Source organism: Macaca nemestrina, chromosome 6, assembly GCF_043159975.1.
Source record: "Macaca nemestrina isolate mMacNem1 chromosome 6, mMacNem.hap1, whole genome shotgun sequence".
NCBI classification, from domain to species: Eukaryota; Metazoa; Chordata; class Mammalia; order Primates; family Cercopithecidae; genus Macaca; species Macaca nemestrina.
The window spans coordinates 41,101,790-41,216,282 of NC_092130.1; the positions used below are offsets into that span (position 1 = coordinate 41,101,790).

The following is a 114,493-nucleotide window of genomic DNA, read 5'->3' on the forward strand; positions in this document are numbered from 1 at the left end:
GGGCGTACCACTGTTCCTACACCCGCCCATCTTCCGGGAATGATGCGATGCAATGAGTGAGGCAGCTGGACACTGAAGAGCACCCTGAGAAGACACACAGGCGTGGACTTTTACAGACGTCACACACACACCCCAAAAAAGTAATATTTAGATGACATAGCACACACACACCCATACACACCCCAAGAATGATACACAATGTCACACAAACAGCGACATGCACCGAGTCACATCAAGATCCTGACACAGAAAAATAATAAACTAAGGGTAATCACAGAGGCGTACTAAATGATATGCAAACACCCGCACTCAGACACGTGCAGGCACAAAAACACACTTTTTGAAGCTGGATGCAAACGCAAAATACAAATACATGTGCAAACTTCTTTGTGGCTAAAGGAGGAAATGCTGTTTCCACACAGGATAGAAGAGTGTGACTTCTGGGTTCAAGAATTTCCTAAGTCCGTGGCCGGGCGCGGTGGCTCAAGCCTGTAATCCCAGCACTTTGGGAGGCCGAGACGGGCGGATCACGAGGTCAGGAGATCGAGACCATCTGGTGAACACGGTGAAACCCCGTCTCTACTAAAAAATACAAAAAACTAGCCGGGCAAGGTGTCGGGCGCCTGTAGTCCCAGCTACTCGGGAGGCTGAGGCAGAAGAATGGCGTAAACCCGGGAGGCGGAGCTTGCAGTGAGCTGAGATCCGGCCACTGCACTCCAGCCTGGGCGACAGAGCCAGACTCCATCTCAAAAAAAAAAAAAAAAGAATTTCCTAGTCCGTGATTCTGGGTGCACCGGCCCCATAGTTATTCTTACCCATGCTTCCTTCCCGTCATCGTTGAGAAGCCCCAAGATACATTTCTAGCGACACTAAGCAATGTAAAGAAGAGAGTGTGTGTTTTTGTTTGTTTGAGACAGAGTCTGGCTCTCTTGCCCAAGCTGAAGTGCAGTTGTGCCATCTCGGCTCCCTGCAACATCCACCTCCCGGGTTCAAGCATTTCTCCTGCCACAGCCTCCCGAGTAGCTGGGACTACAGGTGCACACCACCACACCCCGCCAATTTTTGTACTTTTAGTAGAGATAGAGGTTTCACCGTGTTGGCCAGGATGGTCTCGATCTCCTGACCTCGTGATCCACCTGCCTCAGCCTCTCAGAGTGCTGGGATTACAGGTGTGAGCCACCGCACCCGCCCAAGAGTATGTGTTTTACAAATCTGGATGTTCAAATGTGTAGACACTATCTTTGAAAGAGGGACATAAACTAGTTTCTTCCCTTTGGAGAGGGAAAACGAGCGACTAGGAAATGGGTGCAAATAACTGTCTTTTTACTCTCCTGAAAAATTTGAATCTTTTAAAAACAATATGTTTGTAGTATTTACTAAGACAAAAAATTCCCTCCATGGGAAGGCTTGAATTTAGAAACAGGGTTGTTTCTCTTCAGAGCTATTTCATTCACTGAATACTGTTCTGGGCCAGTCCAAAGCCCCAGAGAAATGAATGCAGGTGGTTCTACCCTAGCTCCTGGGTCAACCACTTTGGCAGCACTTACAGGTCTATATTCTAAACTGTGAAGATAAGCTATCAACCTGAGGCTGCAGGAAATCTGAACAGAACATATGTATTTATATAGTCTGAGATGACCCAGACACTCTTCTGAAGACACAGTCTTGCTCTATCACCCCGGCTGGAGTGCAGTGGCATGATCACAGCTCACTACAGCCTCAACCTTCCTGGCTCAAGCAATCCTCCCACCTCAGCTTGTGAAGTAGCTGAGTACCACCATGCCTGGCTAATTTTTGAATTTTTTGTAGAAATGAGGTTTTGCCACATTGCCCAGGCTGGTCTTGAACTCCTGGGTTCAAATGATCTGCCCACTTCAGCTTCCCAAGGTGCTGGGATTACAGCTGTGAGCCACACGGCCTGGCCTAACCCAGACTCTCTTAAAAGGTAAACACGAAGCCGGGTGCGGTGGCTCACGCCTGTAATCCCAGCACTTTGGGAGGCCGAGGTGGGCGGATCACGAGGTCAGGAGTTCGAGACCAGCCTGGCCAACATGGTGAAACCCTGTCTCTACTAAAAATACAAAAATTAGCCAGATGTGTTAGCACACTCCTGTAGTCAGCTACCCATGAGGCTGAGGCAGGAGAATCGCTTGAACCTGGGAGGGAGGTGGAGGCTGCAGTGAGCCGAGACCATGCCATTACATTCCAGCCTGGGTGACAGAGTGAGACTCTGTCTTAAAACAAACAAAAAGGTAAACATGAGATAACTGAATTTGTTATTTAGTAACACAATCCACTTAACTGGTTATAATGGTAATAAAAAATATTTGATAAATCATGTGAAACACTCAAAAGACCAATGCTGTTTTTCCCACACAAAGGGGTTAAGATCTCAATTTCCAGATCGCATTGAGAGTTCACCACTGTGGCTAAGCTTCAGGAGCCCAGGATTTCCTTGGCATTCTCTAGACACAAGGACACTGCTCGATTGCAAAATAAACTTCAATGTAACAATATTATGCTTGGATAGTGATGGTGATGATCTATAAATGGAAAACAAAATAATGAAGGCTAACAAGTTTGCTAATGATAAGGAAAGACACTGCAATGGGACCAACAGAGAGATCCAGTTTTAAAACACTGAAAAAATTTACGTAGCTGGTTCACATAGTAACCATCTTAAGATGGAGGTTGGGCCGGGCGCGGTGGCTCAAGCCTGTAATCCCAGCACTTTGGGAGGCCGAGACGGGCGGATCACAAGGTCAGGAGATCGAGACCATCCTGGCTAACCCGGTGAAACCCCGTCTCTACTAAAAAAATACAAAAAACTAGCCGGGCGAGGTGGTGGGCGCCTGTAGTCCCAGCTACTCGGGAGGCTGAGGCAGGAGAATGGCGTAAACCTGGGAGGCAGAGCTTGCAGTGAGCTGAGATCCGGCCACTGCACTCCAGCCTGGGCGACAGAGCGAGACTCCGTCTCAAAAAAAAAAAAAAAAAAAAAAAAAGATGGAGGTTGAAGTAGAAATCAGAAGACCCAGGATGGCTATGAGTAGGCCCCACTGTAAATCATCACCTTCCTACAGACCTCTCATTTCTCATCAATGTAAAAAGTATGTACCTTCTTACCCCAACACTCCAAATATAGGAATCTACCCAAATGGACAGATGTAAAGAGAGACATGTAAGAATATAGCCTGGTTATAAAACCCAAAAGATCAAAATGCCTAACAGGAAATTGGTTAAATGAATAATGATGCATTAAAATAAAATCATTTAAAATATGTATATTCATTGATATAGAATATATCAATGCTTTTTAAAAAAGCAGGTTGCAAAACAGCATGTTTGTACAATCTTTCAAACTTTTATATGTAAACAGGCACGAGTAGATATAAATGCCAAGTATCCAATAGAGTGGTCATCAAAATGTTAATAGTAGTATTTCCAGGTGGTCAGATTTCAAAGGAATCATTATTTTCTGAATTTTAAAATATTGTCTAAATTCTCTAGGAAAGCTTGAATTGCATATTGCATTTATAAACAGGAAAACTCCCCCTTCCCCACCCCAAAATGAACTCTAACATAGGTTCCTGTAGTGCTTCGGTAATGGTCTTGTCCCTATGCTCCTTTGTATTAAGCTAGGCAGAGAATGTAGCTAGCTAGGGCAGGTACGTAGGGTTGAGTAAGGGCCTAACACTACAGGGTAAGCAAAGGTCCCTGCTCTGAATGAGGTGAGGCGATAAAGTATTATTCAGCTTTTAAAATGCCTACTTATGTCTGCACTGATCTAGGCACTGAGGATACCACAGACAGTAAGTGGTAGGTTTTCCTAAAAAAGTTTAGTGAAGTTTAAAACTCACCTGGCCTTAAAGAGCCAAACTTGTGTAGGTTGAATAGGCAGCATGGTCAGGATTTGGAAAACAATGTGTAAGTGTAGAATAGGTAAACGTTTTTGCAGAATCATCATGTGTGCCTACAGATGTGCTGAATAACTGGAAAGGCAGAAGCAATTCCTCTCTTCCAGCTGGAAAAACCCTTCCCTGCTGACTTTGTGCAGCTCAGCTTTTTGTTTCCATGTCCTCCCCATGTTCGGCTCTCTAGAAGCTTGCCTTTTAAAATAAGATGGGCCAGAGATACACTTGGAGTTTCAGCAGAAGCAACCAAAATCAGAAAAATGAACTAGGAAGTATCATGAAAGTCTCCCTATCCATTACAGCAATCATCACTTAAACTGCAATCCTTTTCCACAGGCTCTCACACCATAAAGCAGGTTTCCCTATTCAAATAGGGCATAGGCTAGGTTCTGTGGCTCACACCTATAATCCCAGCACTTTGGGAGGCTGAGGCAGAGGAATGCTTGAGGCCAGGAGTTCAAAACTAGCCTGGGAAACTTACCAAAACCCCGTGTTCACAAAAAATTTAAAAAAATAGCTAAGTGTGGTGGCACATTCCTGTAAATCCCAGTTACTCATACGCTGAGGCAGGAGGCTTGCTTAAGCCTAGGAGTTCGAGGCTGCCATTAGCTATCAGTGTGCCACCGCATCCCAACCTGGTAAGACGGTGAGGCTGTCTCTAAAAAAAAAACAGGTGGGGGTGGGCCAGGTACAGTGGCTCACACCTGTAATCCTAGCACTTTGGGAGACCGAGGTAGGCGAATCACTTGAGGTCAGGAGTATGAGACCAGCCTGGGCAGCATGATGAGACCCCCGTCTCTTCTAAAAGTATAAAAATAAAAATTAGCCAGGTGTGGTTGCACACCTGTAGTCACAGCTACTGGGGAGGCTGAGGCAGGAGAATCACTCGAAACTGGGAGGCAGAGGTTGCAGTGGGCTGAGATCACGGCACTGCACCCCAGCCTGGGTGTCAGAGCAAGAATCCCTCTCAAAAAAGAAAAACAAACAAACAAAAAACTAGGGTTTATGCAAGTGTAGCAAAAAAAGTAAAATATGCCGGGCATGGTGACTTACCCCTATAATCCCAGCACATTGGGAGGCCTAGGGGGATCTCTTAAGCCCATGGATTTGAGACCAGCCTGAGCAACATAGCAAGACCGCATCTTCTAGACACATACACACACAACCCCTACAAAAATTAGCTGGGCATGGCAGCACATGGCCGTAGCCCTAGCTACTTGAGAGGTGGAGGCAGGTGGATCACTTGAGTCCCGGAGTTCGAGGCTGCAGTGAGCTATTTATTGCCTGGGTGACAGCGCCAAAGCCCGTCTCAAAACAAAAACAAAACAAAACAAAACAGAGTTGATAGTTATTAAGTAGCTGGGATCTGATTGCTCTGTGATGTTTCAAATTTTCCCATCATGTAGGAAAACAAACTCTTCCATTTAAATCTCAAAAGCCAAATGGCCAATAAGCAGCAGCTACTTCTTATTTAACAACCCTGTCAAAGTTGAGCCAACTGAAATTGGTCCCGTTTTTGATAGGCAGGGGCAAGGAGTGAAGCTTGAAAAGCATTTCGTCCTAATCAAAGGTAGGACTCCTGCTGCTCTTTGTGTATACTCTTTTGGATCAGGTCCTTAGAAGAAACTTCTCATAGGCTGGGCACGGTGGCTCACACCTGTTATCCCAACACTTTGGGAAAACAAAGTGGGCGGATAACTTGAGTCCAGGAGTTTGAGAGACTAGCCTGGGCAATATGGCAAAACCCCTCTACAAAAAATATAAAACTTAGCTGGGTGTGGTGGCGTGCACTTGTAGCCCCAGCTACTGTGGAGGCTGAGATGTGGGAATCACCTGAGACTCGGGAGATGGACGCTGCAGTAAGCCATGATTGCACCACAGCACTCCACCCTAGTGACAGTGAGACCCTGTCTCAACAACAACAAACAAGAAAACTTCAAAGGCAGGAGAAGACCAAAAACTTTAAGAATAAATCCTTTAAAATTAATATAATTGGGCTGGCTCACATCTGTAATCCCAGCACTTTGGGAGGCTGAGGCGGGTGGATTGCCTGAGGTCAGGAGTTCAAGACCAGCCTCGCCAACATAGTGAAACCCTGTCTCTACCAAAAAAAAAAAAAAAAAAAAAAAAAGAAGAAAAAATAATTAGCCGGGCGTGGTGGTGGGCACCTGTAATTCCAATTCCAGCTACTTAAGAGGCTGAGAATAGTTTGAACCCGGGAGACAGAGGTTGCAGTGAGCCGAGATCGCACTATTGCATTCCAGCCTGGACAGCAAGAGTAAAACCATGTCTCCAAAAAAAAATTCTCTTCAAAATTAATCATGTTACTTCTCGACTGTTCTCATCAAGTATTTTTTCAACTAACCTCCATAGGGAGTTATTTGGACAAAAATTCTCTCAAGTTTCAGGCTATTACCCAATTACCAGTGCTTTAACTGAGATCCATCAGCAAGTTAGATCTGCCAGAGTGACAGAATTAACCATTTCCACTTTTCCATTCTCATTAAATTTCAGCAAACTAGCTGTTACCAAGCATCATCATTAGTTCCTATGTAAAGCTTGAGAGGTGCAAAATAAAGGAAAAACAAAGATAATAAACCGCTTGACCAGGCAAAATGGCAAACTCCTGTTGTAGTTCTATTCCACTAACATTCCTTGCAATTTCTTACCATATCCCCAACAAAATTACAAAACTTTGTTTGGCTAAAAATAAAGGGTAACAGTATCTACGGCTCTGAAAGAGGTTGTTTCCCATAAATGATTTTTTTTTTTAAAAAGGTGACTATATAGTTTTTCCTTTAGTTTTAGCTTTGGAAAGAGTAGCAAAACCAGTACCTCAGGCAATAGTAACGAACCAAGCCAGGTAGGATCTGGTTACAATTACCTACCACCAACACATCTTCAGTTACAGGTAAAGTTCTCAAAGCTTGATCTGACATTGCCATCACCTGGGAACTCGTTAAAAATGCACATCAGGTCGAGTGCGGTGGCTCACGCGAGAGCTGAGTGGGAGGCCGAGGCAGGAGGATTGAAGTCAGGAGTTTGAGACCAGCCTGGCCAACATGGTGAAACCCCGTCTCTACTAGAACTACAAAAACTGATTCAGCTGATCTGGCTGGTTAGGTAGGTGTCCCTTTACTCACTCACTGCTCCAAGTGTGTCCCTCCTGACCCTCCTGAAGCTGTGCAGTGTGTTGAAGAGGACAACCATCACCAATGGAGGACCGACCGGTCCTTTAAGGGTATACGTCTAGCTGGGTTTCCATTAAAACCTCCAAACAATCTCTCAAAAACGCAAATTATCAGTACTCATCCCAAACTTAAGAAATTAGAAAACATGGCAGGGAGCCAGCAATGCTTTAACCTGTAGGCAATTTTGATGCATGCAAACATTTGAAAACCATTTTCTTGAGACAGTCTCACTCTGTCGCCCAGGCTGGAGTGCAGTGGCACCATCTTGGCTCACTGCAAGCTCGGCCTCCCAGGTTCACGCCATTCTCCTGCCTCAGCCTCCCGAGTAGCTGGGACTACAGGTGCCCGCCACCACGTCCGGCTAATTTTTTGTATTTTTAGTAGAAATGGGGTTTCACCGTGTTAGCTAGGATGGTCTTGATCTCCTGACCTTGTGATCTGCCCACCTTGGCCTCCCAAAGCTGGGATTACAGGCGTGAGTCACCACACCCGGCTGCAAACAATTCGTTTTAAAGGAAAATAATTCCCATAACTATTTGTGCACGAGTGTTGATTCCAAGAATCTTGACCTTATCACCTAATGGTCGAAGTGGGAGAGTACTTCAAACCCAGCTAGCTCAACAATGAGGTGAGGGTCCTCTGTCAGGGTATAAAACCACCTCAAACTCATTAAACACTGAATACCCAGGCTTTCAGCTACACTATGATGGAAGGCAACCAACAGACTATACCCAGAGCTGCTTCTGTCCTAGTGCAAGTTATCTTAAACAGTCCATATGCTGCTCTGCAGTGTCCCAACAGATTTCTATTACATACCATGAGCTGCTTTTGTCACAAACTTTAGGCTGAAAAAAAATCCACTGTGAACAAAGCTAAAGTAGCAAATTTAAGTACACTCTTCTCCCTGTATAACCTTACTACATGCCACAACATTCCATAGTTTACCATTTCCTTTTCCAGTCCCCATCACCTTAAAAAAAGGTGGCAGGGGAACCTGTCCTTAGGGAACTCAAATAATGGCTATTCCTAAAAAGCTATACAGAATGTTACCACTTAAAAATCACTGGAGGGGTTGGGTGCGGTGGCTCACGCCTGTAATCCCAGCACTCTGGGAGGCCAAGTAGATCACTTGAGGTCAGGAGTTTGAGACCAGCCTGGTCAACATGGTGAAACCCCACCTCTACTAAGAAAAACAGAAACATTAGCTGGGCATGGCAGTATGCACCTGTAGTCCCAGCTACCTGAGAGGCTGAGGCAGGAGAATTCAGCCGAGATCATCCCACTGCACTCCAGCCTGGGCAAGACAGTCTCAAATAAATAAATCTCTAAAAGTATTGACATACACACACGATGGTTGGAAATTCATACTCTTGAATAATATTTCAAACGAACTTATTTTTAGAATACTCAAAGCAATACTACAGCTATCCAATTAACGTCTTATAAAGGACACTCTCAGATCCCAAATTTACTAGCAATGGGTCAACAAAGAAGAATTATGAAACAAACCCAAGGTACTTCTAAAAGCTTCATTCACTTTTGTAGAATATAAGATTAAACTAAGGGCTGAAATAGCTGTAGGAAACATGTTCTTAAACTTTACAGCAAACTTAAGTGGAAACATTCCTATTAAAAAGTTTTCTCATAATCTGAGGGCTGTTATAGATTTATCACTAACAGCTTATTGTAACAATTTCTGATTTCTAAATGCTCTCAAATGTAGATAATAAAGTAAACAAAGCATTCTTTCCTTCAACTTGCTAAATCCAACAAAGTAAAAGCTATGAAAAAGCCATCACCAACAGGAAACACTGAAGAACTCCATTGTGCACATAGTGCTTTCTGTACTTGCTGTTAGTTAAAAACGGGAATTAAACAGAAGTGGGTAATTAGTAAAGGCTAAAATTGCAGAAGTAAACTGGCAAGGATTTTTTGTGCATGTCACATTAAAATCATCACCTGCTTTTCAACGGGAGAGACCATAAAATTTATCCAACTATTTGAAATATCCTTTAATGCATTTGGGTCTGAACATTTGAAAGACAATGCCTATCCTATTAAAACTTTGTTTCTTGGCCAGGGACAGTGGCTCATGTCTACAGTCCCAGCACTGAAGTGAGATCACTTGGGCCCAGGAATTCAAGACCAGTCAGGGCAACATGGCAAAGTCCTATCTATACAAAAAAACAAAAATTAGCCAGGCATAATGGCATGAGCCTGTAGTCCCGGCTACTCGGGAGGCTGAGGTAGGAGGGTCATTTGAGCCCGGAGGCTGAGGTTGCAGAGAACTATGACTGTGCCACTGCATGCAGTCTGGGTGACAGCGCGAGACCCTGTTTCAGGGGGGGGGAAAAAAAAAACCTGTTTACAACAGATGATCCAATATACCAAGAAGCCCTACATAATTATTTTGAAAAGTTGGCAGAACTAATTCTTGCTCATCCATATTATTTCCAATTGTACTGTTAAGTCAACAGTATGTCTAAACACAAGCTTTTGCTGTTTGTTCACCTGCAGTATTTTTAATTCATAAGGTTTTTAAAAACCACAAATGGCCTCACTTTTAGTTATGTAACAGGAACAAGAAATCCACCAGCAGCAAAATTTTTAAAACTCAGACCTTTAGCGGTAGTCTTTAGAACATTCACTCTAGATTTAAAAGTAATAAATTGTTAAAGCATGCACAAAGTTTAAGAGCGAATAAAAACCACAACTGACAAATATGTTGGTTAACATTCCAAACATGTATAACCAATGAACATAGCCTAGGGTTTTCTTTTTATTGGTATTCACTTCAGTAACTTGAATCCACAGATATAAGCAGTATATAACCAGAAAGTTACAAGTAAACACAAATTATACATGCAAATTTCTGTTCACAAAGGTCACATGTGCAGGTACATGAATTAGAAGCGTGCATCTAGGATTATGGCCAAACTGTTTTAAAAATGCAGAAATGTAAAATTACATCTTGAAAATATGAAGAGATGGTCTACACACTTCAAAAATCAAATGTTGCTTATACCAGAGATGTATGACAATTACGGGATTCAAGTGACAAGCAGTAAGATCTCAAAAATTAATACTGGTCAAAGAGAACGGGAATATTTTTACATTTCACTGAAAATACATTGACTACTAGAATACGAAATCTAGCAGGAACTCAGGGAAAAAATTACAAAATCTAAAGCCAATTACTTAATATTTCTTATTACCTAAACAACAGCATGACATTAACAGAAAACTGCACCTGCATTTGAATCGCCAATCTCACGTTAATGAAGTTCTCCAAAAATGAAATGCAACCAAAACAGGTTCAAACTCCAAATCAAAGTCTGCAAGGCTCAGATTAAAACATGGAATGTTTCAGATGAAAGTAATAAAAATACTATTGGTTTTGTTCTTTATTGAATGGAATAAAATGTTGACATTTCTTTGAAACTTGGAACTACTAAATTTCATTTTTCCAAATGGTTCTACATTTCTTTCTTAGTGGTGCAAGTTGTCTTAAGTAGCTTAGGAAGTCAATCTCTACAAAGTATTTCTGTCCGTTGCCATTTTGATAAAACAAAAACTATTCATTAACTTAACCATATGTGTATTTTTTTTTTGCTATAACACTTAACACATGAACAGACATCTATTATTTCTCCACTAAAACAAAAGAGTACAATAGTTTTCTTCTAACTATCAGTATTGTATTTAAAAAAGGTTAACATTAAAAACGAAGAACCATTATTTTCTTTGAAATCATTAAATCTTCTTGCACATCTTAAGTTTCCTTCTTCTGTCTGCGTTCTTCTGCCAATTTATTCAGAAATTTCTAAAAAGAGAGAGAGAATTAAAGCCATTAAGTCACCTTAGAGAAACACAGCAAAATGGATTAATTCCAAAACCAAATATCTTATATCCAAGTTTAGGGACTTAAACTATAATTTTGTCAATATTTTCAACAATTAGTTAATCCTTACTAGCACACAAAAACTGTTTCAGGACATTACAATAAGGCATGGGGAAAAAATGCTAAAAGGTAAAAAAAAAAAAAAAAAAAAAAAAAAAAAAAGGGAATTCGAATGTTATAATTAAGCCTACATTTTAGAGATAAGAAAACAAAGACCACAGTCACACTGAACTGACACTACCCCAAGAACTATGGGTCTAAATGACATGCATTTTTATTTTATTTATTTATTTATTTTGAGACAGAGTTTTGCTCTGTTGCCCAGGCTGGAGTGCAGTGGCGTGATCTCGGCTCACTGCAACCTCCACCTCCCAGGTTCAACTGATCTCCTGCCTCAACCTCCCAAGTAACTGGGATTCCAGGCACCGGCCATCATGCCCAGCTAATTTTTTTGAACTTTTGGTAGAGACAAGGTTTTCACTGTGTTGGTCAGGCTGGTCTCAAACTCCTGATCTCAGGTGATCTGCCCGTCTCCACCTCCCAAAGTGCTGAGATTACATGCATGAGCTACCACATCTGGCCTCAAGGCACTATTCATTAAATCACCTGAACAAACATTTTCTTGCCAGGCCAGCAGTAAATATTTTAGACTCATTGAGCCATTCAGTCTTAACTACTCAATCCTGCACTCCATTATAAACTAAAACAACTATAGATGACACTTAAATGATTATGGATGTAGGTTCTAGTAAAACCTTACAAAAGCAGATGACTGAGCAACAAGTGTAGCTTGCTGACCCCTGCCATTAAACCTGGGACTTCTAGAGTCTCTAGACACAGGAGCTCCATTAAGACACTAATGGAAGTACAAAAGACATATTCAAAAATCTAATCTAAAATGTCCAAAGTATCTTTCCATCTCATTGGAATTTATCAACTTAATATACTTAATGAAAAATAGTACGAATTAAAAGCCGTTATATCCTTTAAAGAAAAAAAAACAAAACACCCCACAAACATCCAGTTAGGAAATTATGAATATACCATTAGCAAGTTACTGTATTGCTTAATAGTTTCTTGATGAAGGTAACAAAGTTTCTTTAAAATACAAGGAAAGAATAGGCCATCACGCCTGTAATCTCAGCACTTTGGGAGGCTGAGGCAGGATCACTTGAGGTCAGGAGTTCGAGACCAGCCTGGCTAACATGGTGAAACCCCGTTTCTCCTAAAAATACATAAAATTAGCTGGGTATGGCGGCATGTGCCTGTAATCCCAGCTACTCGGGAGCCTGAGGCAGGAGAATTGCTCGAATCCGGGAGGCAGAGGTTGCAGTGAGCTGAGATTGCGCCGTTGTACTCCAGCTTGGGCAACAAGAGCAACTCCGTCTCAAAAAAATAAATAAAATATAAGGAAATAATAAAAGGAGCCACAAGAAGCACCAAGCAACCTTTTATATTATTTCCATATTCTTCTCAACAATACATACAGTTTTTGACCCCAAACAGCTTAAAATCAAAGCAGATAAAAATATTTGTGGCCGGGCGCGGTGGCTCAAGCCTGTAATCCCAGCACTTTGGGAGGCCGAGGCGGGCGGATCACAAGGTCAGGAGATCGAGACCACAGTGAAACCCCGTCTCTACTAAAAATACAAAAAATTAGCCGGGCGCGGTGGCGGGCGCCTGTAGTCCCAGCTACTCAGGAGGCTGAGGCAGGAGAATGGCGGGAACCCGGGAGGCGGAGCTTGCAGTGAGCCGAGATCGCGCCACTGCACTCCAGCCTGGGCAACAGCGTGAGACTCTGTCTCAAAAAAAAAAAAAAAAAAAAAAAAAAAAAAAATTTGTACCAGGGCAGGCACTGTGGCTCAGGCCTGTAATCCCAGAACTTTGGGAGGCCGAGGCAGGCGGATCACCTGAAGCCGGGAGTTCCAGACCAGCCTGACTAACATGCAGAAACCCCATCTCCACTAAAAATACAAAACTAGCCAGGCGTGGTGGTGCATGCCTGTAATGCCAGCTGCTCAGGAGGCTGAAACAAGAGAATGGCTTGAACTCAGGAGGGGGTGTTGGGGTGAGCCAAAATCACACCACTGCACTCCAGCCCTGGGCAACAAGAGCAAAACGGTCTCAAAAAAATAAAAATAAAATAATTGTACTACATTGCTGCTACCATTGCAAATAACCACGATTCTTTCTTCATATACAGCATGGTAAGAGACATATAGGTGGCAAAGAGCAGTTACATTAAAAAACAAAACAACAACAAAAAAACAGACGATGATACACAGCCAGGAACCTAAATTATTTCCAAAGTTAAAGATTACATTCATCCATTTAGTCAACACAGAACATATCTAAAGATTGTATAACTATAGTTAACTTATTATAAAGCAGTGTGAAAAACCAAGGTATCTATAATTGAGTTGTTTAGCAACTACTTTTAAGTTTCAGTCATTATTTCAACAGGTAGTCCAAAGAGGCTGATAATTACAAAAACAAACTTCAATATATCTCAACAGGAATTATTCTTTAGTGATGTTGTGGTTTATATATTTACACCTTTGATCTTTATATTCTTTTGGTCATAAAAATAACAAGTGTCATTATCAATAATTTCAATATTAAAAAATTATTTAATATGAATGGTCACGCGACTTTTAGTATTCAGACTCCCAGCATCTTCCAAATTAGAGATACAGCCCAACAACAATTTGAGAATACCTGAGTAAGTTTAATTCTATCACAGAATTTATAACATGGTTAGAAAACACTAAATTGTTATGTAACAAGGGTAAACTATGACAAGAGGCTCAACAGATGTTTCCATAATCCATCCATCAAGAAAGAAAGAAAGGGCCGGGTGCAGCGGCTCATGCCTGTAATTCCAGCACTTTGGGAGGCTGAAGTGGGCAGATCACCAGAGGTCAGGAGTTCAAGACCAGCCAGCCTGGCCAACATGGTGAAACCCTATTTCTACTAAAAATACAAAAATTAGCTGGGTGTGGTGGTATATGCCTGTAATCTCAACTATTTGGGAGGCTGAGGCAGGAGAATTGCTTGAACCCTGGAGGTAGAGGTTACAGTGAGCCAAGATCACACCATTGTACTCCAATCTTGGCGACAAGAGTGAAACTCTGTCTTAAAAAAGAAAAAAGCAAATAAAAAGTTATTTTCAGGATAAAGCACTGCATTGAGGCTAGAGAGAAGACTATACACATTTTACTTATATATCCCACTTACTTCCATAACTTAAGTTTTCACAAAAGAACTCTCCTGTTTTACATTCAGCCTTACCTTTAATTTCTGATAATGAGGAAGGCTGCTGCAATGAGTATTCTTTGCAACTTCTTCATTTGTATAAAAGAGGGAACACAGCTTACAGTAAAACCCTGTTTTAGGTATCACATAGTCTATACCTAGAAACACAAACATACATTCTTACAAATCAAACTGAAGATTTTATTTAGTATTCACAATTTTACCTGTCAACATAATTTAAATGAAACATGTTTCTGAGAAGTTCAATACAGCCTTAGAAAACAAAAACAAAAACAGAACCATATTTTGCTTTTACCTAATTGATGTCTGAGGTCCCACCTCACTGTATTCTTAAAAAGAAATATAATACAGAAAAACAACACAGAAAGGCAAAACAAAAGCATGTGCAACTTGCAGGAAATTTTATGAGGAGAAAAGGGAACACATTGTGGGATGACAACAGAAAATAATACAAAATCAGAGACATGTATAAGAGGAAAATATGTCAATTAAGATTTATAAATTGTTCCCTATAGAAACAAAGGAAATTTAAAATGCTATCACAGTTTATATAAGACCAACTTTAAAAACTTATTTTAAAACCTAAGAGTTTGTTTTGAGGACAGTGAGGAAGGTGAAGAACAAAGACTTAAATCTCACCAACAGGAACATTGGGCTGATATGGTCCAATTCTATACTCATCTGGGATTGTATAGTCCTCCTTGTTCTCATCACTTTGACCATCTGCGTTTTCACTTGTATCTTTGTTGGGATCATCAGCGTTCTCAGCAGATTCAGCACCTGGTTCTGTGTTTTCCTCATTTTTAATTCCATTTTCCAACGCTGCTTCGTTTTCTTGATCAAGTTCCTCGATCTTGTCCACCTTAATTTCAACCAAACCATCATCATTTTTGTCACCAGATTTAAATGCCATGCCCGATTTACGAAGTTTCTGAAGTTCCGAATCTTCCTCATCACCAACCTCATCTAGAGTGACAAAACCTTCCATACTCCCTGGGAAACGACGCTGTTAAGAAAGACAAATTTACTCTGCAACAATTATCCTGCAGCATCCCTTCCATCTGCTTTACTTGAAGGGAAATGGATAGCGTCTTTGCCTTTTTTTTTTTCCCAGACGGAGTCTCGCTCTGTTGCCCAGGCTGGAGTGCAGTGGCATGATCTCTGCTCACTGCAAGCTCCTCCTCCTGGGTTCACGCCATTCTCCTGCTTCAGCCTCTCAAGTAGCTAGGACTACAGGCCCCTGCCACCATGCCCGGCTAATTTTTTTGTATTTTTAGTAGAGACGGTGTTTCACCATGTTAGCCAGGATGGTCTCGATCTCCTGATCTTGTGATCTGCCCGCCTCGGCCTCCCAAAGTGCTAGGATTACAGGCGTGAGCCACCACGTCCGGCAGCGTCTTTGCCTTTATTCATTAGCTCAAAACAATAACTTCTTCCTTTCTCCCAAAAAATTACTGATAATTTGAAAAATAATTTAGTTTATTTTAAAACTAAAAAATGGAAGGTCTGCCTCACACAAAGAGCAGAAGTTAAATGAGGTAAGAATATTCATATTTTATCTTTTCTGAGACTACAATGCTGCTAGTGAATGTGTAAAAAACTTGATTTGGAAAAAGTTGAGCAACGTCCTTTGTAAGACAGTATATTACAAATACCTACTCTTTAGAGCAAACGCTCAGTTTCAAATAGTGTAATGGCTAAAAAACCAAGCTCTGGGCCAGGCACAGTGGCTCACGCCTGTAATCCCAGCACTCTGGGAGGCTGAGGTGAGCGGATCACCCTGAGATCAGGAGTTCAAGACCAGCCAGGCCAACATGGCAAAACCCCGTCTCTACTGAAAATACAAAAATTAGCCTGGTGTGGTGCTGGGTGCCTGTAATCCCAGCTACTTGGGAGGCTGAGGCAGGAGAACTTGAACCTGGGAGGTGGAGGCTGCAGTGAGCCGAGATCATGCCACTGCACTCCAGCCTGGGTGACAGAGTGAGACTTCGTCTCAAAAAAAAAAAAAAAAAAAAAATCATGCTCTGAAGAATAACTGCCTAAATTTTGGCTCTGTGTCTTATAGGATTATTTAACTTCTCCATACTTCGATTTTCCTCGTTTATGGAATGGAGATAACAACAGTACGAGCTACATATGGTTATTGTGAGGATTAAATTAATAAATGTGTGTGTGTGTATATATATATATAAAAAGAACTTAGAAAAATGTATGGCATTAAATGCCATTAAACGTAATTATTAGCATTTATAAATGTAAACATAATGATAAGCTCTAGTTAGAAAAATAAAGGAAGTTATTTGACCAAGCCATCAAATAAAAACCCAGAGGTAAATACTGGTTTTGAGTTGAATGTTACAGAAAAAGAACCAACGGAATATGGAACACGATGGCAAAAATTTCATTTCACTCTACTTGTTTTTCTTGAGACAGAGTCTCGCTCTTGTCACCCAGGCTGGAGTACAGTGGTGTGATCTTCGCTAGCCTCCCAGATTCAAGCAATTCTCCTGCCTCAGCCTTTCTGAGTAGCTGCTACAGGTATGTGCCACCACACCCGGCTAATTTTTGTATTTTTAATAGATCTGGGGTTTCACCACGTTGGTTCTGAACTCATGGCCTCCAGTGATCTGCCGGGCCTCCCAAAGTGCTGGGATTACAGGCGTGACCCAATGGGCCTGGGCTGACTCCGAAATTTTATGAGTCATTTAACATAAAAAGTTTGCTTCAAAGGCATTTTAATGCCCTACTCCATAAGCAAGGCAGGCAGCACAATGTGGGTCTTTTGTTTTACTCTTCTTTACACCGTGTGTATTTCTATATTTATATTCACTTTATATGTGTCTTCTAAATGACTTACATATTCAAATAATATTGTTTTAAAAGATACTAGAGTATCTGACCAGGCCAACATATCTCAAATAGGAAAAATTATTCAGTAATTTTTGAATGAGTGGCAAAAGTTTTAACTATCTTGGGTCAATTAACTTACTGCAAACTCATGTCCTGTATTTTTTTTTTTCAAAGCTACACTATAATGCTGCCTACCTATATGCTACCACAACTATTTTTTTTAAAAGCTACACTATAAGGCTGCCTACCTATATGCTACCACTACAATACAGAAGCATGTATTTTGAGTCCTTCTCCCTCATTTTTACTAAAAAGTTTCCTCTTTGAGCTGATGTTTTTTGCCAACTATAATAAAATGTCTTATTTAATTATTTATTGCAGAGTTTAGATTTAAATATTTATATTCTGGTTCATATCTATTTTCGATTTAAATCATGTAATTCTCTTTATCTGACACTGCTTAGGTAAATAACTTGAAACGATGATCTGATCTAATGTTCTACTAAAACAAACCAATATTATTTCTTTACCTTTTTAAGCTTTTTCTTTGCTGCTGCTGAAGCACTTGCATCTTTTTTCACAGCTTTATCTGAAGGTTCCTTTTTCCCATCAGAAGCCACATCACCTAAATTAGCAAGATCGGTCTCATCTCCCACTGAACTGCCACTTTCTAGCAGGGCTGCTGCTTCTTCTTCATCTACAAGTAGCTCATCTTCAGATTCAAGCAGCATATTAGGTTCCTGCTCTGTCTGGTCATCCTTTGTGTCTTTCTCACCATCTTCACCGGACTTCTCTTCTTGTTCTTTACCTTCAGTTGAACTTTCAGTCTTCTGGGAACCATCAGTTTTGGATTTCTTATCACTTGGAGATTCTTTGCCGTCTGGAGAGTAAGATCTTTTTCTGAAATCAAAAGGACACACCACAATTAATTTGTCATCTGAAAAAGTTAAGTTGAATATACTCACACATATGAAAAACAAAATGAAATTACCGGGATTTATCTTTTTTCAGTAAATCAATGCCTCTGTTTGGAATCTAAAAGACAAGTTTTACAGAAGTTAGATAATACATTTGCAGAATACACAATTATCCAGTGAATTAATAATTGGAGACGATCCCTATAATCAACTCAGCTTATTCAATCCCCACAACCTTATCCAAGAACCTAAGCTGCCTACAGTCAGACATTCATCATTATGACCATACCAACAGAGAAGTGGAAAATAAAGCATTCTGGTAGCAGAAAGCTATTAAAAACTTAAACAGATAAGAGCAATGAAGGTGTCCTCTAGGGAAGACTAGTTCTGCCATTAAAGACCAGAAAAAAAAAGTTGCTCTTTTTCATTAACTAGTTTCTTTCAACAGATTTACCTCTTTCAATAAACTTACATTTCAAGAATTCTGTATTTTTTAGCATACAAAAATGTTTAGAAGAATGTTGTGGCTTTAAATATGTAAAAACAGGCTGTTAAATTATGACAAATCAAACACTACATACCCTCAGTACCAGTTTTTTATATTTCTCAGACAGGTCAACCTTCACACATCTCCCCTGAAACCAAAGGGCTTTTTTCAAACAATGGTCAACCATTGCCATTGCATCTTCTCTTGTCTCCATCTCAATAAAAGCCTTGAAAAGAAAAGAACACAAGAAAAGAGAAACCACAAAGCACATTATATTTTATAAAATTGTATAAAACCTTATTATGTATTCTACCTACTGGTTAGAAAATCTTCATTACTTTTTTTCTTTTCTGAGACAGGGTCTCACTGTGTCACCCAGGCTGGAATGTAGTGGCACAATCTTGGCTCACTGAAGCCTCGTAGTGCTGAGCCCATGTGATTCTCCCACCTCAGCCCCCCAGTAGCTAGGTCTACAGGCATGCACCACCATGTCTGGCTAATTTTTGTATTTTTTGTAGCGTTGGGGTTTCACCATCTTGCCTAGACTGGTCTCGAGCTCCTGGACTCAGGCGATCCTCCTGCTTTGGCCTCCCAAAGTGCTGGGATTACAGGTGAAAGCCACCACACCCGGCTAAAAATTTTAATCTTTAGCACAGAGTTAAAAAGTCACGGAATAGGGCTGGGCACAGTGGCTCACGCCTGTAATTCCAACACTTTGGGAGGCCACAGTGGGTGGCTCACCTGAGGTCAGGAATACCGAGAACAGTCTGACCAGTATGGTGAAACCCCATCTCTACTACAAATGCAAAAATTAGCTGGGCCTGGTGGAGTGTGCCTATTGTAGCCCCAGCTACCGAGGAGGCGCGAGGTTATAGTGAGCCAAGATGGCACCACTGCACTCCAGACTGGGCAACAGAGCGAGACTCCATCTCAGAAAAAACCCAAAAACCAAAAAACCAACCTGTCAGATTTACAAAATCCCCAAGAATCACCATAGTGCCAAATACTAAACCGTCTATATACACTATTTCTGCAAAAAAGTAATAAGCCTAGAAGATATTAAAATATTGTAAGAAAAATAAAAGTCTGAAAGAACACAAACTTGCAATGCTGAATTACAGAAGTGTTTAAAACAAAAAAAGAAAAACAGAAAAGGTGTTCTTCTCATTCTTATTTCCTTTTTGAGATAGGCTCTCACTCCACTGCCTATGCTGAAGTGCAGTGACACAATCATAGTTAACTACAACCTTGGACTCCCGGGTTAAGTGTTCCACCCAACCTCAGACTCCCAGAGTAGCTAAAATTGTACAAGCACGCCACTTTGCCTGGTTAAATTTTTTTTTTTGTACAGATATGGCCTCAGTATGTTGTCAGGGTAGTCTCAAACTCCTGGGCAACACCGGCCTCAGCCTCCCAAAGTCTAGGGATTTACAGGCATGAGCCAATGCACCTGGCCTAACTCTAATTTTTTTTTTTTTTTTTTTTGAAATGGAGTCTTGCTCTGTCACCCAGGCTGGAGTGCAGTGCGATCTTGGCTCACTGCAAGCTCCACCTCCCGGGTTCACGCCATTACCCTGCCTCAGCCTCCCCAGCAGCTGGGACAATAGGCGTACGCCTGGCTAAGTTTTTTGTATTTTTAGTAAGAGACGAGGTTTCACTGTGTTAGCCAGGATGGTCTCGATCTCCTGACCTTGTGATCTAGCCGCCTCTGCCTCCCCAAGTGCTGGGATTACAGGCGTGAGCCACCGTACCTGGCTAACTCTAAATTTTTTAAAAAGAACAACAACAACAACAAAAGGATGAAATGAAACAACTCGTCCTCCAGATTTCATCACTAAAAATAGGGATACACTTTTTTTTTTCTTTTTTCTTTTTTTTTGAGTTGGGAGTTTCACTCTGCCACCCAGGCTGGAGTGCGGTGGCGCAATCTCAGCTCACTACAACCTCCGCCTCTCACGGTTAAGTAATTCTCCTGCCTCAGCCTCCCCAGCAGCTGGGATTACAGGCACGCGCCACCACGCCCAGATAATTTTTGTATTTTTAGTAGAAACAGAATTTCACTAAGCTGGCCAGGTTGGTCTCAAACTCCTGACATCAGGTGATTCATCCACCTTGGCCTCCCAAAGTGCTGGGATTACAGGCGTGAGGAACCACGCCCGGTCACATATTGAAAAATCTTAAAGGATTTTAATAAATTATCTTCTCTAAAACTTCCTTATGTGTATTACCTGACTTTTCATCCTCATCAATATGTAGTTCTTTATTTTCCCATAAGGCTCAGCAAGCTTGAGAACAGCACTATCAGAATAGCCAGAATGGGGCAAATTGCTGAGATGTATCACACGTCCAAGCTCTTGTTTTTGATCAAACTTCTGATCTGGCTTTCCTTCAGGTTTCTTTAACAAACAACAGTAACAAAAGGAAAAACATGCAATAATTATTAGTTAACAGTTAAAAACATCCTAGTCTTTACCAATTATTTTATTTATTATTTTATTTTATTTTATTTTATTTTTTTTGAGACGGAGTCTCGCTGTGTCGCCCAGGCTGGAGTGCAGTGGCCGGATCTCAGCTCACTGCAAGCTCTGCCTCCCGGGTTTTTACGCCATTCTCCTGCCTCAGCCTCCCGAGTAGCCGGGACTACAGGCGCCCGCCACCTTGCCCGGCTAGTTTTTTGTATTTTTTAGTAGAGACGGGGTTTCACCGTGTTAGCCAGGATGGTCTCGATCTCCTGACCTCGTGATCCGCCCGTCTCGGCCTCCCAAAGTGCTGGGATTACAGGCTTGAGCCACCGCGCCTGGCCCAATTATTTTATTTTTATAGAGACGAGGTCTTACTATGTTGCCCAGGCTTGCCTTGAACTCCTGGGCCTCACATAATCCTTCTCACCTTGGCCTCCCAAGGTGCTGGGATTATAGGCGTGAGCCACCACACCCAGCCTTAGCAGTAATTTTAAAGAACCAAAGTTAATAAATATTAAAATGATTTGTTAAACAGATATACAGCTTGCAAAAATAAACATTACCTTTATTCTTTTATACTTCTGGGATAAATGAACTCTCACTGGCTTGCCAAATACTAACGCTGGTGTGGTTGTGTAATAATCCACTGCAGCTTGAGCATCCTCTGTGGTTGCCATTTCAATAAATGCCTGAAATTGTACAAAAAGTTATTTCTCTGTTTTTTCCAATCAGCCTTCTCACACTGAACTACAGATATTTCTTCCTAAAAAATAACAATGCCCCAAATCTTTCCAGATATATTTAATCACTAAGTAGAAAACACTTTCAAGAACTAAAAAACCAAAACAAAAAACAGGCCAGGCCCAGTAGCTCACGCCCGTAATCACTTTGGGAGGCCGAGGCAGGCAGATTACGAGGTCAAGAAATTGAGACCATCCTGGCCAACAAGATGGTAAAACTGTCTCTACTAAAAATACAAAATCAGCTGGGTGTGAGGGCGCACACTTGTAGTCCCAGCTACTTGGGAGGATGAGGTAGGAGAATCACTAGAACCCAGGAGGCAGAGGTTGCAGTGAGCCGAGATTGCGCCACTGCACTCCAGCCTGGGTGACAGAGCAATACTCCGTCTCCCAAAACAAGGAAACAAAAAAACCCCACAAAACAATGTTGCCAATTTGCTATTTTATTATAAGGACCACCTCAGATTAGTTCATTCTACTGCATTACTTTATTATTTACTATGCCTATTGGACTAAAAATAATGACTTGAAACCATCATTTTGGTATAGATCTGAAATGGCTTTCCACAGAATTTTCCTTTTACAGCTTTTATAGTAGTACAATGACAATTACTACCTAAGGATCATAACTTATAGTTACTAATAATCCATGAGCATTCTATTATTATTGACATTTATCACTACTGGTCTTTTCCTCTACGACATTCCGCATTTGATAAACTTAAGACTACCTTGAGTTTTATTTTTCTAATACAAAATCATTTAATTCTTATAGAAAATATATTAGTGGCATGAATAAATGAATAATACCATTATTTTAATTCATACCTCATTAATTTTATTTAGAATCAGATGATTTGAAATGACTCCAAATGGTTCTACCAGCTGTAATAGCTGGTATCTCAAGTTTTTCCCTCGTTGAAAATCCATGATGTGAACAACTCTGCTAGTTTCCTGTCCATTAGGGGAAAAAAAAAAACAAGCAAGCAAGTCTCTTTAAAGCAATATGAAACCAATTACGCATTAGGACTTTTTATAATCTATAATTAACCAGGGGAGTGTAAGTAAAACAACAACTCATAACATTCTAGAGAATTTTAAAACTACACATCAAACATCACTGGATAAGCTCTTTCTGACCATAGCCAAATGGTTAAACTACTTCAAAGTGTCAAAACATAGTCTCTGCAATGATTTTTAAATTAAATATTGTACACATAACTGGACAGCAAAGGTTCCAAGATGCTGAATCAAGGTGAGCTCACTGGACTATGGGGATATAAAATTTAAAGTTTTAATTATTATCAAAGCCATATAAAAACCTGATGGTTTTCAAATTATAGCAATCATCCCATAAGGACCATGATACATATTCAACTAGTAAGGATTTAGGACAAATCATATTCCCCAAAATCGTAAATACAGTAAAAGCAAAAGCTTCATTCATTACTGACCACTCTGCCTTTTTGCATGTGTCTAGGTCCTTGCAGGTTTCCATTTCCAGCACCTTTATGGAAAGAGAAAGTTTTTAGTCTTGTAATCAATATACTTGCTTAAAAAAGCAATTTTACTGAAAAATGCACATCTTCCAAACACAAATGAAAAGCTCTTACAAATATGTGATTACCATCACTTTTCATGCAATGTTATTTCTGAGTAATATTTAAATGAGCCTTCTTTCACCTATAATCATTGCCTTTAATTTTTAGAAAGGGACCAGGTGTGGTGATTCACACCTGTAATCCCAGCACTTTGGGAGGTTGAGGAGAATGGATCATTTGATGCCAGGAGTTTGAGATCAGCCTGGGCAACATGGCGAAACCCTTGCCTCTACCAAAAATACAAAAATTAGCCGGGTGTGATGGCACACGTTTGTAATCCCAGTTACTCAGGAGAGGCTGAAGCATGAGAATCGCTTGAACCAGGGAGACAGAGGTTGCAGTGAGCGGAGATCGCACCATTACACTCCAGCCTGGGAGAGAGAGTGAGACTGTCTCAAATAAAGAAGCAAAATTTGCAGCCTGGCACAGCTGCTCACACCTGTAATCCTAGCACTTTGGAGGCCCAGGTGGGTAGATCGCCTGAGGCCAAGAGTTCAAGATTAGTCTGGTCAACGTGGTTAAACCACATCTCTATTAAAAATACGAAAATTAGCTGGGCATGGTGGCGAGCACCTGTAATCCCAGCTACTCGGGAGGCTGAGGCAGGAGAAATGCTTGCACCCAGGAGGCGGAGGTTACAGTGAGCCAATATTGCGCCACTGCGCTCCAGCCTGGGCAATAAGAGCGAAACCTTGTCTCAAAAAAATAAACATTTTCAGTAAGGGCTCTGTAAGGAAAATTAACATGAATTTTATATAATTACCCAGATTTCCTCTTGGTCCAACTGCTGGTCCCCCAAGATGAAACGAGGGAGGTGGCGGTCCCAGAATTCCTGGTGCTGGATTTGTAGACTGCTGCAACATGAATGGATCACCCCTAGTAAAGTGAAGACATAAAATATAAATCATAATAAAGAGGTCCATTGGAAAGAATTAAGATTTAATGCTAAAGCACACCAACATATGACCACAACCACTTCAATCTTTCAGGGTATCTGTGAAGTAACTAGATCAAAGTCTACATTAACAATAAAAAAGTACAAATTACTACATAATATATATTCTAAAAATTGTTAACCGAGTCTCATTTTCAGTAAAGAAATTCTGAAAATACTTTATGAAATGTTGAAAGTTAAACCTGAATTCCTTACATTGATCTCCTTTACAAATGGTAGCTTAAAAAATTTAACTTACATTGTGTGTCCTGTATCATTGTCAGGATTCCATTCTGGGTAGCTTTAAAAAGACCAGAAAATTAACTTTAAAATAAAACTGTCCTTTTCACAAAACAACCTTGTTTGGCCTCTAAAATAGAGATTTATTAGTAAAGTTATCTGAGAGTCTAAGTGTTAGAAACATAGTTTTAAAGCATTTCCTATAGATACTTCAAAATAAAAAACTCAGAACTTCAAAATAATCCACGAGAATAAACTTGTTTTATATTGCTTGCAAATGTAGATAATGTTGAAATTTAAGTTTTTCCTCTATTTGTTAAATTGTAAGGAGGAAGTGCTGCACAAAGAATTAGAAATGTGGGTTACATAGAAACAAGAACAGAGCACAGATTTTCCTTCTCCAATATTAATACCAAGAGCACAGTTGAGTTGTGACATTAGAAAGAATAGCCCCAACAGAGTTAGGCATATGTGAAAATTCCAACTCCAGTGAACAATGGGCACTGTGTGCTGCCTAAGCAGGGAGTTTTCTTTAGGAATTCCATTTCATGGTAGCAGCCTGAACTCAAAAACCAAAGATCTCAAAAGCAAAAAAAAAAAAAAAAAAAAAACACCAAACAAAAAAAACACCACCAAGGATTTTCCTGAACAAAGAATTAGAATCTTTTAATAACCTACCCTCTTTTCTGTATCTTTTGCATTTTTAAAGCACGTATTATTAAAAATGTTACTGTGAATCCACTCTATATATCAAATACTATCTTTCACTACACCTAGTAAAAATCATTAATTTCTGTAATGACCAATGTGTATGTATCCTAGAAATATTAAATAACAAAATATCATTATTACTGCATCTAATATTCAATATGAAATTTCCAGATCTAAACATTTTACTTGTAAATAGTATTGCCCATACAGTACCACTATGTGATATTAACATTGTGAATATTACAAGTAAATGATAAACTCCCAAAAACCAATAATGGCTGATTCTGATTCACGATAAGGACGTTTTAAAGGTATTTCAAACTCCTACATTTCAAGAAGAAGCTGGCATCGACGACTGTGACTTGCTCCATTGATATGTTGACTCCACTCCTGCAGCAAAGTAAATTAGTAGAATTAACAAAAATAAAGCTAAAATATTTTCATCTGAACCATTCAAACTCTAGGACATTAATGTCTATGCAGTATTATAGGCTGTACAAACACCTGCCCATTCACTAAATCACAATGATTTAATTTAAAACCATTTCTCTGAATCCTTGAGGCTTGATCCTGCCCTCAAATACGCTATGCACATTCTTGGAAAAACTGGATTAACTTGTCAACATACTTAAAAGATTTGACAGGGAAAAGATACAGAGTTAATAAAGATCAAGAGTAGTAACTAACCTTGAGATTAGCAAGGCTTATTAACTTTTACTGTGGACCAAACTGAAGTATTCATTGTATGCTACTTTAGAGTACTCTGAATGATAAAACATCCATGTTTCTATCTACTTTTCTAGAAACTATATACTATAAATTTGAACAATTAGTTAAAATAGAATCTTTTAGGCCAAGCTCGGTGGCTCATGCCTATAATCCCAACACTTTGGGAGGCTGAGGTGGGTGGATCACTTGAGACCAGGAGTTTGAAACCAGCCTAGCCAACATGGCGAAACCCCATCTCTACAAAAAATACAAACTTTAGCCGGGCATGGTGGTGTACGCCTGTAGTCCCAGCATCTTGGAAGGCTGAGGCAGCAGAATCTCTTGAACCCAGAAGGCGGAGATTCCAGTGAGCTGAGATTGGGCCACCACGCTCCAGCCTGGGTGACAAAGACTCCGCCAAAAACAAAACAAACCAAAAACTTTAATCACATCCAGCTTTTGAGGATGTTCCAGGTTTACTACCTATTAAATACACAGTGAATGAAAAATGCACCATGATTAGCATTACCATAAAATGCTAACATGATTCAACAGGAATGGCTTTTCTAGAAAATGAATCCCATTTATCAAAATATTAAGCTTTCTTTATATTTCCCCAAAATAAAGAAGCAAATTTAAGGAATGCCTCAACAAATTTAGGGAGGGAAACATGACATTCTATCACTATTCACTCTTTCGTGGTTTATTTTAAATTGAAGAAGTAACTCTTATTTCAAATAATTTCTTTAGAAAAAAATGCAGATATAAATGAGTTAACTTTTTAGGCAATGTAAGAATGAGGAGTCAGGAAAACTGGGCTCTGCCTAGACTGCCTAGGTTCCATTCCCAAATTACAAAGATGTGAATCTTTGGTCCCTGTTATTTAAATTCACTGGGACAATAGTCTCATAGGGTTGTTGTGAAAAGGTAAACTGCTTATCAGACCCTTGCGAGGCACATGGAATGTGCTTAAAACAAAACAAAACAAAACAAAAAAACCGAACTGATTATAAAGCAGTCTTGTTTTACAATTCCTGCTTTACAACTCTTATGGATGTTTCACAAACTCCCACAAATTGTAATTTCTGTAACACCCACACTACCCAATACAATTATATTTGGAATATAAAACATGGTCAGGCGATGTGTTTTTAAAGGGGGGTAGCTCACTGAGAGCTGAACTAAATTAAAGTAAGGTACCAAATTACAAGATACATGCTTTCAAAAAGTTGCGGATTGGTATTTTATAAATGGGATCCTTTAAAAAAAAAAAAAAAAAGGGTTTATATTTACATGACAACAGTTTAGGTACATTCCTCTGCTCTAGAAAAATTATCTAAAATCCTGTGAAAGGCCGGGTGCAGTGGCTCAGGCCTGTAGTCCCAGCACTTTGGGAGGCCGAGGTGGGAGGACCAACTGAGGTCAGGAGTTCGAGACCAGTCTGGCCAACATGGTGAAACCCTATCTTTATTAAAAATACAAAAATTAGCCGGGAGTGGTGGTGGGTGCCTGTAATTCCAGCTACTTGGGAGGCTAAGACAGAGGAATAGCTTGAACCTGGGAGGCGGAGGTTGCAGTGAGCCGAGATCATGCCATTGCACTCCAGTATGGGTGACAGCAAGAAACTCCATCTCAAAATAAATAAATAAATAAATAGAATCCTGTGAACTAAAATGGAACTCATCCAAATAGAATGGTACCTTTCTTAAAATGCTGAAAGCTATAAACTACTTCCAGGTCTCTTTTTAAAATAATGGCTAATAGTTAAGGAACTCAAGATCTCTCCAGTTGGCTCTACAATCATCAGCTATTTGGGTTATCTAAAGTTTCAACTGGAAAGTAATGGACCACTGACTTCTAGTTGGAGACCATTTTTAAAATGGCTGTAAGGGCCAGGTGCAGTGGCTCACGCATATAATCCCAGCACTCTGGGAGGCCAAAGCAGGCAGATCACTTGAGCCCAGGAGTTTGAGACCAGTCTGGACATCATAGTGAAACCAGGTCTCTTATCAAAAAAACCGGCAGGTGTGGTGGTACGTGCCTCACTTGAGCCTGGGTGGTGGAGAGTGTAATGAGCTATGATCACGTAAGTGCACTCCAGCGTGGGCTACAAAGTGAGAGACTCTGTCTCAAAAATATAAAACAAAACAAAATAAAATAAAATAAAAATGGCTGTAAGCCAGAGGAACCACAGGTAAGTTCACAAAATTTAGAAGCCTTGGCTGGGCATGGTGGCTCATACCTATAATCCCAGCACTTTGGGAGGCCAAGGCAGGCGGATCACCTGAGGTCAAGAGTTGGAGGCCAGCCTAGCTAACATGGTGAAACCCATCTCTACTAAAAATACAAAAAAAAATTAGCTGGGCATGGTGATGTACGCCTGTAATCCCAGCTACCTGGGAGGCTAAGGCAGGAGAACTGCTTGAATCCGAAAGGCGGAGGCTGCAGTGAGCCAAGATCGCGCCACTGTACCCCAGCCTGGGACGCAGAGCGAGACTCCTCCCAAAAAAAAAAAAAAAAAAAGGATTAATTAAACAAATACCCATTAATGACTTAGAATTCTCTGAACTAAAAATATTCAGATTTTACTTAAAATATTCTTAAGTTCTGGGAGAGGAATAAATGTTATCCTACTAGCCATGCTTCTATTTCATAGGAGCTAGAAAGGATACATAGCTGAACAGAAATTATATACAATCCTCCATGTTCTTTAAAGGTTCAAACTTACAGGAAAAGTGTGTCTGCTCTTTCAAAGTGATAGAAGGCAGGCCAAAATCAAAAAATCAGTCATGTACCTCCCAAACTCACCCATGACTAATGTGTACTACCAATCTATTACTGGTTGGTTTACGGTGAGGACTAAGTGAAAGAGTTTTATAAAAATCTATATTCCTGGACTCTACACTGAGGTAACTCCTGCAAAATCAGATTAATAAAGGATTTACACACCTTTTAAAGTCACACATTTCTGTAGGAAAACTACATTCACCTTGATGTATTTGAGATACCTTAAACTATAGACAGAAAAAAAGAATTTGGGAAGCACTTACAGAATGGCAGAAAAAAGAGTTAACTTAATATAAACTCAAGTGACAAGACAGCCAAAGTGCCATAGTGGATAATTTTCTTTAAGTGAAAGGAAGCTGAGAAGCTTGAGATTGCACAGAAAAGCAATCTGATGGCTAGGTGCGATGGCTCACGCCTGTAATCCCAACACTTTGGGAGGTCAAGGTGGTGAATCACCTGAGGTCGGGAGTACGAGACCAGCCTGACCAACGTGGAGAAACACTGTCTCTAAAAATACAAAATTAGCCGGGCGTGGTGGCACATGCTTGTAATCCCAGCTACTCAGAAGGCTGAGGCAGGAGAATCGCTTGAACCCAGGAGGTGGAGGTTACAGTGAGCTGAGCCGAGACTGCGCCACTGCATCCATTCCAGCCTGGGCAACAAGAGCAAAACTCCATCTCAAAAAAAGAAAGAAAGACAAAGAAAAAGAAAAGCAATTTGATGATCTAAAATGACCTAGAAAGAAATAAAAGCAACACCATCACTTTAAGTCACCTAAAAATAATGACACTCCATGACAAATTAAATTATTTTCTACTTAAGTTTTTTACTTCACAGTAAGAACTTTTGATCATGTAAACTATTTAACAATACCAATAAGTAAAAAGAACAGATTTTCCAAGTTATGCAGCAATACCAGAGAGCAGGATTAAATGTTTAAAAATTTTTCATTATCTACTTCCATCACAGAAATTTTCTCTAAGGTCATTTCTATAGAGGTTATAGAGGGTCCACTGCTAAAGTGAATATTTAAATATTTTTTCAACAGAATGCATATACGTAAAAAACATAGTAAGGCAACTAGAAAACTAGAAATTCAGATAATCCATGTGTTTAAACTTCTTAAAGTTGGTCCAATTTACACATTTAAACCACAGAATTAAACAAAAGGCCTCTAAAATACTTCTCAAATGTACTCAGTATATTGACAGAATACCAAAACTGGCTAGGACCTAAGCATTTTTACAGGCGAAAAGTACCTCTTGCACTAGGGTAGGGTATCTTACTCTTGAATCCATAGTTTCATCAAAATATGTAAAAACTGCTCTTTTGTTAATTTAGATCCATTTAAGTTATTAGCCTTCTTCAGGAACTAGAAGGTAGCAAAATTTGGAGAAAAAAAGCATAATCATACATAAAAACAGAAACTTTTCTCTAAGTCCTCTCATGGTTCCGTTGTGTTCCTTTATGATGTCCCAACAGCTTAATGACTCCAGTAGCAAAGATTTTTTAAGTCCCTTAACATCACTCTCATTTGAGACACTGTAACTATCTATTTTCCTCAGAATTTAGAGATCCTTTCTGAGAATACTGGTCACATTGCCATTTCTGCTATTACTTCCTTATAAACAGGCAAGAAATAACGTAGAAAAAATTGGAGTCACCAATGTTTAATGGACCTTTTCGTTCTATCAATTCACACGGGACCTAAAATTTAAAGTTTAGTGCTGATCAAAAACTAAAATGAATTCCATGATATATTTAGTAGAGCCAACAAATTTAGGAAAAGGTAACACCCAAAACATATACCAATTAAAATTTGCTGGCTTTTGTGAGTTTGGGGTTGTATTTCTTAATGAAAATACATCTTCTTAAATGTTTAAATAAACCTAAATTTAGTATTTATGTTAATTTACTTTGGTACAGATTAAAGATTAAACGACAAAAATACTGAGATCCAAACATAAGGAAAGGGAGTGACTGGTAATACTCTTTAACAGAATATTAAAAACAATGGTATGATTTAGTCTACTAAAAAAAATCCATACTCACTTACTAAAAAATGCTTATCAAAGGATTAGCTATGAAAAGAAAATGACCCTTCCAGATGTTACTGTAAAGAAAAACCCTGTAACAGTAACCATCAAATCAATTTCATGGCAGCAACTTGTTCCAGTTAAGTAGAGCACATCAGGAAAAATGGATGGTCACAGATTATAGATCAAGCTAGTGGGGTGCTATAACGATGACTTTAAGTCAACTGCACCATATATTGGGGGGAAAAAAGTCAGAATGAGTAACACTGAAAAAGTTGAAAGAGAAAGGACAACATATTTAAAAGGGCATTTTGAAAAAGTTCCCATTTTGGTAGATGTGATAATTAAAGCAAAGGAGAATTAGATTTTCTTTTCAAATGACTATATCAGAAGTCTAAGCCTAACTCAGAAAAAGAATTTGTTTATGAGGAACACAGAGCAGGATACTGTAGTAGTTGATTTGTCCAAGTCTCTAAAGGGATAGATGTAATATGGGATAATAAAAAGTGAGTTCTGAAGTATGTTTAAGAAAGTTGTGGAAAAGGAGAAAAAAAATGATGAAAAATTTCAGTCATAGTATGAAAGTTTGTGTTAAAGGGAAATTAAAAAAGGAAGAATGAACTAATCTAAAATATGAAACATACTGAAACAAACACCAGGGCTCTACATTAACTCTTTCCCTGTAGCCACAGATAAGGAAAAAAAGAGAATTGTTCAAGAATACATCTTTACTACATACAAATCAGCAATCAAGACAGATGGAGAGCTGAAATCTAGCATCCTGAATGGCAGAGCACATTGACTGCAAAAAAAATACTTAATTCAACAAAGCAGACAAAAATACCTGCTTAAATATATGATTAAGAAGAACATATTGATGCCAAAAACCAACAAGATAATCTCAGTGGATGACAGCTTTGTGGCCAGAAGTAATCTAGGCAGAATACATTAATGTAAAGCCCTGGTTTAAAATGCTCAAAAACAATTACCTTCCAAATAAAGTAAGTGTTCTCAAAAGTTTAAAAATGCTTGATCAACTCAATGTCATCAGACTACAGAATTAGAGTCAAAGATATAGGTAAATAGGCACTACAATGTAAAAGAAATTAGAAGCATCTGTTGCGTTAACTCACCTTATTAGAATGAACTGGCAAATCACATATAGAGCACAGATGGGGATAACCCTTCGGTAAGAGTCCATGGAAGTCTTCAATATTGCTACTTGGAGGAGCGCCTCTCTTTTTCTCAAAGAGAGATCTCTCTTGTAAGGGGCCAGGACCACGTCCCATTCTCTCATACTCACTGTCAAATTTATGATAGTTATGCGAGGTCTCACCAAAAAAAGAATCATCCCTACACCTTTCTCCATCTCTTAATCTGTCATCTTCATAATCCATTCTGTCATAATAACCAGATTCTTGAGAACGACTTCCATGGTCATAATCAAGCACTGGGTTGAGACTAGGACCACGATCATCAAAACTATCTCTTCTAAAGTGCCTTTTTTCTTCCCAATCATCCCTAGGTACTCTGTATGGTGGCTCCCGTGTAGCAGATCTGCCATCTCTACCATAACTCAAGGTAGGGCCTTCTTCAGTTCTCCTCCTTTTAAGCTGTAGAAGGATTTGGGGCAAATTCTCAGGAGTAATCTTGTCCTCTGGATAACGACTCAGTTCATCTAAGTCTCTAGCAGACAGACCAAAGCTGGCCAAAATGTTACTGGCCTGGTCTGCATCTCCACGGTGTTGAGAAGATAAAGGGAGTGGACCTCTACTTCCAATGTTAAATATAGACTGCAAATTATGGGAAGAAGTACTAGCAGAAGACAGTGCACTATGAGCTCCTTGTTGATTCAATGAAGAACTCATTCCAAGATTCATTAAACTAGCAAGGCGTGCAGTACCCTGGTTCATCCTTCCAAGAGATGCTGGCATACTTAAAGACTGGGTAGCAGCAGCAAGAAGGCCTATTCCTGCCGCAGACAGGTCACGCCCATGACCCTGTGAGTCCCTACTGAGAGATGACTGCTGGAATGACTTGGACATTGTAGAACTAGCTCTTGTCTATTTTATAGATTAAAAAAAAAATTTTTTTTTAAAGACGGCCAAAAAGAAAGCTCAAACTAGAAAGCTAGGTTAACTTTGCTTCAAAAAATGGTAACGCCAAGAAAAAGGATCAATAAGGACTGCAGAATCTTCTTCAAGCTGAGAACCAGCAGACAACTCTGTAGAAAAATAAGCAATTTTAGTCATAAATCCCTTTAAGCAGATGCCGTTTTTTTAAGAAAAAAAAACTTATGCATCATGTTGATTTAAAAAAAAAAAAACATTTAAGATCTCAAACTTACAAGGAATTTATTACATATCTTAAACAGATTCCTGATGTATGCAGAGCCTGCATATAGATATTTAAAAAGTAGTATTTCACGCTAAAGCTTAACTATTAAAGGGACTTTCATACTGAGTTTAAAAACATGTAAATTGAAAGGTTAGATGTCTGAGTACATCAAAATTTTGGTAAAAATATAGATGGGTTTCTTCTTTTAGAAGAATAAAAATACACCCTATAGTATGATGCTTAAGTTCCAGGAGAAGACTAAAAACAAAAAAAATCAAGGTCAGCAAGTCAAAGATGAATCAGTTGTATTGTGCTTTGGAAAATGAGACCTATTATCACTATCAGAAAGAACCAAGTAAAATCATAAGTAAATGAAGCTTAGGTTTCAAGTACCTAATATAAGATATAAGACCAAACATAATAGCTGAGACCTTTATACAGCAAAATCAATTTGAGGTGAAGATAGATGTGAATAAGAAAAATAAGTCATTTCCTATAGTTTTAAGGATTGCTGCCCAAATTTAAGTTATATAACTAATTGCCTTCTTACTGACCATCCTACATCAGGCAGTGCTTTCTTCATATCTAATCTTTTAAAGTAAGGAGAACTAACTCTGGTCAGTACAGGAATAGGAGCCCTCCCAAGAAAAAACCTAGGTACAGAAAATACAGGTGATTAAAAGAAGGGAACTCCCCAATTAGCATCCATCAGTACTCATTTAATGCTCAGGGCTACAGCATATCTACAGCACAAAACAGGAAAAATGAAAATGAGATCTTGGTTACACAGTTTCCTGTAAACTTTTCACAAGAATAGCCCAAATCACCTGGTAAATTTATGTTCTGATTATGATTCCCCAAGACGTGTTTCTAGATGAAACTGTTTTCTTTCTTAAATCATTATTGTACCTCAGAAACTGTCACATAAGAATTTCCAAATAATTTATATCATGATTGTCATAAAACATTAGTTAAAAGATATACATAACGTCTTCAGTGAAACAATTTTATAATCACAACTACATACAGAGGTAAATCTGAAGTTGTTTCGTACAGAATTCTATGAGGCATTGTTTAAATTTTCTATTTTTTGATCACCAATACACTCAGCACTGGTAGCTTAATATGTTAAACTTTAACAGTAAAACCAGACAATATCCAGTAGTTACAAGTCTATTACAGGACCAATTTCGCCAATGATAGATTAAAGCAAGGATACAAATGGACAAATACAGTGCAGAGGAAGTATAAAAAAGTTGCAGCAAGAAAGATTTAGACTAGATTTTTAAAAATAGATATAATCAAGTTTTAAAAGACACAGAAATGCTGTAAGAGGTGGCTGGAGTTACAGGAAGATGTTTTTGCACACCAAGAAAGATGAATTTGAGAAAATACACCAAAGAAACTATCAATAGTTCTAGACAAGATCCACTATGTAAACTACTTAAGCTTTAAGATTAATAAAGACGAGAGTAAGTGGACTTCTTTGGATGAAAGTTTCTTTGATATGTCTTATAAATGCCACACAGAATGGTGGCTGAGATGCTATGTAAATGGTGGTGGACCCTCTAAATTTTCACACATATTTTAAAAATCAAAACCTTTAGAGGGTTTTTCAAAATAAAAATGTTTAAGTATCAGGGTTATTAATTGCAGCTTTGACTTTCATGTTGTAGCCAAAGCTTTGTATTCCTGAAAGTCAGTCTTTTGAACTATTTTTTCCCTAAGAGAAATTATATAATGGTATTACAATTATGTTTAAAATTTTTAAAATGGTCATATTTTAAGGAAATGTGATTGTTAGATTACAGAGCTCTCAATTACATTTTTTGGTAGCTCATAGGAAAACAGTGGATCTACAAAAGGAAAAGTTAAGAGATGCAAAGGTAAAGGATAACCTGAAGACAAACAGAAAATGGATGTCAGAAAAACTCAGAAAAGAGTCAAGACAAACAATGTAAATCCCATGACAACGTGTAATTCCATTAACAACCACCTCAGTATTTTTAAGATACTCAGTTTCAACTTAAAATGCAACTCTATCAAGGATATTAGGGTAAAATTAGTGAAAAGCAACTTAAGTTAGATTTTGGATTAAACCACAAATAAACCAAATTCTTAAAAATGGTTTTATTAGAACAAAGTTGGGAGAAACCAGATGTGGCAGCATTGTTGAAAAAGCATTTATGAAAACAGTTCCTCTATCATGTCAATGCTGAACATAAGATGTACAAGCCACTTTTAAAGGTTCATTCACATGGGACCCACTGCCTATTAGTAAAGGCAGCACAATATTGAGACATTTACTAAGATTTACAAAAGATTAGCTTCTTTTACTACGTTTTTTCCTGTAATTATAAAATTGCCTTTTTATAGGAAACTGCACTAGAAGTTAAAACAATTTTGAATATAGTAGCTTTGGGAGAACATTTATTATCAAAATCCAATTTACCTATTTTAAATCTCTATGTAATAGTGTAAATGCCCATCAATGCAGAACCTTTCACTTCCAAAAAAGAAAGCACCTGCACACCTCTAAAAACTATCAACATTACCCACAACTTCACTTCACAAATGCCATTTACTACAATCTTGATAATCAAATTTTTTTTTTTTTTTTTTTGAGATGGAGTTTCACTCTTGATGCCCAGGCTGGAATGCAATGGCACAATCTCAGCTCACTGCAACCTCTGCCTCCTGGGTTCAAGTGATTCTCCTGCCTCAGTCTCCCAAGTAGCTGAAATTACAGACACGCCACCACGCCCAGCTAATTTTGTGTTTTTAGTAGAGACACGGTTTCTCCACGTTGGTCAGGCTGGTCTTGACCTCACATGATCCCCCTGCTTCGCCCTTCCAAAGTGCTGGGATTATAGGCGTGAGCCACCATGCCCAGCCCGATAACCAAATTCTGAACAAATGAGCTTAAAAATTCATTTTTATAGACAACTCAAAACAAACTGTAACTTAAAACTATTTTATGATACAATTTTAAGCTGTTTAAAAATGTCAGCTTCACATTCAACATCTAAACAAATCTGAATATCATCCCTATGTATGGTTAGGAAACGTTTCAGTTAATATTCTACCTCCCATTCCATGAGAATCTGATTTTTGTTATTGGCTTTTTCTTCTCCAATTAAAAGAAATAGAGTACTAAAATATTTCTGAAAATTTTCACATACCCTGAAAATTCATGGAGAACAGAAGCAAACAGCTGTCCCAGATCTAAATTTCCTTAAAGATTACCTGTAAGTCCTTAGTCATTCTTTCAGAGGGTTATTTAGCATAATTACTAAAATAAGCACAAGCCAACTTTAGTTTCTTAGAAGGTATTAGAAAAAAATGAAAAGACTTTTAGCTTTTTTTTTTTTTTTTTTTTTTAAGACAGTGTCTGACTCCTCCATTGCCCAGGCTCACTGTAACCTCTGCCTCCCAGGCTCAAACCATCCTTCCACCTCAGCCCAACCAGCTGGGACTACAGACACACGCCACCATGCTTGGTTAATTTTCACAGCTTTGGTAGACAGGGGTTTTCACCATGTTGGCCAGGCTGGTCTCGAACTCCTGGGCTCAAGCGATCTTCCTGCCTTGGCCTCCCAAAATGCTAAGAGGTATCTACTACTCTACATGGATCTTCAGCTATGCTCTCAACTATGTGAGATAATCAGTCATTTAAATAATTTTTCTCTGGCAGGGCACGGTGGCTCACGCCTGTAATCCCTGCACTTTGGGAGGCCAAGGCGGGCAGATCATGAGGTCAAGAGATTGAGACCATCCTGGCCAACGTGGTGAAACTCCGTCTCTACTAAAAATATAAAAATTAGCTGGGCATGGTGGTGCGCACAGAAGCCAGAGAATCGCTTGAACCTGGGAGGCAGAAGTTGCAGTGAGCTGAGATCGTGGCATTATACTCCAGCCTGGGCCACAGAGCAAGAATCTGTCTCAAAAATCAAAACAAACAAAAAAAATAAATTTTTCTCTTTTCAGTCTTTGTAGTCAGAATTAAAAAAAAAAAAAAAACCATACACAACTAATTTGAGATGGTTTACCCATAAAACTATAAAAGATTTATGGTTTAACCATAAAAATAGAGATACGCAGAGAAAAAAATGCCTTCATGACATTATTTTAATCCTTTAACTTCACATTGAGACTTACAAGCAACAGCTAGAAAACCAGTTTCTTGTATTTTCCTCTTCTGAACTGCAAAAAATGTTCAGATTTTCCAAATGTTCTATCAAGGCCAATCACCTTGATCATTTATTAGCTTATTCATGTGAAAATATACCAAATATGTTTTAGACAGCAACCAACAATACCAATTTAGTAAAAATGTCTTAACCCATGTCACTGGCAGATGGCAGACATAGTTGACTATCAGTAATTTCAAAGCAGCATCATTTGGAAAGGCAACTGCTTGATTTTTGTCATAAATCACACAAAAATATTGATTCCTGTGGTCATGACTTTCAAACCAAGCATCCAACTTATTTTTCAATTCAAGAACAGGTTTCAGTTACTCTTTATATTTTTCTTCATTTATTAAATTTTATAATGGTTTTATAAAGAACTTACCATAGTTTCCATTTTAAAGGTACCAGAAGTTTTCATTTTAATGTTGGTGTATACAATATTTCCTAATATATTCTGTAACAATGATTTCATTTAAGGGTTTGTTTTTTGAAGTGTGCTGAGGAACTACTCCGTTTTTTTCCTAGAGTTTCAGCCACTTTCAAATCTTATGTTTTCGAGTGTCACAATCTCATCTCAGTATGGCATGTACCTTGAGTGCCTTAAGTTTTTAAAATAGGCCAGGCGCAGTGGTTCACATCTGTAATCCAGCACTTTGGGAGGCCAAGGTGGGCAGATTACCTGAGGTCAGGAGGTTGCGACCAGCCTGGCCAACATGGTGAAACCTCGTCTCTACTAAAAATACAAAAATTAGCCGGGTGTGGTAAAGTAGCATGTGTCATCATATGATAAGAGTGTAGTGCCAGGAAGGCTGAAAAACAAGCCTAAGTATTTTCAAAAGTGCTTTAAGACCATTGCTCTTAATCCATCTAACAGATGTGAAGTCAACTTCTAGTCCACTTCCTGATCCTTAGGCTAAATAGTGAGTATTGCAGAGTGGCATCAGCTGCTGAGAAGATAGAACACTACTTGTTAACCAGTTTAAGAAACTCCCACTCAGACCTGAAATAATATTGTCTTCCCAGGTTTAAATTTTTTTCCCAGTGACCTTCAATCAAGCAAGAAATAGTTTCAGATTGAAACTACACACAATTGATGGAGTAAACCCGTCTTACAAGATAGAAAGTTACCCCGTTTACCTGATGATGTTCACTGTCTATTTGATCTCGACAGAAACTTGGCTCTCTACTTTCTTCTCTGCTTAAGCAAAATCAGTGATTTCTTTCAAGGCTCCATTCTGGGCTGGGTGTGGGGGCTCATACCTGTAGTCCCAGCCCTTTGGGAGACTGAGGCAAGAGGATCACTTGAGGTCAGGAGCTCGAGACCAGCCTGGTCAATATGACAAAACCCCATCTCTGCTAAAAAAATACAAAAATTAGCCAGGTGTGGTGGCACATGCCTGTAGTCCCAGCTACTTGGGAGGCTGAGGCAGGAGAATCACTTGAACCCGGGAGGTGGAGGATGCAGTGAGCCAAGATTGTGCCACTGCACTCCAGCGTGGGTGACAGAGTGAGACTCTGTCTCAAAAAAAAAAAAAAAAAAAAAAGGCTCCATTCTGTATCCCTAAGACCCCTACTCTCTTGACTTCCATCAACATTTGTACAACTTTTATTTCATACATACTAAATCTTGGGGGCCCAAAAGCCTTCGCGTGAATCCTGGTTCTATTACAAACAGCTGTGTGACCTTGCACCAAAAAGGGTGGGGGGAAATAAAAATAATACCTACTTCATAAGGCTGTAAAGACTTGATAAATTAGGCCAGGCACAGTGGCTCATGGCTGTAATCCTAGCACTTTGGGAAGCTGAGGTGGGATAATCACTTAAGGCCTCAAGCTCGAGACCAGCCTGCCCAACGTGGGGAAACGCTGTCTCTACTAAAAATACAAAAATGAGCCGGTGTGGTGGCAGGTGCCTGTAATCCCAGCTACTCGGGAGGCTGAGGCAGGAGAATCACTTGAACCCAGAAGGCGGAGGCTGCAGTGAGCTGAGATCGTGCCAATGCACTCCAGCCTGGGCAACAAGAGCAAAACTGTCTCAAAACAACAACAAAAAACCCACCAAAAATTAGCCAGGCGTGGTGGCATGTGCCTGTAATCCCAGCTACTGGGGAGGCTGAGGCAGAAGAATCACTTGAACCCCCAGAGGCAGAGGCTGCAGTGAGCCAAGAATGCACCACTGCACTCCAGCCTGGGTGACAGAGCGAGACTGTCTCAAAAAGAAGACTTAATAAATTAGTCGGCCGGGAGCGGTGGCTCAAGCCTGTATCCCAGCACTTTGGGAGGCCGAGACGGGCGGATCACGAGGTCAGGAGATCGAGACCATCCTGGCTGACATGGTGAAACCCCATCTCCACTAAAAAATACAAAAAAATAGCCGGGCGAGGTGGTGGGCGCCTGTAGTCCCAGCTACTCAGGAGGCTAAGGCAGGAGAATGGTGTAAACCCGGGAGGCGGAGCTTGCAGTGAGCTGAGATCCGGCCACTGCACTCCAGCCTGGGCGGCCGAGAGTCCGTCTCAAAAAAATAAATAAATAAATAAAATAAATCAGTCTACATAAAACATCTAAAATAGTGTCTGGCACACAGCACCATAGTAATCATCTCATTTGGTGTAATCTGATCCTCATAAAACTAGGAAGGTAAAATCTATTTTTCTTTATTTCTAGATGAGAAAAACTTTTAGAGGTAAAAGGACTGAGATCCAAAGACACATGAATAAAGAGCTTATAAACTTTTTATCTGCACCATAGTCTCATGTGTCAACTTTAATGTCACACTAGTAACCACGTATTAGCTTTCAATAACAGATTTAAAGACTGGTAGTAACGGCCGGGCGCAGTGGCTCACACCTGTAATCCCAGCACTTTGGGAGGCCAAGGAGGGCAGATTATGAGGCCAGGAGATTGAGACCATCCTGGCTAACACAATGAAACCCCACCTCTACTAAAAATACAAAAAATTAGCCGGGCATGGTGGTGCGCACCTGTAGTCCCAGCTACTCGGGAGACTGAGGCAGGAGAATGGCGTGAATCCGGGAGGTGGAGTGTGCAGTGAGCCGAGATCGCGTCTCACTCACTGGCAGTAACTTTTTTTTTTTTTTTTTTTTGAGAGGAGCCTCACGCAAGTTGCCGGGGTTGGAGTGCAATGGTGCGATCTCAGCTCACTGCAACCTCCACCTCCTGGGTTCCCGCAATTCTCCTGCCTCAGCCTCCTGAGTAGCTGGGATTACAGGCACACACCACCACACCCGGCAAATTTTCTGTATTTTTTAGTAGAGACAGGGTTTCATCATGTTGGCCAGACTGGTCTTGAACTCCTGACCTCGTGATTCACCCACCTTCGCCTCCCAAAGTGCTGGGATTACAGGTGTGAGCCAACTGGTAGTAACTTTTAACAGGTAAGATAAAGAACAATACACTATACTGCAGTAATTCTAGTAAAAGTGGACAAACTAAACATCTTCCTTCTTCATTCTCTATTGCCAACATGTGTTTAAATCACCCTTCAACCTATCTCCCATCCAAGCACTAACCAGGCCCAACACTGTTTAACTTCCAAGAGCAGATGAAATCAGGTGCGTCTAGGGTGGTATGGCCATAGACCTTACCTTTCTATTCTCTCTGCCATAATCTTAGCCCTGCTTTTTAGCTGGCCTCCTAGCATCAAAACTCACACCTCATCATCTTTCAATAAAAACAACCTGAACCATCACTCATTTCACACTCTCCTGGCTCAAAAACCTACTACTCCCTACCACTTACCACATGAAATCCACACTATGATTTCCTTTTTTTTTTTTTTCTTCAAGACAGGGTCTTAATCTGTTGCCCAACGCAGCAGCACAATCTTGGCTCACTGCAGACTCAATCTTGCGGGCTCAAGTGATCCTCCCGTCTCAGCAGGGACCACAGGCACGCACCACTATACCCGACTAACTTTTTACATTTTTAGTAGAGACAAGGTCTCACTATGTTGCCTGAGCTGTTCATGAACTCCTGGGCTCAACTGATCCTCCTGACTCAGCCTCCCAAAGTGCTGAAGTTACAGGCATGAATCACTGTGCCCTGCCTCACATGTAATTTTCAATGCCTTTCATATATTGGTTCCATTCTACTTCTTTAAACCTTTTCCCCAACCATAACCAAACACCTTACAGAAACGTCTGCTTGCTATTCCATTTACAGAAACTACTCTATGCTTGTGTAAATAAAATTAATAGCTGGGATGCATCCCTCTCTCATTTCATGTAATACTAGTAATTTTCTCAAGGCCTAGCACCTCCTTTTAATCATTCAATATATTACACAAACCAATGTATATACAAATACGAAACAGAATATTAAAAAGACCTTGGAAATAAATCTACATAGCAATTTCAAATGACTCCCTCCCCTTGTTTTTAAGTTTGACTACTTAATGTATGTACCCTTAATTTTGCATTTCTGAACTGTATGCAAATCGACTTAAAATTTACTGTTGACTTACTTTTAAAAACTGATTTATCCACAATTGTGAGTTAAACCTACATTTTCACTGCAATATAGGTTATCATTATGCATGCATATGTACTTATCTATTCTGCAGATGATGAACATTTAGGTTGTTTTCAATTTCTTGCCATTACCAAGAACAATGCTAATATTTCTTGGTGTCCCTTGGTGCATAACTGCAAAACTTCCTCCTCCATGGTGCTCTTCCAAAATACCACAGCCCACACAAAAACAGACACAAACATTAAAACTGATATGCTTTTCCAATCTTTCCAGTCACATATCTAAAAATCTCTCAACTCATAGGCTTTTCTCTCTGCTCTAGTTTTAATTATCCACTAAATTTTTCTACACACAAAGAATATTTGGAATTCAAATGTTTGTATTGCTTTTCTTTCTGAGACAGTTTTGTTCTGTCACCAGCCTGGAGCACAGTAGCACGATCTCAGCTCACTGCAACTTCCGCCTACCAGGTTCAAGCAATTCTCCTGCTTCAGCCCTCTTGAGCAGCTGGAATTACAAGCAAGCACACGTCATCACGCCCGGCTAATTTTTGTATTTTTAGTAGAAACGGGGTTTCAGCATGTTGCCCAGGTTGGTCTCAAACTCCTGGCCTGAAGTGATCCGCCCACCTCAGCCTCTCAAAGTGCTGGGATTACAGGTGTGAGCCACCATGCCCAGCCAAATGTTTGTATTTCTTTGACATCACTGTTCTTTCCCCAACTACTGCTTAAGTTGGGTGCTCAAATAATTGACTTTTAATTTTCACATATGGTATAGGTTCCTGTGTGTTACTATACCAAAGGGGGATGCTTACTATCCTAACAATCCTCACAAAGGAGGAAAAAACACCAAACATTTCATCCTAAAAGATCTGAAAGTTATGCATCTTCATGAACTAAATGCAGATGATACTGTTCCCTAATATTAATTAAATGATTACTTTCCATACTTGTTGCATTTACCGCTGGCCAAGACATTTACCATAGGCACTCTGTTGCTTTTACTTTTCTTATCCATCTGCATAGTTGAGAACTACTCTTCACCTGCCCCACAGGCACACTCTCCTGTTTTCCTACTAACCTGTTTTTTGCCTGAGAACAGGGTATCAACAACCACACGTTAGTGAGATTCTAGATTAAAGAGAATGTCACATAAGATGTTTTTAAGGTTTGCGGGGGCGGGGGGGCGGGTAAGCAAGCATACTTTAAATTTTGGAATAGTTTTAAAATTTTTTCAAACCTAAGCTTTTATTAGTACTTCGTTTGTTTTTTTTTCCCACTTCCAAAGAGCCTTGAGCTTTAATTTATACAGAGAACAGGGCTTAATGTACAACTGGAAAAGTATACCAAAGCTGCATCACATCATTGGCACTCTGCACTCCATCCACACGGAAGGGCCACAGTAATAAATTACATTCAGGTTAGGTCAGATAACAGCACTTTATCATGTAACTTTTACTGTATTACAAATAGGCTTATAATATAAACGTGTTAAGTTAAAACCTAAAACTTACACTCAATTTTTAAAATTACATATAAAACCCCTTCAAAGGTACATAGCTAAAACTCAACCCATAGGCTTGTTTTCTGTTTTACTTTTAATTATCCATTAACCTTTTCCACACAAACTTTTATCAAGAACTTCAGAGCCTTTAATCCTAATGATCCAATGAGAAAGGTTTGCTACATAGCTAATAATTATAAATTACAGCACTTTATTTCCTGAATAGCACTGTGCCTTATAGTAACCAATCACATAAACAGAAAATGGCAAAAACTACAGAACTACACTCCCAACCTATAACCCTTCCAATTCATCCCAACAAACTTAGCACTGTCCATCCCAAATGTTAAGTCAACCATCCACTTTAATTTTTTTTGAGAAAAAATTAAACATTTAAAATTGAACATAAAAAATTAAACATTCCAGTCTGTTGCCCAGGCTGGAATGCAGTGGCGCCATCTCGGTTAATTGCTACCTCCCCCTCCCGGGTTCAAGTGATTTCTCCTCCCTCATCCTCCCAAGTAGCTGGGATTACATTTTGGTGCCTGCCACCACGCCCAGCAAATTTTTGTACTTTTTAGTAGCAATGGGGTTTCGCCATGTTGGGCAAGCTGGTCTCAGAACTCCTTACCTCAGATGATCCGCCCGCCTTGGCCTCCTAAAGTGCTGGGATTACAGGCCACCGGCTACAATCATCCACTTTTAGAACCTGTTGCCAGAAGTGTGGGATAACTGTACTGTAATTCTAACTAAAGGAGGTATATAAAAACAAGTATCCCTAACTAAAAGATGTTCTAATAACATCTATTATTCAATTCTTTGGCGGCAATTCATATTGTAAGCTAATTAGTAATACTTCCAATAATCATGATTTTAACATTTTTGCATAAGATTCCTGTGTTTGCTTATACCTACTATCCAAAATGTTACAAAACAAGCACTGCTTTCTGTCACTTTTGAGTACTTTTCACTTCAGACTTGAAGCAGCTAGTTTATGTCTATGCCAATTTCCCTTAAAAATACAGAGGATTCTAGTATTTTAAGCAGTTACGGCATTTACAAAATGTTTTTCATTTTTTTCTCTCATTACAAAAGTAGATGTTATTTCTCGTGGTAAATTCAGAAAAACATCAGGAGGAAACAGAAATCATCCGTAATGCCAACATCTGAGCAAACATTTTGGGGTATATCTCTATTTTCATGTTTTACATTGTCCTTTAAAAAACAATCGAACGACATTAGCAGTTTTACATCATTTTCCTTTCCAGTTAAAACTATATACCATTACTATTTTCCCATCACACTCTTCACCTAAAATACTGTTTTAAGTAGCTGTATAGATTTCCATTTCCACAATAGAATTAGCAGATTCCCAAAACCTGAATCTTTAGATTTTTAAAAAACATTCTCAAAACTGGTATTAAATTTATATACGCAAATCTGACACACTACTCCCTTAGGATAAATTCCTGTAAGCACCGTCTTTCCATTTTAAGCCTATTATACTATGAAGGAGACTGAATTAAGATCTAAGAGCTCCGAGAGTTCGACACCAGCCTGGGTCACATAGTGAGAACACGTCTCTACAGATGATCAAAAAATTAGCTTGGTGTGGGAGCGCGCGCCTGTGATCTCAGCTACCCAGGAGGCTTAAGTGGGAGGATTACTTGAGCCTGGGAGGTCGAGGCTGCCGTAAGCCAGTGATCAGGCCACTGCACTCCAGTCTGGGCAATAGAGCGATCCTGTTTCAGAGAAAAAAAAGATCCAAGGCCTCTGCAGACCACACTGGCAGCACTGCTACTATTGCAATCTATCCGGGCTTTAACCTTCTCTTCTATAAAATTAAGGATTTGAACTACGTGATGCTCCTAAAATATGACATCATCATTGCACTCCTCAGTAAAAACCATTAACTGACTTGCAATATTAGCGTTTACAAACTCTAAAAGCATCAGTAAGAAAATTAGTATGTTTAAAGACTAAAACAAATGCATAGATCAAGGGTGGTTAAATCCTTCCAAATTAGTTCAAAATGTGATAACAAAAGCTGTACACGGCTGAAAAATATATAAAAATGATAAAGTGAAACTTCTCTGGGTAAAGTACAAAGTAATGTTCTAAGTATATACTGTTAAGTGCAAAGAAAGAAATACAAATTTAAAGCATTTCAACACACATATCTGGCTAAATGATCTTTTTCAAACCTTACATAACCAACAAGAATCTTCATGTAGTATTTTAATGTTGTTTAATTTCGAGTTTGCGAAAACATTCTATTTCAGTGGAAAAGGCATCATCCAGAGCGTTTTTTCAACGAAAATGTCTCAAGCCCTTCTTGCTTTTTAAAACAATACTAATGTGAAAAACGTCGATAGACTGCGTAGATGACTGAGCCATTAGTAAAGATCTTTTTAAAGAGAAATCTTAAACATTAAAAAAATTTAAAGTAGCCTGAAACATTTTTGTCCGCATAGTCAATTGTTTAGATTTCCCTGGGAGAAAAATGTGTTTTACCGACTACTCAGAAACCTTAAGCCAAGGTTTAAAACACAGAACGCAGCATCAATACAAAATCTCATGACCACTACCTACGAAATCAACAATTCTTCACATCATTTCAGCGCGCCCGAAAGACTAGACATTTCAGAACCACCATAACCGTTCTAGAAATGTCTGGCTGAAAAACTCCAACTGATCCAATAGAAATATTCCACACAGAACATGGCCACAGAGCAGCATAAACACCTAGGGGATATTCATCCACGGTAAATGCAGAACACAGAACATGGCACAGAGCTCGAAATGCAAAGAATGATGCGGCGACTACACCACGGTACTCCAAAACCCTTTGTCTGGAAACCGGAAGGTCCCACACCACACGATCCTCTCTACAGGAACCAGAACTAATAGTATTTTGATAAAGAAAAAAAAGGATGTGAGGCGACTGACTAAACAAGCGCAAATCACCCGCCTCGCAGCGTACTGCAGGCGGCTAGCTCCACGACGCAGTACGAAAAACAAGCGTTAACGTTTCATTTTTCGGCCATTTTTACGCGATGGGGGGCGGGGAGGAATTGTTTCTGATGTCCAGCTAAAGCCGCGCGCGCGCGCGCGTCTGGGCCGGGAGTCTTAGGGGGCGCTCTGAGGCGATGGGCGAGGAGTGGCGTGAAGGCCGTGACACCGGGAAAAGAAAGAAACGCTGCTCAAACAGCAGGCTCTTCGGAGTCTGCGAAATCCTCCATTTTGGGGAACATTTTCAGAGAAAAAAAGGCGAACGGGCTATTTGGGACCGGCGCTACCCAAGGACTTAGCTATCTTAACCATCCTCCCCAAACGGCAGGCCCCCAATGGACAGTCTGTCCCTCAGGCCTCCAGCGAGCTCCTCCCTCCTCCTCAGCGCCGCGGCCCGCGTGTAACGGGCTAGTCGTCCCGCCCCCGCCCACAACGAGCCCAGGACGCGCGGGAAGCACGGCCGGTCAGCGCACCTCTTGACCCCCAATCTCCCGCCGCACCCTGGGCCCTCGGCCGGCCGCGTGTTTCCCTCCCGGACCGCTCACCTCCACCGCCCGAGAAGGCTGGTTGCGCCGCCACTGCGCTCCTAACATGGCGGCCGCCGATCAGGCGGCTCACATACGCAGCGCGGAGGGAGGCAGAGCGGGAGCGAGCAAGAAAGGCGCGCCGCCGGCTTCCCACAGCCCCTGTCGCCGTCGTTGTCCCCTCCCGGCGGACACGGAGAGCCCCCAGCCACCCCACCCCGACTCTTACCCGCTTCACGCCTACCTTAGGGAAAGGGAGAGGGAAAAGGAGAGGTACCTCTCTCCCAGCGAGCGGGACGCGAAGGCTCCCACAATCCCCCGCAGCAACGGCGCTGGCGAGAGGTGGTGGCAGCGGCTGCAGCCCAAGAACAAACCCACTCTCGCGAGAGAGCTCGCCCCCACCCCCTCGGTCCAGTTCGGCGCGCGCCAGGCCCCTCCCCCTACTCGGCGCGCGCACCTCGCTCGCGCCCTAGCCTGAGGTAGTTGTTCTTTAATCCTGGAGATCCCTCTTCGTCATCCAGCTGAGGCGGGAAATGGAGGAACGTCCGTGGCTTACGAGTTCGAGTCCCATTCCCTAAAAGGCTGTTTGTCAACCTCCTGAATAGCATAATACAAAATTTAAATAGAGTATGCGTTAGAAGCGATTCGCAAGAGTCCCTGGCTCAGACCCGACTTTTATGCTCTCTGGTTGCTCAGTTTGCCAAGGAATGGTGGAAAGCGCCAGATATTGAGGCCACAAAGGGAAAACGATACAATTTTGGCTGGTTTTTATTTAAGTATGTCTATTTATCATTTATTTATTTGTTTGTTTGAGGCAGGGTCTCGCTGTGTGGCTCAGGTTGGAGTGCACTGGCGTTATCACGGCTCACAGCAGCCTCGAACTCCTTTCCTCAAGAGATCCTCCCACCTCAGCCTCCCCAGTAGCTGGGACTACAGGCTTGCACCACCACGCCCAGCTAATATTTTTATTTTTATTTTTTCCGCAGAGAAGGGGTCTCGTTATTTTGCCCAGGCTGGAGGGAACTCCTTGGCTCAAGCGGTGCTCCCGCCTCCGCCTCTCAGCATTGGATTAAAGGCGTGAGCCTCCACGCCCAGCCAGCTGGTTTTTGGGTTTTTTTTTTTTTTTTTTTTTTTTTGAGACGAAGTCTCGCTCTGTCGCCCAGGCTGGAGGGCAGTGGCCGGATCTCAGCTCACTGCAAGCTCCGCCTCCCGGGTTTACACCATTCTCCTGCCTCAGCCTCCCGAGTAGCTGGGACTACAGGCGCCCGCCACCTCGCCCGGCTAGTTTTTTGTATTTTTTTAGTAGAGATGGGGTTTCACTGTGTTAGCCAGGATGGTCTCGATCTCCTGACCTCGTGATCCACCCGTCTCGGCCTCCCAAAGTGCTGGGATTACAGGCTTGAGCCACCGCGCCCGGCCTGGTTTGTTTTTTTTTTTTGGAGACGGGGTCTCGCTCTGTCGCCCAGGCTAGAGTGCAGTGGCGCGATCTCGGCTCACTGCAAGCTCCACCTCCCGGGTTCACGCCATTCTCCTGCCTCAGCCTCCCAAGTAGCTGCGACTACAGGCGCCCGCCACCACGCCGGGCCAATTTCTTTTTGTATTTTTAGTAGAGACGGGGTTTCACCGTGTTAGCCAGGATGGTCTCGATCTCCTGAACTCGTAATCCGCCCGCCTCGGCCTCCCAAAGTGGCCAGCTGGTTTTTAAAACCAAGAATTCTGTGCAGGAGGGTCGTTGAGGCGGAGGACGGCGAGCCTTTTCCCTCGGAAAGACCACCGCCGCTTTTTGGTGAATTTGACTGCACCCTTGGGACTGAGGTACTGGTTAGGTACCCGGGTTGGCGGGATTTGAGCTCCGGCCTTCAGAGGCTTAAGTAAATTGTTTGGAGACCTAATCTGGCTGCAACTCTCTCCCCAACCATCCTTGCAGAACTCCGCATCTGGAGAGTTGGGAATTTTCCAGCACAGTTAATGGTTATAATATGGAGTGCTTTCTATAGGGTGGGCAATGCAATAAGCAGTTTACACATGACCCTACAATAACCTTGAGAGGCGGCTACTAGGGGATACCATTTGGTAGATCACAAAACTGAGACATTAAAAGGTTATGTAATTTGAGGCACGGTAGATGGCGCCTGTAATCCCCGCACTTTGGGAGGCCGAGGCGGGTGGATCACTTGAGTTCAGGAGTTCCAGACTAGCCTGGCCATCATGGCAAAACTCCGTCTCTACAATAATAATAATAATAATACAAAATTAGCTGGGCGTGGTGGTGCACACCTGTGGTCCCAGCTACTCACCTGGTACGGAGGACGGGGCTAAGGATTGTTTGAGCAGGAGGCGGAGGTTGCCCTGAGCCTAGGGCACTACTGCACTTCAGCCTGGGCTATAGAGTCAGACACTGTCTCAAAAAAAGAAAAAAAAAAAGGTTATGTAATTTAATAGAGGTGAAAAAGCTAGTCAGTGGAGTCTTGATGACTCAACAAGGCACTACCTGAAATGGCATAGCCATAAAAATGAAGTTACTTGGCCATGCGGTGACTCACGCCTGTAATCCCAGCACTTTGGGAGCCCAAGGCGGGCGGATTACCTGAGGTCGGGAGTTCCAGACTAGCCTGACCAACATGGAGAAACCCCATCTCTGCTCGAAATACAAAAATTAACCGGGCTTGGTGGTGTGTGCCAGTAATCCCAGCTACTCGGGAGGCTGAGGCAGGAGAATCGCTTGAACCCAGGAGGCGGAGGTTGCGGTGAGCCAAGATCGCGCCATTGCACTCCAGCCTGGGCAACAAGAGTGAAACTCCCTTTCAAAAAAAAATGAAGTTACCATCTCAGGACAGGGTAAAATGTTTTATCTACAAAATAAGTAGTAAGCCACTGATTCACAATATTACTTTATCTCAATCTAATTTAGTCAGTGATACAAGAAATATTTCTTGAGTACCTACTGTGTCAATATATTAGGCCTCAGGCAAACAGCAGGAAAGGAGACAAAGGCACTGCCCTCATGGAGCTTACACTTAATGCAGACTTTGAACCAATAAATACGTGTGTATTTGAGATGAGTGAATAATCTGAGGGGATGGGAAGCTTTCGTGAGAAACTGAGGTTTGAGTTAATATCTAATGAGTAGGCAGTTAACTAGGTGAAGGGAATAAAGCATCCCCAGGCAGAGGGATCAGAATGTGTGAAAACTCTGAGGTAGACTTTGGGAAACTGCAGATTTTTGTTGTTGTTGTTGTTGTTATTTTGTTTATTTTTGAAGACAGGGTCCTGCTCTGTTGCTCAGGCTGGAGTGCAGTGGTGTGACCATGGCTCACTGCAACCTCCACCTCCCGGGTTCAAGCAATCCTCCCACCTCAGCCTCCTGTGCATAGACATAAAAAGGGCTGGAGATGTAGGAAAGGGCCATTTCCCTGGGGTTACAAATTGAAATGCAGAATCTAAGGTAAACTGGGTAATACAAGTCCTATTTTTTTTTCTTTTTTTTTTTTTTTGAGATGGAGTCTAGCTCTGTCGCCCAGGCTGGAGTGCAGTGGCACGATCTCAGCTCACTGCAAGCTCCGCCTCCCGGGTTTCCGCCATTCTCCTGCCTCAGCCTCCCGAGTAGCTGGGACTACAGGCGCCTGCCACCACACCTGGCTAATTTTTTGTATTTTTAGTAGAGACGGGTTTCACCGTTTAGCCAGGATGGTCTCGATCTCCTGACCTTGTGATCCGCCTGTCTCGGCCTCCCAAAGTGCTGGGATTACAGGCTTGAGCCACCACGCCCAGCCACAAATCCTATTTAATGCTATCCAACACAAGTTCAGTTGGGGACACATAAATTTTAAGGTAAGGATATGGATTTAAGGTAAGGATATATGGGTCTTGAGCTCAGGCAAAGATTGTGGGTTAGTGACAAATTTACAAGTTAATACTGTAAATGAAGTAACAGGAGTTGAAAAATAAACTTAAAGCCAGGTGTGGTGGTTCACACCTGTAATCCCAGCACTTTGGAAGGCTAAAGCAGGCGGATCGCTGGAGGCCAGAAAGTTCAAGACCATCCTAGGCAACATGGTGAAACCATGTCTCTATAAAACATACAAAAATTAGCTGGGCATGGTGGCACACGCGCCTGTAGTCCCAGCTACTCTGGGGCGGGGGTAGACAGGGTCTGGGGTGGTTGACGTGGAAGGATCGATTGAGCTTGGGAGGGGGTGGCACTGCACTCCAGCTAGGCAACAGAGCGGGACCCTGTTTAAAAAAAAAAAGAGCGGCCAGGCACGGTGTCATGCCTGTAATCGCAGCACTTTGGGAGGTGGATCATTTCAAGTCAGGAGTTTGAGACCAGCCTGGCCAACATGGTAAAACCCCGTCTCTACCAAAAATATGAAAAATTAGCTGGGTGTGGTGGTGCTCGCCTGTAATCCCAGCTACTTGGGAGGCTGAGGCAGGAGAATCGCTTGAACCTGGGAAGCGGAGGTTGCAGTGAGCCGAGATCACACCATTGCACTCCAGCCTGATCAACATAGCAAGACTCTGTCTCAAAAAAAAAAAAAAAAAAAAAAAAAAAAAAAAAAAAAGTGGATGCAGTGAAAAAAGAGGCCTGAGCACCAATCCTTGAGGAACTTTAATCAAGTATAGCACAGGACACTTAGTGGACAGAGGTAGGGAGAGAAAAGCAAATATATGTATATGTGAGGGGAAGGCAGAGCAAGGAAAGCACAGAAATTGTGTTGCCTTGAAAACAACAACAAAAATACTTCTAGGACAAAGTGATCAACAGGGTCAAATGCTACAAAGAGGTCAAGATGAAGACCAATGACATCTACAAGATTTAGCAACATGGGTATCAGTGGTAACATTGAGAGTTGCTTCCACTAACGCGTGAAATGTCAGACTGGAAGGGCTGAATATGGGAAGAAGGAAGACAAAAACTATTCAATGCAGAAAATTTCGGCTATGAAGAGACTAGAGGAGAGAAAGCAGGATTAAGGGTTTTTTGTTTTACTATGTGAGGGACTTGACCACAACTAATTGGCAGTAAGGATATCTTAGCGAAGAAATTGTTGGAAATACAAGGAGATGGGATAATCCATAACAGAGGTTCCTAAAAGGATAGGGAAGCAATATAATTTCCTTTACAGTAACAGGAAGTATGGAGCAGATGGTGTTTAAATTTCATTAGATTGGTAGAAGGAAGACATGGACATTATAGTCAAGTAACCTCAGTTTTCTCTGTGAGAAAGTCTTCTGTTGAGAGCTGGAGCTATAAGAGGGAAATTTATATATTTATGTATTTATTTTTTATCATATATATAAATTTAGAGACAGGTTATATATTTAGAGATGGAGTCTTGCTCTGTCACCAGGATGGAGTGCAGTAGCTTGATTGTGGCTCACTGTAACCTCTAATTCTGGGGCTATAAGCTATCCTCCTTCCTCAGCCTCCCAAGTACTGGGACTCACAGGCGTGTGCCACCACGCCCAGGCAGGGAAAATGTTTAAATAGCCATTGTGAAAGTGGAACTGCAATCTTACATCTGTATGTTATGTTCTGTTTTTCAAGGTTTGAGCAAAGCTTACAAAATGTGATTCACATCTTTGAGGCCAATCATTTGAAAGGCTTGGAAAAGGAATTTGGTAGGATTCATAAAGGCTTGAGGGCTGGGGCTTCCCTCAAGAGATGATGTTGGCCAGGCATGGTGGCTCACGCCTGTAATCCCAGCACTTTGGGAGGCCAAGGTGGGCAAATCACAAGGTCAGGAGTTCGAGACCAGCCTGGCCAACATGGTGAAACCCCGTCTCTACTAAAAATACAAAAAATTAGTTGGGCTTGGCCGGGCGTGGTGGCTCATGCCTATAATCCCAGCACTTTGGGAGGCCGAGGCAGATGGATCACAAAGTCAGGAGATCGAGACCATCCTGGCTAACATGGTGAAACCCCATCTCTACTAAAAATACAAAAAAAATTAGCCGGCCGTGGTGGCGGGCACCTGTAGTCCCAGCTACTTGGGAGGCTGAGGCAGGAGAATGGCGTGAACCTGGGAGGTGGAGCTTGCAGTGAGCCGAGATTGCGCCACTGCACTCCAGCCTGGGTGGCAGAGTGAGACTCCGTCTCAAAAAAAAAAAAAAAAAAAAAAAGAGATGATGTTTAAACCCACCAAGTAGCTAGCTTTGGAAAGACAAAATTTTTTTGGAGGGGATCCTACTTTTCAGTGACTCTTGAGTCTTCCACTCAAAAGCTGATCTGCTTTCTACTCTGCAAGTCTGATTCCAACTGATCTTGTTCTCAACTCTTAGATGAAACAGCCTCTGGTCCTCTAGCAGACAGAAACATGACCACCTATCAAATCTCAGTTCAGATACACACCTACCCATGTTTGCATAAGGTTCTAATGCCATCTGGTGATTGTGCAGAGAAAGTCAAACTTTTTCAACTGAGTAATTATTTATTGAGGAACTTAGTGATGATGTGGGAGATTCAAAAGAAATATAACAGGTGCTTGGGGCTTATCAGCAAAAAGACACAAAAGAAACAAAAGTTTGGTTTTTGTTTGTTGGTTTGTTTGTTTTTTGAGACAGGGTCTCATTGTGTTTCCCAGGCTGGAGTGCAATAGTGCCATCTTGGCTCACTGTAGCCTTGATCTCCTGGGCTCAAGTGTTCATCCACCTCAGCCTCCGAGTACCTGGGACTACAGAAGCACGTCACCAAACCCAACTAATTTTTTTTTTTTGGTATTTTTTGTAGAGACGGGGTTTTGTTATGTTGCCTAGGCTGGTGTTGAACACCTGGGCTTATGTGATCCGGCTGCCTTGGCCTCCCAAAGTACTGGGATTAGAGGTGTGAGCCACCATGCCCGGCCACCAAAATTAATGCAAGATTTCATTCATCAAATGCCTATTTCATGAAGGACATTCTACAATGATGGAAAAGACAAAACTCCAGCCCTCAGGATCTTGGTTTGATGGAGATTGACAAGGAGTTTGACCTCAAAGTGGGGCTGTTTGTGCCCTCAAAGTGGGCCTGTTTGTGAACAGGGATGGGTAAAAAGCTATATTCACATTTGGGTGTGGGAGTGGGTGTGCCTCAGGAATGGTAAAGAATGGGGCCTTTCAAAGCAAGAACTGCTGGTGAGGCTTTGAAAGGTCTAAGTGACAAGTTTGGTACAGCTTAATGATGAAACTGTCTTTTTTTTTTTTTTTTTTTTTTTGAGACAGAGTTTCACTGTTGTTGCCCAGGCTAGTATACAATGGCACGATCTCGGCTCACAGCAACCTCCGCTCCCCCAGGTTCAAGTGATTCTCCTGCCTCAGCCTTCCGAGTAGCTGGGATTACAGGCGCACGCCAACACGTCCAGCTAATTTTTGTACTTTTAGTAGAGATAGGGTTTCGCCACATTGGCCAGGCTGGTCTCGAACTCTTGACCTCAGGTGATCCACCCACCTTGGCCTCCCAAAGTGCTAGGATTGCAGGCGTGAGCCTCCACGCCCGGCCCTGTGATGAAACTTTCAATGCCAAAATAGAGTATGGATTTGAGATGGTAATGAGGACCTTTTCCAATTTTGAGTAGAGGAAAAAGCAAGAAAAGATTGGAGGCATATATTTTGACACCACAAAATCCATTAAAATGTATTAGGTGAATATGAGGAGTCCTGTCATCAATAACATTATTTTTCTCGAAATTTCTTTTGATGAGAAAATTAAGCTTGACAAAGGTAAAAGTCCTAAATTTGAGGTCAACCATTTGATATTCAGCAGCTGACTAATATTTGAGAGACTGTTTGTTACTATTGTGTACTAGGCACTTGCCAGTACACAATAGGAAACAAAATAAAAGGTCTCTGTTCTCATGGAGCTCAGGAGTCTAGTAGAATAGACCACTATTTACATGCTCTATTAAGCAGTTGATAACACATTTTAATTACCATTGAGGGTAACGTACTATTATTCCTTTTTTTTTTTTTTTTTTTTTGAGACAGAGTCTGGCTCTCTTGCCCAGGCTGGAGTATAGTGGCATGATCTTGCCTCACTGCAACCTCCGCCTCCCAGGTTCAAGCAGTTCTCCTGCCTCAGCCTCCCAAGTAACTGGGATTACAGGCCCGTTTCTTTTTAATGATTTCTCTTTGTTGAATTTCATATTGTTCATGTCTTGTTTTCCTGATCTCATTTAATTTTTTTTTTTTTTTTGAGATGGAGTTTCGCTCTTATTGTCCAGGCTGGAGTGCAATGGCGTGATCTTGGCTCATTGCAACCTCCACCTCCCATGTTCAAGTGGATTATCCTGCCTCAGCCTCCCTAGCCAGTAGCTGGGATCACTGGTATGTGCCACCACACTAGGCTAATTTTGTTATTTTTAGTAGAGATACGGTTTCACCATGTTGGCCAGGCTGGTCTGGAATTCCTGATTTCAGGTGATCCGCTTGCCTCGGCTTCCTAGAGTGCTGGGATTACAAACGTGAGCCACCATGCCCAGCCCTCATTTAGTTCTCTATCTGGATTTCCCTTGTAGCTCACTGAGCTTCTTCAATAACATTATTTTTAATTGTCAGGCAGTCCATAAATTGCCACTTCTTTAGGGTTGCTGGTGATTTATTTTGCACCTTTCTGTGATTCCCTGATTGTTTATGATCCTTAAGGCCATGCGTTAGTATCAGCACATTTTAAGGGGACACTTATTCTGGTCTTCACGCCTGGCTTTAACTGAGAAAATCTTTCAGCAGTCAGTTCATCCAGACACTGTGCACACCATGTGGTAGGCTATGGTGTGCACAGTGCCTACCTGGATGTGCAGTAGTGGGCCTGAAACCTGTATGTGGGAGCCAGCCTGAAGTGTAGGTCCACAGGTACTTGAACCTGACCTGGAGTTGCAGGTACCAGCCTGGAGTATGAGGCTGTGAGGGCCTGCCAGTCACTGGGTTTTACTGAGGTGGGGCTAGAGTTTGCATACAAGGCAAATCCGGTTCTCACTTGCATCTTTTCTTATTTCTGTGCCATACCCAGGTACTATCTGCCACTCGGCTTCCTTAGTTCTTATGAAGGTATTTTCTTGTATTGATTATTGTTCAAATTGGTGTTTCTGTGAGGTCCTAAGCACCAGACGGTTCTATTCTGCCACCTTACTGATGTCCTATCAAGTTTCCTGATTTAGATATACCTACAATAAGAAAGGCAACTACTATGATATTTCTTATGTGCTCTAAGAAGTTCCTATACATATACAAAGCATTTTATGTACATATATATGTGTATATGTGTATATATACATATTCTTTTGAATATGGCCACAAATTCTGTGCTGCTGTTCTCATGAAACGCAATTAATTTCCCCTCACCCTATATCTGGAAGGCCCTGTGACTGGCTTTACCCTACAGAATAATAGAATACAGAAACAAACTTTTGTTTTGGTTTTGGTGCGGTTGCTTTTTGAGACGGTCTTGCTCTGCTGCCCAGGCTAAAGTGCAGTCTTGACTTCCCAGGCTCCAGCAATCCTCCCATCTCAGCCTCCCCAGTAGTTGGGGGCATGCCCATCACCACGCTTGGCTAATGTTTTCTTTTTAAAAAATTTTGTACAGACAGGGTCTTGCCATGTTGCCCAGGCTGGTCTCGAACTCCTGGACTCACTCAATCCTCCCGCCTTTGCCTTCCTAAGTGCCAGAACTACAGGTATAAGCTACCATGCCCAGCCCAGAAATGAACTTTCAAGATCTGCTTTTATCCACTTAGAACCTTGTTGCCATACTGTGAGAATCTCAAGCCATATGAAAAGAGCAAAGATGCTACAGTCAGCAAGCCCAGCTGAACTTCCAGGTGACAGATCATGTCACCCACAAGTAAAAGTGGAGCCTCCACTTGGCTACACCCCAATCACTCCACAGAATTCCCTCCCCCTCCCCACAGACGTAGTCTTGCTCTGTTGGTCAGGTTGGAATGCAGTGGCAGGATCTTGGCTCACTGCAACCTCCACCTCCCGGGTTCAAGGGATTCTCCTGCCTCAGCCTCCTGAGTAGCTGAGATTATGAAGTGCAGAGGCACAGCCACAGCTTACTGCAACCTTGAACTCCTGGGTCAAGAAATCTACCTGCCTCAGCCTCCCTAGTAGCTGAGATTACAAGCCTGAGCTACCTTCTATTGTTTTTGTGTTTTATTCCTTCTTCACCCTTAATTTTGCAGAATACTATCATTGTATTTTTCCATATGAATGTTAGAATCATCTTGTCCAGTTACAAAAGCAAGTGTTTACAAAAGCAACTGTTGTAAACTGACAATTTCCATTCTATGCTGAGATTCCTTGGACATGGTATGACTTACTTTATTAGGCCTCTATTGTACAGTCATCATTCCAATGCCTTCTTCATATATAACTTAATTATTCTAGCCTTACTTTCCTTTCAATTTCCTACTTATCCCCCTTGTTAAGCACAAATTTGTATTAAAACTGATTACTTGCTACCTCAATTAACTATTTTCAGGTGATACAGCATTCCAAGTAATCTTACCTCATTTTAACGTTTTTTCCCTTTCATATATTTCCTTTTCTTGCCTAATTGCCTTTGCTAGCCTTGAATGAAGCTTTCTCTTTTTAACTGATAGACATCCAGGGTTTCTTCATTAAGCATTACTGTGGCTTTTGCAGTCAGATACATTTTGTAAGCTTGGGGAGTGCCGAATGTCGACCATTTTAGCAAATGCTTCTTTTGAGACAGGATCTTTTCACCAGGCTGGAGTGTAGTGGTACCATCATAGCTCATGGCAGCTTTGAATTCCTGGGCTCAAAGGATCCTCCTGCAACAGCCTCCCAAAGAGGTAGGATTACAGGCATGAGTCACCATGCCCAGACAGCAAATGTTTTAGCATGTAGGGAGATTATGTAATTTTTTAGACCAATTAACCGCAAATATTCTTGAAATAATCTAAGAATTACTTTGTGTTGTATTATCATGTAATAATTTTACAATGTGCCTATTCAAGTGTTTTGAGAGTTTTGCTGTTACCCAGGCTGGAGTGCAGTGCTACAATCTCCATTTCTGCTCACTGCAACCTCGGGCCTTCTTGGTTCAAGCTGGGATTACAGGCTTGCACCACCATGCCCAGCCCCAAATCTTATTATATCCCCAATTTAGCAGGAATATACATATATAAAGGGAACCCAACTTCATCTCCATCTTCTAAAAATTTAAGTAAACCCTTGAGGAATTGATTTTTAAATGTCATAGTGCCGGGGTGATGGCTCACGTCTGTAATCCCAGCATTTTGGGAGGCTGAGGCAGACAGATCACTTGAGGTCAGAATTTCAAGTTCAGCCTGGCCAACACAGAAAAATATAAAAATTAGCCAGGTGTGGTGGTGTACCCCTATAATCCCAGCTATTCAGGAGGCTGAGGTAGGAGAATCACTTGCACCTGGGATGCAGAGGTTGCAGTGAGATGAGATCTTGCCACTGCACTACAGCCCAGGTGACAGAGCGAGATTCTGTCTCAAATAAAAATAAAAATAACCCATAGTTTCTTCAAGACACAACAGGGCAAGCATTGAGGAATTTTTTTTTTTTTTTTTTTTTGAGACGGAGTCTCACGCTGTTGCCCAGGCTGGAGTGCAGTGGCGCGATCTCGGCTCACTGCAAGCTCCGCCTCCCGGGTTCCCGCCATTCTCCTGCCTCAGCCTCCTGAGTAGCTGGGACTACAGGCACCCGCCACCGCGCCCGGCTAATTTTTTGTATTTTTAGTAGAGACGGGGTTTCACTGTGGTCTCGATCTCCTGACCTTGTGATCCGCCCGCCTCGGCCTCCCAAAGTGCTGGGATTACAGGCTTGAGCCACCGCGCCCGGCCGCATTGAGGAATTTTTAAAAAAAAGTGATAAATCATATCATAGGGCAAGACTAGGGATTAGAATGTGGCATTCATTAAGGCTTTCCAGAGGAATATTTTTTAAAAATCTAAAAGACTATATGTTTTGTTCCATTAGGACAAAAGAACCCACTGCAAGAGTAGCCGAGATGTTGACCATCTGAAACAAGGTATTTGGCATTTGGAATTGGTGTAAGAATCTGTAAGTAAGGCATTTGAGTAGTACCTTCAAGATGTTAGATTGAACGAGGTTGATGATTGAAGAAGCAGAAATTTACAAGACTTAATACATGAAAGCTCCTAAACCAAACACTACTTTTGGAGCCAGATTCATTCAACACCACACAAGTTCTTGTGTGACTGTGACTTTGAGCAAGTAACATGTACCTTGTAGGGCTGTTAAAAGAAGAGATGTATTAAATGTATTTAACATGGTCAACATGTAGTAAATAGTATTGATATTCTATGGCGTCACATGTCCCAAAGTATACCTCAATGACAAAAATCATAGATTCAAAGATTTTATTTTTTATAGAACCCCAGAATAATAAACATGTTATAATTATACACTTCAATCTAGTTATAAGTTATATCCTGGCAGCTACTTACCAATATGCCTGCTTGTAAGAGAGGTTCTGCAAGTCAATTTACAAAGATGTTTCACAAATTTTCTCAAATATAAAGGTATTTACAGATTACTAAAATAATAACAAAAGCCCGCACATGTGTTTTAGTTAACAGATGTCTGAAATCTAAATAGCAAGTCTCTGAAAATCCATTATTTTCTTTTTTTTTTTGATACAGTCTCCGTCTGTTGCCCAGGCTGGAGTGCAGTTGCACGATCTCAGCTCACTGCAACTTCTGCCTTCCAAGTTCAAGTGATTCTCGTGCCTCAGCCACCCAAGTGGTTGGGATTACAGGCATGCACCACCACACCCAGCTAATTTTTTAATTTTTTTCTTTTGTAGAGACAGGGTTTCACCATGTTGGCCATGCTGGTCCTGCCCTGGCCTCAAGTGATCCAGCCTCCTCGGCCTCTCAGTGTTGAGATTCTAGGCAACCATGCCCAGCCAAATCCATTATCATCACTTAATGTTTAAAGGCTACATTTAGTTTCCTATATATTGTTACGGTTTACTAGTAAATGATTTGGTAACCTGACACCTTTGTATTCATGTCCAAAAAAATTCTTTTACAAGAACAAAAACAGTATTCTTAGCCTCTCTCACTGGAGTATTACTGAAAAGCATGATATTCTTACTCTGTTTTGGGTACATTATGACAGAGAGGTTATTATTACCAACTGTCAGTAGAATTGAGGCTTCTTGACTAAAGGGGATTGAGGTAAACCTTTGGAAGCTCGTGAACACATTTCAAGACACAACATGGCACCTGTGTCTAGCTCTACGGTACAACATGGTACTATAACACATAGTTATAGTACCACATGGTGGCCAGACGGGGAAGGCAGCTTCTCTGCAACTAAGCTGAGATCTCAAAATAGGCAATGTCAAGATGGAACCAGAAGGGAAAAACAGCATGTGTAGAGAGGTAGCGACAAAAGGCTAATTAAAGACTGAAAGAAACCAGGGTGGCCAACAAGGGAATCTAAGGGTGATAAAGATAAGAGGCTGAGAGAGATAAGGCTAGACTGCATAAGGCTTGACAGACCATAGCAAGATAAGCAAGAACTGTGTCCTGTTAACCATTTATCCCTAACATCTAGCATAGAATTCAGTTAATAAAAGCCATAAACCCTTTAAAAAGGGTGTGAGTCTTCTGGCAAGATAAGTAATTAGCACAGATTATTGTCACTCACTGCAACTCAGCCTTGGAGGGAGTACACAAATCAGAAGGAGGTCAAGTGCCTGGAAAACTAAATGACACTGCCTGGAAGAACAGATCGTGGTTGGGGTAAGAAAAGGAAGCCCAGTGTAGAAAAGGATAGAATGCCATGGGGTTAGAGGTAGCAGAGGCTGGGACAGAACTTGTCTGTTCTGCCTCCTTTCACTCCTCCTGTTCTTTGCCTTACGTCCAACCCATCACTTGCTGGGGTAGCCAGCCTATTTGAACAGGTTTAGACAACCCTAGAGTTCTCTCCAAAAGAATTAATACTGAGAAGGAGAAGTTCTACCATTGTCACTCTGGTGAAGCACAGATTCTAACTCAGAGGCTCTTTGCCTTGAGGGGGATCTTTCCTCTCCTTCAACTCATCAGAACCCTTAGTTCTGGGCTTGGCTTCTCCCTTTTAGCAGCTGATAATGAAATCCCTATCCCCACGGCCGGGCGCGGCAGCTCATGCCTGTAATCCCAGCACTTTGGGAGGCCAAGGCAGGCGGATTATGAGGTCAGGAGATCGAGACCATCCTGGCTAACACAGTGAAACCCTGTCTCTACTAAAGAATACAAAAAAAATTAGCCAGGCATAGTGGCAAGCGCCTATAGTCCTAGCTACTCGGGAGGCTGAGGCAGGAGAATGGCATGAACCCGGGAGGCAGAGCTTGCAGTGAGCCAAGATTGCACCACTGCACTCCAGCCTGGGCGACAGCGAGACTCTCTCTCTCAAAAAAAAAAAAAAAAAGAAATCCCCATCCTCTACTATAAGCTTATGGGGTGAAAATCAGCCATATAAGGACTACAGCATCCACTCTCAAAGACAACAGGCTCAACCACTAATCTCTACATGACAGAATAAACTAAGACCACAGAATGAAAATGGAATGTTTAAAGAATTTAGGAGGCAGTCGGGCCCAGTGGCTTGCGCCTGTAATCCCAGCTACTCGGGAGGCTGAGGCAGGAGAATCACTTGAACCCGGGAGGCGGAGGTTGCAGTAAGCTGAGATTGAGCCATTGCACTCCAGCCTGGATGACAGAGATTCCATCTCAAATAAAAACAAACAAAAAAAACAAAACAAAACTGTCAAGGTCATTAAAAACAAGTCTAAGAAGCTGTCATGGCCAACAGGAGCCTAAGTGTAATGTGGTATCTTCAGTGGGATCCTGGAACAGACAAAACATATTACATAAAAACTCATGAAATCTGAACAAAGTATGGACTTTAGTTAATACTAATGTATCAATATTAGCCCATTTAATTGTGACAACCATAATATACCAATGTAAGATGTTATTAGGGGAAACTGGGTAGGTATATATGGGAACTCTTTGTACCATCTTCCCAACTTTTCTATAAATCTAAAAGTATTGTGAAATAAAATAAAATTTGAAGTCCTTTTTACTGTGCTTTCCCAATGAGTATATCACCCTTAAGAAGCAGCACAGAACATTCTTACACCCTAAAGGGCCTTTACTGGAGGGCAAGAAAGGCCAAATAAGTAACAAGGACTCCTCTGAACAAGCCCTAGGCTACTAAACTGAAAAATTAATGACTCAGCAAGTTGGCTCATTATAAGCGTTCCTAAATAGCATTAAGGATAAAGATGTTGCTAAGCAGAGATTTTTAAGTTATTACAGTTAATTTGTTAATTCAGTGAAATTGTTTTTCAAGAGTACATTGACAGGTCCATTAACTGGAGCTGTTCACAAAGCCCTAATTAAGAAACAACATTCACAGGAGTCATTGTCACTCTTTTTAAGTTCTTAATTAGTAGCTCTTAGCATGGTGTTTTCCTTTGTGTGAATTCCTAGGCACTTAGCCATCTCTTTGTGTCCCGTTGGGACTTGCAGAATTTATCCCTTTGGGTTTTGCTTTACTGGTTGAAATTTGAGTGAGACATGATCTAAAATTTCAACATAAAATCCCACTGACACTAGCTTGTTTCAACCCAGCAAGTGAAATCATGGACAGGTGCCAGGAATAGTGTTTATTAATTGTGGTTCCCTCATTTTTTTTAAATTCAAGGTTGGTGGGGGTGTTTGGAAACCCTCATTTTTAGTTTTTCCTCTTAATATGGTACAGGCCTAAGACCTGAAACTTGGCCTAAGCAATGAAAAGAGGCACTTGTGTTTACTGCTACCTATGGCAGCTGGCAGCCTGGGTATTTACAGACCAGTAACCCTGCCAGTCTCATTCCAGTTTCCATTGCAGCACGGGAAAAGATTAACAAAAAAAAAACTACTTCGTCTTGGTGTGGTAGCTCACACCTGTAACCCCAGCACTTTGGGAGGCTGAGGCGGGTGGATCACCTGAGGTAAGGAGTTTGAGACCAGCCTGGCCGACGTGGCGTGGCAAAACCCCATCTCTACTAAAAATACAAAAAAACATTTAGTCAGGTGTGGTGGCGTGTGACTATAGTCCCAGCTACTTGGGTGGCTAAGGCAGGAGAATTGCTTGAACCTAGGAGGAGGAGGTTGTAGTGAGCTGAGATTGTGCCACCGCACTCCAGCCTGGGCAACAGAACAAGGCATCGTCTCAAAAAAAAAAAAAAAAAAAGAAAAGAAAAGAAAAGAAAAAAAAACCTACTTTGAGGCCAGGCACAGTGACACCTGTAATCTTAGCTACTCAGGAGGCTGAGTCAGGGGGATCACGTGAGCCCAGAAAGTTGAGGCTGCAGTGAGCTGTGATCATGCCACTGCACATCAGCCTGAGTGAGACCCTGTCTCTAAAAAAAATAAGTAACTACTTTGAAGCCAGGCATGGTAGCATGTACCTATAGTCCCAGCTACTTGGGAGGCTGAGGCAGGAGGTTTGCTTGGCCCAGGAAGTCGAGGGTGCAGTGAGCTGTGATTGTGCCACTGCACACCAGGCTGGATGACACAATGGAGACCCTGTATCAAAAAAGATTTTAAAAACTACTCTGAAATGTTTTACTAATCTTCTTAGACTCACCAGGAAATAAATTTCTTTGCTTAAAAAAAAAAAAAAAACAAGTCAAGAGGGATATGTAGGTGAATAATTAACTTTATTTATCAAGTAGGAAATCCCATCAAATTATTTAAATGCACATGACTACACCATTGATGCCTTTTGGGATATTGAATACAGGACAGAAATACCAATTATTTCTCTCTTTTTAAGTAGCAACATAGGAACTCTGCTCATGGATAGCCCTACTATAGTCAGGAAAACAACCTGTATGCTTAGAACTTGAGGACTCGGCCGGGCGCGGTGGCTCAAGCCTGTAATCCCAGCACTTTGGGAGGCCGAGACGGGCGGATCACGAGGTCAGGAGATCGAGACCATCCTGGCTAACACGGTGAAACCCTGTCTCTACTAAAAAATACAAAAAAAAAAACTAGCCGGGCGAGGTGGCGGGCGCCTGTAGTCCCAGCTACACAGGAGGCTGAGGCAGGAGAATAGCATAAACCCGGGAGGCGGAGCTTGCAGTGAGCTGAGATCGGGCCACTGCACTCCAGCCTGGGCGGCAGAGCGAGACTCCGTCTCAAAAAAAAAAAAAAAAAAAAAAAGAACTTTAGGACTCAGATTTAAAATACTGTAACTCTTCATAACACAAAATTTTCCTCTTTCCTTAGGAGCCATTTTGGTTTTACCAACTTGGACTGAGATTGTGGCTGAATTTGAGAAGTGCAGACTGCTATTCTTTCTTAAGACTTCTCCCTTTGGAGCACATTAAAAGTGGAGAAAACTGGTATAAGTAACCCATGCAAAAAAAACACAAATCCCAAACACACAAAAACAGACTATTTTTACTACTGGTTAATTTCTTGCAGTCACCTTAGTGCCCTAAAAGATGAAGAGTATAGGCCGGGCACAGTGGCTCAAGCCTGTAATCCCAGCACTTTGGGAGGCCGAGACGGGTGGATCATGAGGTCAGGAGATCGAGACCATCCTGGCTAACACAGTGAAACCCCGTCTCTACTAAAAAATACAAAAAAAAAAAAAACTAGCCGGGTGAGGTGGCGGGCGCCTGTAGCCCCAGCTACTCGGGAGGCTAAGGCAGGAGAATGGCGTAAACCCGGGAGGCGGAGCTTGCAGTGAGCTGAGATCCGGCCACTGCCCTTCAGCCTAGGAGACAGGCTCAAAAAAAAAAAAAGGAGACTCCGTCTCAAAAAAAAAAAAAAAAAAAAAAAAAGATGAAGAGTATAACATTCTAAGGCAAAGCTATTGATAACGTTAAATTTTTCAGGGAGTCATGTTGCTACTGGCTCTGAACCTGTCACTAATGAGCTGTTCAACTTTCAAGGCCTGAATTTCATTCTCCAGGACAGAGGTTGGCAAACCATAGCCCGAGGGCCAATTCCAGCCTGTTTTATATGGCTCTCAAAATAAGAATGGTCTTTAAATTTGTAAATCATTGAAAAACATTTTGACACTGAAAATTTTATGAAATTCCAATTCAATGTCCATAAACAATGTTCTATTAGAACTACAGACTTGTTACTGTCTAAGGCTGTGTTTGCACTAGAGCTGCAAACATAGTTGCAAAAACCACATGGCTGAACAAATGTAATATTATCTGGCCCTTTACAGCAAGTTTGCTGATCCCTGCTTTTGAACAGCAGTGCATAATAAACTTTCTGAATTGGTGGAAATGTTCTCTGAGTTTTCCAGTAGGGTAGTCAGCAGCGAAACAGATTCTGAGATTAAGAAATTGATTAATTTTTATCAACTTACACAGCCACATGTAGCATATAGCTACTGCACAGCAGAGCTCTAGAAAATAAGGGTTGGACTTTAGATTCTAAGAATTCTCTAAAATTCTGATACTTGGCTGGGCGCAGTGGCTCATGCCTGTACTCCCAGTACTTTAGGAGGCCAAGGCAGATGGATCACGAGGTCAGGAGTTCGAGACCAGCCTGACCAACATGGTGAAACCCCATCTCCACTAAAAATACAAAAATTAGCTGGGTGTGGTGGTGCGCGCCTATAATCCCAGCTACTCAGGAGGCCGAGGCAGGAGAATCGATTGAACCCAGGAGGTAGAGGTTGCAGTAAGCCAAGATCGCACCATTGCACTCCAGCCTGGGTGACAGAGTGAGACTCTGTCTCAAAAAACAAACAAAAAAACCTGTAATTCCAGCATTTTGGGAGGCCGAGGCAGGCAAATCACAAGGTCAGGAGTTTGAGACCAGCCTGGCCAATATGGTGAAACCCCCATCTCTACTTAAAATAAAAAAATTAGCCTGGCATGGTGGCAGGTGCCTGTAGTCCTAGCTACTTGGGAGACTGAGGCAGAAGAATCGCTTGAACCCGGGAGGCGGAGGTTGCAGTGAGCCGAGATCGAGCCACTGCACTCCAGCCTGGGCAACAGAGCAAGACTCCGTCTCAAAAAAAAGAAAAAAAAAAAAAAAAAAGAAAAAAAAAATTCTGATACTCTACATAATTTTTCAAATCATAATTTTAAGTACCCTACCCCCGTCTGAGCTGCAGTAATTTAATTGGAACCTACATGACAAGAAGACTACATATATTACTTATCTTGGTGTCACACAGGGCTGTCAGACATCTGGGGTCGTGATGCGGGTAGATGATATTCAGGTGAAGGCATCTAGGATTCAAAGAGGAAAAGAATGACAGGCTGTCCCTAAGACAGAGTCCTTTTTCTAACAGAAAAAAATTGTTTGCACCCAGACTAGGACCAACTCCACAGGAGGAGTCATTCCACTCTCAGAGGTGCAAAACACTGCCCAAAGGTACTCAGCTACAACACCAAAACAGTGCTTGGAGCCAAACCTCAATAAAGACAGTGCTTGCTCTTCCAACAGTGTAACACCATCACAGGCACCACACAAGCCTGGATAGCTGACAACCGCTGGATGATTCCTGAAACAGCTTTCTCATTGTTTCAGATACCTAGGCACTCCAGGTAGAAGACCTATCAGTCGAATGTTGGCTGCAAAACAGGCATGGAAGCACTGATTGCAGACCCTGTTGTCAAACTCTTTAACAGGAATCCCCTTCCATGTTTTCAGTTGTTTTATCCAACATTCAGGGAGTTCCTGCCATGTGCCAAGCACTGTGATTGGGATCTAGCAGTGAATAAAACAAGATATACTGTCCTTTCCTTCATGGATCTTACAAATATAGGTTAATTTACCTCTCAATTGTTTCCTGATAGATACCAACTAGCCAACAGGCCTGGCACAGAGGAGGTAGTCAATGTTGGAATGAACAGGGATATTTACCTGAAAACTGCACATGCAGACTGTCACCTGCCACTATTTCCTCTCTTCAGATGGGTGAAGGATGCCCTACTTTCAAGTCATCCTAAAAAGGAAGACAAGCAAACTTAGTGATCTAGTACACAGAACGGTGAATAAATAGCAATGCATTGTATATATATATATTTTTTGAGATAGGGTCTCACTCTGTCCAGGCTGGAGTGCAGTGGCATGACCATGGTTCACTGTAGTTTCAATCTCCTGGGTCAAGTGATCCTCCCAGCTTAGCCTCCCAAGCAGCTGGGACTACAGATGCATGCCAACACACCCACCTAATTTCTTTTTTGTTTTTTATATTCCCGATGAATTTGAATGTTTGGCACCCCGGTCTAAAACAACAGCTCCTAAGTACCCTGATCTGGACAGATGGAAACAGAATGCTGCTTGCCATTTATGATTTATCCTCATTTCTACAGCCTCAGGAATTATTTTATTTACCATTATTTGCCTTTTCCCTGCCTAGAGTACTATAAAGCTAACCATCCCCCAAGCCCTACAGATATCACTAGCCTTAAGACCCCATATGTAAAAGGCTATTCACAGTTGAGGCATTCACACAAAGCACTCATATTTAGTTGAGAGAATCCTATTAAGGGAATGCCAACTGATCTAACAAAACAAGCTTTGATAAACAACTCCCCTGCCCCCCAACATCCTCCCCAGTTCCTCCTGTGGAAACTAGGATGTCACTTTTCATAGCAACTGAGGGTCATCTCTTCTCAAAAGAACCTCTTCTCAAAAAATTAGCATTCCAGGCCAGGCATGGTGCAGTGGCTCATGCCTGTAACCCCAGCACTTTAGGAGGCAGGAGGATCACTTGAGCCCAGGAGTTCGAGACCAGCCTGGACAACATGGTGAAATCCCGTCTCTACTAAAGCCTGGGCAACATAATGAGACTTTGTCTCTACAACTTAAAAAAACAAACAAAAAATTAGCTGGTTGTGGTGGCACACACCTATCATCCCAACCACTTGGGAAAAAGCATTCCAAAACAAAATTACTACAAAGGGAACTCAATAATGGGGCAACAATTATAAAAGGAACTCACTTCAATGGGGCAACAACTATTCATTTCTGAAAATCAGTAAGCAACTAAAGCGAATATACTGTCAGCCCAAAGGAGAAATTAGTGTGGTTGTAGTTGTTCAGTTCCCAGAGCCCCCTCAATCGATATTTTAATATTTTATTAAAGAGCTAGAGAATGCCCATAATTTTAAAGTGAATTCCCATCAATGTTTCCCTAATAGGGAATCCCATAGATAACTATGGTTGTAAAATCCTCTACAAAGGGAATCATGACTAGCTTTTTTTTTTTTTTTTTTTTTTTTGAGACGGAGTCTCGCTGTGTCTCCCAGGCTGGAGTGCAGTGGCGTGATCTCGGCTCACTGCAAGCTCCGCCTCCCGGGTTCATGCCATTCTCCCGCCTCAGCCTCCCGAGTAGCTGAGACTACAGGCGCCCGCCACCACGCCCGGCTAGTTTTTTGTATTTTTAGTAGAGACGGGGTTTCACCGTGTTAGCCAGGATAGTCTCGATCTCCTGACCTCGTGATCCACCCGCCTCGGCCTCCCAAAGTGCTGGGATTACAGGCTTGAGCCACTGCCCCCGGCCATGACTAGCTTTTATGGTGGGTAGTGGGAGCTACGCACTTTAATTTCAGCGAAATTAGCAAAAATCCCATTGTATCTGGCCCCCTTTGAGCACTTAGTAGGCACTAAAAATAAAGGTGTGACTTTTCCATCTATTTTTACCAACCCCCTCTTCCCATTAGCTTTGTTTTATTTCCAAGGTATGATTCAAGTAACTTCTTGCTACCCAAACCTGTTGGACCAGAACTATTCAGGAAGGTCTGGATTTATTCTCTCTGCAAAAAGTCATGCTCTCACAGATTAAACCTTAATGCAAGCTTTTCCAACCCACAGCCCAACACAAATTGGTAAACTTTCTTAACACATTATGAGGGTGGGTTTTTTTTGCAATATTTTTTAAATTTAGCTATCAGTTATCGTTAGTGTTACTATATTTTATGTGTGACCTAAGACAATTCTTATCCTTCCAATGTGGCCCAGGGAAGCCAAAAAACACCCCTGCCTTGATGGATAAGCAACTATGCTGGCATCCTGGGGTAGTCAACACAGAGTTGGCATGAACCAGGGCCAGAATGCCAACCAGCTATTGGCTGCTGTTCTCCCAGCAGTGTAACACTTGCCTAGGTACAAGACAACCTAGGCAGCTGCCTACAGCTGGAGCCAAGAGAGCTGAAGGGATTGCACTCACCTGCAGTTGCATCTGCCACAGCTGGCCTCTCTGCAATGAAACAACTCCAGGTTAGTCAGCCAACAGTGAACACGTGTGCAGCTCAGAGTCCTTGCCCTCAAAACGTGGTATCTTAGGCCTGAGCCATAGAAACAACAGCAGACAATAAAACCAATAGCTTATCCTTGTTTAGCTTTGTTTTCACCTCTTGTTACTCATACACCACGGGAGTTCAACAGTAGCAAAAGAGTCGATTAAACAAGTATCTGGGAGCCTGGCTCTATCGCCTAACTAGTGTCTAGCCAAATGACACTGGGCGAGTAACCTCTCTATACCTCAGTCTCCTCATTTGTAGAATGGAGATACTATATTACAGGGTCTTTCTCTGTCACCCAGGCTGGAGTGCAATGGCACAATCATGGCTCACTGCAGCCTCCACTTCCTGGGCTCAAGTGATTCTCCCACCTCAGCCTCCTGAGTGAGTAGCTGGGACTACAGGCGCGAATACACCAAGCCGAATGGGGATATTACTAATAGTACTCTGTACGTAGGGTGGTTGGGAGGCTTAAGTGATATAAGCTAACCCCCAGGATAATGTCTGGTATAGTGTGGGCACTCTGTAAACACCTGAGGAGCTACATTCCAAAAAAGGCTCAGATGGTGAATATGAGTGAGTAAAAAGGGAAAAGTTATCCAGTGAGAGAAATGGGCAGTGAAGAGTGGGAAAACTAGATAGTCCAATATAAGACTTCCTGAAAGACAATAAAAACAGCACTTAGAAAAATAACTGCAGTATTGGATATGAGGGGAATTGGAGGCAGTAGTCATGCCAAGACCTCAACTACTGATTAAGAGCAATAACCAAAATGTTAGGCCGGGCGCGGTGGCTCACACCTGTAATCCCAGCACTTTAGGAGGCCGAGGTGGGCGGATCACGAGGTCAGGAGATAGAGACCTGGCTAACACGGTGAAACCCCGTCTCTACTAAAAATACGAAAAATTAGCCGGGCGTGGTGGCGGGCGCCTGTAGTCCCAGCTACTGGGGAGCCTGAGGCAGGAGAATGTCGTGAACCCGGGAGGCGGAGCTTGCAGTGAGCCGAGATCTTGCCACTGCACTCCAGCCTGGGTGACAGAGCGACACTCCGTCTCAAAAAAAATAACCAAAATGTTTGCACAAATGATAATAAATATTTCTACATAGTCACTATTTTTTTTTTTTTTTTTGAGACGGAATCTCGCTCTGTCGCCCAGACTGGAGTGCAGTGGCGCGATCTCGGCTCACTGCAAGCTCCGCCTCCCGGGTTCACGCCATTCTCCTGCCTCAGCCTCCGGAGTAGCTGGGACTACAGGCGCCCGCCACCACGCCCGGCTAATTTCTTTTTGTATTTTTAGTAGAGACGGGGTTTCACCGTGTTAGCCAGGATGGTCTCGATCTCCTGACCTCGTGATCCGCCCGCCTCGGCCTCCCAAAGTGCTGGGATTACAGGCTTGAGCCACCGCGCCCGGCCTTTTTTTTTTTTTTTTTTTAACGGAGTCTTGCTCTGTTACCAGGCTGGAGTGCAGTGGTGCTATCTCGGCTCACTGCAACCTCCGCCTCCCGGGTTCAAGCGATTCTCCTAAGTTTTGTATTTTTAGTAGAGACGGGGTTTCACCGTGTTGGCCAGGACGGTCTTCATCTCTTGACCTCGTGATCCGCCCGCCTGGGCCTCCCAAAGTGCTGAGATTACAGGCGTGAGCCACTGTGCCCGGCCTCACAGTCACCATTATAATTTATATAAGGCTAAGATCATACCTTTTTCCAGCCATCCCCAAATTTCACTCCTAACTTCCTCCAAATAATTTAGAGAAACAGGAAAATGAGTAGAGAGGGTTCATTGTTCGCTGGGTCTAAAAACAGATCTAAAAATAGCGTGCCCCTTTCAAGGCTCAGGTTAAAGGGGCTGACTCAGTTCCACCGGACATTTGTTCCTCACAAACCTTCCAAAGTCCCTGCCCCTGGCACTGGGAGATGGAGGCTGTCAGAGTCAGGCTGTAGGGGACTCCCTAGGGAGAAGAGGGACGGTACAAAAACAGGGGACGACTCCGGGACCCAGGTCTCTTTCCGATGCCCTCCAAGTTCGGGGTCACGAGGGGACGAACCCCAATTTCATCCCGTGCCCCGGCAGAAGCCACCCTACATTGCTTCTTTCCCCAGGCTGGGAAACCTCCAAGGACTCTCCCCTCGGGGTCCTTACTCACGCGCACGTGTTCGGAGCTCCGCAGGGCGCAGCAGCACTGGCAGAGGCCGGAGGGGAAAGGGCAGCCGGGAGCCGAGGGGAGCCCCGCCCCGGGGCGGCTTATGGGCGTGGCTTCGGTGGGCGGGGCCCTTGACCCCGCCTAGGAAAGGCCGGGCTTAAAAAAAAAAAAAAATGGGAGTGCGGTGGCAGAGGTGAACCTGCTTCTTATAGGAGAGAAGGGCTGGGGTCTGTGCAATGGCTGCGTCTGTTGGACTCCCAATCCATCTCTTAAGAGTAGAAGGGGCGCATAGTTCACAGCTGCTCAGGAGAGAATCTGTGTGTCCTAGTGGAGCCAGGCTTCCTGCCTGCCCACACTACGCGCCCCCGGAACTCTGGTTCCCCTCACGAGCGTGGCGCCTTTCCGTTGCTGCAGGCCCAGCCCACGCTTTTGCGCTTCCCACGCATATCCTTTTTCTGACTTTCTGCGGCAATGCTGTCATTCGGCTAATGGATCGCCCACCCACGCAGGTCACCTTGGTCCACGGTCTTCGGGATCTTTCCAGGAGGTTTTCGAATAGATTAAGCCAGTCACTCCTACTGCTTACCTCTGCAGGACCGGCATCCCTAGTGCCCTGCAGTGGGATTTTTCGCTGAGCTGCAGTAACTGAAGAACACTGGCTTTCTCTGCTAGACTTGTCCTCCACCATGTCACAGGCAGGCAGAGTCCTTGGTCAGGACAGACTGCCTGCAAGGCTACCAGGATTTCTTTGGAACACTAAAACTTCCCTCTCCCTCTGGCTAGAGTCCATATGATTCCCCAGGGGTCCAGAGTGGAAAGGCCTACAAACAGTAATTCCTAACTCCGTGCTCTAATTCTCCCAAATTCCTTTCCGATACCCGCCCCTCAACAACAACAACCTATCCTGTGGGTTTTGCTGATCTCTTGCACCAGCACCATTGCCAGATGAACCCCTGGCAACCAAGCCACTGCCCTTGGCATCTGCCAACATGTTTCATTGTCTATTTCCTCAGCTCTTTCATAAAGAAAAAGGTATGCTTCTTGTGCACCCTAACTCTTGCAGACCTCTCCTAAGAAAGCCCAGAGCCCCAGTTTGATTCCAGCAAGAGACCCTAGGCTGTAGGGCCAAAGAGCCACTGGAGGGGAAGTGGCGAGCTCAAATCTTCCCCAGTTTTGATGGAGTTGGACACAGGCTCTGGTTGGGAAAAGGCTTCCATAAATACAGTAATTTAAAAAGTCACATGATCAGTGCTGGGCTGGTAGGCAGGAACTCTGCTTTGCAGTTAAATAGGAATGTGGCTGAAGACTGCTGCCATAATCAATGCCTACATCCGGCTGTCACAGCGTGTTCATAAAGGAAGGTTATGAGAGCTATAAAACCAGGCAGATTGGGTGGGTAATTGTCCTGCTGAGCTCTACTAAAGGAGAAATTGCATTGGCATCTCATATATTTCGCTTTCTTTCCTTCCAAACACACAAAGTGGAGAGGGCAGAGCTACTCTGAAGGTTCATGAAAAGGAAAGATGAGGGTGTATGTGTGTGTGAATGTGCATGTGTGCTTTCAAAGAAGAGACAAGAAGTAACTGAGGACAGGGAGCTATGCAGACCTTTGGGGAGAGAGGGACTAATAACCTGGTGATGATTGGATTCAGATTAGGCCAGGTAGAAGGCAGAATTTGTGTGGAAGGCCAGCCATTATAAATAAGGCTGTGAGGTGAGCCATATTTTCATGTCCTGTTGAACATGTGGTCAACTTTTTGGCCTATAGGTCTTTCAGTGACCTTTGGAGAAAAACCAAGATGATTTCTTTTGTTCCCAACTTAAAAATCCTTCATAGTCAGGCCGGGTGCAGTGGCTCATGCCTGCAATCCCAGCACTTTGGAAGGCCGAAGTGGGCGGATCATGAGGTCAGGAGATTGAGACCATCTTGCCTAACACGGTGAAAACCCACCTCCACTAAAAATACAAAAAAAAAAAAAAAAAAAAAATTAGCCGGGCGTGGTAGTGGGTGCCTGTAGTCCCAGCTGCTCGGGAGGCTGAGGCAGGAGAATGGCGTGAACCCCGGAAGCGGAGGTTGCAGTGAGCCGAGATTGTGACAATGCACTCCAGCCTGGGTGACAGAGCGAGACTCTGTCTCAAAAAAAAAAAAAAAAAAAATCCTTCATAGTCAACCTTTTTGACTTCCATCCTTTTAAATTTTGGATTAATTTTGGTGGGTTGATTTATGTTTTTTTTTACCTGTAATATCAACTATTTTTCTACTTTTTTGTTTCCTCTTCTTCCAAAGACAAAATTGTAGAGAATGATAATAAAACATAAAAGGGAACATTTCTGGAAAAAGAAAAATGCAGCTAGATGGAAAGTAAAGGACTAGGGGAAGTCCATTAGCTCTAAGTTTGACCTCATAACTTAAAGCTGACCTCAAGTTACACCAGGTCCCCAAGCTTCTTGCCTGCCTTTCCCTTTCTCCTACATCTCCTCTCATTCCTGCTTCCCTCCTTAATGACTTCTGCCTCTGTGACTACTCTTTTTCTCTCTCCCTAGACAGGAACCACCAGTAGAGAAATATCTAGTTGTTTGTTCAGTTAGTCAGTCACTCAGTCAATCGACATTTACGAAGCATCTATCATGTGCCAGACTCTGTTCAGTTGCTACAGACAAAGTCAGAATAATAGAGATTCCTGCCTTCCTAAAGCTTACAGTCTAGTGGAGAAGAATGACAAGTACTATATGTATTCTTGGTCACATGTCAGGGGGCAGCTAACACAGTCTAAGGGGTCAGGAAGAGTACTAGAGAGAGCTGTATTCTCTCTGGCTGATCCTAAGGGCTTAGAGTAGAGGAGGGACCCCTCCTCCATCTGTGTACTCCTCTTGCTGCTATGTACTAGCTACCCAATTAGAGTGGGGCTCTTCAGTTGTCCTTGTTATTTCTCAAAAGCATAGTTGGATTGGCAAGGATGTGGAGAAATTGGAACCCTCATACACTGTTGGTGGGAATGTAAAATGGTGGTGCATCTGCTTTGGAAAACCGTCTGGCAGTTCCTCAAATGATTAAACATAGAGTTACTTTATGACTCAGCAATTCCAGGCCTAGGTATGCACCCAAGAGCAAATAAAGCCTGTCACACAAAAGCCTATACAGAAATGTTTATAGCACCATTATTCATAATAGCCCCCCAAAACCAAATGTTCATTACTTGATGAATGGAAAAAAAACAGTGGCATATCCACACAATGGACTATTACTCAGCCCTAAAAGGGAATGAATCCTGTAATCCCAGCACTTTGAAGACGCTAAGACAAGAGGATTGCTTGAGCCCAGGAGTTCAAGACCAGCCTGGGCAACATAAAGATGGGACCCCATCTCTACAAAAAAAAAAAAAAAAAATAGGTGGGCATGGTGATACACAACTGTAGTCCCAGCTATTTAGGAGGATAAGGTGAGAGGATTACTTAAGCCTGGGAGGTTGAGGCTGCAGTGAGCTGTGATCATGCCATTGCACTCCAGCCTGAGTGACAGTGAAACTCTGTCTCAAAAAAAAAAAAAAAAAAAAGAAGAAGAGGCTGCACAGGTACTTGGTGCACCTGTAATCCCAGCACTTTGGGAGGCCAAGGTGGGGGGATCACTTGAGGTCAGGAGTTTGAGACCAGCATGGTGAAACCCCGTCTCTACTAAAAATACAAAAAATTAGCTGGGTGTGGTGGCTTGAGCCTATATTCCCAGCTACTTGGGAGGCTAAGGCAGGAGAACTGCTTGAGCCAGGGAGGCGGAGGTTGCAGTGAGCAGAGATGGAGCCACTGCACTTCAGCCTGGCAACAGAGCAAGACTCTGTCTCACAAGAAAAAAAGAAAAAAATGAATCACGTACTGATTCATGCTACAACATAGATGGACCTTGAAAACATTAAGATAGGCTGGGCACGGTGGCTAACACCTGTAATCCCAGCACTTTGGAAGGCCGAGGCGGGCAGATCACGAGGTCAGGAGATCGAGACCATCCTGGCTAACATGGTGAAACCCCGTCTCTACTAAAAAATAGAAAAAATTAGCCAGGCATGGTGGCGGGCACCTGTAGTCCCAGTTACTTGGGAGGCTGAGGCAGGAGAATGGTGTGAACCTGGAAGGCGGAGCTTGCAGTGAGCTGACATCATGCCACTGTACTCCAGCCTGGGCGACAGAGTGAGACTCCATCTCAAAAAAAAAAAAAAAGAGAGAAAGAAAGAAAACATTAAGATAAAGAAGCTGGTCACAAAATATCACATATTGTTTGATCCCATTCATATGAAAGTCCAGAATAGGAAAATCTGCAGAGACTGGAAGGAAAATCTGTAGAGACAGGAAGTAGATTAGGGGTTGCTTAGGGTTGAGTGGGGGACAAGGTGATAGCTAAGGGGCTTGGAGTTTCTTTTTGATGTGATGAAAATGTTCTAAAATTGTGGCAATGGTTGCACGTAACTGAGTATAATAAAAACCATTGAATTGTACTTTTTTTTTTGAGACAGAGTTTTGCTCTTGTTGCCCAGGCTGGAGTGCAATGGCACGATCTTGGCTCACTGCAACCTCTGCCTCCCGGTTTCAAGCAATTCTTTCAAGCAATTCCTGTCTCAGCCTCCCCAGTAGCCGGGATTACAGGCACCCACCACCACGCCCAGCTAATTTTTGTATTTTTAGTAGAGATGGGGTTTCATCATATTGGTCAGGCTGGTCTCGAACTCCTGACCTCAGGTGATCCACCCGCCTTGGCCTCCCAAAGTGCTGGGATTACAGGCGTGAGCCACCACACCCAGCAAATTGCACTCTTTAAATGTGTAGGTTGTAGGGTGTGTGAATTATATCTCAATAAAACTGTTTAAATAACAACAATGAAAAGTATATGGGGCCGGGTATGGTGGCTCACGCCTGTAATCCTAACATTTTGGGAGGCCAAGGTGGGAGGATCACTTCAGCCCAAGAGTACAAGACTAGCCTGGACAACATAACAAGATTCTGTCTCTATATATTAAAAAATAAATACAATACAATAAGATAAAATACAGCCGGGTGCATGGTTCACGCCTGTAATCCCAGTACTTTGGGAGGCTGAGGTGGGCAGATCACGAGGTCAGGAGATCGAGACCATCCTGGCTAACACGGTGAAACCCCATCTCTACTAAAAATACAAAAAATTAGCCAGGCATGGTGGCAGGCGCCTGTAGTCCCAGCTACTAGGGAGGCTGAGGCAGGAAAACAGCATGAACCCAGGAGGAGGAGTTTTCAGTGAGCCAATATTGGGCCACTGCACTCCAGCCTAGGAAACAGAGCGAAACTCCATCTCAAAATAAAATAAAAAATAAAATAAAATAAAATACACACACACACACACACACACACACACACACACATATAAAAGAAAGCAGCATACTTGAGAACCTGAAAAAAAAATCTATAATTCTGCTTCTAATTGTGGGCTGCATGGTCACTGTCAATTTTCTTTTTTTTTTTTTTTTGCAGTGGAGTCTCACTCTGTCACCCAGGCTGGAGTACAGTGGCATGATCACTGCAACCTTTGTCTCCTGGGTTCAAGTGATTCTCTTGCCTCAGCCTCCCGAGTAGTTGGGAATACTGGTGTGTACTACCATGCTCAGCTAATTTTTGTATTTTTGTAGAGACCAGGTTTCACCATGTTGTCCAGGCTGGTCTCGAACTCCTGGGCTCAAGTGATCTGCCCGCCTCAGCCTCCCAAAGTGCTGGGATTAAGGCATGAGCCACCATGACCAGCCTGTCATTGTCAATTTTAAGAACTAAAATAAAAAGGACTTTGTATTCTGGGTCCTGTGGCCTCTCAGAGCTCCGTCCTCCATCTATGGAAAAACTGAAGGCATTTGGTCCACAGCACAAACAGATGCAAAGGGGTGGACTGGGCATTCCCATGCTTTCCTTCCATAACTCAACCCCCTCACTGTGACTCAGTTTAACATGTATGGCATACCTGCTATGTAGAAGGCATGTTGGACCTGAAAGAACCACAGTCTCTTTATTCCCTCTAATGTTTGAAATTGTTATTAACATATTGCCTTCTGTTTAAACGAAGCTCTTTAGACAATAGGCAATGTGCTACAAAGCATAGTTGCAAGGCAGCCTGGGATTGTGGGCTCCCTCTACAGCATGCAGGGAAACATCATGGTGACACCAGCTAGAGCAAGATCAATTCCCAGTCCTTCTTGGAGTTGAACAAGTTCCAGGACTTGGTTCCTTCCTCACATGCCTTCAATCACCTCTTCATTTGGTTTCTAGACTCAATTTGTTAGTCTATTTCCATACCCCTCATTTTCTCACCAACCCCACCCCTACAATGTCCAAATTGGCCCTCCAATACTGAAACCATTTGCCGGAAATTCATTAAACTGAACACATGGGAAATTACAGAGGAGATTTCACTTGTCACTTAGGCTCAAATATAGAAAGTAATTTTAAAAGGACAGTGGTGGCGAGAGGCTATTTTTATCTTGCTTGTTTGTGCTGAGTTTTCTTATCTTGCTGTCTCTCATTCTTTTCCTGGCTACCTCTCCTCTTCTTTGCTTCTTCTTTAAACTAAACATTGGCCCTTTTAAAGGTTGGTTCTCTTACCTTGTTTTTAGAGTCTTTGTCTGACTTCATCGTTCATTCATTGAACAAATATTGAGTATCTGCCATGTGGCAGGCCCTGTGCTAGGCTCTAGGAGGAATACAATGATAAATAAAACAGACATAGTCCTTACCATTATGGAGATTACAATGGACATCAGGTAGAGTGAGTTCAGATTTGGTCACAGGAAGGCCTCCAGGTAAGCTTGCCCTGGCCCAGCTCAAACAGATACTTTAAGAAAAGGAGATTCTGCTGCTCTCTCAGGCATTCACTTGATGGAGTTACTTGCACCTTTGTGGTGCTAAGTTTACCAAATAGTAAATGGGCATGTAAAATAGCCAGAACCTCAGCATGTTTATTGGACAATAAACCAAATATCTCACAGCGGTGCAAGGAAACTGAAGACCTAGGTTTCTGTGTGATATATACAAGCTCCCTGGGTAGAGAGAACATGAACCTAGGAGTCAGATGTGAATTTGATTTTGACTCCACCACTTATATGTTAGCTGTTTGACTTTTAGGTATGTTACCTCTTGGCCTCAGTTCCATCACCTATAAAATGGGAATACTAATCTCTACATTTTAGAGCTGTTGTGAGGATTAAATGAGATGTCATATATAAAAGATCAGGCAGGTACTCAATGCGTGTCGCTTCCTTTCCATTACTTCCCTATCCCACCCTTGAATCCCACAATTTAAAATAAATAAATAACCAACCTGGGCAACGCAGTGAGACCTCGTCTCTATTTATTTAAATAAATAAATAAAGATAAAGCCTAGTCTCCCAATTGACTGGAAATGAGGATTCTCAAATGATATTCACCAATTATACGACCAGAGAGATGGGTTGTTTCTATATTGGTTACTATACATTGCACTATGCATGCAACTTGTGACAGATCACTGTCTTATTCTGAAATAAGAGAAAGGCAAAAAAAAAACAACAACAAAAAAGAAATTATAGGAAAAAGACTGAAATGAGATATAATAAAGGACTTCCTCACCATGAGGGCTGGAAATATAAGTGGATGCCTGAGAGAGCTACAAAAGCTCATTTTCTAAGAGCATCTATTTGGCTGGGCCAGGGCAGGCCTACCTGGAAGTCAGAAATAAACCTGATGGCCTCTTCATGTCCCATTTAGCCTAAGGAATCCTTTCAGGAGGAATTGCTGGCCTTCTTCCTTTTTGAGGCCAGGCGTGCTGCCAAGGCTTATTGCTCACAAGGAAAGGAAAAAAATGGCAGCTGCCATTTCAGGCACTTAATAAGTACACTAAATTAAGAAACTGCTGATTTGGTTTACCTGATTCCTCCTCTCTGATAAGGAAGAAATATCTTCAGTCAGAGGTTCCCTGAAGTTGAAAAGGAAGCCTGAGCTCCAACTGTGGAAATTGGCAGAGGTCACACTTAAAGGAATAAGCAGGGCTCGGCAGACAGTGCTAGGATTCCAGGATTCCCTCTCCCACCCCATCCATAGGAGATCACAGGCTGCCTTTTTTCTTTTCTTTTTTTTTTTTGAGATGGAGTTTTGCTTTCGTTGCCCAGGTTGGAGTGCAATGGTGTGATCTCGGCTCGTGGCAACCTCCACCTCCCAGGTTTAAGCAATTCTCCTGCCTCAGCCTCCCGAATAGCTGGGATTACAAGCATGCACCACCACACCTGGCTAATTTTGTATTTTTAGTAGAGATGGGGTTTCTCCATGTTGGTCAGGCTGGTCTCGAATTCCCGACCTCAGGTAATCTGCCTGCCTCGGCCTCCCAAAGTGCTGGGATTACAGGCGTGAGCCACCGTGCCAGACCTGCCTTTTTTCTACAGTTATTTGCAAAGGGTATTAATTTAGTTGTCCTTTTCTCCCTTCACCACCGTTTTTGTTTCTTCTTATTATTTTCCTTGCCCTTCTTTTCCTTTCATCCTCTCTTGTGCCACCTCCTTTTCTATTTTCTCCTCCTCCTCCTTTTTCCCTCCTCCAATCTCCATTTCAGCTGCTGGATCTCATTGCCCAACCCACTGGAATTTCTGTTCCAAGAACTTGAGCATTCCTTCTTGATCTAAAGTAACAATAGGCCGAGCATGATGGTTCACGCCTGTAATCCCAGCACTTTGGGAGACCGAGGTGGGCAGATCACCTGAGGTCAGGAGTTTGAGACCAGCCTGGCCAACGTGGTGAAAACATGTCTATACTAAAAATATAAAAATTAGCTGGGCGTGGTCACGGCTCCTGTAATCCCAGCTAATCGGGAGGCTGAGGCATGAGAATATCTTGAACTTGGGGGGCAGAGGTTGCAGTGATCCAAGATTGTGCCACTGCACTCCAGACTGGGTGACAGCATAAGACTCTGTCTCAAAAATAATAAAAACAATAATAATAAATAATAAACTAACAATACTATTCTGATAATAAAGATAATGCTCTGTATTTGTATAGAGCAAGGTTTCCCAATGTTAGTCAGGTGCACTGGGAGTAGATATTTCTATGCAGGATTTTCAGAGCTTGTCATGTGCTAATGTGAGTTGCGAATGTCCAGCAGGAGTTAGAATATGGGAACTCACATTTTGCAAACCTCTTTGACCTTTCTTTTTCTTCACACCCTGGGATAACTGGTCTTTGGAACACATTTCAGAAACACTTACATCATGTGTTAGACTCTTTAAAAATGCTGTAACATTCATTTCATTTGATCCCTACAACTACTCTATGATAAGACAGGGAAGTTATACTAGCCTTACTTTACAGATGAGTAAAACAGACCCAGAGAGTTACATGCCTGGCTTATGGTCACATAGCTGGCCAACAGGCAACAAAGCTGGATCTCCTTTTTTTTTTTTTTTTTTTCAATAGGTGCTGGCTCTGTCCCCCAAGCTGGAGTGCAGTGGTGTGATCTTAGCTCACAGCAACCTCCACCTCCTGGGTTCAAGCTATTCTCCTGCCTCAGCCTCCCTAGTAGCTGGTATTTAGGCACCCACCACCATGCCCAGCTAATGTTTGTATTTTTACTAGAGAAGGGCTTTCACCATGTTGGCCAGGCTGGTCTCGAGCTCCTGACCTCAAGTGATCTGCCTGCCTTGGCCTCCCAAAGTGCTGGGATTACAGGCGTGAGCCACTGTGCCTGGCTGGGTCTTCTTATTTATGGCCCAGTGCAAATGCCTTGCACTGCATTTAAATATAACATATATGTCAACTATCATACTATGGCATATGATATATAATATGGAATCTAGAAGATATAAATGGCAAATCATGACATTCATTTTTTCCCCATAACTAAATATATTGCATATCTCCCATATGCTTGTCACTATTCCAGATGCTAAGAATAGAACATTAACTAAAATAGACAAAAACACAAATTCTTGCCTTCATGGAGCTTTCATTCTAGTGGAGGGAGACAGACATTACAAGATAAATATGTAAAAGATATTTTACTACATGTTATGTAACTATAAGGGCTAAGAATACAGTAGGGGGGAAAAAAGGAAGATGTAGGAGTTACTATACAAGGAGTGAAGAGTGTCAAGACAGGCTATACTGAGGAGATGACATTTGAATGAAGACTTGAAGGAGATAAAGAAGTTACCATGCAGAGATTTTGGGGTTGGTTGAGTGGAAGGGAGTTCCATCAGAGAGAAAAGCAAATTCAAAGGGTCTGTGGCAGACTGAGCCAAGGGTGAGACTAATCCGGGGGAAGGCAGGGTGGTAAGAGATGAGGTAAGAGAGATTAAGGGGGTGGAGTCCAGACACCAGACTTTATAAGGAAAAGAAGTGATACAGTGCAGATGGTATGCCATGATATAATAATAATACCATATAACAAATCTATTATGTTGCTGCAAAACAAATTATCCAAAAACTTTAAGAATTTAAAGTAACAAATGTTTATTTCATACAGTCTCTAGGGGTCAGGATTGGGGAGCAGCTCAGCTAAGCTGGCTCAGGGTCACTCATGAGGTTATAGTCAAGTCGTCCACTAGGGCTGCAGTCATCTGAGGCCCTGACGAGGGCCAGAGGATCTGCTGCCAAGATGGCTTACGTGGCTGTTGATAGAAGGCCTAGTTCCTTACTACACGATCCTCCATAGCACTGTTCACTACATGGCAACTGGCTTGCCCCAGAGTGAGTGATCAGATGACAGAGAGACCAACAAAGAAGCCACAGTGTGTTTTATACCCGAATCGTGTGTGTTACATATGATTACTTCTGTCGTATTCTACTGGTCACACAGACAAACCCTGGTATCATATGGGAGAGGGGATTTACAAGTGCATGAATATCAGGACATGGACAGCATTGCAGATCGATCATGCTGGAGGCTGGCTACCACACTGGCTTGTAGAAAATTTCCTCAGAATAACCATTTCTTCAAGAAATACCAACAAATATGTGGCCCCTAAAATACTAGAGTTCCCAACCCTATGTGGGTTTAACCCTGAACAAAGACAGCCCAAAGAGCAGGGGCTTCAAAAACTGCTGACAGTCTGAAGGTTTTATTTCAGTTCTGCATGAGTATGCTTTTTTCTTCAAAGCCCCACTTCCTCTAGGCCTGGCCTCATTATTTCATTCAGCCAATTAACTCAACTTGTAATAATCTTAGTTAAACCTGCAAATTAAAAAAAAAAAAAAAAAAAAAAGCAAAAAGAAAAGAAATAAACCCTTTGAGGAAATCTGTAGAACTTCAAAGGCAGCCTGGACCTCTCTGGGTAATTTAATCTTGAGATGACACTGAACTTTATGAAGGGCAGAGCAGACCCACCCATCCCCCTAAAATCCCTAGGTCTCTTCTTGTTGAAGAGAGGCATCCTGCCTAGTCTAAGAAGAACGACTGAGGACAGAGTATTTGCTCTGTCCCTGAAGGCCAGTACTAGATTTATCCAGAAACAAAAAACATGGCTCTCCTGAGACCCAGGGCGGGCCTCTTGCCCAGCCCCCACCAGACTCAGCCTTGGCTGTACAGTCCATCAGCCAGTTTCCTAAGCTGAGCAGCAGATGGCATCCCAGCCTCAGGAGCGAGCAGCTGAGGTTTCTGGCAAGAGCAGCATCACTGTAAGGAACTCAGACTGCGGCTTGGCATCTGGGAGCCCTGCCTCCCAGGCTCCCAGCTCAGGGAAGTTTCTGCTCTGTGCCTGCAGATTAGGATACTGTCAGGCCAGTATCTCAGAGAGTAGGGCCTGAAGCCCCTAGTCAGGAAACAGATGGTGAACACAGGGTCTTTTCTGAGAAAGATGAAAATCAGTGGTTTCTGCAATTATATAGGCACTAAAAAAATTTTTTTAAAAGAAGAAAATCAGTGGCTGCTATTCCCAGAGAGGCTGTTTTTCCTTCACTTGCCCTTTGCTTGAGAGGGTCCACAATGACTATATCTTGGTCTGGGGGCTGGCAGGTCCCTGGCAGGAGCCTCCTGGGATGGCCAGATGGAGCCAAAGACAACTTGAGGGATCAGTGGACTACTGAAAGCATTTAGGGAATTCTAAGGGTTCAAAATTGAACCTTCTTTTTCCCCCGATGACCCAAATGAAGAGCTATACCCCAGAGCTGCCCGCCAACGACACAGGTAGGGCTCAGTCCCGCAGGCCTTCTTTCTGTACCTCAATCTTCCTCCCTCTCCTTATGCTTCTCCTCCTCCCCCCCAACTCCTGCTCCTCCTCCTCTCTGTTCCATTTTTTCTCTCTTTCCCTTTTCCTCTGTCATCTCTATCCTTTTACGTCTTTCACTGTGTGACTCTATTTCTTTCTTTTGCTCCAGTGTAGGAAAGAAAGCTGATTACCAAACTGCCTCGAAAAAGTGGCCACGGGCATTCAGCCACACATAATTGCCTGTCTTTAGGGACTCAGACCTTGTCTATACTTGCCTCTCTCTCCCTTCCTCATTTCTTCCCTCCCTGCTGCTGATACGTGATGGTCAGTCCCAAGAAGACCTGGACAAAGAGAGATCCAGAGGTCACTAAGAAAATCTACTCTCCCCACTACAGAACCTGTACTCCCTGCTTTGTAGCTCCTGACAGGAAAGACTCCAGAGGCTTCCCAACAGGGCTGAGGTCCACTGAGCCTCCTGTTCACTGAGCACTCACTGTTTGCCACTAGAATGTGAGCTTGAGGGCAGGGCCCTGTCTACCTTGTTCACTGCTATATCCACCATATCTAGCACACAGTAGATACTCAAGAAATAATTGTTAAAAAATAATGAGTAGATGGATGGAAAGATGAATGCTGAGCTCTGTATTAAGTATTATGGGTACAGGGCCAGGCGCAGTGCCTCACGCCTGTAATTCCAGCACTTTGGGAGGCTGAGGCGGGCAGATCACGAGGTCAGGAGATTGAGACCATCCTGGCTAACATAGTGAAATCCCGTCTCTACTAAAAATACAAAAAATTAGCCAGGTGTGGTGGCATGCACCTGTGGTCTCAGCTACTCCGGAGGCTGAGGCAGGAGAATTGCTTGAACCTGGGAGGCGGAGGTTGCAGTGAGCTGAGATCACGCCACTGTACTCCAGCCTGGAGACAGAGCGAGACTCCAGCTAAAATAAAAAAAGTATTATGGGTACAAACATCAAAGGTGCAAACCCAGTCCATAAAGAGAAGAACACCCAGACATTCAATCACCTATGATCTGGAACAGTTAACTATGAGAATGATGGTGGTAGAAGCTGCAGCAGTGCCTGAGTCTGTGCTGTGAAGACAGGGAAGACTTGGTTCACAAACTAGTTCAACAATTATTCATAAAGAGCCTACTAGACTCTGGGCTAAGCAAGGAATAAGGTAGGCCCTTGTCCTTAGGGAGCTCCCAGTTGGATGTGGGAGACATATGAGTAAATAAATAAGCAGTTAACAATCAGGATCACTGTTGTATTGGGAAAAATATTGGGCAGTAAGAACAGGAAGCAGAGGCAGCTCACCGAGTCTGGGGAAGGGCTTATGGTGAAGTGAGTTCAGGCTAAGACCTACCTGAAGGGTCAGTAGAAGTTAGCTGGGAGAAGAAGAGAGAGAGTTCCAAGTCAAGGGAACATCATGTAGGGTCAAGAGAGGCAAGTTTCAGGCCGGGCATGGTGGCTCACAACTGTAATCCCAGCACTTCGGGAGGCTGAGGCAGGTGGATCACCTGAGGTCTGGAGTTCAAGACCAGCTTGGCCAACATGTGAAACCCCGTCTCTACTAAAAATACAAAAAATTAGCTGGGCATGGTAGCGTGCACCTGTAATCCCAGCTACGTGGGAGGCTGAGGCAGAACAATCGCTTGAACACAGGAGGCGGAGGTTGCAGTGAGCAGAGATCGCACCATCACACTCCAGCCTGGGCAACAAGAGGGAAACTCCGTCTCAAAAAAAAAAAAAAAAAAAAAGAGGGAGAGAGACAAGTTTCAAGGAGCTGAGCAAATGTGTCAGGAACTCAGGAGCTCTGGCTGAAGTACCAGTAGGGTAGTAAGTGGGGTCAGAAAGCAAGAAGCAAGAGAAGTGGGTGGGAGTGAGGTAGAAGAGGCCAAACTGGGTTAACGGGTCATGACTTTACTTTTAGGGCAGGGGAAACCATTTAAGACTTTTAAGGAGAGCAATACAATGAAGTTTGCATTTTAGAAAGCAGACCAGGTGTGGTGACTCATGCCTGCAATCCCAGCTCTTTGGAAGGTTGAGGCAGGAGGATTGCTTGAGGCAAGGAGTTCAAGACCAGCCTTGGCAACAGAGCAAGAACCCATCTCTACAAAAAAATTTGTTTTGAAAGAGTGAGGCATGGTGGCATGCACCTGTAGTCCTAGCTACCCTGGAGGCTGAGGCAGGAGGATCGTTTAATCTCAGGAGTTCAAGGTTTCAGTGAGGTATAATCATGCCACTGTGTTCCAGCCTGGGTGACAAAGCCAGACCCTGTCTCTAAAAGAATTACTCTGGGTGCAATATGAAAAATGGATGGGGTAGGGCCAGAGTGGCAATCCTAGAGATGAGTTAGGGAGTAGTCCAGGCAAGAAATGATGATCTGAGTTATGACAATGATGTTGGTGGGGGGAGAGGTCATATTTCAGTTGAGATTGAGGATAGTTAGGAACTTTCCTGGTCTAAAATGTAGGGGGGATACTGGCATTCCAGAGAAAGAATATACATACAAAGGTTTCAAGAGCTTGGCATGTTCTGGGAAGCACATGTGATTATGTATTTAGAGATGAGGTAGGAAGGAACCAACCTTTGCTGAAGAATTTGGGAAGCCCAGGGTGAAGCCAAAGCCATTTTGTTAGAGTTGGGGAAGGAGAGAGAAGATATGGCAATCTTCTGCAGTTACCCAAAATACCCACAGGGGTTCCAGAGGGTCATGACCCATTCAAGCATTTTCAGAACACACATATCAACCAAGACCCAGAACACAAGGGCAAACAATGTCCAAGGAAGTGAAGGAGGGCCTGGAAACGGGAGTAAGCAAATGAACTAAGAAAAAAGGTAAGGAGAATGGGGAGAGACAATCTGCCAAGCACAGTGAGATGGAGCCCATCAGAACCTGGAAATCCCTCCTGCAGTGTTGGGACTCAATCTTTCCTCTTCTGCCTCCAGATCTCAAAGGTGCCTTGATAGCTATCTCTAATTTGTGGCTGGGTGCGATGGCTCACGCCTGTAATCCCAGCACTTTAGGAGGCCAAGGCAGGTGGATCACCTGTGGTTAAGAGTTCAAAACCAACCTGGCCAAAATGGCGAAACCCCGTCTCTACTAAAATATAAAAATTAGCTGGACGTGGTGGTGGGCACCTGTAATCCCAGCTACTTGGGAGGCTGAGGCAGGAGTATAACTTGAACCTGGGAGGTGGAGGTTGCAGTGAGCCAAGATTGCACCATTGCACTGCAGCCTGGGCATCAGACTCCTTCAAGGAAGGAAGGAAGGAAGGAAGGAAGGAAGGAAGGAAGGAAGGAAGGAAGGAGAAATAAATCAATCCAATTTGTTCTCCAAAGAAGAGATTTAGAAATGGATAGAAATGAATAGAGAGAATGGACCAAAATTAGTGTAATGGTTAAAAAACTGGGCTCTGCTTCTTCCTTGATCTGTGACTTAGGGCAAATAACTTACTGAACCCATTTCCTCACCCATGGGTACTAAAAGCTTGAAATCAGGTAATGTGAACAGAAAGCTGACATAGTGAAGGTTCTCAAGAAATCTTTAGTGTTACTAAGATTTTGGTATAAGCCAGACGAGACGGGGTGTGCAAAGCAGAAAGAGCTAGGAAGGGCTGTAGAAGATGAGGACTGAGTGGAAGGGGAGTGAGTTCCAGCATGCTCAGATCCTTCAATGGCTTTCATAGCCTACAAAGCAAAACCCTACACCAAGGCTGGTTCCTGCCTACCTGTCCTGCCTCATCGCTCACTGTTCACAACCTCACTTTACAGACTGTTTTATCACCTTTTGTGATTCCCAGAACATACCATGCTCTCAAGCCTTTGCACAAACTATTCTTCTGGAAATAAAATGGCCCCTCAAACCTGTCTTCAACACCAAATATCAGGGAGCCTTCAGAGTCCTAGAGCAGGGTTTAGGAAGGAACTCAGAGTATGTATATTGTGAGAGGAGCACCATGCACTAAGGAGAAGGAGGCGCACAAGAAAGTTAATATGGCTGAAATAAATGACATTTGACAGAGTGCTTAGGTGAAACAGGGGCGGGCAGGCAGATCTTGAGCATGCTTGTCTTGGTAGTGAGGCTAAGACTAGAAGAGAAGAAGGAGAGTGGAAAGTTTTAGGGAAGCCCTCGCATAGCCCTGGCCTTCCACCTCCTTCCCTGTTTTCTCCCTCCTTCCTTCCATTAGGGGCCAATTTTCCTGGGACGTAATTGTAAGCCCGGGAGTGTAGCCCAAATACCCACTTTTTCCTTTTAGGAGCCTCTACTAAAGCACCAGGATACAAAGGTCCAGTTATCTGGAAAGTGCTTTAGAAAGACATGTGCAAAGGGGCTGGGCACAGTGGCTCACACCTATAATCCTAGCACTTTGGGAGGCTGAGGCGGGCGGATCACAAAGTCAAGAGATTGAGACCATCCTGGCCGACATAGTGAAACCCCACCTCTACTAAAAAAAAAAAAAAAAAAAAAATTAGCTGGGCGTGGTGGTGGGTGCCTGTAGTCCCAGCTACTTGGGAGGCTGAGGCAGGAGAATTGCTTGAACCTGGGAGGCAGAGGTTGCAGTGAGCTGAGATCGCACCATTGCACTCCAGCCTGGTGACAGAGTGAGACTCCATCTCAAAAAAAAAAAAAAAAAAAAAAAAAAAAAAAAAAGACATGTGCAAAGGACTGTGGAAGCCAGGAAGAAGGTATGGCTAACCCAGCCTAGGGGAGCCTGGAAAGGCTTCACAGAGAAGGGGAGCTGGGCCTTGGAAAAAGAGGAGATTATCAAATGGGAAGGGTTTCCTGGTGATGAGCACAACGTGAATGGAGTCAGGATGTCCTTGGTCCCTGGACTTGGAGGAAAAGGAGAAAAGGAGGAGAGTAGTTTTTCTTTTTTTTTTTTACTTCGAGACAAAGTCTTGCTCCTTTGCCTAGGCTGGAGTGCAGTGGTGGGATCTTGACTGACTACAACCTCCACGTGCCAAGTTCAAGCAACTCTTGTGCCTCAACCTCCCAAGTAGCTGGGATGACAAGCATGTGCCACCATGCCTGGCTAATTTTTGTATTTTTAGTAGAGACGGAGTTTTGCCATGTTGGGCAGGCTGATCTCGAACTCCTGAGCTCAAGGGATCTGCATGACTCTGCCTCCCAAAGTGTTAGGATTACAGGCGTGAGCCACTGCATCCGGCCTAGATTCTTCACTCCCTCTCCTTTCCTCCAACTCCAGAACTGAGCTCTCCTTGCTTCTCTCTGTCCTGGCTCATCCTTAGAATCATTGCTGCTGCTGCTGCTGCTACTGCTGATGATGATAAATATTATTATTTTGAGGCAGGGTCTCACTCTGTCATCCAGGCTGGAGTGCAGAGGCACAATCATGGCTCTTGAACTCCTGGGCTCAAGCAATCCCCCCACCTTAGCCTCCCCGGTAGCTGGGATACAGACGTGTGCCACCATGTCTGGCTAGTTTTTGAAATTTTTAGTAGGGACAGGGTCTCCCTCATTGCCCAGGCTGGTCTTGAACTCCTGGGCTCAAGCGATCCTCCCACCTCAGCCTCCCAAAGTGCTGGGATTACAGGCATGAACCACTGTGCCCAGCTAGAATCATTGATTATTAGAGCTGAAAGAAATCTTAGTGATCTTGTAGGTCATTCCAATCTTTGAATCTTGCAGTTGGGGAAATGGAGACCCAGGGGGAAGAAGAGGCTTGTTTAAGGTCTCTCAATGGATGAGGAACTTAGACCCAGAACTCAGAGTTTCAGACTCATCTCTGCTCACATTTCCCAGGGCCACATTGCCTCACCCACATTCTCCTCATCATTTATCCCCCAACCTCAGGGGCTGGGTTTTTTTTTCCAGGTGAGGGCAGGAAATGAATTTTTACCTAACTTTGCTATCTAATGATAATAAATACAACTATCCTTTATTGAACGTTTACTGTATGTTGGGCACAGTTGTAGATGCTGGAGACACAAACAGAACAAAGACTTTACTCTCATATAGCTCAGATTCTAGCGTGGAGAAAGAAGTTAATAAACAAACTTATCACGTATCAGGTGGCAGGTGATATCAGGAAAGTTAAGGTCAGAAAGGGGAATTGAGGCCAGGGGTGGTGGTTCATGCCTGTAATTCCAGCACTTTGGGAGGCTGAGACGGGCAGATGACTTGAGTCCAGGAATCTGAGACGAGCCTGGGCAACATGGCAAAACCCTGTCTCTACAAAAAATGCAAAAATTAGCCAGGCATGGTGGTGTGGGCCTGTAGTCTCAGCTACTTGGGAGGCTGAGGTGGGACGACACTTGAGCCTTTGAGGCAGGGGTTTCAGTGAGTCAAGATTTTGCCATTGCCCTCCAACCTGGGTGACAGAGTGAGACCCTGTCTCAAAGAAAATTAAAAAATAAATTAAAAAAAAAACCTTAAAGGCCTAAAACAACAGTGATCATTTACTATCTCTTTATGACATCTGAGGGTCAGAAATTCAGGAGTGGCTTAGCTGGGTGGTTCTGACTCAAGATCTCTCTTGAGGTTGCAGTCAAAAGATGTCAGTGGCCGGGCATAGTGGCTCATGCCTGTAATCCCGGCACTTTGGGAGGCCGAGGTGGGGTGGATCACCTGAGGTCAGGAGTTCGAGACCAGCCTGGCCAACATGGTGAAACCCCGTTTCTACTAAAAATAAAATTTAAAAAAATCAGCCGGGTGTGGTGGCGGGCGCCTGTAATCCCAGTTACTCAGGAAGCTGAGGTAGGAGAATCGCTTGAACCCAGGAGGCAGAGGTTACATTGAGCCAAGATTGCACCATTGCACTCCAGCCTAGGCAACAAGAGCAAAACTCCATCTAAAAAAAAAAAAAAAAAAAAGATGTCAGCTAGGACCACAATTATCTGAAGGCTTAACCAGAGCTGGAGGATCTGCTTCCAAGAGAGCTCATTCATATGGCTATTGGCTGGATGCCTCAGTTGCTCACCATGTGGACCTCCCCACAGGACTGTTTGCTTGTACTTATGACATGGCAGCGTGTTCTCCAAGAAGGAGGGCAAAGAGGCAGCCACAATGCATTTTCTTTAACTATTCATTTTGAAATAAATTCAGATTTACAGACAAGTTGCAAAGACAATATAAAGTTTCTATTGTACCACGTACATTTCACCCAGCTTTCCTCTAATGTTAATATCTTACATAACCATAGTACATTTGCCAAAACTAATAAATTAACCTTGGGAACCAGGCGCGGTGGCCCATGCCTGTAATCCCAGTACTTTGGGAGGCTGAGGCGGGTGGATCACGAGGTCAGGAGATTGAGACCCGGCCAACATGGTGAAACCCCGTCTCTACTAAAAATATAAGAATTAGCTGGATGTGGTGGCACATGCCTGTAATCCCAGCTACTCGGGAGGCTGAGGCAGGAGAATCACTTGAACCTGGGCAGCAGAGGCTGCAGTGAGTGGAGATTGTGCCACTGCACTCCAGCCTGGGTAACAGAGTGAGACCATGTCTCAAAACAAAAAACAAACAAATAAACAAAAAATTGGTACATTACTGTTAACGAAACTTTTTTCAGATTTCATCAGTTTTTCCATTCATGTTCTTTTTGTGTTCTAAGATCCCATCTAGGATATTATGTTGAATTTAGTCATCATGTTCGTATAGTCTCCTTCAATCTGTGACTGTTTCCCAGTCCGTCTTTTTTGTGATCTTGACAATTTTGAAGAGTACTGATCAGATCTTTTGTAGAACATCCCTCAATTTGGGTTTGTCTGATGCTTTCTCATAAGCAGACTGGGGTAAGCACAATGCCTTTTATTACTTTGTCTTAGAAGTCACACACCATTGGCCGGGTGCGGTGGCTCAAGCCTGTAATCCCAGCACTTTGGGAGGCCGAGGCGGGCGGATCACAAGGTCAGGAGATCGAGACCACAGTGAAACCCCGTCTCTACTAAAAATACAAAAAATTGGCCGGGCGCGGTGGCTCACGCCTGTAATCCCAGCACTTTGGGAGGCCGAGGCGGGCGGATCACAAGGTCAGGAGATCGAGACCACGGTGAAACCCCGTCTCTACTAAAAATACAAAAAATTAGCCGGGCGCGGTTGTGGGCGCCTGTAGTCCCAGCTACTCGGGAGGCTGAGGCAGGAGAATGGCGTGAACCCGGGAGGCGGAGCTTGCAGTGAGCCGAGATCGCGCCACTGCACTCCAGCCTGGGCGACAGAGCGAGACTCCGTCTCAAAAAAAAAAAAAAAAAAAAAAAAAAAATACAAAAAATTAGCCGGGCGCGGTGGCGGGCGCCTGTAGTCCCAGCTACTCAGGAGGCTGAGGCAGGAGAATGGCGGGAACCCGGGAGGCGGAGCTTGCAGTGAGCCGAGATCGCGCCACTGCACTCCAGCCTGGGCAACAGCGTGAGACTCCGTCTCAAAAAAAAAAAAAAAAAAAAAAAAAAGAAGTCACACACCATTACTTCTATTCCATTCTATTCTTTAGAAAGGTGTCAGTAAGTATATATAACAGTTAAGGGGAGTGGAATTTGTTCTACCTCTTGAAGGAAGGAGTATCAAAGAATTTGTGGGCCTATTTTATGAGTTTATTTTTTGGGGTCATGCTCTAGGCTTTATTTATTTATTTATTTTGGGGGGTCACCTAGGCTGGAGTACAGTGGCATGAACACAGTTCACTGCAGCCTCAACCTCCTGGGCTCAAGTGATTCTCCCACCTCAGCCTCCCAAGTAGCTGGGATTACAGGCATGTGCCACCATGCCTGGCTAATTATTATGTATATATTTTGTAGAGATAGGGTTTAGATATGTTGCCCAGGCTGGTCTTGAACTCCTGGGCTCAAGCGATCTGCCCACCTTAGCCTCCCAAAGTGCTGGGATTACAGGCATAAGCCACTACCCTCGGCCTTAAAAACATCACAAAAGGGTCAGGGAAGACCTCCCTAATGAAGTGACATTTGAACAAAGACTTGAAATAAGGAAAGGAGCAAACTATGGGGGTATCATGGGTAAAGCTTTGTAGACACAGGGGACAGCCAGTGCAAAGGACCTGAGGCAGGAGTGTGAGTAGCAATGTTTGAGGAATAGTCAGAAATCCCATGTGACTTGCCAGAGAGAGCAAGGGGGAAGGGTGTTAGGGCATGAGGTCAAAGTTTGTGGACTGAGAGCTAGGAAGTTCATGTGGGGCTTTGTAGGACATGGTAAGGAATTTGGATTTTATGTAGGGTGAAATGGGGGGCCATCAAAGGGCTTTGAGCAGAGGAGAGACCTGATTTTATTTTATTTTATTTCATTTCATGTATTTATTTATTTATTTATTTATTTTGAGACGGGGGTCTCACTCTGTTGCTCAGACTGGAGTGCAGTGGTACAATCTCAGCTCACTGCAACCTCCACCTCCTGTGTCCAAGCGATTCTCCTGCCTCAGCCTCCTAAATTGCTGGGATTACAGGCACAAGCCACCACACCCGGCTAATTTTTTGTATTTTTAGTAGAGACAGGGTTTCACTATGTTGGCCAGGCTGGTCTCGAACTCCTGACCTCAGGTGAGCCACCTGCCTTGGCTTCTTAAAGTGCTGGGATTACAGGCGTGAGCCACCGCACCCAGTCATGACATGATTTTTAAAAGATCACTCATCCGGGCCCAGTGGCTCACGCCTGTAATCCCAGCACTCTGAAAGGCTGAGGCAGGCGGATCACCCGAGGTCTCCAGCCTGGCCAACATGGTGAAACCCTATCTCTACTAAAAATACAAAAAAATTAGCCAGGCCTGGTAGCGGACGCTTGTAATCCCAGCTACTCGAGAGTCTGAGGCATGAGAATTGCTTGAACCTGGGAAGTAGAGGTTGCAGTGAGCCAAGATCGTGCCACTGAACCCCACCTTGGGTGATGGAGCAAGACTCTGTCTCAAAAAAATAAAAAAATAAAAAATAAAAGGATCACTCTGGTTGCTGTATGAATAGACTATAGGTGGCAAGAGTGGAAGCTGGGTGTCAGATGAGGAAGAACTCAGTGTTCCTTCAGCAGGAGGCTCTTTCCATAGTCCAGGTGAAAGATAATGGTTATTATCTAATTTAATATCTAACTAAAGGGCCATTATGAAGATTAAATAAGACAACACATTTAGGGTGCCTGATGCATAGTGGGTGCTCAGTACAATAGAGCAAGGAAAAGCATGTCAAGAGGAGTAAATGAGAATCTCTGGGTTTGAACATTATTCTTTAATGCTCAGTATGTGGCTTGGCTCAGGGCATATAAGGAAGAGAAAACTCATTTCTTGACTTTGAGGTGCTGAGTTGGGTGGGTTGGACATTCCTGCGAGAAATAATTCTAACATGACGGGCCAAGTTCTACAGCTGGTTCAGCATAGGGATTCTGAGGGTGCTGGGAGGAATGCCTGATTTGGGCAAACTACCAGAGGAGACTTAGTGTTAGCTAAATGGAGAAGAGAGAAAGGAACTGCTAGGCAGAAAGTATAGCATTCACAAAAGCCCAGAGGTGTTTCTGTGCCCACTTTAACTGCAACCATCCTTCTGTGGGGCTCGGAGAAGGTGGCTGAGCCAGGTCAAACTCAGAGCCGCTGAATTTCTTTTTCTTTTTCTTTTTTTTTGAACTTTTTATTTATTTATTTATTTTTTATACTTTATGTTCTAGGGTACATGTGCACAATGTGCAGGTTTGTTACATATGTATACATGTGCCATGTATACATGGCACCCATTAACTCATTATTTACATCAGGTATATCTCCTGATGCTATCCCTCTCCCCCTTCCCCCACCCCACAACAGGCCTCGGTGTGTGATGTTCCCCTTCCTGTGTCCAAGTGTTCTCATTGTTCAATTCCCACCTATGAGTGAGAACATACGGTGTTTGGTTTTCTGTTCTTGAGATAGTTTACTGAGAATGATGGTTTCCAGCTGCATCCATGTCCCTACAAAGGACATGAACTCATCCTTTTTTATGGCTGCATAGTATTCCATGGTGTATATGTGCCACATTTTCTTAATCCAGTCTGTCATTGATGGACATTTGGGTTGGTTCCAAGTCTTTGCTATTGTAAATAGTGCCGCAATAAACATACTTGTGCATGTGTCTTTAAAGCAGCATGATTTATAATCCTTTGGGTATATACTCAGTAATGGGATGGCTGGGTCAAATGGTATTTCCAGTTCTAGATCCTTGAGGAATCGCCACACTGTTTTCCACAATGGTTGACCTAGTTTACAGTCCTACCAACAGTGTAAAAGTGTTCCTATTTCTCCACATCCTCTCCAGCATCTGTTGTTTCCTGACTTTTTAATGATCGCCATTCTAACTGGTGTGAGATGGTATCTCATTGTGGTTTTGATTTGCATTTCTCTGATGGCGAGTGATGATGAGCATTTTTTCATGTGTCTGTTGGCTGCATAAATGTCTTCTTTTCAGAAGTGTCTGTTCATATCCTTTGGTGACTTTCTGATGGGGTTGTTTGTTTTTTTCTTGTAAATTTGTTTGAGTTCTTTGTAGGTTCTGGATATTAGCCCTTTGTCAGATGAGTATATTGCAAAAATTTTCTCCCATTCTGTAGGTTGCCTGTTCACTCTGACGGTAGTTTCTTTTGCTGTGCAGAAGCTCTTTAGTTATTTCCATCTACCCCGACACACGGCTGGTCCTATGTGACAAGCCCCTCCTGCACTTAACTCATGGTCTTGCCAGTTATACCCCCAGCAGACCCTGCCATGCAGTGGATTAAGGAGTTCCCAAAACCCTGAGGCCTTTTATCCTCAAACTAGTATTACTCTAAGCACATACAGAGGGAGAGGAAATCGTTCTGTTACGGTATGGGGCTCCTGTGGCCAAGGCTTTGGCAAGCCTCTGGCTAGAGTGGAAATGTGAGTGCTGTGGTCCTGAGGCCCCTCCCCCACAGACTCACCAGCACTGATTCAAAAAACCCTGCAAAACACTCAGCCCATTTTACAGATGGAGAAAAGTGCCTTCTGCAGGCAGAAGACTTTGGTGTGAGACCGAACTTCCTCTTAGCCTTGGAAATCACCAATTACAATTCAGCTTGGTGAGCTTTCCTTCCAGAAAGACATGGGAAAGAGAAACAAAGAAGCAGGAAAGTCAAAAGGACAACAGAGAGCTAGAAAAACTTCGGACAACACTATTAGAGGGTGAAGAATGAATCAGGGGGCAGGAAGGGGCAGAATGTCTGAGGAAAGTTATAAAAAAAAAAAAGAAAACAGCTGAAGAGTAGTAAGGAGAAAATGCACTTTCTCTGAAATAAATGCCAGCTGATCATTGTCCCTTCTGTTTCTACAGAGCGATATAGCAGCTTCAGCACCTGAGCTCAGTTCACCCTCACTAGCACCCCGCAGGAGAGGCAGGGCAGCGATCACTCCCCAGGAGCTTCTTGTCCTTCCATTCCTTCATTCCTTAAACAGATATTTATTGAGAACTGACTTTGGGTCAGAGACTGTTCAAGGTGCTGGGCAGGGTCTCACTCTGTTGCCCAGGATGAAGTGCAGTGGTACAATCTCAGCTCACTGCAACCTCTGCCTCCTGGGTTCAAGCCGTTCTCATGCCTCAGCCTCCCAAGTAGCTGGGATTACAGGCATGTGCCACCATCCCTGGCTAATTTTTGTATTTTTAGTAGAGATGGGATTTCCGCTAGGTTGGCCAGGCTGGTCTCCAACTCCTGACCTCAAGTCATCCCCCTGCCATGACCTCTCAAAGTGCTGAGATAACAGTTGTGAACCACTGCATCCAGTCTGGTGCTGGGGATATAATTGTGAACAGGCAATAAACAGGTAAGTGAGTTAATAAGCCCATTTTAGACAGCAGCACATACAATGAAGAAAATGAAACAGTAAAACGATGGGATGTGTCCAGGAGGCTGCCCCAACTAGGTGTTCTCATGTGGGCAACGACAGCAGTTAACAGGACCTTCCTCACCAGATCGCCGTGAGGATTGTAGGAGTTAATGGATGTAAGCGCTGAGTACAGAGCCTGGCAGAGAGCAACTCTCATCATTATTATCCTAGTGTAGGCAGGGCCCGTTTCTTAGAGGGTGTTTTGTTACCATCGTTGGATTGCGTGCTCTTTGAAGGAAAGGACTATTGTGTATCTTGTTTTCTGTTGAATAGACAACCCCATAGCACAATTTCTGGCATATAATCAGTAAATATTTGTTGGATAAGTAAGCACATTGCCCCAACCTTTTTTTCGAGATGCAGTATTGCTCTGTTGCCCAGCCTGCAGTGCAGTGGCACAACCTTGGTTCACTGCAACCTCCGCCTCCCAGGTTCAAGCAATTATCCTACCTCAGCCTCCAAAGTAGCTGGGATTACAGGCATGCGCCAACATGCCTCAATAATTTTGTTTGTTTGTTTGTTTTTTAGTAGAGACGGCATTTCACCATGTTGGCCAGGCTGGTCTCAAACTCCTGACCTCAACTGATCCACCCACCTCGGCCTCCCAAAGTGCTGGAATTACAGGCATGAGCCACCACACCTGACCACAAATCCCCATTTCACCAATAGAGAAACCAAGGCCCACTGGGCACAGTGGCTCAAACCTGTAATACCAACAGTTTGAGAGGCCAAAGCAGGCAGATCTCTTGAGCTCTGGAGTTCAAGACCAGCCTGAGCAACATGGTGGAACCCCTATCTCTACAAAAAATACAAAAAATTAGCTGGGCACGATGGCACACACCTGTAGTTCCAGCTACTCAGGAGGCTGAGGTAGGAGGATGGCTTAAGCCTGAGAGGCAGAAGGTTGCAGTGAGCTGGGATTGTGCCACTTCACTCCAGCCTGGACAACAGAGCCAGACCCTGTCTCAAAAAAAAAAAAAAAAAAAAAGGGAGAAACCAAGAACCAAGGCTGAGAGTTTTGAGGATTAAAACCATCCAGCTAAGTTAGTGGCAGAACCCAAGCCTCTGAATGAGAAGGATCCAGACCCAGGGATTGGTAGAGCTCAGTCCTGATGGCTCTAGAGCCCATGTGCTCTCTGGATAAAGGTTGATGGAGAATGGTAGGATGTGGCTGGAAGAGATTCAGAGAGGCTTTTGATCCCACCTCAAAAGTGGGCTTAAAAGGACCCCTGTGCCCTGTGACTCTCCTTATTCTCCCAATATCTTTTGACCAACTACAAAGACAAGAAGAGCTTGGCACCCACCGAAAAGACGTCTGAATCTTGCTCATCCTTGCAGCTGTGGGCTACTCCCTAGCAGCCAGCCACACTTCCTGCAGAAGCATCCATTCCTTTCACCACTATCCCCTTGGCTACTGAGTTTTCCTTTTTCCTTCTTTCTTTCTTTTTTTTTCTTTTCTTTTTTTTTTTTTTTTTGAGACAGAGTCTTGCTCTTGTTGCCCAGGCTAGATACAATGGCGTGATCTCAGCTCACCACAACCTCCACCTCCCAGGTTCAAGTGATTCTCCTGCCTCAGCCTCCCAAGTAGCTGGGATTACAGGCATGTGCCACCACACCTAGCTAATTTCATATTTTTAGTAGAGATGGGGTTTCACTATGTTGATCAGGCTGGTCTCGAACTCCCAACCTCAGGTGATCTGCCTGCCTCAGCCTCCCAAAGTGTTGAGATTACAGGCGTGAGCCTCCGCACCCAGCCCAGTTTTCCTTTTTCCTGTCCTTTCCTTCTGCCCACCTTGCCTAAAGCTCTCCCTTTCAGAGCCCTGTCTCTTCCCCTCTCATTCATTCCTCTTGTTCCAGATCTCTGATCTTTATATACCTCCCCTTCTCCTCCTTTCCCTCCTTCCCTCCCTCCATAAAGCAATAGCCTTGCTCTTTCCTCCCTAGATTGAAGGGCAGTAGTGTAGTAAAACAAATCGCTGTCAACAAAAGTACATTTCCACAGTATTCATCCCCATGCAGAGAAGATTTATCAGGGTCTCTCACCCTGCACTGCTATGTAAATGTAATCTAATGGAAATATGATATCTAAGGAGTCTGACGATAAAGTCTCCATAAAAACTATCAATTACTCACTGTGGCTTGGGTTTGGTTAACTCACTCACTGCCTTGCCTGGCTCCTGCCTCTCCCCATCTTGGGGGACAACTTGACAGGTGGTGACAGCTTATAAAAGATGCTTTCTGCTTCCTTGGACCCTAGGAGGTCATCTGGAGGATCAAATGTTTGCAAAGTGCTTGAGAAATTATAAAGTGCTACATAATTCAAGGGTATCATTATTTCTATTGTCATGTGGGCTGTCTCTATGCCTCTTTGGTTTGATAGATGTCTGCTCTGCCTGCAAGCCTCGGCTAACCCCATGCTTGGGTGTCTATAGTCTCCTTTTGCCTGCCTGCACCTATAAGCATTACTATCTGATTTCCTTCTTTCTAGGTAGTCCCTGGGAACCCCTGGAATCACACTGATGTCTGTTTGTCCTAATAGTTGAATAGGAAGATAAACTGTTGAGGAGGCTGAGAATCCTCTGAGTAGCCCTCCACATTTCCACCCGGGAGAGTGGGGCAGGTCCACAAAGGGATGGAGAACTAGAAGGGAGGCTAGAGTTGAAGCCAGACCCCAGAGCAGCTGTGCCAAGGGCCTCAAGATTGCATGTGCTGCCCCAGATTACTCAGGGGGCTGTGCTCAAAGAGGCCTACACTGCCCTCTGTTCCTAAGACAGGAAGAGAAGCCTGGCAGTTAAAGGCCCAGGATGTGAGTCCCGCGTTTAAGCCCCAGCTCTGGTACTTTTCACATTTCCTCTCACTTTTCTTATTTGCCAGACGCTGGTGATAATGGTATCTGTATTAGAGTTGTTGTGAGGAATAAATGAGGCAAACTTGTGAAGAGCTTAGCATGGAGCTTAAAACAACCATTTTGTTGTTTTAAGTGTCAATCAGAATGCTTTCTAGATCATGTGCCTTGCCGGTCAAAGACCTGGCCATGAGGATACAGAACTTGCCTGGTTGGCTTTCCTAGGAAAGGGCCCTTAGATGTGGGTTGTGCCCATTCCCCCTTTGGATCAGGTTGCTTCAACCCAGCAGCCCCTGGGGGCTGCAGTTGAGGGACTGGAGGAGGCAATAGAAAGGCAAGAAGAGATTTGGGGGAGGTAGGTGTCTCTTATGTAGAAATGTCAAGAGTCAGAGCTGAAAGTGAGGGAGGTGGCGGGGGTGGGGGGAGGAAGGAAGAATATAAGATGTCTCTAAGCTGCCAGAATCCGGATGGGGCTGCAACTCTGGGGCCCTGGCACTTCCTGCCACCCCCAGTCTTGGGAATGAGTCACTAGAGGGAGGAGTGCTGGAGCCATCATGTTCGGCCCACAGAGCATCGGGTTCTGTTCCCCAAAAGAGGACTGGTGGGAGGCAGAGGGAGATCCAGAGCTTAGGGGCCAAGGGGAGCTAGTCCAGGGGAGAGGGCAGGAATTCCTAGGGCTCAGTTCACCTATTGCAAGGCCGGGGAGGCAGGCCTTATCTTCCACCTCCCGCGCCAGCTTCATTCCCCATCCTGGCCATGAAAAATCGACCTACAATTTCTCTTCTGATTTCTGCCCCTGCCTGTCCTGAGTAAACTCTATCCAGTTTTCTCCAGAGAGTGCTGTTTCATATCCTTCTGGTCACCCACAATAGGGGAGGGGACAAAGGTCTACTCTGCCCTTTTCCACCTGGCTGCCTCTTAAAGTCTCCTCCCCTTTCAAAGCCTTTCTCTCTGCCTCTGAACAACCTGCCCATGACTCTGTTTTGGCCCTTAGCTTATTTATGGGGATTTTTATTCCAGGAATGCCTTGTACCTCAGCCTTGCAGCTTCTCAAAGTCAGGGTCTTCCTTATGTCCTTAGAACCCAGCCAAATGTTAAGCATGAATGTATGGATATAGCATTGGCCCACATATATTGTTTTTTCTTCCTCACTGCTTTAATTGTTGCCATTCCTTGGCTCTTCTTTATAGTTTCCATTTACTGAGCACCTACTATGTGCCAGATGTCTTTACATATTCATGTATTTAATCGTTGAAATGACCTAATACACATTTTACAGATGAGAAAACTGAGCTTGGTGAGGTTAAGTAACTTGTCCAAGGTTATAGGGTCAGCAGGTGGCAGAACTGAGATTTGACAGCAAAGCCCTCACTTTTTTGTTCTGTTTTAAAAAACTATTGCCTGGGCACAGTGACTCACTCCTGTAATCCCAGCACTTTGGGAGGCCAAGGTGTGTGGATCACGAGGTCAACAGATTGAGACCATCCTGGCCAACATGGTGAAACCCCATCTCTACTAAAAATACAAAAATAGACCGGGCGCGGTGGCTCACACCTGTAAGCCCAGCATTTTGGGAGGCTGAGGTGGGCGGATCACTTGAGGTCAGGAGTTTGAGACCATCCTGGCCAGCATGACAAAACCCCGTCTCTACTAAAAATACAAAAATTAGCAGGGCATGGTGGCACGCACCTGTAATCCCAGATACTCGGGAGGCTGAGGCAGGAGAATCACTTGAACTCGGGTGGCAGAGGTTGCAGTGAGCCGAGATCGAGCCACTGCATTCCAGCCTGGGTGACAGAGTAAGACTCCATCTCAAAAAAAAAAGAAAAGATACAAAAATTAGCTGGGCATGGCAGCATGCACCTGTAGTCCCAACTATTCGGGAGGCTGAAGCAGGAGAATTGCTTGAACCTGGGAGGTGGAGGTTGCAGTGAGCCAAGATCGTGCCACTGCACTCCAGCCTGGCGACAGAGCGAGACTGTGTCTCAGAAAACAAAACAAACAAAAAAAACTAAGAAAACCATTATTATTTTAAAATATAACTATTAGACGTCTTAGTGGTAACAATTTCATATAGAATTTTCTGTTACTTTGTGGGTTGCCTGTTTCTTTACTGAGATTTAATTTATATACTGAACAATTCACCCATTTAAAGCACACAATTAAAGTTTTTAGTATATTCACAGAGCTGTGCAACCATCAACACAACCAATCCTAGAATATTTTCATCACCACAGAAAGAAACCTCATACCCATTTGTAGTCAATGCCAGATTGCCCCAACTCTAGGCAGCTACTAATCTATTTTCCATCTCTATAGATATGTCTAATGTGGACTTTTAATTTAAGTGGAATCATGCAATGTGTGGCTTTTCTTACCTGGCCTTTTTTTTTTTCTCTTGAGAGGGAGTCTTACTCTGTCACCCATACTGGAGTGCAGTAGTGTGATCTCCACTCATTGTAAACTCCGCCTCCCGGGTTCACGCCATTTTCCTGCCTCAGTGCCCTGAGCAGCTGGGACTACAGGTGCCCACCACCACACCTGGCTAATTTTTGTATCTGTAGTAGAGACGGGGTTTCACCGTGTTAGCCAGGATGGTCTCGATTTCCTGACCTCGTGATCTGCCCGCCTTGGTGTCCCAAAGTGCTGGGATTACAGGCGTGAGCCACCGCGCATGGCTTTTTTTTTTTTTTGGAGACAGTCTTGCTCTGTCGCCCAGGCTGGAGTGCAGTGGCACCATCTCGGCCCACTGCAACCTCCGCCTCCCAGGTTCAAGCAATTCTCCTGCTTCAGCCTCCCGAATAGCTGGAACTACAGGCGTATGTTGCCACACCTGGCTAATTTTTTGTATTTTAGTAGAGACAGGGTTTTACCGTGTTGTCCAGGCTGTTCGTGAACTCCTGAGCTCAGGCAATTCGCTCGCCTCAGCCTCCTAAAGTGCTGGGATTACAGGCACGAGCCACCACGACCGGCCAACTGCCTTCTTTTACTTAGCATAATGTTCTCACGATTCGTCTGTGTTGCAGCATGTATCAGTACTTCATTTATTTTTATTGTTGAATAATACTACATTGGGTGGATATACCACATTGTATTTATCCATTCATCAGGTGATGAGCATTTGGATTGTTTTCCACTTTTTGGCTATGATGAATAATGTTGCTGTGAACATTCGTGTACAAATTTTTGTGTGAGCACGTATTTTCAGTTCCCTTGGGTATATATCTAGGTGTAGAATTGCTGGGCCATATGGTAGTTCTATGTTTAACATTTTGAGGAACTGCCAGATTATTTTCCAAAGCAGCTGCACCATTTTGTAATACCACTAGCAGTTTACAAATGTTCCAATTTCTTCATATCCTCTCCAACACTTGTTATTATTTATATTTTAAATTATAGTCATTCTAGTGGTGTGAAGTGGTATCTGATGGTTTTTGCTTTTCATTTCCTTAATGGCTAATAACGTTGTTTGTTTTTATATATATACATATATATATATATATTTTAATTTTATTGAGAAAAGCTCTCACTCTTTTTTCTTCTTTTTTTTTTTTTTTAAGATAGAGTTTTGCTCTTTTTGCCCAGGCTGGAGTGTAATGGTGCAATCTCGTCTCACTGCAACCTCTGCCTCCTGGGTTCAAGTGATTCTGTTGCCTCACCCTCCCAATTAGCTGGGATTACAGATGTGCGCCACCACTCCTGGCTAATTTTGTATTTTTAGTAGAGACAGGGTTTCACCATGTTGGCCAGGCTGGTCTCGAACTCCTGACCTCATGTGATCCGCCTGCCTCAGCCTCCCAAAGCTCTGGGATTACAGGAGTGAGCCACCATGCCCGGCCAAGGTCTCACTCTTTTGACCCGGCTGGAGTGCAATGCCATGATCATAGCTCACTGCAATCTTAAACTCCTGGGCTGAAGCCTCCGGAATAGCTGGGACTACAGGCACATGCTACCACATCTGGCTAATTTCTTTATTTTTTATAGAGATGGGGCCTTACCATGTTGTCCAGGCTGACTTCAAACTCCTGGGCTCAAGCAATCTTTTTGCCTTGGCCTCCCAAAGTGCTGGGATTACAGGTGTGAGCCACTGCACCTGGCCTGATCATCTTTTCATGTGTTTACTGCCCATTTGCAGATCTTCTTTTTTTTTTTTTTTTTTGAGATGGTGTCTCCCTCTATCGCCCAGCCTGGAGTGCAATGGTGTGATCTCAGCTCACTGCAACCTCTGCCTCCTGGTTCAAGCGATTCTCCTGCCTCAGCCTCCTGAGTAGCTAGGATCACAGGTGTGTGCCACCATGCCCAGCTAATTTTTCTATTTTTAGTACAGATAGGGTTTCACCGTGTTGATCAAGCTGGTCTCAAACTCCTGACCTTGTGATCTGCCAGCCTCAGCCTCCCAAAGTGTTGGAATTACAGGCGTTAGCCACCGTGCCCAGCCTTGCAGATCTTCTTTAGTGAAATGTCTGTTCAGATCCTTTGCCCATCTTTTTATTATTTTAAAAATTATTTTATTTTATTTTTTTTTTATAGAGACAAGGTCTTGCTATATTACCCAGGCTGGTCTTGAACTCCTGGGCTCAAGTGATCATCCCATTTCACCTTCTCACATAGCTGGTACTATAGGTGTGTGCTACCCATCGCTTGTCACCTCAAATCTATTCCATTGATCTACAGGTCTGTCTTTACGCCAATACTACACTGTTCTGATTATTATAGATTTGTAGTAAGGTTTAAAATCAGAAAGTCTTAATCCTCAAACTTTGTTCTTTTTCAAGATTGTCTTGGTTATTCTAGGTCTCTTGCATTTCCATATAATTTTTAGGATCAGCTTGTCAATTTCTGCAAGGAAACCAGCTGAGATTTTTTTTTTTTTTTTTTTTTTTTTTTGTTGAGACAGAGTCTCGCTCTGCCACCCAGGCTGGAGTGCAGTGGCCGGATCTCAGCTCACTGCAAGCTCCGCCTCCCGGGTTCACGCCATTCTCCTGCCTCAGCCTCCCGAGTAGCTGGGACTATAGGCGCCCGCCACCTCGCCCGGCTAGTTTAAAACCAGCTGAGATTTTGATAGAGATTCTGTTGAAGCTGTAGATCGATGTGGGGAGAAAGCCCTTGCCTTTAGCCAGTACACCATACCATCTCTCCATTCCAGTGCAAATGGAGAAGAGAAAAGCATATAAGAGGAGAGAGAGAGAAGAGAAGAGGACGAAAAGAAGAAAGGAAGAATAGGCATCCATATGGAGCAAGCTGAAGTGAATGCAGGGGTGGGGAGGTCCCAGGCCAATCAAGAGGCAGAATCTCGGGAAAAATGAATTCTAACTCATACTCTATTACCACAATTTCAGCCCATATGTTGGTAGATGGCCTGACTTTTTCCATCCCCAAATTATCCTCCTCTTCTCCCCAGGATCTCTTCCAAATGCCTGGTGGTTATGAGGATGCCTTATATGCCTTGGTTTATGGGATTGAATGAAAGCTCCCTGTTGAAAAGCCCTATGTCTCAATAATGGAAATAAATGAATCTCATCCCCACCCCCTTTCTGCAGTGGGAAGGGTTACAGCCCTTCTTGGTGAGTATCAGGAGAGTTGGCCTGCCCTGGGACCTCTGTTCTGGAGAGACTGGCATATGGAGGGTGTTCATGGGTCCCTAAGGGTGCTGTGGGGTGTGCAGGGTGGGGAATGGGGTTGACTCTTACAGCCTCATGATGTGGTGAACTCAGCTTGGCCCAAAGTGTTTTGCTACAATCTCTGCCTTCAACCAGACCATCTTTCCAGCTAAAAACTGGTGAGGGAGTGAGGCTATGAGAGGTGGGGGTATAGGCTAGAGGAGAAATGAGCTTACCTCCCTCCTAGTGGATAGAGAAAGGACGATTAAAACTGCTCATTTAGCAAACGATTTAGCCAGCTGTAGAAAATCCTATTAAATGACAATTCTTATCTCTGTCTCTTGCTCCTGGGAAGAGCAGCTTTGGGCTTTGTGAAGACAAGGGCACAGTCTTCTGAATCTGGTCAAAGAATTGTCACCAATAAAAAGTTAAAATGCAGAGACAGGCAAACTTCACCAGGTCTCTTTGCCTCTTTCTACCCCTTTGCCCTAGTCCTTCATATCATCTGTTAATTATCTGGTTAGTTGAGCCTTTTCTCTATCCATTGTAATATAAATAGCAAGCATTTTATGGGTCCCCATTAAGCAATGTGATCAGCATCAATTACCTAATGAGACTCTGGAAAGTTGTGATTTAAAATCCTGTCCTCAATTGTGACTGGGCTTTGTCTGGAGCCAACGTGGTAATTGCGGTGACATCCAACTAATTGCACTCCAGATGTGGGGTCTCTGCTCCCAGCCCAAGTTTGGCCCTGAGGAAAATTTACCTTCTGAGAAGGGAACTGATCTTTGTATTTTGTTCTAAAAGGGAGAGTTTTTACCTCCTCTGAAGGCTCAGTAATGGGTGGACCTGTCCAATTCTGCCTGATAGCCTTAGGTACGGCCTCTGAGCATGGAAGAAAGAGAATGAGACTAGAGGAAAGTACAGGGATGCTGGAGGCTATCAGCTCCCTGAGGGCAGGGAGTTTTGTCTGATTTGTTCTCTGCTGATTCCATAGTATCTGTAGACTACTGAGAACACAGTAGGGGTTCCATAAATACCTTATGAATGAAGGAATAAAATCCCAGAATGATCCCTTCAGCCAGGAAGCCCTTCTCTTTGCAAGATCCTCCCCTCCCCACTAGGGACCTAATAAGTTTTGGAGATAATAAATGGTGGAGACTAAAGGATAGGATTTTTAAGACCCGTGGTTAGTTTAGGTGTAGTTCCCTGGAAGATGAGAGATTCTTTTGTTCAGTGATGATCCTTCTAGCCAGAAGATTCAGTAATTGCCTTGTTTGGGCTGATTGCCTGAGACACAGGCATTTGATGTGGACAATCTGGAGCATTTCATCTTCTTTCTCTAAACATCCCCCACCCTCACCCTCAGCCTGGTTAAGGATTACATTCTGGCTTTTTCCCAGAGCAATACAGGTGGTCCCTTTTCTTCCTCACTTTTCTTTTTTTTTTTTTTTTTTTTTTTTTTTTTTTTTGAGACGGAGTCTCGCTCTGTCGCCCAGGCTGGAGTGCAGCGGCGCGATCTCGGCTCGCTGCAAGCTCCGCCTCCTGGGTTTACGCCATTCTCCTGCCTCAGCCTCCTGAGTAGCTGGGACTACAGGCGCCCGCCACCGCGCCAGGCTAATTTTTTGTATTTTTAGTAGAGACGGGGTTTCACTGTGGTCTCGATCTCCTGACCTTGTGATCCGCCCGCCTCGGCCTCCCAAAGTGCTGGGATTACAGGCGTGAGCCACCGCGCCCGGCCTCTTCCTCACTTTTCTTAGTTCCCCTCTTGAATAAGAAGCAACTTGAAGCCTCTTGCCAAATCTATTCAATTTTCACCTGTCATTTATTCAAGGTCTAAGCAACATTTGACCTAGTTTATTATACATACCCTTCCTCTTGAAACACATTCTTCACTCGGCTTCCTGGGCACCAACATTCCCTTGGTTTTCCTCCCGTTTTCCTAGCAGCTCCTTCCCCTGTCTTCATGTTGTTATAACTTCATAGCTCTGTTGACTGATGCACATGGCAAGTCAATATGCTGAGACACCAGGTTGCAGCAGAGAAAGAGGTTTAATCATAGGGCTACTGAATGAGGAAATGGGAGGAATTCTTAAATCCATCTCCATGAGGACTTTGGGGCTAGGGTTTTTATTTTATTTTATTTTTTATTTTTGAGACGGAGTCTTGCTCTGTTACCCAGGTTGGAGTGCAGTGGCGCAATCTTGGCTCACTGCAAGCTCCGCCTCCCAGGTTCATGCCATTCTCCTGTTTCAGCTTCCAGAGTAGCTGGGACTACAGGCACCTGCCACCATGCCTGGCTATTTTTTTGTATTTTTTAGTAGAGACAGGGTTTCACCGTGTTAGCCAGGATGATCTCGATCTCCTGACCTTGTGATCCGCCTGCCTCGTCCTCCCAGAGTGCTGGGATTACAGCTGTGAGCCACCGTGCCTTGCCGGGGCTAGGGTTTTTAAGGGTTTTGGAGTGTTATTAAGGGTTAAGGCCAAAGTATGGAGATTGTGGATTGGTCGAAGAGTGCAGGGTAAAGTTATGGGACAGAGACATGAAGAAACTGTTCTGATGCTGATTTGATTCCTCTGTGGGGTCTTTAAACCAGTTAGTATCAGCTGTTCTGCTGGAATTCAGGATCTACTTAAGCAATTCTTAAATAGTAGCCTTATGATTCTAATATAAGAAATCCTATCTATAGGAACAACAAGGATGCAGATGGTCAGTATCTAGTGTTACGTGACTTTCAGTTACAAGGAAGAATGTCAGAGTGCAGCCTGATTAATGCTTAATTAAACCGTGTTTCTGTCCAGAATTCTTGTTAACCCTGTGAGGACGTCTTCATCCTCTCAATGTTGAACGCCCAGGGAGCTGTCTTCTGTCCATGCTCATTTCTAAGTTATGTTCTCCAGCACTAATCTATAAGTACTATCAATACTGACAACTCCCAATTTATATTTCCAGCTTGAACCCTGTCTTCTGAGCTCCAGACTCAGATATCTAATGCCTACTTGACATCTCCACTTGTATGTCTAATAGGAATCTCAAACTTGATATGTCCAAAAGAGAATTCTTGATTCCTTGCCCACCATCCCCTGGACCTGCTTAGGACCCAATTCTCTCCAAGCAATATCTCCATTTACCTTTTTGCTCAAGTCAAATACCTAGGGATGACCCCTGACTCCTTTCTTTCTTTTAGTCCCCACAGAATCTGTCCGTTCTGTAAGCAGTGTCTTCAAAATATATTCTGCATCTGACCACTTCACACCCACTTTGTCATTACCACTCTGATCTGAGCCATCATCCTTTTCCACTTTACTTCACAGTTGATTTTCAACTCAGTAGTCAGAGTAGTCTTTTTCCTGTGTGCCATCAAGAATCACACCTACCAGACAGGTGAGGTGGATCATGCCTATAATCCCAGCACTTTAGGAGGCTGAGGCAGGTGGATCACCTGAGGTCAGGAGTTTGAGACCAGCCAGACCAACATGGTGAAACCCTATCGCTACTAAAAATACAAAACTAGCTGGGTGTGGTGGCTCATACCTATAATCCCAGCTACTCTGGAGGCTAAGGCAGGAAAATTGCTTGAACCTGGGAGGTGGGAGGCGGAGGTTGCAGTGAGCCAAGATTGCATCATTGCACTCTAGCCTGGGCAATAAGAGCAAAACTATGTCTACAAAAAAAAAAAAAAAAAAAAAATTAAGTCAAGGCCAGGTGCTGTGGCTTATGCCTATAATCCCAGCACTTAGGGAGGCGGAGGAGGGCGGATCACCTGAGGTCAGGAGTTCAAGATCAGCCTGGCCAACATGGCAAAACCTTGTCTCTACTAAAAATAGCAAAATTAGCCGGGCACAGTGGTGGGCACCTATAATCCCAACTACTGGGGAGGCAGAGGTAGGAAAATTGCTTGAACCCAGGAGGTGGAGGTTGCAGTGAGCTGAGATTGTGCCACTGCACTCTAGCCTGCGCAATAGAGTGAGACTTTGTCTCAAAACAAAACAAAACACTATTAAGACAAATCTTATCTGCCTTCTTCTCAAAGTTGTCCAATGAGAAGGTGTTCAAAAAAAAAATGCATCCTGTTTTATTCATGAAAAAAAAGAGAGAAGGTACTCAACATTATTATTCTTTGAGGAAATGTAATCACTCAAGAAGTTCTTCCGTCCCACTACACAGACAAAACCAGTTCACTGAAACTGTGGTATTGCAGTAAAGAAAGAGTCTCCAGCCTGGGCAACACAGAGAGACCCTATCTCTACCTAAATAAATAAATAAATACTGGGAAAGTGGTGAGTGCTTGTGATCCCAGCTACTCAGGAGGCTGAGATGAGAGGATCACTTGGGCCTAGGAGGTTGAGGCTGCAGTGAGCTGAGGTTGTGCCACTGCACTCCAGCCTGGGTGACAGCAAGATCCTATCTCAACAACAAAAAAGTTTAATTGATGCAAGGCCACACAGGAGAACTGAAATCTCTCTAAGAACTCGGAGATGATGGTTTTGATGGACAATTTGGTGGGCAGGGTGCCAGGGAATGGGTGCTGCAGATTGGTTGGGCATGAAATCATTGGGGTATGCAAAACAGTTCTCCTGCACTGAGTATACCTTTGGGTGGGGTCACAGGACCCATTAAGTCATGAGTCTCAGGATTGGGCAGGATCAGTTGTTTGCCAGAATATCTAAAAATATCTCAAAAGACCAATCTTAGATTCTACAATAGTGATGTTATCTATAGGAGCAACGGGGGAAGTCACAAATCCTGTGGCCTCTGGTCATATGATTCCTGAGTAGTAAGGGATTATAGAAACTATGCCTACGTTTTAGCAGAATTCAGCCTCCTCCCATAATCCTAATCTTGTGGTCTTTCATTAGTTTTACAAAGCTGGTTTTCAGTCCCTGAGTAAGGAGGTGGTTAGTTTTAGGGAAGGACTATTATCATCCTTGCTTTCAAGTTAAACTATCAACTATAATTCCTCCCATAGTTGGCTTGGCCTATGCTCAGGAATGAGCACAGATAGCTTACAGGTTAGAAGCAAGACAGAATGAGCCATGTCAGACTTCTTTTACCGTCATGATTTTACAAAGGCAGTTTCAGAAATGCAAATTAAATCCACATTGAGATATCATTATATACCAACCAGAATGCTAAAATTCTGACAACACCAAGTGTAGGAAAGGATATGGAGCAACTGGAATACTCACCTGCTACTGGTGGGAATGTAAACCGATACATGCACTTAGGTAACCTGGCAGGTATATGGCAGTTTCTATTAAAGCTAAACATACACCTTTTGTATTACCTATTAATCTACTCCCAGGTAACTACCGAAGATAAATGAGTGCATACATCTACAAAAAGACATGTTCAAAGAAATCTTCCTCATAATAGCCCCAAGTTGGAAATAACCCAACTATGCAGCAATGAGAGAATGCCTAAATCAACTGTGGTACACAGTCATGACTTGGTTGACAATGGAGATACCCTCTGAGAAATGAGTCGTAAGGTGATTTTGTAATTGTGCAAGCATCATAGAAACCTAGATGGGCCTGGGCATGGTGGCTCACACCTGTAATCCTAGCAGTTTGGGAGGCCAAGGTGGGCAGATCACCTGAGGTCAGGACTTTGAGACCAGCCTGGTCAACATGGCAAAACCCGTCTCTACAAAAAGCTACAAAAATTAGTCGGGCGCAGTGGCATGTGCCTATAGTCCCAGCTACTCGGGAGGCTGAGGCAGTAGAATTACTTGAACCCAGGAGGCGGAGGTTGCAGTGAGCTGAGATCGTGCCATTGCACTCCAGCCTGGGCAACAAGAGTGAAACTCCATCTCAAAAAAATAAAGCAAAACAAACAAACAAAAAAATACAAAAATTAGCGGGTCATAGTGGTGCAGGCCTGTAGTCACAGCTACCTGGGAGGCTGATGTAAGGGAACTGCTTGAACCCAGGAGTTGGAGGCTGCAGTGAGCAAAGATCACGCCACTGCACTCCAGCCTGGGCGACAGAGCAAGACTTCGTCTCAAAAAAAAAAAAAAAAAAAAAAAAACCTAGATAGACCACCACACACCTAGGCTTTACCTAGGCCTATTGCTCCAAGGTTACAAACCTGTGTGGCATGTCACCATACTGAATATATGACACACTGGCAAGTATCTGTGTATCTAAACATATCTAGGCCAGCTGCAGGCATGGTGGCTCATGTCTATAATCCCAACACTTTGGGAGACTGAGGCAGGGGCATCGCTTGAGCTCAAGAGTTCGAGACCAGTCTGGGCAACATGGCAAAACCCCATTGCTACCAAAAAATACAAAAAGTATTGTATATGCATAATGACATGTTGGTCAGGAATGAACCAGATATACAATGGTCGTCCCTAAGATTTAATACTGGCCGGGCGCGGTGGCTCAAGCCTGTAATCCCAGCACTTTGGGAGGCCGAGACGGGTGGATCACGAGGTCAGGAGATCGAGACCATCCTGGTGAACATGGTGAAACCCCGTCTCTACTAAAAAATACAAAAAACTAGCCGGGCGAGGTGGCGGCGCCTGTAGTCCCAGCTACTCGGGAGGCTGAGGCAGGAGAATGGCGGGAACCCGGGAGGTGGAGCTTGCAGTGAGCTGAGATCCGGCCACTGCACTCCAGCCTGGGTGACAGAGCCAGACTCAGTCTCAAAAAAAAAAAAAAAAAAAAAGATTTAATACTGTGGCTGGTCACAGTGGCTTATGCCTGCAATCCCAACACTTTAGGAGGCTGAGGTGAGTGGATCACTTGAGGTCAGGAGTTCAAGACCAGCCTGGCCAACATGATGAAATCCCTTCTCTACTAAAATTAGAAAAATTAGCCGGGCATGGTGGCAGGCATCTGTAATCCCAGCTACTCAGGAGGCTGAGGCAGGAGAATCACTTGAACCTGGGAGGTGGAGGTTGCATTGGGCGACAAGAGTGAAACTTCGTCTCCAAAAAAAAAAAAAAAAAAAATTATAATACTGTTTTTTACTGTACCTTTTCTATGTTTGTTTGTTTGTTTGTTTTATTTATCTATTTATTTTGAGACAGAGTTTTGCTCTTGTTGCCCAGGCTGGAGTACAATGGTGTGATCTGAGCTCACTGCAACCTCCGCCTCCCAGGTTCAAGCAATTCTCTTGCCTCAGCTTCCCAAGTGGCTGGGATTACAGGCATGTGCCACCACGCCCAGCTAATTTTGTATTTTGTTTTTGTTTTTCAAGATGGAGTTTTGCTCTTGTTGCCCAGGCTGGAGTGCAATGGCACGATCTTGGCTCACTGCAACCTCCGCCTCCCTAGTTCAAGCAATTCTCCTGCCGCAGCCTCTTGAGTAACTGGGATTACAGGTGCCTGCCACCACGCGCAGCTAATTTTTTGTATTTTTAGTAGAGATGGGGTTTCATTATGTTGGCCAGGCTGGTCTCGAACTCCTGACCTCAGGTGACCCACCTCAGGTGACCCACCTCGGCCTCCCAAAGTGCTGGGATTACAGGCGTGAACAACCACACCAGGCCTAATTTTGCATTTTTTAGTAGCAATGGGGTTTCACTATGTTGGTCAGGCTGGTCTCCAACTCCTGACCTCAGGTAATCCACCCAACTTGCCCTCCCAAAGTGCTGGGATTATAGGCATGAGCCATTGCACCTGGCTGAAAACTGTAACTTAAAAGTGATTAAGATAGTTAATTGTATGTTATGTGTATTTTGCCACAATTAATAAAATAAAATAAAGCCCCCACATGATCTGGCCCTTGCCTACAATTCCTTTGCTCCAGGCTCATTAACCACGAGCACACTAAACATGCCCTAATCTCAAAATCGTTGCATCTGCTGATCCTTCTGTCCAGTCAAGTCTTTCTTGTAATATCTCCTTGGCTCATCTTCTCACTTCACTCAGACTGTTCTAGTATCACTTTTGAGAGGCCTCCCTTGACCACCATTAGTTAAGGTAGGCACCATTCCAGCACTTGCTGGCTTTATTTTTCTTCAAAGCACTTTTTGTTTATTTGTTTTTTATTTGTTTGTTTGTTGAGACAGAGTCTCGCTTTGTCACCCAGGCTGGAGTGCAGTGGCGCCATCTGGGCTCGCTGCAAGCTCCGCCTCCCGGGTTTAGGCCATTCTCCTGCCTCAGTCTTCGAGTAGCTGGGACTACAGGCGTGCACCACCACGCGTGGCTAATTTTTTGTATTTTTAGTAGAGACGGGGTTTCACCGTGTTAGCCAGGATGGTCTCGATCTCCTGACCTCGCGATCCGCCCACTTCGGCCTCTCAAAGTGCTGGGATTACAGGCGTGAGCCACCCCGCCCGGCGTTTGTTTGTTTTTGAGACAGTCTCCCTCTGTCACCTAGGCTGGAATGCAGTGGCACGATCTTGGCTCATTGCAATCTCTGGCTCCTGAGTTCAAGTGATTCTTGTACCTCAGCTTCCTAAGTAGCTGGGATCACAGGCATTTGCCACCATGCCCAGCTAATTTTTGTATTTTTAGTAGAGATGGGGTTTCACTATGTTGGCCAGGCTGGGCTCGAACTCCTGACCTTAAGTGATCTAACTGCCTCGGCTTCCCAAAGTGCTGGGATTACAGGTGTGAGCCACTGTGCCCGGCCACAATAGAGCTTTTTGATAGAAATGTTCCATCATCTTTGTTGTCCACTATAGTGGACTGAGCATTTGAAATGTGCCTAGTGTAACTAAGAATCTGTATTTTAACGTTTATTTAATTTTAATTAAATCTAAATAACGTGCAGCAACTGGCTACCATATTGGACAGCACAGCTCTGAAGAGTTCAGTAGGAAGAGTTTTTGTTTATCTGTGAAATAAATCTGCCCCACCTACCTCACAGAGGTGTCTGGAACAAACAAGGTGAGCCACCGTGCCTGGTCTTCAAAGCACTTTTTAAAAAATAAACTTGGAGCCGGGCGCGGTGGCTCAAGCCTGTAATCCCAGCACTTTGGGAGGCCGAGACGGGTGGATCACGAGGTCAGGAGATCGAGACCATCCCGGCTAACACGGTGAAACCCCGTCTCCACTAAAAAATACAAAAAACTAGCCGGGCGAGGTGGCGGGCGCCTGTAGTCCCGGCTACTCGGGAGGCTGAGGCAGGAGAATGGCGGGAACCCGGGAGGCGGAGCTTGAAGTGAGCCGAGATCTGGTCACTGCGCTCCAGCCTGGGCGACAGAACAAGACTCCGTCTCAAAAAAAAAAAAAAATTAAAAAAAATAATAAACTTGGTCTAGGCCCAGGCTGGAGTGCAGTGGCGCGATCTCGGCTCACTACAAGCTCCGCCTCCCGGGTTCACGCCATTCTCCTGCCTAAGCCTCCTGAGTAGCCGGGACTACAGGCGCCTGCCACCACCTGCGGCTAATTTTTTGTATTTTTAGTAGAGAGGGGGTTTCACCGTGTTAGCCAGGATGGTCTCGATCTCCTGACTTTGTTATCCCCCTTCCTTGGCCTCCCTAAGTGCTGGGATTACAGGCGTGAGCCACAGCGCCCGGCCTTTTTTTTTCTTTTTCTTTTTGAGGTGGGTCTCACTGTATTGCCCAGACTGGTCTCAAACTCCTGGCCTTAAGGGATCCTCCTGAGAGAGGAGAAAGAAAGAAGCTAGTCAGGCAGGCAGTTAGGGTGGGTCCTTGGTTGAATTCTTTCAAACAAAAGAACTTCCACAAAGGGGCTTGTCTAAGACGTTCCCACAGCCGCATAGATAAGAAAGCCTATACAGGAGACTTGCCCACAGATGCCCGCAATGGAAAATTCTGTCCTCTGACACATGCACAGTAAGGGGAACAAAGCAATATAGAGTAACTCAAGCAAAGGGCCCGCATGTGCACTAGGAGGATGGGGTGGAGCTACCAGAAATTCGTG

General features: G+C 43.3%; 1 protein-coding gene, 2 long non-coding RNA genes and 1 other non-coding gene across 16 annotated transcripts; 1 reads left to right on the forward strand and 3 right to left on the reverse strand.

Annotated features, from left to right (window-relative positions):
• Window positions 1-9,827: 9,827 nt before the first annotated feature.
• On the reverse strand, window positions 9,828-49,126 carry LOC105467067 (matrin 3). Of its 13 annotated transcripts, none has more exons than XM_071098338.1 (15): window positions 49,109-49,126; window positions 31,886-32,976; window positions 25,550-25,611; window positions 24,530-24,571; window positions 24,100-24,212; window positions 23,190-23,242; window positions 22,564-22,689; window positions 21,559-21,684; window positions 20,762-20,929; window positions 18,628-18,759; window positions 18,121-18,164; window positions 17,660-18,029; window positions 14,919-15,285; window positions 14,295-14,416; window positions 9,828-10,925 (listed from the first exon to the last, which is right to left on the reverse strand). In XM_071098338.1, exons 2-15 carry the CDS (start codon window positions 32,795-32,797, stop codon window positions 10,875-10,877), a joined length of 2,688 nt encoding a protein of 895 aa, XP_070954439.1. In that variant the 5' UTR covers window positions 32,798-32,976; window positions 49,109-49,126; the 3' UTR covers window positions 9,828-10,874. The 13 variants fall into 13 exon arrangements, with proteins under 13 accessions (XP_070954439.1, XP_011714703.1, XP_011714698.1 ...); XM_011716401.3 differs by lacking the exon at window positions 49,109-49,126 and adding an exon at window positions 47,056-47,209 and having other exon boundaries at window positions 14,919-15,141; XM_011716396.2 differs by lacking the exon at window positions 49,109-49,126 and adding an exon at window positions 47,056-47,209.
• On the forward strand, window positions 47,346-64,202 carry LOC139363758 (uncharacterized). Its single transcript, XR_011624650.1, has 4 exons — window positions 47,346-47,587; window positions 54,985-55,112; window positions 58,758-58,809; window positions 64,073-64,202. It is a non-coding gene; the product is annotated as an uncharacterized lncRNA (long non-coding RNA).
• On the reverse strand, window positions 55,094-71,542 carry LOC105467068 (uncharacterized). Its single transcript, XR_978599.2, has 4 exons — window positions 71,214-71,542; window positions 68,997-69,026; window positions 66,686-66,767; window positions 55,094-66,048 (listed from the first exon to the last, which is right to left on the reverse strand). It is a non-coding gene; the product is annotated as an uncharacterized lncRNA (long non-coding RNA).
• Window positions 66,117-66,317, reverse strand: LOC112424136 (small nucleolar RNA SNORA74). The gene has a single exon (XR_003014807.1). It is a non-coding gene; the product is annotated as a small nucleolar RNA SNORA74 (small nucleolar RNA).
• Window positions 71,543-114,493: the final 42,951 nt, after the last annotated feature.

Bases quoted from the DNA above. Each gene is read 5' to 3' on its own strand.
- LOC105467067 (XM_071098338.1), bottom strand. From the start codon at position 32,797: ATGTCCAAGTCATTCCAGCAGTCATCTCTCAGTAGGGACTCACAGGGT. The intron at 18,165-18,627 runs GTATGTAGTGTT...CTTGTCTTTTAG, and splicing joins ATAAAAAACTGGTACTGAGG to ATTCCAAACAGAGGCATTGA. The intron at 10,926-14,294 runs GTAAGGCTGAAT...CTCTCTTTTTAG, and splicing joins CTCATTATCAGAAATTAAAG to AAATTTCTGAATAAATTGGC.